The sequence below is a fragment of the Oryctolagus cuniculus genome, chromosome 6, assembly GCF_051225735.1.
Source record: "Oryctolagus cuniculus isolate XC-2025 breed Fujian yellow rabbit chromosome 6, ASM5122573v1, whole genome shotgun sequence".
NCBI lineage: Eukaryota > Metazoa > Chordata > Mammalia > Lagomorpha > Leporidae > Oryctolagus > Oryctolagus cuniculus.
This window is the reverse complement of record NC_142872.1, coordinates 67632719-67757584: the sequence shown is the minus strand read 5'-3', so window position 1 is coordinate 67757584 and position 124866 is coordinate 67632719. Positions and strand designations below refer to the sequence as shown.

Sequence of the window (124866 nt, the reverse complement as noted above, 5' to 3'; positions counted from 1 at the left end):
GTGTATTATAAATGTGAATTTTAGAGCAAACACCCATATTTGCACTACCCAGGCCAAAGGATATGGAATGGCACTGGCATTCCAGAAACTGCCTGCCTTCCGCCCCCACCCCACCAAAGATTTCCACTATGATGGCTTTATCACTTTCCTGCTTTTTTCATTATTTCATGAAATAATGCTTTGCTTATTTAAAAAAGTGATTTAAATAGATATGTAGCAGATATATTTAATCCTTAAACACTTTTGTGAGATTCATCAATACTGCTTTGCTCACTTGCATACTGTAGAATAAACAGTTTATTATGCATCTACTACTGATGGAAGTTGTTGCCTGCTGTTACCAGTTTCCAGCTTTAGCTGCTATGAACAGTTTTGCGTATTTCCTGGTGTTTATGTGCCCTGTTCCTCTCTCTCTCTCTCTCTCTCTCTCTCTCTCTCTCTCTCTCTCCATAGCTGCAAAGTGGCAACTGTTTTATTCTGCTCTTGTTTTTATGGGTCAGGAATGTGAGAAGACTTGGCAGGGTAATTTCTGCTTGGGTCCCTCAAGCTGTTGTTGTCAGCTAGCGAAGGTTTGACTGGATTGGATGGATGGTGGTTGGTGCTGGCTGTCATGAGCTCAGCTGGGACTGGCAACCTGTGCACCCATTCATGGCCTTTCCAGCATGGCAAGCTTGGGATGGTTGTTTTGTAGGATGCTGTTGGCTTCTGCAGAGTGAGCATCCCAAGAGAGCCAGGTGGAAGTCTTACCATCTCAAAGAAGTCAAAACCTGCCTAGGAGACATACCCATCAGCGCTTGATGGGAGAGGCAAAGTCGTCCTCCAGAAGAGCATGTGGAATGGGAGGTACTGCTGAGGCCATCTTTGGAAAATACCCTTAACCACCATGGGCTACATCCCGTTTCCATTCCGTGTCCCACTTTTCACTTTCTTATTGGTATCTTTTTATTTTTTTTCCCCAGGAAAGGGGAAGATCTTAATTTTCATGCAGCCCTCCTTATGACTTTTTTCCTTTTTGTTAGTGCTTTTAAGTCTTCACTCTTGATGTTGTGAAGAGGGTTATCTTTTCTATCACTCAAATTTTTAAATTGGTTTTTCTTTCACATTTAGATAATTGATTTTTCTCTGTGATGTGAAGTAGACAGGGGGCCAGGTTTCTTTGTCTCATGATCACTGATGAAAAGGTCATTCTTTCTGCACTGTTTTCTAATTCTAATTTGCTCATAAATTTCAGGCCTACACTGAATGAGTTATTTTCTGGGTTTTATTATTTTTTTTTCTGTACCGATGCTATGATGTCTTAATTACCTTGGCTTTATAAAATGGTGTGTCTGAGAGCATAAATCCTCCCAACATACTCTTCAGAGGTGACTTTGCAGCACTTAACAAGTTGCTTTTGTATTCAAATTTCAGACTTGTTTTGCCAATTTCTACACACAGGTGATATGCTGTGACTTAGAGACTTCAGTGGTAATTAAGCTATAATCAGTTTGAGAAAAACCAGCTTTTTATTTGATTCATAAACAGAATCTCTATTTTTAAATGTTTGATTTCTGTCAATAATGTTTTATTGCTTTTGTGTATATCTCATGGGCATATTTGTTACATTTATTCCTTGATATCTATTATTCTTATGCAATTTTAAAGAAAATGTATGTTGGCATTTCATTTCCTTGTTTGCTCTTTGTGTATAATTATACATTGTTTTTTGAAAAAATCAGGTAATTTTTTCTCTGTGAGTGAGAATTTAGGTTTTTCAATATACCCTAGATACAAATTTTTTTATCAGACCTATGATTTGCACATATTTTTTCTAGATAGTTGCTTTCTTTTCATTCTCCCCAGAATGTCCTTTGAGTAGTAATTTTTAATTTTCATGATGTTTAAGTTATTATTTTTTTGTTGCGGATTTCACTTTGTCTAACATTAATATAACCACTCCAACTTTCTTAGCATTAGTGTTGGCCTGGCACCTTTTTGGGGACCTTTTACCTTTAACCCATATGTGTTTTTATATTTCAGTTGTGATTGGGTCTTGTTTTTATTTTGCATTTGACACTTTCAGCTCTTTGATTGTTGATGTGAATTAAGTTAAATTTGCCATCTTGATCGTTGTTTCTTATTTGTCCCATCTGTTATTTGTTTACTTTTCCCTCTTTCTCTCCCTCATTTTTCTTGGACAGAGTATTTTTATGATTTCATTTTATCTAATTTACTGTCTTATTAGCTACACTCTCTTTTATAGCTTTGGTGTTTACAATATACAACTTTAACTTATAACAGCCCAGCTTCATATATACAACCTCACATATAATGCAAAACCTCACAAAAGTCACTAGTGTTTCTTCCCTCCAAGCTCTCAAGCCAGGTATTGTTGGTCTCATACCTATCGTTGTATTTCACAATGCAGTTTCAGTGTTTTTGTTTCATTACTTATATTTTAAGGTACTTAACTAGGAAGAAACAATCTTTTATCTTTACCATTTTTTGACATTATATTTTCATCAGGTAGCATTTTCCTTATGCCCAAAGAACTTCCTCCAACACTTCTTATAATGTGAATGTGCAAGTGATCAATTCTTTCAGCTTTTGAATGTGTGTCTAAAAAAGGATGTTTCTCCTCCTTTCTTCTGCAGGTACTCCAGTTAAAAGTTTATTAGACCACCTAATATTATTTCATAGTTTCCTAAAACCATCTTTATTAATTTTTAGCTTTTTAATCTTTTAATTTCATATTTTAAATATTGTGGTAAAATACAGCATACAATTTATCATTTTAACCATCCTTTCTTTATTTGTGTATTTTAAAAAATATTTTATTTTTTTTGAGAGGTAGAGTTACAGACAGTCAGAGGGGGAGAGAGAGAGAGAGGTCTTCCAACTCTTTGTTCACTCCCCAGATGGCCGCAATGGCCAGAGCTGGGCCGATCTAGAGCCAGGAGCTTCTTTCAGGTCTCCCACCTGGGTGCAGGGGCCCAAGTTCTTGAGCCATCTTCTACTGCTTTCCAAGGCCATAGCAGAGACTTGAATTATTGGAAGAGGAGCAGCCAGGACTCAAACGAGCACCTATATGGGATCCTGGTGCCACAGGCAGAGGATTAACTTACTGTGCTTCAGTGCCAGCCCCACCACTCTTTTTTTTTTTTTTTTTTTTTTTTTTTTTTTTTTTTTTTTGACAGGCAGAGTGGATAGTGAGAGAGAGAGACAGAGAGAAAGGTCTTCCTTTTTGCCGTTGGTTCACCCTCCAATGGCCGCCACGGCCGGCGCGCTGCGGCCGGCGCACCGCGCTGATCCGATGGCAGGAGCCAGGAGCCAGGTGCTTTTCCTGGTCTTCCATGGGGTGCAGGGCCCAAGCACCTGGGCCATCCTCCACTGCACTCCCTGGCCACAGCAGAGGGCTGGCCTGGAAGAGGGGCAACCGGGACAGAATCCGGCGCCCCAACCGGGACTAGAACCCGGTGTGCCGGCGCCGCTAGGCGGAGGATTAGCCTAGTGAGCCGCGGCGCCGGCCACCACTCTTTCTTTTAAAACAATTAAATTTAAAGAAATAAAAGAAGGTCTGACAACAATGTCTCATCAGACATACAATGTCAATAAAGAAAAATGTAGAGTGAATGGAAAAGAAAGGACCAAGAAGGGATTTGAGAACAGGAAAGTAAAGTAACTGAGATGAAAAATTCACTATATAGGCTCAAAAATAGACTTTCCCTGGCTGAAGACAGCATCTGAAATCAAAGCTAGATAATATATATGCAGTCTGAAATACAGTGAGAAAAAAGGAAAAAAAAAGGAAAAAGAATGCAGAAAACTATTAAGAGCTTTAGAGAAGTGTGTGCTGACATTGAACACATCATCTTATATATAATGATGGTGGCATTAGGACAGGGAGAGGGGGCCGTGAGACAAGGAGATAGTAAGAGAGAGGCCCAAAGCAGAAAAACTATTTGAAGAAATAATAGTTGAAAACTGTGAATTTGAAGAAAAAAATACACACACACACACACACACACACACACCTCAATGTACTCCAAGAAGGTATAATGTATAAAGAGATCTATATATACATTTATATAAAATATATTTATATAAAATTTATAGAGATCCACAGCTGATGCATCACAGTAACAATGATGAACCCCAGTGATGAGAAAATCTTGAAGGCAGCAAGAAAAAACAGCTACATAGAAGGTAACCAAAGTAAGATTTAATTCAAATTCTCATTAAAAACAATGGAGGCCAGAAGGCAATTAGATAACATGTTAAAAATGCTCAGAGAAGACTTGATAAAGAAATTATGGGATATATACTCTATAGAATACCATACAGCAGTAAAAAATGAAATCCGATCATTTGCAACAAAATGGAGGAATCTGGAAAACTTCATGCTGAGTGAAATAAGCCAGTCCCAAAGGGACAAATATCATATGTTCTCCCTGATGGGTGACATCTAACCGAGCACCAAAAAGAAAACCTGTTGAAGTGAAATGGACACTATGAGAAATGGTGCCTTGATCAGCCCTTGTCCCGACTGTTGATGTACAATTTAATACTTTATCCCTTTTAGTATTTTTTTGTTCTACTTAATACCATTGGTTGAACTCTTCAATTAAAACACAATTATTCTTAGGTGTTCAAATTTAACTGAAAAGTGATCCCTGTTAAATATAAGAGTGGGAATAAGAGAGGGAGGAGATGTAGAGTTTGGCAGAGGCTCAATCGGACTTACTCCTAATGGTAGAGTTAGAAATGTGCCAGGGGATTCCAATTCAATCCCATCAAGGTGGCATGTACCAATGCCATCTCACTAGTCAATGTGATCAGTTTCAGTTCATAACTGATCATAGTGATAGAATTAAGAGCCAAAGGGATCACATTAACAAGACTAGCGTCTGCTAATACTAACTGATAGAATTAAAAAGGAGAGAACAATCCAACATGGGAAGCAGGATACACAGCAGACTCATAGAATGGCAAATGTCCTAAACAGCACTCTGGCCTCAGAATCAGCCCTTAAGGCATTTGGATCTGGCTAAAAAGTCCATGAGAGTATTTCAGGCATGGAAAGCCAAGACACTTGGCAAAAAAAAACCAAAAACCAAAAACCAAAAACAAAACAAAAAAACCCAAACACAACACTCACTCTGTGAGTGAGATCCCAGTGGAAAGAATGGGCCATCAAAGAAGAAGGTACCTTTCTCTGAAGGGAGGAGAGAACTTCCACTTTGACTATGGCTTTGTCTAAATAAGATCAGAGTCGGCGAACTCAAAAGGCTTCCCTAGCCTTGGCAGCTCATGACAAGAACATCAGGTGATTACTGACGCCATAGAGTGTCAGTTGTTAAAATCAACACAACAGGAGTCACTGTGCATTTACTCCCCATGTAGGATCTCTGTCTTTAATGTGTTGTACTATGTGAATTAATGGTATAACTAGTACTCAAACAGTACTTTATACCTTGTGTTTCTGTGTGGGTGCAAACTGTTGAAATCTTTATTTAGTATATAATAAATTGATCTTCTGTATATAAAGATAATTGAAAATGAATCTTGATGTGAATGGGATGGGAGAGGGAGCAGGAGATGGGATGGTGGTCGGTGGGAGGGAGGTTATGGGGGGAAAAGTCGCTATAACCCAAAAGTTGTACTTTGGAAATTTATATTTGTTAAATAAACATTAAAAAAAATAGAAGGAAAAAAAGTGCTCAGAGAAAAACATTGTTAACCTAAGAATCTCCTATTGATAAAGCTATCTTCCTAAACAAAAGCAACATAAAGGCATTTCCAGATTACAAAAAAGGTTGAAGGAATTTGTTGCCAGCAGATCCACCTCACATTAAATAACGTCAGAAGTTTTCTGGGCTAGAAGTAAGTAACCCCAGACAGTTATTTGAATCCACTTGCAAAAACAAAGAGCATCAGCAAAGGTTATTATCCAAGACAGAATAAATGTATATTTCTAGTCTTCTCTTCTCTTCACTGGTTTAGAAAGCAATTGTACAAAGCAATGAGTACGTTAATGTATTGCTGGGCCTCTGACATATAGAAATGTATTATATTTCAGTATAGCCCAATGGAGGAGATTGACAGCAAAGCTGAATTGGGTTAAGGAAAGACTCCAGATGGTAACTCAGGAATGCATGAAGAGAACAAGAAATGATAAATAAGATAGTGATAAATAATAAGAAAATCTTTTCATATATACTTTATATATCTTCTTTGTTTTTGTTTCTGGTTTTCAATTCTGTTCCATTGGTCTATCCATCTGTTTCTGTACCAGTACCATGCTGTTTTGATAACAACTGCCCTGTAGTATGTCCTGAAATCTGGTAATGTGATGCCTCTGGCTTTGTTTTGTTGTACAAGATTGCTTTAGCTATTCGAGGTCTCCTGTGTCTCCATATGAATTTCAGCATCATTTTTTCCAGATCTGAGAAGAATGTCTTCAGTATTTTTATTGGTATTGCATTGAATCTGTAAATTGCTTTTGGGAGAATGGACATTTTGATGATATTGATTCTTCCAATCCATGAGCATGGAAGATTTTTCCATTTTTTGGTATCCTCTTGTATTTCTTTCTTTATGGTTTTGTAATTTTCATCATAGAGATCCTTAATGTCCTTGGTTAAGTTTATTCCAAGGTATTTGATTGCTTTTGTAGCTATTGTGAATGGGATTGATCTTAGAAGTTCTTCCTCAGCCAAGGCATTGCCTGTGTATACAAAGGCTGTTGATTTTTGTGCATTGATTTTATATCCTGCTACTTTGCCAAACTCTTCTATGAGTTCCAATAGTCTCTTAGTAGAGTTCTTTGGATCCCCTAAATAAAGAATCATATCATCTGCAAAGAGGGATAGTTTGAGTTTTTCCTTCCCTATTCGTATCCCTTTAATTTCTTTTTCTTGCCTAATAGCTCTGTCTAAAACTTCCAGAACTATATTGAATAGCAGTGGTGAGAGTGGGCATCCCTGTCTGGTACCAGATCTCAGTGGAAATGCTTCCAATTTTTCCCCATTCAATAGGATGTTGGCTGTGGGTTTTTCATAAATTGCTTTGATTGTATTGAGGAATGTTCCTTCCATACCCAGTTTGCTTAGAGTTTTCATCATGAAAGGGTGTTGAATTTTATCAAATGCTTTCTCGGTGTCTATTGAGATAATCATATGGTTTTTCTTCTGCAGTCTGTTAATGTGGTGTATCACGTTGATTGTTTTGTGCACATTGAACCATCCCTGCATGCCAGGGATAAATCCCACTTGGTCTGGGTGGATGATCTTTCTGATGTGTTGTTGCATTCTATTGGCAAGAATTTTATTGAGGATTATTGCATCTATGTTCGTCAGGGATATTGGTCTGTAATTCTCTTTCAATGCTGCATCTTTTTCCGGCTTAGGAATTAAGGTGATGCTGGCTTCACAGAAAGAATTTGGGAGGATTCCCTCTTCTTCGATTGTTCTGAATAGTTTGAGAAGAATTGGAGTCAGTTCTTCTTTAAATGTCTGGTAGAATTCAGCAGTGAATCCATCTGGTCCTGGGCTTTTCTTTGTTGGGAGGGCCTTTATTACTGTTTCAATTTCTGTCTCAGTTATGGGTCTGTTTAGGTTTTCTATGTCTTCCTGGTTTAGGTAGGTTGCATGTGTCCAGGAATGTATCCATTTCTGATAGATTTTCCTGTTTGCTGGCATACAGGTCCTTGTAGTAATTTCTGATGATTCTTTTGATTTCTGTGGTGTCTGTTGTTACGTTTCCTTTTTCATCTCTGATTTTATTGATTTGGGTCTTTTCTCTCCTTGTTTTAGTTAGTTGGGCCAATGGGGTGTCAATTTTTTTATTTTTTCAAAAAACCAGCTCCTCGTTTGGCTGATTTTTTGTAATTTTTTTTGGATTCAATCCTGTTGATTTCTTCTCTGATTTTAATTATTTCTCTTCTCCTACTAGATTTGGGTCTGGCTTGCTGCAGATTTTCTAGATCCTTGAGGTGAATTGAAAGCTCATCTATTTGGTGCCTTTCCAATTTCTTGATGTAGGCACCTATTGATATAAACTTTCCTCTTAACACTGCTTTTGCTGCGTCCCATAAGTTTTGGTATGTTGTGCTGTTATCCTCATTTACTTCCAGAAAAATTTTGATTTCTCTCTTAATTCCTTCTATGACCCAGTGTTCATTCAGGAGCATGTTGTTCAATCTCCATGCGTTTGCGTATGCTCTAGGGATTCCTGAGTTGCTAATTTCCAACTTCATTCCTTTATGGTCTGAGAAGCTGCATGGTATGATTCTAATTCTTTTGAATTTGCTGAGACTTGCTTTATGGCCTAGTATGTGGTCAATCCTAGAGAAGGTTCCATGTACTGCTGAGAAGAATGTAAAATCTTTAGCTGTAGGATTGAAAGTTCTGTAGATATCTGTTAGATCCATTTGGGCTATAGTGTCGTTTAAATCTACTGTATCCTTGTTGATCTTCTGTCCTGTTGATCTGTCTATTTCTGAGAGTGGAGTATTGAAGTCCCCCAGTACTATTGTATTGGGGTCTAAGTCTCCCTTTAAGTCCCTTAACAAATCTTTTAGATAAACCAGTGCCCTGTAATTAGGTGCATATACATTGATAATTGTTATATCTTCTTGTTGAATTGATCCCTTAATCATTATATAGTGTCCCTTTTGTCTCTCCTAACAGTTTTTGTGGTAAAGTTTATGTTGTCCGATATTAAGATGGCTACGCCCGCTCTTTTTGCATTTCTGTTGGCATGGTATATCTTTTTACAGCCTTTCACTTTCAGTCTGTGTGCATCTTTGTTGGAAAGATGTGTTTCTTGTAAGCAGCAAATGGATGGGTTTTGTTCCTTAACCCAATCAGCCGATCGGTGTCTTTTAACTGGACAGTTCAGGCCATTAACGTTCAAGGTGACTATTGATAAGTGGTAACTTTGCCCTGCCATTTGCCAAAGATATTTTCTAATGTATGCTTTGAATTCCCTGTGATCTTTTGCTGTGAGGTTTCCTTCCTTTACCTTCTTTCGTATTGATGACCATGTTTATGTGTTTCTTTGTGCAACACATCTTTAAGCATCTTTTGCAGGGCTGGACAAGTGGCGACAAATTCTTTCAATTTCTGTTTGCTATGAAAAGTCTTTATTTCACCTTCATTCACAAATGAGAGCTTTTTCAGGATATAATATTCTGGGCTGGCAGTTTTTCTCTCTTAGTACCTGGGCTATATCTCGCCATTCCCTCCTAGCTTGTAGGGTTTCTGATGAGAAGTCAGCTGTGAGTCTGATTGGAGATCCTCTGAGAGTAATCTGACATTTCTCTCTTGCACATTTTAGGATCTTTTCTTTATGTTTCACTGTGGAGAGTTTAATTACAACGTGTCGTGGTGAGGATCTCTTTTGGTCGTGTTTACTAGGGGTTCTATAAGCTTCCTGTACTAGGATGTCTCTGTCCTTCTCCATACCTGTGAAATTTGTGCTAATATCTCACTAGGAACGCCTTGTAATCCTTTCTCCCTCTCCATGCCTTCAGGAACTCCTAGAACCCGAATGTTGGTTTTTTTTTAATAGTATCCTGAAGATTCCCAACAATATGTTTTAGATTTCTAATTTCCTCTTCTTTTCTTTGGTCTAACTGTATCCTTTCCTGTGCTCTGTCTTCTAAGTCTGATATTCTCTCTTCTGCTTCACCCATTCTGTTTGTAAGGCTCTCTAATGTGTTTTTCATTTGATCTATTGAATTCTTCACTTCATTATAATTTCTCGTCACTATCACAGTTTCCTGTTGTACTAGTTGTTTCATTTCAATTATTTCCACAAATTTGTGGATTTTACGGATTTCCTTCCTGATGTTTTTGGAAAAGACACATTATATGATTTCAATGTTTTAAAATTTCTTGAGGCTTATTTCGCATCTGTTCTGGTGAAAGATTCATTGTAAATGAGAAGAGTATTCTGTTGTTGTTGGGGGCATGTTCTGTGTATGTCTGGTATAGCTGGCTTACAGTGTTGTACAAGTCCTCCATTTCCTTACTGATTTTCTGTCTTGTTTATGTCCTTTAGTGAGCGTAGAATATTGATGTCTCTGAATGTTGTGAAGCTACTTCTCTTTTTAAAATATGTATGTTTTCTCTTTGTATGGAGCTATTTTGTTAGGTGCACACATTTGAAATTGTTATATCTTCCTGATGGTTATTCTTTTATCAACATCTAATATCCTTATTTGTCTGTTGTAGCTATTTTGACTGAGGTTTATTTTGTCTGATGTCAGTATAACCACACCAGCCTCTCTTTTGGTTACTACTTGCATGGAATATAATTTTCCCTCCTTTTACTTTTAACTTTGGATCTAAATTGAGTCCCTTATAGATATGTAGTTGATAATTTTTTTGGTCTATTCATCCAATTTTTTTTATTGGGGGAGTTTAATCAACTAACATTGAAAGTAACTACTGATAAGGAAGAACTTAATTCTGTCACTTTGCTATTTGCTTTATATGCCTTATACTCTTTTTGTCCCCTATTATCCTTTACCATCTTCTTTTTTTTAAAAGTCAGAGTTACACAGAGAAAGAAGAAGGGGCAGAGAGAGAGAGAGAGAGAGAGAGGTCTTTCTTCCACTGGTTCACTCCCCAATTGACTGCAACGGCTGGAGCTGCGCCCATCTGAAGCCAGGAGCCAGGAGCTTCCTCCTGGTCTTCCCATGAGGGTAAAGGGGCCTAGGGACTTGGGCCATCTTCCAATGCTTTCCCAAAACATAGCAGAGAGCTGGATCGGAAGTGGAGCAGCTGGGTCTTGAACCGGGGCCCATATGGGATTTGGGCACTGCAGGTGGCAGATTTACCCGCTATGCCACAGTGTCGGCTCCTGCCATCTTCTTTGTTTGGTTGATTTCTGGGTGGTAGTGCGGCATTTAAATCCCATTGTTGTGTCTTTTGATGTATATTCTTTAGCTATTTTGAAAAGAAATAGAAAATCAGAGAACGCCTGTGATAAAGAGACTGAGTCACATTTTAAAAATTAATTTGATTGTCAGTGACAGCAACAGAGATAGAGATGTTAGAGTTGATAAAGCTAGAGATAGAGGCAAACAGAGAGAGATCTTATGTGCTGGTTCACTTGCATAGAAGGGACCCAACTACAGCCATAACCTGCTGCCTCCCAGGGTGCACATTAACAGGAGACTGGAATTGCACTCAAACCTATGCACTCCAGTGTGGGATTATAGGTGTCCCAACTGGCATATTAACCACTAAATCATTTGTCAACTCCAAAATTACGTGTAACATCCTAAATTTGTGGGACTCTCATTTGAGTTTATATCAGCTTGACTACAATAACACAAAACCTGCTCCTTTCACTGCTCTACCCCCAACACTTTGAGTTGTTGTGGAATTACATTTTTACACATTTTGTGCACCAAAAATAGTCTATTCTAAAAAAATGCATTAGGGGCCAGTGCTGCGGTGTAGTGGATTAAGCTACTGCCTGCAGTGCCAGCATTCCCTATGGGTGCTGATTGGATTCCCAGCTGCTCCACTTCCAATCCAGCTCCCTGCCAATGTACCTGGTAAAGCAGTGATGACCCAGTTGCTTAGGCCCCTGCACCCACGTGGCTCCTGGTTTCTGGCTCTAAACTGGCTTAGTTCTGGCTGCTGCAGCCATTTGGGGAGTGAAGCAGCAGATGGATGATTCCCCAACCCCCACCCTATAACTCTGTCTTTCAAATAAAATGAAGAAACCTTAAAAAAATGTTTTAGCCTTTTAGGTTATGTTGGAACCAAGGCATTCTCTATTCAGATACAGCAATCAGCAGAGCATGATCTCCAGTGTTTGGAAGACAGAGTCCTTTTTGCCCACCCTGGCTCCCACAGGCTGTGTGTAAGCTGCTACAGGAATGTTCCCAGAGGCTGCCAGCAGGGTGAGAAGTGGGAGACTAGTAGTTGGTCCTGTGCTAAATTAAATGAGCTTCATTTCCAATCCTTCTCCTGAAAGCCTTCAATAGTCTTCAGAATTCCACAGCACTGACATCTCACAGGTTCTGCCAGGGCCATTTTCTAGGTGAGGACAGATTATGGTGCTTCCTAGTCTTCCATCTTTCGAGAATATTCTCAGTCAATTAGTTTTTTAAAAAGATGTATTTATTTTTATTTGAAAGTCAAAGTTACACAGACAGAGGAAGGGGGTAGACAAAGAGATCTTGCATCCACTGGTTTAATCCCCAGATGGCCACAATGGCCAGGACTGGGCCAAGCTTCAGCCAGGAGTCAGGAGCTTCAGCCAGGTCTCCCAAATGGGTGGCAGGGTCCCAAGCACTTGGGCCATCTTCCGCTGCTCTTCCTGGGCCATTAGCAGGGAGCTGGATCAGAATTGGAGCAACCAGGATATGAATCAGTGCTTTTATGGGATGCTGGTTTTGCAGGCGATGCCTTTACCCAATATGCACAATGCCGGCCCTGGTCAATTAGCTTTGACAAGGCTCCCAAGACCATTCGATGAGGGAAGAAACAGCCTGTTCAATGAATGGTGCTGGACCTTGATCACACACATTGCACACTATACACACAAATAGACTAAAAATGGATCAAAGCCTAAATCAAAAGTGAAACTATTAAACTCTTTGAAGAAAACAAAGGCGCAAGTATTTCTGGTCATGTATTTGGCAGTGGATTCTTAGTACATCAAAAACAGAAGCTAGAAGAAAAATTAGCTGAATTATACAACAGCAAAATTAAGACATTTTTGTGCAACAAAAACACAGGTGACAATCCATACAATGAGGAAAAATACTTAACAGATTCTATGGAATCCATATAGAACTGCTTTAAGTCAACAAGAAAATCACAAAGGGAAAAGATCTTAATATCCATTTATCCAAAGGAGATACAAATATGGCCAACACACTCACGACAAATGCTCACCTCAGGAGCCATCATGGAAACACACATCAAAATCACTCTTCACTCCCCGTGGGATGGCCAAAATCAAAATGATGGACGATACAACCCATTTTTGGCAAGGATGTAGAGAAATGAGAATTCCCCTTCAGGGCTGGGGGTAATGTTAAAGGGTACAGCCACTCTGGAATCACTCTGGCAGTTCCTCAGAACACTAAACATAGAGTTACTACACGAGCCAGGCACTTCACTCCTAGGGATGTACCCGAGAGAGACGAAAATGTGTGTCCTTCAGAAATGGCTCCATTATCCAGAAAAAGTTCAGTGGTGGAAACTACTGAAATGTCTGTCCATTAAGCATAAATAAATTGTGTTGTATCCATACAATGGACTGTTATTCCAGTATAAAATAAAATGAAGTGTTACATAGATGAATCTTTAGAACCTTACACTGAGAGAGGAGCCAATCACAAAGAACGTACATGATGCAATTCCACTTGTATGTATTGTCCAAAACAGAAAGATATGAAGAAGCAGTGGCTGCCTATGGCTGTGGGGGCTGGGGGAATGGGAGCATGCAGGCTGATGCCTCAGGAGCACAGCATTTCTTTCCAAGGTGATGGAACATTCTCACATTGATTGTGCTGATGATCACCCAACTTTGTGAATACAGGAGAAGCCACTATTATTTTTTAAAACATTATTTATTTATTTGGAAGGCAGAGTTAGAGAGAGAGAGAGAAAGAGAAAGAGAGTGAGAGAGAGAGAGATCTTCCATCTTTTGGTTCACTCCGCAAATGGTCACAATAGCCAGTGCTAGGCCATGCCAAAGCTTCATCTAGGTCTCTCATGTGGGCACAGGGGCCCAAATACTTGGGCCATCTTCTGCTGCTTTTCCAGGTGCATTAGCAGGGAGCTGGATTAGAAGTGGAACAGCTGAGACTTGAACTGGTACACATATGTGATGCTGGCATTGTAGTTGGCAGCTTAATCTGCTATGCACAGTGCTGGCCCCCATGGTATATAAATTTATCTCAATGAAACTGTTACCAAAAATATATCCACACAGTTTTATGGAGCATAAATGTGGCATTTTCTGATGTAAAAGAAAGACCTTGGGGTTGCTTGTCTTTAAAGTGGTGGAAACTTTGAAATCAGGTGAGATGGAAGGTTGTCCCAGCAAAGGTGGATGGGTGTGGCTTATAGCACACACTGTGAAGGCAGGTGGTTGGCACACATGTGTGCATGAATGTGTGCTTTTTGTGCACTTGACCAACGTGGACTGGGAATAATTTTCTGTGTTCATTCAGTTTCCTGTAAATGAAATTCAGCATGTGCAAAATTTGCCTTATGCTCAGATTTTCCCTAGGGTATCATTGGACAGTGTTCAAATAACCAATACAACTGTTATGTAAGTGTGGTACTCACATTTAGAATGCTTCCTGTAAGTCTCATGGAATTGGCTTCTTGACCAACAATTTTGAATTTAGTCCAGTGGCATTTAATGTAATTAGTGATATATTTGGGTTGATATTTACCATCTTGCTCTTTGCTTTCTATTTGTTCTGCTCTTTCATCATTTATTTATACCTTCTTTCTTATCTTTTATTGATCAGTCAAGTGTTCTTTGTTGTTACATTTTTCTCTTTTCTCCTAATGTGGGAGACTGTAAAGATGGTAGACAATCCCCACTCTTCACTCCTCCCTGTATCCACCAATTTTACAATAGAACTGTGCAGCTTCTCCCACCAAGATTTAAAGTTGGGTTTCCCTCCCTTTGATTATAAGATGGCCTCTTATTTTTAATTAATTTATCAATTAATATACTTATTGATTTTACTTGAAAAGCTGAGAGGCGAGGGAGATTTTTTCATTTGCTGACTTACTTTCCAAATTCTCACATCAACTGGGGCTGGGCCAGATCAAAATTGGGAGCCTGGAACTCAATTTCGGTCTCCCACTGGGATGGAAGGACCCAACAACTTGAACCATCACCTTCTGTCTCTCAGGCATTAGCAGGAAGCTGGATTGGAAGTGGAGCTAGGGTTCATACCCAAGGGCTCCAATATGGGTTGCAGGTGTTCCAAGCAGCAAGTTAATCATTGTACCACATGCCCACCCCCAGGTCTCTAGTCTTACTTTAGCCAAGAGAATTCAGCAATAGTGACAAAGGGAAGACTTTGTCCCATTCACTCTATGACCCTGCCACAACCGTGTGTAGTGTGTCCAAAGGGGCTGCTGGAGGATGAAAGCTGAGCAAAGGTGTAGTGACTTCTCTGTGAATTACTGATGACATGAGTCCTGCAATCTTAAAGGCTTTGCAATGCAAGTGCCACTTATGGGACAGAGAAATAGTTTTGATTTGACCACCAGCAAAAGCCAGTGTGGTGGACTCAGACCACAGAGTTTCTAAAAGCCACAAAGTAGGAAGGAAGCAGCTCTGGCAGAAAATGCTTCCCCATGGGAAGGCTGAGCATGCCACAGTGGACAGGAAGCAGGGAACGATAGAGACAGGAACTGAGAAGGAGTCATAGGAGGCCTGCATCCTCAGAAGGACTCAGTGTCCCCGGGGGTGACAGGGAAGGAGAGGACGGCTGGAGGAGATCTTGGGGTGCAGGCAGTGCCTTGTTTGCGTGGAGGTGGGGGCAAGAATAAGGTGGGTGCCACAGAGAAGCCCACAGCCTGTAGTCACACCCATGCAGAGGCAGATGCCCAAGTGAGAGCCCCTTGGCTGCCCCCAGAAGAGCCCAGCTCAGGGCAGGCCAGAAGGGCTGGAGTGAGGTCCCTGTACCACTTCCTACAACACACAGCTGGGCTGGCAGCCTGGGGAGAAACAGGCACACACAGGGCACAGACCTATACCTCTTCATTGCCATCGTCCCAGGGACAGTGGCCAGCTGTGGGGGCTCAGGAGGACCTCGGCAGCCAAGGGTTTGCTAAAAGGAGCCCAAGTCAGCCAGGGGGAACTGAGGATTACTCTAGAGTTGGCTTTAGCTCCCTGGGAATGAAGGCTTGTTATCATCATTGGTGGAAATGGATTCTAAGTTCATTCACTTATGGGTAAAGAAATGTGTGTTTGTGCATGAAAGAAAAGCCCCAAGAGGGGATTTGGCTAAACCCATTAACCCAGTTACCCAGGGTGGATCCTGGCCAGCCATGGAAAAGTGTGACTTGCCTTCCTGTTCCAAGGCAGAGACATACAGGAGGGTTCTGTTGACAGAACAAAATGTACAGAGTCCTTCCCTATGGCCAAGGAAATGCATCTGTCTCCATCCATGTCCTGTGCAGTGCAGAGCACTGGAGCCCAGGTGATTCACATAGTATAGAAGTTTGTTTGGCTCACAGCTCAGGAGGTTGGGCAGCCTGAGAGCATGGGACCATCCAGTGTGTATCTCGTGCTGCATCCTGCCATGGTGAGGGCATCACACACCCAGCTGGATGCTGGCTCAATCCTCTCTGCTTCTTCTGAGAAAGCTGTAGCCACCACCATGGAGGCCCCGCCCTCACGACCTGACCTACTCCTGATGGTCCCCCAGAGGTTCCATCTCCAGGTCCCATCAATAAAGAACTTTGGGGACTAGGTTTCCAGCACATGAACTTTTGGGGGCCACATCCAAAGCCCAGCTGGAGGGAAAGAAGAGGAAAGGAGGCAGACTGGATGGATCTAGGGAACCACCTACCTGTTTCACGGTCAGGCACAACTGCTGCCCCAGGCTCAGGGCACCCAGAACAGAGGAAGGAAGAAGAAATCCCCTTGGGGAGCCTCCTGCCCCACAGCAGCCCTGGCCTACAGTACCAGGCCACATTGCCTGCTCATCTTCCACCCTGCCCCACAGCCCAAGATGTGCCTGTGATTTCATTACCCCTGAGATGGATCCACTTGGGGACACAGGACAGTGTACCATCCTCAAATAGCTAAAGGGATGTTGTGAGGAATGGGATTGGATTCCTTCTACCTGGTTCTGGGGGACAGATTTAGGAAGAGGGCGTCAAATTTTCAAGGTGGTTCTATCGTATTGAACTAATGTGCTTCTGAAGACTCTAGGAATTCAAAATACATGTTTGGTAAGATGAATGTTCCCCTTTGACATATGTGTGTGTGTGGTATCTGTGGCTGTGATCATGCATATCTGTGTCAATTCTGTCTGTCCTCTTCTGCATATCTTTCACTACACTATAGATTTTCACTCTTGTTTGCATTGCTCAGCTCTGGCATAAGGACTGCTTCCAGATGGATTTCTGTCTTACCCTGCAAAAAGAATTGTAAACAGCAGTCAGGGAGCAATTGCAGAAGGTGAGTTGCTGGGATTTAGCTGCTTGTGCTACAAGATACAGACCCTGTAATGAGTCACCAATTTGTGGACTGTGTAAATGCTGCCACCGTGTGGCCATATTATGTCATGTGGCCACCTGTCCAACATGCGTCTGTATTTATATAATTTATTCATTTATTTTTCGTTTGACTTGAAAGATGAGAGAGAAAGAGAGAGAGAGAAAGAGAGAGAGAGAAAGAGAGAGAGAGAGAGAGAGGCAGATGGAGACAGATCTTTCATCCAGCAATTCCAGTAATTCACTTGCAAAATATCTGCAATAGCTAGGGCTGGACCAGACCAAAACCAGGAGATTGGAGAACTCCATTCGGGTCTCCCATGTGGATGACAGGGACCTAGCTACTTGAGTCACCACCTGCTACCTCCAAGGATGTGCATTAGCAGGGAGCTGGATCAGAAGCAGAGGGTCTGAGTTTCGAAGCAGGCACTCAGACATGAGATATAGGTGTTCCAAATGACAACTTAGCAGCTGCCACACACCCACCCCCTCACATATTTAAAACCATTCCTCCAGTTAATACTTTTCAATGACTTAGAGGAACAGTTGTGCACACCTCTATGAGGGTCAGTCTTTCTTGTCTTTTCCACCTGTGCCCTAGAGGAAAGGAACCCTCTTCAGAGCAGATGGCAAGGTGAGTAATGGGCATTATACTTACTGGGTCCTGCCTGCATGTTAAGGACTCAACATGTCCATCCATCTACTGATTTACAGCTAGATATGAACAGAGCCGTCCCAGGAAATCTCAAGGGCTTTCCTCTTCATAATGACCTAGAAACTACAGGGCTGGCAGGTGTCCCAGAGAAGGCAGCCACACTGTCATCTTTATGAACCCTAAGCTCATTATAATATCATTAGCATAGCAGTTTTGACTGTGACCCACCTCCAGAATCACCAGGACAGACCCAAAAGGAACCTACTAAGAAAGAAAATAGATGCTACCCCTATTCCAGGAAACCCTGCCTCTTTCCCAGAACTCTCCTCCCTATCTCCCATCATTGCTGGATAAAGAGAAATCCCCTCAGACTCTCTGGGCAGATGCTCCCCTTCCAGCTCCAGCCTGCCTGCTCTCCTTATCTTGAGAGTACAGTTATTGCTTATGATAAATTCTGCTTGCCAGCTCGGTTCAACCCAGACACATCCTAAAATTCTTTCTTTTTAAAAAAGGAATTTATTAATACATTAGGTTCTCAGGGTCACAGTAAATGCATGATAATTATTACAACACAATTCTCATGTTAATGTGATATTAATTCAAAGGGGACAGATTCAATGTATTTTTAATAGATCTTTTATTATTATTATTATTATTATTATTATTTTGACAGGCAGAGTGGACAGTGAGAGAGAGAGACAGAGAGAAAGGTCTTCCTTTTGCCGTTGGTTCACCCTCCAATGGCCGCTGTGGCTAGCGCGCTGCGGCCAGTGCACCGCGCTGATCCAATGGCAGGAGCCAGGTGCTTCTCCTGGTCTCCCATGGGGTGCAGGGCCCAAGAACTTGGGCCATCCTCCACTGCACTCCCTGGCCACAGCAGAGAGCTGGCCTGGAAGAGGGGCAACCAGGACAGAATCTGGCGCCCCAACCGGGACTAGAACCCGGTGTGCCGGCGCTGCAGGTGGAAGATTAGCCTATTGAGCTGTGGCACCGGCTGATTCAATGTATTTTACAGAAACAATTCAAAGAATAGAATGATGAGGTCCTAAGATGGTGGTATAGCAATAGGATGATGAGTCAGGTGAAGAAAAACAGATAGTTAAAAAGGAGGGAAGATACATACTGGAGATAGAGCTGTGTGAAATTCTCGACAGGGAGCCCAGGAGAGCAACAGAGATTGGGCATGTCCACGCTGAAAGAGCAAATAAGAAAGGGAAGCAGTGGAGGCTCAGACTGGGAAGTTTGACACCAGTCGCCAAGGTGAGATGGGAAATTGCAAATCTACAGAGCTACAAATAGCAGTGGGAGGGAGAGTTTGGTAAACCGCTTTTGAAGTTCCATGAGGGAAAAAAATAGAAGGTATAGAGGAACAAACAGAGAGGCTGGGCACCCCCCTGTCCACCTCCCTCCCCACATCTCCCCACCAGGACCTGTAGCTGGCTGGGAGAAACCATTTTGTTTGTTTAGATATTTGAAAGATTGCTACCTTTTGCCTCCCATGCAAGCACCCATCAATTGCAGGAACCACCTCACCACACCCCACCCCCCCAACCCTGGGATGAGGACAACAGCATTTCAGAAGAATTTCTTCCTCACCATGCAAGCTGTACAACAAGAAGAAGTCCTGAATATCGAATACTCAAGCCTGCTCTATCCACCATTGAGAAGTGAGTCAGGCTCTAGTAGGCCAGACTCATGCTTCCACTTGCAACACAGACACATAGCAGCTCATAACAGAGGGGAATCTCACCACAAGAAAATCTCCACAGATTAGAGGTGCAGTTAGCTAAGCAGGTTGATATAACCCTGAACACACCAGAGACTAACATTGAAGTGTCCCGCAACTGTGAGGAAAAGGGTGGGTCACACTAACAAAAGTGAACAACCTCTTCTAACCAAAAAACCAGAGGAAAAAGCTACAAAGACTCATGGGGGCCGTACATTGAATATCCCCTCCAACCTGGAATACTGAACAAAGCACCCAGGCCACATCCAGCGTGCATCTCTTGGAACTCATGAAAAGTATAGCTAGCCCACTAAATCACAAAGACACAAATTAAAGAGAAAAGCAACCAGACAAAAAAGAAAAAAATACACAAATGCTGAAAAACAAAGGAAAAACCCTAAATAAGGAAGACACTATGAGCCCCCCAAAGGAACACTAAAACTCTTCAATAATAGAAGGTGAAGATAAAGAGATCAAGGATATGCCAGAAATGGAACTCAGAAAATTAATCATCAGATTACTTAGAAACAATCAGAAGCAAATTCACAATTTAATGAAGAGTTCTCCCAAGAAATTGAGATATTAAAGAGAAGTCAGAGTGAAATACTAGAAATGAAGAATTCAATAGATCAAATACAAAATGCAGTAGAAAGCCTTAGCAACAGAATAGGTGAGACAGAAGAAAGAATATCAGAACTAGAAGACAGATTTCTGGAAATATTACAGTCAGACCAAAAAAAAAAAAAAGAGGAAATTAGAATACTAAAAAACATGATTGGAGATATATAAGATACTATCAAATGAACCAACATATGGAGCCTGAGTTCCAGAAGGCATGGAAAGAGAGAAAGGATTAGAAGGCCTTCTTAATAAAATAATAACAGAAAACTTCCCCAGTCTGCAGAAAAAAGACATCCAAATACAGGAAGTACACAGAACTCCCAATAGACACAACCAGAAAAGATCTTCACCCGACACATTGTAGTAAAACTCCCCACAGTAAAACATAAAGACAAGATCTTAAAATGTGCATAAGAGAAATGCCAAATCACATTCAGAGGAAGCCCAATTAGACTCACTGCAGACTTCTCATCAGAAACTCTACAGGCAAGCAGAGAATGGTGAGATATATTCCAAGTGCTAAGAGAAAAAAATTGTCAACCCAGAATACTGTGTCATGCAAAACTCTTATCTATGAATGAGGGAGAATAAAGATCTTCCACAACAAACAGAAATGGAAAGAATTTGTAACTACCTACCCAGCCCTACAAAAGACTTTCAAGGATGTGCTACACAAAGAAACACAGAAATATGGTCATTACTATGAAAGAAAATGAATGCAGAAAATGACCTAGTAAAAGTACAAAGGCAACCCAAAGTAAAAAAATTAGGATTATTGATGGAAATATGGCAGGGAAAAGTTGGTACTTGACACTATAAACCTTGAATATAAATAGTCTCAACTCTCCAGTTAAAAGACACAGAATGCTTGAATGGACTGGAAAAGAAAACCCATCTATTTTCTGCCTACAAGAAACACATTATATCAACAAAGATACACACAGACTGAAAGTGAAAGGATGGAAAAAGATAATCCATACTAACAGAAACCAAAAAGGAGCTGGTGTAGCCATCTGAATATCACACAAAGTAGACTGTAACACAAAAACTATTAAAAGAGACAAAGAAAGACAGCATACAATGATTAAAGGATCAATTCATCAGGGAGATGTGACTATTATAAATGTATATTCACCTAATTACAGGGAACCTGGCTATCTCAAAGAAATTTTAATGATTTAAAGGGAGATATACTCAAATACAATAATAATGGGGGACTTCAATACCCCAGTTTGAGCAATGGACAGATGAACCAGACAGAAAATCATCAAGGAAACAATAGTTAATCAACACTATAGACCAAATGGACCTAACAGATATCTACAGAGCTTTCCTTTCACAGTTGCAGAACACACAGTCTTTTCACCAGTGCATGGGACTTTCTCTAGGATTGACCACATGATAGGCCATAAGGAAAGTCTCAGGTAATTCAAAAAAATCAAAGTGATACCATGCGGTTTCTCAGACCACAATGTAATGAAGCTGGAAATCAGAAACTCAGGAAATCTCTAGAACATATACAAACACATGGAGTCTGAACAACATGCTTCTGAATGAACAGTGGGTCATAGAAGAACTCAAAAGAGAAATAAAAAAATTTTTGGAAACAAATGAGATGACAATACAACATATAAAAACTATGGGATACAGCAAAAGCAGAGTTAAGAGGAAAGTTTATAGCAATTGGTGCCTACATCAAGAAATTGAAAAGCGCCAGATAAATGAGTTATCAATGCATCTCAAGGCTGTAGAAAAACAGCAAACCAAACCCAAAACTAGTAGGAGAAAAGGAATAATTAAAATTAGAGAAGAAATCAACAAAACTGAAACAAAAATACAAAAGATCAGCAAAATGAAGAACTGGTTTTTTTAAAATAATACACAAAGTTGACACACCATTGGCCCAACTAACAAAAAAAAGGAGAAAGAAGACCATAAATAATAAAAGATTAACTAGGAAATGTAACAACAGACACCACAGAAATAAACATAGTCATTAGAAATTACTACAAGGAGCTGCATGCCAACAAACTGGGAAATCTATCAGAAATGGATTGATTCCTGGACACATACAACCTACCTAAACTGAGCCATGAAGACACAGAACACCTAAACAGACCTATTACCAAGATGAAAATTGAATCACCCTCCCAACAAAGAAGAGCCCAGGACTGGATGGATTCACTGCTGAATTCTACCAGCCATTTAAAGAAGAACTAACTCCAATTCTTCTCAAACTATTCAAAACAATTGAAAGAGAGGTAAGCCTCCCAAATTCTTTCTATGAAGCCAGCATCACATTAATTCCTAAACCTGAAAAAGATACAGCAGAGAAAGAGAATTACAGAATTACAGGCCAATTTCTCAGATGAACATAGACACAAAAATCTTCAATAAAATTACGACCAATAGAATGCAACAACACATCAGAAAGATCATCCACCCAGACCAAGTGGGATTTTTCCCTGGTATGTAGGGATGGTTCAACTTTTGCAAATCAATCAATGTGATACACCACATTAACAGACTGCAGAAGAAAAACCATATGATTATCTCAATAGATGCAGAGAAAGCATTTGATAAAATACAACACCCTTTCGTGATGAAAACTCTAAGCAAATTGGCTATAGAAGGAACAATCGTCGATACAATCAAGGCAATTTATGATAAACCTTAGGCCAGTATCCTATTGAATGGGGGGGGGGGGAAACTTGTCAGCATTCCCACTTAGATCTGGAACCATACCAGGATGCCCACTCTCACCATTGTTATTCAATATGGTCCTGGAAGTTTTAGCCAGAGCCATTAGGCAAGAAAAAGAAATCAAAGGGATTCATAGAAGAGTTTGGTAAAGTAGCAGAATATAAAATCAACACACAAAAATCAACAGCCTTTGTATACACAGGCAATGCCATGACTGAGAAAGAACTTCTGAGATCAATCCTTTTCACAATAGATAAAAAAAATACCTTGGAATACATTTAACCAAGGATGTCAAATATCTCTACAATGAGAATTATAAAACATTAAAGAAAGAAATAGAAGAAGATACAAAGAAATGGAAAAATCTTCCATGTTCATGGACTTGGAGAATCAATATCATCAAAATGTCCATTCTTCTGAAAGCAAATTACAGATTCAATGTGATACCAATCAAAATACCAAAGACATTCTTCTCAGACCTAGAAAAAAAATGAGACTAAAATTCATATGGAAATACAGGGGACCTCGAACTCAAAAGGCTTCCATAGCCTTGGCAACTCATGACAAGAGCCTAGGGAGATTACTGACACCTTAAACAAGAGTGTCAATTTGTTAAGTCAACAACAAGAGTCACTGTGCACTTACTCCTCATGTAGGATCTCTGTTCTTAATGTGTTGTTCAATGTGAATTAATGCTATAACTAGTACTCAAACAGTATTTTACACGTGTTTCTGTGTGTGTGCAAACTGTTTAAACCTTTACTTAATATATACTAAATTGATCTGTATATAAAGAGAATTGAAAATGAATCTTGATGTGAATGGAATGGGAGAAGGTTTTATACTACAAAAGAAACACTCAGGAAAGTGAAGAGGCAACCGACAGAATGGGAGAAATTATTTGCAAACTATGCAACTGATAAAGGATTAATAGCAAGAATATATAAAGAGATCAACAAACTCCACAACAACAAAACAAACAATCCAGTGAAGAAGTGGGCAAAAGACTTAAACTGATATTTTTTCAAAAGAGGAAATTTAAATAGCCAATAGACACATGAAAAAAATTTCAGGATCGCTAGATGTCAGGGAAACTTAAATCAAAACCACAATGAAGTTTCAACTCACCCTCATTAGAATGGCTTTCATACAGAAATCAACAATCAACAAATGCTCTTGCTAATACGTTCAGTACTATTTTGGGTAAGAGTGGTGAAAGTGGACATCCGTGTCTTGTTCCAGATCTGAGGAGAAATGCTTTTTTTTTTCTCCATTCAGTATGATATTGGCTGTTGGTTTGTCATATATAGCCTTTATAACTTTGATGTATGTTCCTTTTACACCCAAGTTATGGAATTTTATTTTTTTATCAGGAAGGGGTGTTGAATCTTATCGAATGCTTTCCCCACATCTATTGAGATGACCATATGGTTTTTGTTCTTCATTCTGTTGATGTGATTTATGACATTTATTGATTTGCAAATGTTGAACTACCCTTGCATTTCTGGGATAAATCCCACTTGATCATGATTTATGATTTTTTGATGTTGTTTTGGAGTCAGTTTGCTAGTATTTTGTTGAGAATCTTTGTATCTTTATTCATCAAAGTTATAGGTCTGCCGTTTTCTTGTTGTACTGTGGTTTGGTATCAGAGTGATGCTGGTCTCACAAAGAGTTTGCCAGAGTTCCATCATGTTCAGTATTTTGAAACACTTTGAAAAGGATTGAGTTGTTTCCTCTCCAAATGTTTTATAGAATTCAGTAGTAAAGTCATCAAGTCCTGGATTTTCCTTGATGGAAGACTTTTAATTATTACTTTAATCTCATTGCATGGAGGAGCGGCAAGATGGTGGAATAGGAAAGGAGCACACTGATAGTCCGGGGAGAGACAGTTTAATAAAAGTGGAGACACTGCAGGTTCAAGGAAAAGTAAGGGAAGAAACAGCGGAGGAAACTCTTCTGGAACGAGTGATTCACAGTGGACCTGCGTGGAGAGTGTGGGAGCCCACAGTTCGGGACACCAGCGGCAGACTCAACACACCAGCGCAGGAACACGAGGTGAGACGAACCTCAATAGCCCGAGACACCGGCAGGCAAGCGGAAAGAGGAGACTAGAGGGAACGACCCCATGGGGAAAAGTTCACCAGGCTAACTAGAAGAGAGAGAGAGAGAAAAAAAGTGACCGATATGGACATGAGTTTCTCTCCACTCACCACTCAAAGGTGAGCAAGAAAAAGAACAGGCACAATCTTGGACATACGTCATAAGCAGGGTGACCTCAGGTCTGCACCGGCCCTGAGCCTAACAGAAAAACCTAACTCTGTGGGGGCGGGTGATTAACAGGAAATTAGGACCTAGTGAATATGTGGTGCTACTGAACTGAGACTGTGAAAAAAGAGACGGTGGGAGAGAGAACTCGCGGAATTCACATGAGTACTCTCCAGAGACGCTACAATTCCATAACTTTGGCAACCCAGTGGGAAACTGCAGGAGAATTTGAGCGCACACTGAGGGCAGAACAGAGTCCCTGTGTGGTCCTTGGGAAAGAGCTTCCAATCTCTGGCTCCTGTGGGTATATCATTTACCTGCTAACTAACCTCCAATTCCATACAGCTGTGCAGAATTACTTCCCTTTTGATTCAAAGAAAGAAAGAAAGAAAGAAAGAGAGATTTACCATGCCTAACCTGGGAGTGTCACCTTTGGCACACCATTAACCCTGAGGAACCAAACGGAGCTCTCAGGCCACACCCATCTCAAGCCTCTAGGATCCATCAAAAACACAGTCCACTTAATCTAGAGTCATAGTATAACAAGAAAAAACACCACACAAAGAAACCAAAGAATATCTCCAATACACCAGACAACAAACACAAAAACCGAGGTAACAAGAACAAGGAAGACACTATGATGCCCCCAAATGAAAAAAACACCCCAATTCAAGATTATGAAGATGATGAGATAGAAGAAATGCAAGAAGTGGATCTCAAAAAATTGATAAGAACATTGAGAAGTTCTCAAAAACAAATTCTTGAACTACAGAAAACCTTAATGGACAAGATAGAAAATCTTTCTCACAAAAATGAAATATTAAAGAGGAATCAAAATGAAATGAACAACTAGTAGGACATGAAACTGTGATACTGATGAGAAATCATAATGAAATGAAGAATTCAAAAGATCAAATGATAAACACATTAGAGAGCCTTAAAAACAGAATGGGTGAAGCAGAAGAGAGAATATCGGACTTAGAAGACAGAGAACAGGAAAGGATACAGTCAAGCCAAAGAAAAGAAAAGGAAATTAGAAATCTAAAAAATATTGTGGGGAATCTACAGGATACTATTATAATCCCAACATTCGGGTTTTAGGAGTTCCCGAAGGCATGGAGAGGGAGAAAGGATTAGAAGGCCTTTTTAGTGAGATAATAGTAGAAAATTTCCCAGGGTTGGAGAAGGACAGAGACATTCTAGTACAGGAAGCTCATAGAACCCCTAGTAAACATGACCAAAGGAGATCTTCACCATGACACGTTGTAATTAAACTCACCACGGTGAAACAGAAAGAAAAGATCCTAAAATGTGCAAGAGAGAAACGTCAGATTACTCTCAGAGGATCTCCAATCAGACTCACAGCTGACTTCTCATCAGAAACCCTACAAGCTAGGAGGGAATGGCGAGATATAGCCCAGGTACTAAGAGAGAAAAACTGCCAGCCCAGAATATTATATCCTGAAAAAGCTCTCATTTGTGAATGAAGGTGAAATAAAGACTTTTCATAGCAAACAGAAATTGAAAGAATTTGTCGCCACCCGTCCAGCCCTGCAAAAGATGCTTAAAGATGTGTTGCACAAAGAAACACATAAACATGGTCATCAATACGAAAGAAGGTAAAGGAAGGAAACCTCACAGCAAAAGATCACAGGGAATTCAAAGCATACATTAGAAAATATCTTCGGCAAATGGCAGGGCAAAGTTACCACTTATCAATAGTCACCTTGAACATTAATGGCCTGAACTGTCCAGTTAAAAGACACCGATTGGCTGATTGGGTTAAGGAACAAAACCCTCCATTTGCTGCTTACAAGAAACACATCTTTCCAACAAAGATGCACACAGACTGAAAGTGAAAGGCTGGAAAAAGATATACCATGCCAACAGAAATGAAAAAAGAGCGGGCGTAGCCATCTTAATATCGGACAACATAAACTTTACCACAAAAACTGTTAGGAGAGACAAAAAGGGGCACTATATAATGATTAAGGGATCAATTCAACAGGAAAATGTAACAATTATCAATGTATATGCACCTAATTACAGGGCACCGGTTTATTTAAAAGATTTGTTAAGGGACTTAAAGGGAGACTTAGACCCCAATACAATAGTACTGGGGGACTTCAATACTCCACTCTCAGAAATAGACAGATCATCCGGTCAGAAGATCAACAAGGATACAGTAGATTTAAACGACACTATAGCCCAAATGGATCTAACAGATATCTACAGAACTTTCAATCCTACAGCTAAAGATTTTACATTCTTCTCAGCAGTACATGGAACCTTCTCTAGGATTGACCACATACTAGGCCATAAAGCAAGTCTCAGCAAATTCAAAAGAATTAGAATCATACCATGCAGCTTCTCAGACCATAAAGGAATGAAGTTGGAAATTAGCAACTCAGGAATCCCTAGAGCATACACAAACGCATGGAGATTGAACAACATGCTCCTGAATGAACACTGGGTCATAGAAGGAATTAAGAGAGAAATCAAAATTTTTCTGGAAGTAAATGAGGATAACAGCACAACATACCATGCTCATGGATTGGAAGAATCAACATCATCAAAATGTCCATTCTCCCAAAAGCAATTTACAGATTCAATGCAATACCAATAAAAATACTGAAGATCTTCTTCTCAGATCTGGAAAAAATGATGCTGAAATTCATATGGAGACACAGGAGACCTCGAATAGCTAAAGCAATCTTGTACAACAAAAACAAAGACGGAGGCATCACATTACCAGATTTCAGGACATACTACAGGGCAGTTGTTATCAAAACAGCATGGTACTGGTACAGAAACAGATGGATAGACCAATGCAACAGAATAGAAAACCAGAAATCAATCCAAACATCTACAGCCAACTCATATTTGATCAAGGATCCAAAACCAATCCCTGGAGTAAGGAGAGTCTATTCAATAAATGCTGCTGGGAAATTGGATTTCCACGTGCAGAATCATGAAGCAAGAACCCTACCTTTCACTTTACAGAAAAATTCACTCAACATGGATTAAAGACTTAAATCTATGACCTGACACCATCAAATTATTAGAGAGCATTGGAGAAACTCTGCAAGATATAGGTACTGGCAAAGACTTCTTGGAAAATATTCCAGAAGCACAGGCAGTCAAAGCCAAAATCAACTATTGGGATTGCATCAAATTGAGAAGTTTCTGTACTGCAAAAGAAACAGGAAAGTGACGAGGCAACTGACAGAATGGGAAAAAATATTTGCAAACTATGCAACAGATAAAGGGTTGATAACCAGAATCTACAATGAGATCAAGAAACTCTACAACATCAAAACAACCCACTTAAGAGTTGGGCCAAGGACATCAATAGACATTTTTCAAAAGAGAAAATCCAATTGGCCAACAGACATGTGAAAAAAAATGTTCAAGATCACGAGCAATCAGGGAAATGCAAATCAAAACCACAATGAGGTTTCACCTCACCCTGGTTAGAATGGCTCACATTCAGAAATGTTCCAACAATAGATGCTGGAGAGGATGTGGGGAAAAAGGGACACTAACCCACTGTTGGTGGGAATGCAAACTGGTTAAGCCACTATGGAAGTCAGTCTGGAGATTCCTCAAAACCTGAATATAACCCTACCATACAACCCAGCCATCCCACTCCTTGGAATTTACCCAAAGGAAATTAAATTGGCAAACAAAAAAGCGGTCTGCACATTAATGTTTATTGCAGCTCAATTCACAATAGCTAAGACCTGGAACCAACCCAAATGCCCATCAACAGTAGACTGGATAAAGAAATTATGGGACATGTACTTTATAGAATACTATACAGCAGTCAAAAACAATGAAATCCGGTTATTTGCAACAAGATGGAGGAATATGGAATACATCATGCTGAGCGAATTAAGCCAGTCCCAAAGGACAAATATCATATGTTCTCCCTGATCGGTGACAACTAACTGAGCACCAGAGGGGAAACCTGTTGAAGTGAAATGGACACTATGAGAAACAGTGACTGGATCAGCTCTTGTCCTGACTGTTGATTTACAATGTGACACTTTATCTATTTTAGTATTTTCTCTTTGTTTTGTTCTAGTACTATTGGTTGAACTCTGTGATTAACACACAATTATTCTTAGGTGTTTAAATTTTAACTGAAAAGTGATCCCTGTTAAATATAAGAGTGGGAATAAGAGAGGGAGGAGATGTACAATTTGGGACATGCTCAATCGGACTTGCCCCAAATGGTGGTATTAGAATCATGCCAGGGGATCCCAGTACAATCCCATCAAGGTGGCATGTACCAATGCCATCTCACTAGTCCAAGTGATCAATTTCAGTTCACAATTGATCACACTGATAGGTCTAAGCGTCAAAGGGATCACACAAACAAGACTAGTGTCTGCTAATACTAACTGATAGAATCAAAAAGGTAGAGAACGATCTATCATGGGAAGCGGGATACACAGTAGACTCATAGAATGGCAGATGTCCTAAATAGCACTCTGGCCTCAGAATCAGCCCTTAAGGCATTCAGATATGGCTGAAGCGCCCATGAGAGTATTTCAGGCATGGAAATCCAAGACACCCTGGAAAAACAAAAAGAAGACCTAAATGAAAGATCTCTGTGAGTGAGATCCCAGTGGAAAGAATGGGGCCATCAAAGAAGGAGGTACCTTTCTCTGAAGGGAGGAGAGAACTTCCACTTTGATTATAATCAAGAGTGTCAAATTGTTAAGTCAACAACAGGAGTCACTGTGTACTTACTTCTCATGTGGGATCTGTCCTTAGTGTGTTGTTCAATGTGAAGTAATGCTGTAACTAGTACTGAAACAGTATTTTATACTTTGTGTTTCTGTGTGGGTGCAAACTGATGAACTCTTTACTTAATATATACTAAATCGATCTTCTGTATATGAAGATAATTGAAAATGAATCTTGATGTGAATGGAATGGGAGAGGGAGTGGGAGATGGGAGGGGTGTGAATGGGAGGGAAATTATGGGGGGGAAGCCATTGTAATCCATTAACTGTACTTTGGAAATTTATATTTACTAAATAAAAAAAGCATGTGCTTGGTCTAGAGAAGATCAGTAATGTTCTCTAACCATATAAATTGTAGCAATTAATTGTTTTATGTGTCAGGCACAGAGTACAAATCATAATTTAAGATGGACATTAGATGTGATTATGATGATAGAGTGCAGACACAACTATTGTTCTAGATCTACAAATGCAGGGTGAGAAATTAGAACAAACTGGAGACAGGCCGTCGACACAGGGAGTCTGCCTAATCATGTTAGAAAAATATTTTGACTTCTGAGCTACAGGAAAATTAAAGAAGTCATTTTTTTAAATACATTTAATTACTAACAATGTAGCAAGAAGAATTAATTGTAGACCGTGCAAGCTATAAAATCGAACCAAGTCAGTGTTTTTCCACATGCTTCTTACCAGCCTCTTAAAGATCTGCTCCTGTGGCAATGAGTTTTGAAATAAATGTTGAAAATGAAAAAAAAAAAAAAAAAAGAGATCAAGGTCGGTGAACTCAAAAGGCTTCCATAGCCTTGGCAACTCAGGACTAGAGCCTAGGGAGATTACTGATGCCATAAACAAGAGTTTCAAATTGTTAAGTCAACAACAAGAGTCACTGTGTACTTAACTTCTCATGTGGGATCTGTCCTTAGTGTGTTGTCCAATGTGAAGTAATGCTATAACTAGTACTGAAACAGTATTTTACACTTTGTGTTTCTATGCAGGTGCAAACTGATGAAATCTTTACTTAATATATACTGATTTGATCTTCTGTATATAACGAGAATTGAAAATGAATCTTGATGTGAATGGAAGGGGAGAGGGAGTGGGAGATGGGAGAGGTGTGAGTGGGAGGGAAATTATGTGGGGGGGGAAGCCATTGTAATCCATAAAATGTGCTTTGGAAATTTATCTTTTTTTTTTTTTTTTGACAGGCAGAGTGGACAGTGAGAGAGAGAGACAGAGAGAGAAAGGCCTTCCTTTTGCCGTTGGTTCACCCTCCAATGTTCGCCGCTGCAGCCGGCGCACCGCGCTGATCCGATGGCAGGAGCCAGGATCCAGGTGCTTTTCCTGGTCTCCCATGGGGTGCAGGGCCCAAGCACCTGGGCCATCCTCCACTGCACTCCCGGGCCATAGCAGAGAGCTGGCCTGGAAAAGGGGCAACCGGGACAGAATCCGGCGCCCTAACCGGGACTAGAACCCGGTGTGCCGGCGCCACAAGGTGGAGGATTAGCCTATTGAGCCATGGCGCCGGCCTGGAAATTTATCTTTACTAAACAAAAGTTAAAAAAAAATCTCATTGCTTGTTATGAGTCTGTTTAGATTGTCTATATCTTCTTAATTTAATTCTGGTAGATTACATGTGTCTAGGAATTTATCCATTTCTTTGAGGTTTTCCAGTTTATTAGCATATAATTTTCCCTCGTAATTTCTTATGTCCCTTTGTATTTCAGTGGTGTTAGTTGTAATGTCTCTTTTTTCATCTCTAATTTTATTTATTTGAGTTTTTGTCTTTTCGTTTGTTAGTCTTGCTAGGGATATATCTATTTTGTTTATCTTCTCAGCAACCGTTTGTTTTGTTGATATTTTGTATTGTTTTTAGCTTCAATTTCATTTATTTATGTTCTAATTCTTATTACTTATCACTTCCTGCTAATAATGGGCTTTATTTGTTGTTGTTTAAATCTTTGAGATGCATAATTAGGTCATTTACTTGAGACGTTTCTCTTTTTTTAAATGTAAGCACTTAATGCTCTAAATTTCCCTTTTAATACTGATTTTGCTGCAACCCACAGGTTCTGATGTTGTGTTTTCCTTTTAAATTACTCCAGGAAATTTCTTGATTTCCTTTTTAATTTATTCAATGAGTCATTTGTCATTCAGTAGCATGTTGTTTAATTTCCATGTGTTTGTGAATGTTCCATTTTTTTTTGTTGTTGATTTTTAATTATGTGGTCTGAGAAGGTACATTGTACAAATTCAAACTTTTAAATTTATTGTGAGTTGATTTGTGGCCTATTATATGGTCCATCCTAGAAAATATTCCATGTGCTTATGAGGGGAATCTGTACTCTATAGATGTTGGGTGAAATATTGTGTAGGTGTCTATTATGTCCATTTGCTCAATAGTATGGTTTAACTCTGATGTATCTGTTAATATTTTGTCTGAATGATCTTTCCCTTGATGAGAGTGGAGTGTTGAAGTCCTTCACTATTATTGTATGGGAGTGTATCTTTCTGTTTAGGTTTAATGGTATTTGCTGTTTGTATCTGGGTGGTCTTGTGTTGGGTGCATATATATTTGTGATTATTATACCTTCTTTCTGAATCAATCCTTTTATCAAAATATAATGTCCTTCTTTGTCTCTTTTTACAGTTTTTTATTTTGTTCTATCTGATGTGAGGACTTCTATCCTGCTTTCCATTTGCTGATACATCTTTTTCCAAACCTTCACTTTCAGTGTATATGTATCTTTGCTTGTGAATAAATAGTATCATAGGCAGCATATATGGGGTTCTTGTTTTATTTTTTTCCCATTCAACCAATCTGAAACTTTTCCTGGGGAGTTTAATCCATTTGCATTGAAGGTTAGTATTGACAGATAAAGACTAACACCTGTCATTTTGTTGATTGGTTACTGACAATACCTACTGTGTTAATGAATTTGGTAGTGTTATGTGTTTTCATGGTTACTTCTTTTTTTTAACTTTTATTTAATAAATATAAATTTCCAAAGTACAGCTTATGGATTACAATGGCTCCCCCTCCATAACGTCCCTCCCACCCGCAACCCTCCTATCTCCCGCTCCCTCTCCCATTCCATTCACTTCAAGATTCATTTTCAATTCTCTTTATATACAGATCAATTTAGTATATATTAAGTAAAGATTTAAACAGTTTGCACACACACAGAAACATAAAGTGTAAAATACTGTTTGAGTACTAGTTATAGCATTACTTCACATTGAACAACACATTAAGGACAGAGATCTTACATGAGAAGTAAGTACACAGTGACTCCTGTTGTTGACTTAACAAATTAACACTCTTGTTTAAGGTGTCAGAAATCCCCCTAGGCTCTTGTCATGAGTTGCCAAGGCTATGGAAACCTTTTGAGTTCGCTGACTCCGATCTTATCTAGACAAGGCCATTGACAAAGTGGAAGTTCTCTCCTCCCTTCAGAGAAAGGTACCTCCTTCTTTGATGACCCGTTCTTTCTACTGGGATCTCACTTGCAGAGATCTTTCATTTAGGTCATTTTTTTTTTTTTTGCCACAGTGTCTTGGCTTTCCATGCCTATACTATTCTCATGGGCTCTTCAGCCATATCCGAATGCCTTAAGGGTTGATTCTGGGGCCAGAGTGCTGTTTAGGACATCTGCCCTTCTATGAGTCTACTGTGTATCCCGCTTCCCATGATAGATCGTTCTCTACCTTTTTGATTCTATCAGTTAGTATTAGCAGACACTAGTCTTGTTTGTGTGATCCCTTTGACACTTAGACCTATCAGTGTGATCAATTGTGAACTGAAATTGATAACTAGTCCAAGTGAGATGGCATTGGTACATGCCACCTTGATGGGATTGAATTGGAATCCCCTGGCACGTTTCTAACTCTACCATTTGGGGCAAGTCATTTAATACTCTTGGTTGAACTCTGTAATCAACACACAATTACTCTTAGGTGTTTAAATTTAACTGAAAAGTGATCCCTGTTAAATACAAGAGTGGGAATAAGAGAGGGAGGGGATGTACAGTTTGGGACATGCTAAAGCTCATGATTACTTCTAATGCAGGATTCCCTTCATTATTTCTTGTACGGCTGAGCTGGTGGTGATGAATTCACTGTTTTTTTCTTATCTGGGAAATATCTTATTTCTCCTTCTTATAAAGGATGGCTTTGCCAGATATAATATTCTTGGTTAGAAGTTCTTTCTTTTAAGACCTTGAATACATAATCTCACTTTCTTCTGGCCTATAGTTTTATGCTGAGAAGTCTGTTGTTAATGTAATTGGTTTTCCTTTATATGTAATTTGATGCTTTTTCTCTTACTGTCTTTGGATTCTTTCCTTGTCTTTAACTTTTGACAATTTGACTACATATGCCTTGAGAAGTTCTTTTTTGGTTGAATCTTCTTGAAGTCCTTTGAGCTTCCTGTTTCTGAATGTTCATATCTGTTTCATGACCTGGAAATTTTCAACTATTATTTAATTTGCAGGTTCTCAATACTTTTGGTTTCCTTTCTCTGTCATTAATGCCTATAATATGAACATTTGGTAGTTTAATGGTATCCCATAGACTTCATTCACTCTTTTAAATTAGTTTTTCTTTATTTTTGTATGACTTACTTATTTCCAAATTTTTGTCCTCCAGATCAGAAATTCTTTCCTCTGCTTGGTCTATTCTGCAGTTTAGTTCTCAATTGTACTATTTATTTCATAAATTAAGTCCTCAATTGTATTATTTATTTCATTGATCAACATTTTCAGCTCCAAAATTTCTGATTGGTTCTTTTTTTGACAAAATTAAAAATACTTAATAAGCAAAAATTGCAATAAAATCAAAGGGTATTACAAGCATGACATAGTGAAAACACCAGGACAGAGCTGTTAACTTTGCAGTGCTTAAAAAAACTAGGCAAAAATGTGTGACAATACCTCCCCATCCTCATTTAGTGAGTAAGCTTGCCACAACCCAATTACTTCAAATTGGCTTTTTCCCTCATTTTATGAAGCCATATTTGCTATTCCTCATGAGAAATATTTGGGAGATCCCATGTTTTCTGTATTTTGGCAGTGCATTTTATGCTACCTTCTCAATTGAGTGTAGGATTTCTGTACAAGACCACAGCAAGGCAGTTCTACCAGGATAGAATTTGCTCTCAGAACAGCCAAAGACAAGGCTTTCCTCATCAGAAATTCCAGCAGAGTCACCTCGGCACTCCCAGCAGCAGTGCACATTTCCAGACATTTGCAAACACATTTTCATTTGGGCACCAGGGGGAGTTTGCAGGCTCCTTAACCACGGAAGTGCAGATAGATTCTACACACAGCTCGTTCTTAATCTACAGCCGCTTTAGCAAAAGCAGCATCAGCCTTGATGGTGCGCACACCTGTATATATCCTTTCAACTGGGAGAACCAGCAGAGTGAGTTCTGCTTCAGGATGTAGCACATGATCAGCAAAATGGGAAACAGCAGATTCACAGTATCTGAAGCCATGCACTTTCAGTTCAGGTAGGTCTGTGAGAGAGAAAAAACCCTCAAGCTGGTTAACAGGTGTTCTGCTTTCTAAAGTGATTCAAGAGGTAACATTATGATAGCTTTGTAGAACCCAATAACATCCACTAATTTCTCATTAATGACTTTTTTTTTTAAAAAGATTTATTTATTTGGAAGAGTTACAGAGAGGTGGAGACAGAGAGAGAGGTCTTTCATCTGCTGGTTCACTCCACAGATGGATGCAATGGTTGGAGCTGTGCTGATCCAAAGCCAGGAGGCAAGAGCTTCTTCTGGGTCCCCCATGCAGGTGCAGGGGCCCAAGGACATGGGCCATTCTCCACTGCTATCCCAGGCCATAGCATAGAGCTGGATCATAAGAGGAGCAGCTGGATCTAGAACCGGTGTCCATTTGGGATGCCGGCACTTCAGGGCTTCAGGCCAGGGCTTTAACCCGCTGTGCCACAGTGCCAGCGTCTCATTAATTACTTTTCAAAGACGCCAATATTGCACTGAACTGACACACATAAAAAAAGTTACAAATGATCCTAAACTTTAAAACAAATTCTTTTTTAAAAGATGTATTTTTACTAATTTGAAAGACAGAGTTACAGAGGAGAGAGAGAGAGAGAGAGAGAGGTCTTCCATCCACTGGTTCACCCCCAAATGGCTGCAACGGCTGGAGCTGAGTTGATCTGAAGCCAGGAGCCAGGAGCCAGGAGCTTCTTCCAGGTCTCCCACGTGGGTACAGGGGCCCAAGGACTTGGACCATCTTCTATTGCCTTCCTGGACCACAGCAGACAGCTGGATCAGAATAGGAGCAGCTGGGACTAGATTCAGCACCCATATGGGATGCCAGTGCTTCAGGCCAGGGCTTTAACCCACTGAGCCACAGTGCCAGCCCCTAAAAGCAAATTCTTTGACAAAGCAAATAATCTACAAAGCATTACATACATCTAAAATAAATAAATTATAATGAAAACAATGGCATATTCCAATGCTTGGCAGTGTCTTGTATTTTGTATTACACAGTCTGGGGCAGTATGGAGGGTTGCCTGCCTGGACTCCGGTCCACTGTTCAAGCCTAGGATTGGAAACCTGTGGTCTCTCCAGGTGGACTGAGGAGAAATGACTAATACCAGTTTCAAGGCTTAGTTTCAACTTTTACAAAATTTTGATTAATTATTAAATACTAAAGCATACTAGGGCTGGCGCCGTGGCTCACTTGGTCAATCCTCCGCCTGTGGCACCGGCATCCCATATGGGCGCCAGGTTCTAGTACCGGTTGCTCCTCTTCAGTCCAGCTCTCTGCTGTGGCCCAGGAGGGCAGTGGAGGATGGCCCAAGTTCTTGGGCCCCTGCACCCTCATGGGAGACCAGGAAGAATCTCCTGGCTCCTGGCTTCGGATCGGCGCAGCGCCGGCCCTAACGGCCATTTGGGGAGTGAACCAACAGAAGGAAGACCTTTCTCTCTCTCTCTCTCTCTCTCTCTCTCTCTCTCTCTGTAACTCTACCTGTCAAAATAAACAAATTAAATAAAACGAAAAAACACAAAAGCATACTGATTACTGTCAGGTACACTGTAAGGTAAGTGAGCTGATATTAAGAGATAAAAGGCCTTTGTAGCTGTTATTTAAAAAGTATTTGTCCAATGATTTATCATCTCTGTTCTGAACTTCTTGTCCAAGATAACATGATTATAAATATGAATTTAAATAGAATAAGGAAGCCCAGGCTAATGTGGTGTGACATCATCATTCAGTCCATGGCATTGTGCAGCAGAAGCACTGTCCCCACTGCCATCACCTTTGGAAGAGCCTTCCTCACAGTCAAGGTCTCCACTCAGGCATGGCTTGCTTGTAACTAGGGCAACCACAGAATTTACCATTAAGTGAAGACATCTGGAAGTGGAAGGGGCCATGGCAACAAAGCAGACAGGACGGTGGGCCATGTCTACAGCTAGAGATGGACTGCAGCATCTGGAGTCCAGAGCCCTTTATCTGACAGTAGTAAACTCTGAACACTTCACATAGAAACTATACCCTGCTCCTATGGCAGTGAAGGAACCTGTACTGAAGGGGCAATGAAAAAGAACAAAATCCCATCGAGGAGGTTTAATGCTTCCTGCAGATGAAGATCAGGTCTTCCTCAAATGGCTCTAAGCAAAGTAGTTAGTGCTACTGGAGACAGGGGAAACCCAGGTAAGCAGACAGGAGGCAGGGAATGTTGGGTAGTGCCAGACTGCGTTGAGCAGAGATGTACCAAAAATTAGCATTAAAGATCTACAAACATAAATACAATGTTTAATTCTTACCTGTTTTATATAAAAGACTGCAACTTTATATATGGGATCACAGTGTACAACTGCAGATCCCCAGATCTCCAGCTGTAATTTTAATCACCTGGTAAAAACTTGAGACTGAGGGCTAGCAAACCATGATGAGAGTATGAGGATGGTAGGAAGGAGGAGGAGATTAGCTTTCAAGTTTTAGAGCATTCGCTTGGGTCTAACAGAACATCAGACTCAAAGCACTGCTTCTGCTTGCTGGGTGAAAAGCTGGCGTCCTCCTCTGTGCCTGGAGAGAGCCAGAGACCAGTGCTTCCTTTCCAGGACAGCAGCAACACTGCCCCCTTTACCTGTCCTTATAGCAGAGAACTTTTTTCTTTCTTTTTTTATTGTATAATTTGGGACATGCTCAGGCTGACTTGCCCCAAGTGGTGGAGTTGGAAGCATACCAGGGGATTCCAATTCAATCCCATCGAGGTGGCATGTACCAATGCCATCTCACTGTTCCACGTGATCAGTTTCAGTTCACAGTTGGTCATGGTGAAGGGACTGGGAGTCAAAGGGAGCACATAGACAAGTCTAGTACCTGCTAACGCTAACTGATGGAGTAAATAAAGGGGAGAGTGATCCAACATGGGAAGTGAGATACTCAGCAGACTCATAGAATGGCAGATGTCCTAAATAGCACTCTGGCCTCAGAATCAGCCCTAAAGGCATTCGGAGCTGGCTGAAAAGCCCATGAGAGTATTTCAGGCATGGAAAGCCAAGACACTCTGGCAAAAGATCTCTGCGAGTGAGATGCCAGTGGAAAGAACAGGTCATCAAAGAAGGAGGTACCTTTCTCTGAAGGGAGGAGAGAACCTCCACTTTGACTATGACCTTGTCTAAACAAGATAAGAGTCGGAGAACTCAGAGGGCTTCCATAGCCTTGGAAACTCATGACTGGAGCATAGGGAGATTACTGATGCCATAGACAGGAGTGTCAATTGGTAAAGTCAACAACAGGAGTCACTGTGCACTTACTCCTCATGTAGGATCTCTATCCTTAATGTGCTGTACATTGAGATTTAATGCTATAACGAGTACTCAAACAATATATTTCACTTTGTGTTTCTATGGGGGTACAAACTGTTGAAATCCTTACTTAATGCATACTAAACTGATCCTCTGTAAAAAAAAAAAAAAGAAGAAATTATCAATTCCCAACTTGACTCTCACTGGGATTAAACATGACAATAGGTCTAAAAAAAAAAAAAAAAAAAGATTTTATTTATTTATTTGAGAGGTAGAGTTACAGACAGTGAGAGGGAGAGAGAGAGAGGTCTTCCTTCCGTTGGTTCACTCCCCAGATGGCCGCAATGGCTGGAGCTGTGTGGATCTGAAGCCAGGAGCCAGGAGCTTCTTCCTGGTTTCCCATGTGGGTGCAGGGGCCCAAAAACTTGGGCCATTATCTACTGCTTTCCCAGGCCACAGCAGCAGAGAGCTGGATTTGAGGAAGGGCAGCTGGGACTTGAACCAGCACCCATATGGGATGCCAGTGTCGCAGGCAGAGGATTAACCTACTGCACCATGGCGCCGGCCCCGTGAGAATTTTCTAATTAGCTAAGAAAGCATGACAGTTACAGGGCGGTTTTCAGAGTCTCTAAAGTCTCATCCTGGCTGCAAAATCATAATCTCTAAAATCATTTATTAGAAGACCTATATTTAAAGCATTACCATTTAAAATTTTTAGCAAACAATAAAGTTAGCAAGGATTGTGCAGATTCAGATTCCAGTGATAACTCTAAACTCTGGCTGTGCACTAGCTGTGTCATCTAGCCTCAGGTACAAAAGAAGACAATGAATGCGTGAGTACATTATGGTTTAAAGTTAATTTTAACAAAAATTCCTCTCTAGAAACTAAATAAAATAATAAAGGGAGTCTGGTATATGTTCTAGTTTGGCACCAAACAGCGAAGCAAAGCCCTTCCTTCTAGGGCAAGGCTTCCAAAAGCAGTCAGTAGAAAACCTGTATCAGAGCTGTGTTTGAGCACATCTGCTCAAATGGCCTGGTCCTTGGATCAGTTCCTGGGGAGGTGGGCACATTCAGCAAGCAACACAGATGCTATTTCTCTGTGAGTTAAGCAGACATGGATAGCTTTCCATTTCTATATGTATTGTCCTAAAATTGATGTGGCATGATCAAGCTTCTTCAAATCAATAAATTCTCTTTCATTACTTCCCTTGTCACAATAGCCTTATTCCCTGTTCTTGAAAGAAAGGCTGCCTCTGACCCACCCAGAATTAGGTGAGGCACTGCCTGAGGTGTAAACTATCCTACAGGTGCCAAAGAGGCCTCCAGAGACAACCAGAACTAAGAAAGCAAAACAGAGACAGCTTTGGTTGAATTTCTGTGCCTTCTCTAGTTCAGAACAACCATTAGGAGGAGGATTGGGCAAGAGACCTATGTTCATGTATTCATTAGAATTAAAATCTTAATTTGGTTGATTCATTTTGAAATGAGGGCAGGCTTTGCCAGTTTCTATGACAGGACTTTTTCTATAAATCTAATAAACAAAGCCTATAGCTCCATGGCTTTGATACAAGTATCTTTATGTAATATACACTAGATTGCATACTATCTTTTGTAAGTAATTAAATTTTTTAAGAGTTTAAATGTCAAATTGAAGATGTGTAAAAGGAGAACACAGGGTGAAAGAGAACATAGGGTGAGAGTCATGAACTGGTTGAAGAATGGCCTGCAATGGGGTTAAAAGAAGTATTCTGGTTCTGTTACCGGAGAAATTGCAGGGTTCTTGTCTTTGCGCAAGAAAGAATTCAGGCGTGAGACAGAGAGTAGTGGGAGGTAAAATAGCAAGGTTTATTAGGGAAGGGACATCCGTAAGGATGGATGGGCACCTCTCCAGACAGGACCCGAGAGAGTGCCCAGTCGCTTGGACTGGGGGGCCAGGAGCAAGGTTACCTGGTTGAGTAGCAGCTCAGCAGAGAGGCAGAGGGCTGAGCACGCAGTCCAGTTGAGGCTGGGGAGGTGGTGGGGGCGGTGGGGGGTGGTGGGGTGTTTTAAGGAGATGGGTCTTGCTTCCCCACCTCTGCTCCTCTTGGAACAAAGGGCTTTTTGGATGTAAATAGAAAAACTTCTATCTGAGTTTTCTCTTGAAGGTCTGAAACAAAGGGCTTTATGGATGCAAATGTTATCAGACAGGAGGAAGGGTGGGCAGGACTCCCTAGAGAACTGGGATCTGGAGCAGGGTATTTGAAGTGCAGATACTGGGCTGCACCTGGGAGATTGTGGAAGATTTGTCAGGCAGAAGGGGTGGGGACCCCCCACCCCAACCTGGCCGGTTATCAGGTAGAAGGGGGCAGGGCAGGATGTGAATACCGGGCTGCCCCTGAAACACCATCAGGATGACTTTGAGATGCAGCATATGCTGGACATAGATGTCTTCTCTTTAGGCCTTTATGTCACACACACATAAGCTCATAACTGACTTCCTACCTAACAGTTCTATGGCTTATTATTGGTAGTTACTCAAGATTTCTACAACTCAGCTGAAGAGAATACTTTATTACATGTTAACTATACCTCATTTTTCAAATGTGCAAAAGATTATATATACTTCAAAATTATTTCAGGGGTATGCTAACAAAAAATGTTTTATAATCATTATACTAGGCGTCCCTGGAAGAAATCTCTTGCTTTTCAATACTTTATCTTTTTGATTCTCTGAACCATGCAGCCTAACTATAATATTTTTAAAATATTTATTTATTTATTTGAAAGTCAGAATTACACAGAGAGTTGAGAGGCAGAGGCAGAGAGAGAGAGAGAGAGAGAGAGAGAGAGGTCTTCTATATGCTGGCTCACTCCCCAGATGGGTGCAAGGCTGGAGCTGCACTGATCTGAAGTCAGGAGCCAGGAGCTTCTTCCGAGTTTCCCATGTGGGTGCAGGGGCCCAAGGACTTGGGCCATCTTCTACTGCTTTCCAAGGCCATAGGATCAGAAGTGGAGCAGCTGGGTCTCGAACTGGTGCCCATATGGGATGCCGGTGCTTCAGGCCAGGGAGTTAACCTGCTGTGCCACAGTGCCAGCCCCAGCCTAACTATAATATAAAGTGACCCACAGTCCTCCTAATTGAACTAACTAGATCATGTATATTTTCTTTATTAGCTCTAATGTTTTTCTAATAAGAACCTTGGATTTTGACAACAGAAAAACATTCCCTAAAAGAAGGATGGAGAATAAAAATCAACTAAAGAAAGGATTAACTCTCAAGTAATTTGGTAAGTGAATGAATAAGTGCATTTTTTTTTTGTCCTGGTAGCTGGTTCCCTCCTACAATTTGGAAGGAGAATGAAGTGATTTGCATTTGTTTTCATGTTAGTGGAGTCCCCAAATTGATTATCTAGTTCTAAAGAACTCTCAATTCCATCTAGGTGCAGAAGAACAATGTCCTGGAACACAGAGGTTAACAATCAGTCAGCTAGGAAGAGGTGCTCAATATTGGTGTTTCCAACATGACATGGCTCTCTTATTTCTCTGCAGCTCACAGATTCAGCTATGCTATGAAAACCTTAATAACCACTGAATCTCTTTCTTGCAAATAGGGCACGAATCCCCAGCCTTCTTTAGTCTTCAGCACAATGAAAACAAATGGTAAGCTGGCTTGTCCCCCCCTCCATGAATAATGTTTCCATCTCGTGGTCTTTTCTCACAAAAGCTACTTGGCTTTAAAATATTCTGGCAGTCCTCTATGTTTTCTGTATCTGTCCTGTGTTCAAAAAGTTTATCTTCTTGTTCTCCCATGCTTAAGATGGTCTCTTCACTTTCAGAAGATTTTCAGATTTTCAGAAATCTAAGAATTCTACCGAGTTGCAGGGATCAAAAAGTTTGGTGTTTTCTTCCATTATATAAACATCTTTAGGTTTAACAACTGGAGCTGAAATGGTTCTTTGGCAGCCAGGGGCATCAATTCCTTCATTTTGCCTTCTTTTCAGGTATGACAGTGATATCAGAGGTGGAGAATGGGTTAACTTAGAACAATCTGAATACCAATCTTTCCTCAAGGCCCAGCAATGAAAACAGTCCCTCTTGCTTGGAGAGTTAAAATTCTTGCTCTCACGAGATACTCAGCAGACTCATAGAATGGCGGATGTCCTAAACAGCACTCTGGCCTCAGAATCAGCCCTAAAGGCATTCTGATCTGGCTGAAAAGCCCATGAGAGTATTTCAGGCATGGAAAGCCAAGACACTCTGGCAAAAACAACAACAACAACAACAACAACAACAACAACCCTAAATGAAAGATCTCTGTGAGTGAGATCCCAGTGGAAAGAACAGGTCTTCAAAGAAGGAGGTACCTTTCTCTGAAGGGAGGAGAGAACCTCCACTTTGAATATGACCTTGTCTAAACAAGATAAGAGTCGGTGAACTCAAAAGGCTTCCATAGCCTTGGAAACTCATGACTGGTGCATAGGGAGATTACTGATGCCATAAACAGGAGTGTCAATTTGTAAAGTCAACAACAGGAGTCACTGTGCACTTACTCCTCATGTAGGATCTCTGTCCTTAATGTGCTGTACATTGAGACTTAATGCTATAATGAGTACTCAAACAATATATTTCGCTTTGTGATTCTATGGGGGTGCAAACTGTTGAAATCTTTACTTAATGTATTCTAAACTGATCTTCTGTAAAAAAAAAAAAAAAGAAGAAATTATCAATTCCCAACTTGACTCTCACTGGGATTAAACATGACAATAGGTCTGATCTGATTTCATCATCATTTAAAAAATCATCTGTTATTTTTCACTTTATGTTTGTGTGGGAGCTAACTGTTGAAATCTTTACTTAATGTATGCTAAACTGAACTTCTGTATATAAAGAGAATCGAAAATGAATCCTCATGTGAATGGAAGGGGAGAGGGAGTGGGAAAGGGGAGGGATGCGGGTGGGAGAGGTGATATGGGGGGGAAGCCATTGTAATCCATAAGCCGTACTTTGGAAATTTATATTCATTAAATAAAAGTTAAAAAAAAATTCTTGCTCTCAGTGCACTGCCATTCATCCTCCGAGATGACTATGTCAGTGTCATCACTTAAGGACTTTTAAGTCCTCAGGGTCATCATTTTTCCCCTCTTCAATCATCTTTTTGTCACTCACTTTCCCTACTTCTTCAGTAAAAGCAGCTTCACCTTTTATTCCAACACCTAACAGCTCTGATATGGACTCATTCTGAAACCACAATTCATCTGTAGTGTCTGAAACAATGACGATACCTGTATCCTGATTGGTTTGTAAGTCATTTGAGCCATTACTTCCAGGTGTATAGTTGTTTCTCAAGTTTCCTAAAAACCACCTAAAGGACTTGTCACACCTTTCTCTTCCTCTCTTTCTTCCTCTTCCTTGCCCCACTTTCTCCCTTCTGTCGGGATCCTTGGTGCCTAACCAGACCCTTCTCAACTCCTTGCAATGCAAATGGAAAAACAGATAAGCTGCACAGGGCAGCCATGAAACAGATAAGAGGGAAATTCCCTGGAGACTTCAAAGGGGGGGGGGCCCTTCTGCCAGCTGCCTTCCACACCCCTTCCCCCCTCCCCCCCACCCCGTAGTGGCAAATTCTCCCCTAACCAGATAAAAACCTGAGAACCAAATGCATTCTGTGGGCAGTCTCATCACAAGAACAGACTGTTGCCAGAGTCTTTGCTTCCAATAAAGCAACCTGTCTCTGTTGAGGTTGGTCTCCATCTCCTTTTTCAGTCTCTCCTTTCTGAGGGTACAAAAGGCCAGAACCCCAAGCTATTCCAGACCTAACACCATCAAGGCAGGTCAGCTACATCCCACTCCTCAAACCCAAGGTCCAGCCTAGATGTCTCATCTTGGATTAAATTTTCTATCAAGTCTTCATTTTATTTTTCCACAGGCAGAGTTAGAAGTGAGAGAGATAGAGAGAAAGGTCTTCCTTCTGTTGGTTCACCCCCCAAATGGCTGCTACGGCCAGTGCTGCGCCAATCTGAAGCCAGGAGCCAGGAGCTTCCTCCTAGTCTCCCATATGGGTACAGGGCCCAAGCACTTGGTCCACCCTCCACTGCCTTCCCAGGCCACCGCAGAGAGCTAGACTGGAAGAGGAGCAACCAGGACAGAACCAGCACCCCAACCAGGACTAGAACCCAGAGTGCCGGTGCCACAGGCAGAGGATCCACGGCGCCGGCCAAGTCTTCATCTTTAGTGTTTCTGTGTTTATGCTGTGAGGTAGGCCGTATGGGAGTATTGCTTTCTTTGGCTCTTTTACTGGAACTGGAACTCCCCTCTGCACTTTGCTTTAGTTGGTCTTGACTTGGGATATCCATACTGTGATCTTGTGTGAGAGTGAGAGTCTGAGCAGCATCTGTAGTAGCAGTGGCTAGAGAGACAAGATTCTTTCTTAGCATATTAGAGAAAGGGCTTGGATCTTTCCATCCTAGTATCTCTCCCAAAGGATCTCCACCACAATATACCATATGCTGCTTCTGCTGATCATAAAGCTGCTTCACCATTAAATACTGGCCTAGATAGTGTATAACCTCTTTTCTTTTTGTTTTTTTTTTAAAGATTTATTTGTTTATTTGAAAGTCAGAGTTACACAGAGAAGGAGAGGAAGAGAGAGAGAGAGAGAGAGAGAGAGAGAGAGAGAGGTCCTCCAGCCACTGGTCCACTCCCAAACTTGCTGCAAAGGCTGGAGCTGTGCCAATCCAAAGCCAAAAGCCAGGAGCTTCCTCCAAGTCCCCCACATGGGTGCAGGGGCCCAAGAACTTGGGCCATCCTCAACTGCTTTCCCAGGCCATATCAGAGAGCTGGATTGAAAGTGGAGTAGCCAGGACTCAAACTGCCACCCATATGGGATGCTGCCTCATCACAGAGCTGGACCCCATGTATAACCTCTTTAACTCAACATTTCAGGGTTGGCGTTGTGGCATAGTTGGCAAAGCCACCACCTACAATTCTGGCATCCCATATGGGCACTGATTCAAGACCCAGCCACTCCACTTTTGATCCAGCTCTCTGCTATGGCCTGGGAAAGAAATAGAAAATGGCCCAAGTCCTTGGGACCCTGAACCTGCATAGGAGACCTGGAGGAGTCTCCTGGCTCCTGGCTTCAGATCAGCCCAGCTCCAGCTGTTGTAGTCATCCCGGGGAATGAACCAGAGATGGAAGACCCGCCTCCCCTTCCCTCCCTCTCTCTCTCTGCCTCTAAAATAAATAAATAAACCTTAAAAAAAAAAATGAACATTTCACCTTGTGCACCTGCTGCCTGCAAGATCTTCAAAAGTGGCAGTTTTGCTGTAATGTCTCCTTTTAACAGTGTCTGTTTACTTGGTTACTCTGTGCCATTTCTAGAGTTAGGTCCTGTAAGCTCTTTTTTTTTTTAACTTTTATTTAATGAATATAAATTTCCAAAGTACGACTTATGGATTACAATGGCTTCCCCCCCATACCGTCCCTCCCACCTGCAACCCTCCCCTTTCCCACTCCCTCTCCCCTTCCATTCACATCAAGATTCATTTTCGATTATCTTAATATACAGAAGATCAGCTGTAAGCTCTTTTTGACTTTGTTATATTGTTCCAAGTTATGTGGTGATTTCATATGCTAACTCTTATGTTCAAGGTTTTTATTTCTGGTTTATTCAACAAGAGACATAGAATTTGTGTTCTGCTGAAGTAATCTATTGTGTACTCTACTGTTTTTGTTAAGTTCTGATTGATGAAAAGCATTGAGTCTTAAAAATTTGGGCCAGTGCTGTGGCACAGTGGGCTAACGCCCTGGCCTGAAGTGTCGGCATCCCATATAGGCACTGGTTCGAGACCCGGCTGCTCCACTTCTGATCCAGCTCTCTGCTGTGGCCTGGGAAAACAGTGGAAGATGGCCCAAGTCCTTGGGCCCTGCACCTTCATGGGAGACCCAGAAGAAGCTCCTGGCTCCTGGCTTCGGATTGGCTCAGCTCCAGCCATTGCAACCAACTGGGGAGTGAACCAGCGGATGGAAGACCTCCCCCCGCCCCAATCTGTGTAACTAACTTTCAAATAAATAAATATATCTTAAGTTATTTTCAATATAATTATAATTAAATCTGATCTAAAAGTGCTAAAATCACCCTGACTGGTGGATGGATATCATTTCACAATGTTAGGGAATTCTATTTTGACCAGATGTTTTAAGTTCTCTTGGCATCTTACCAGACTTTCTGAAAATCAAAGTTCTAACTTCTCCAAAATTTGATATTTCCAGAGGGGGCCCTGAAAATGTCAAAAGAGATCTCTCTTATCTTGCAGAGATAACAACCAGTCAGGCTATTTGGATTAAAAGTGTTGCCAAGATCTGAAATGATGCTAAACTTCAGTTATAAGCATGTTTCCTTCTAGTTGCTCCAGTCTCTGGCTCAGAAGCCAGATTCTTTAAAGAGGGACTGACAAAGTTTCCATTCAGATAATGCTAAATAACCAGGCATTGCTAATTCAAATGTGGATCAAACAGAAGTCCAGACAAAAGGGAGAAAGTGTTCCAAAAGAGACTTGGAGATGATTGGAAATGGTTATGCAGCAGATACTAGAGACCTGGGTTCCAGGAGCCCAAGAAATCTCTACTGTCCATAGGCTACATGGTGAAAACTTGCAAGCCCCAAAACTTAAACTTATGGGTTACATTGTAACACTAGTTAAACCCGGCAACCCATGTCCATAACCCGCTGGCTACACAGTAAATATCCGGAAGCAAAAGGATGGCAGAGACATCTCTCACAACTTCTTTTCTAAGTCAGGCTATGCAGTAAGCACTGGTTAAATGCCAGTTAAATCTGAAAGCCCAGGAAGTCAGGCTAAGCAACCAGAGAGACCCAACTCGCTACCTCATTTCTTCTCTTTTCTCTTTCAGAAGGGAAGTTACTACTGTTCTGCAGGACTCTGAACTGTGTTGTATGGTTTGATGCCCCCACCTTATATAAGGATGACTGACCTTTTCTATAATAATGCCTGGCCACATTATAGAGGACCAAAGAGCACAGCCAAAAAAATAAGAGATTAAACTATGAAATAATGTTACAGCTAGATTGATTTTTCTGTGTCCCAGCTGCTCCACTTCCAATCCAGCTTTCTGCTAATGTGCCTGGGAGGCAGCAGAAGATGGCCTAAGTGCTTAGGTCCCTGCCACCCTGGTAGAAGACAAGGGTGGAGCTCCTGGCTTTAGCCTGACCCAAATCTACCTATTGTGGGCATTTGGGAAGTGAACCACTGCTTGGAATATGTATGTGTGTGTGTGTGTATATATATATATATATATATATATATATATATAAATGGGTAGAACTCCTCTTTTAAACCAAATTGATGGAAAGATAGAAAGTTGTTCTGTTGACCTCAAAATATATATACAGGTCACCACATTTGATCTTACCTGAAAGGTCATACTTCTCATGGGCATGTTTTTAACTCACAGGGAAATACTAAGTGTCAGAATTTGCCTATGACCATAGTTTTCTAGCTCACCCTGATGACATTAAAGAAATCTTCAAAAATCAGGGTTGGGTTGAGCACCCCCTTGACTGACATCATAGAGGCTGCCTCCCTGGTCTACTTTATTAGTGACCAGGAGAACGAGGAACAAGCTAGAAGCAGGAGCAATGTAAGGATAGGCCACAGGCCAATCAACAGCTGCTTTACATGATGATCTGCTGTCAAGGAGACCCAGCAAGGCCTGTCCACCCCTAATGGCACCTGTTTCCGATATGAGGAGGCAGGGCATTGGGCAAGTAGCTGTCGTGACAGAAACTGGCTTCTGTCAGCTCTGCAAAGAGCAAGGCCACTGGACACGGAACTGCCCTGGCTGTCGAAGGACTCCTTGTTCAGAACCACAGACCCTGTGGCCCTGAGCTGAAAAGCCTTTTGCTCTGCCCAGCTTCTACCTCTAGCCACTGCTATTAAGAGGATGGCCTAGGGTCAGTGAAACTAAGTTGCCTATTTGTACCAGCCTCCTATTCTGCTTTCCTCCTAGTCCAGCCATGTAATGCAAGTCAACAGGGTGGCTCCCTTAAGGAGATGCACATCTCTCTTACAATTCTCTTCCAGCACCCCATGGCTAGGTCTGGGCCTCACACATCAATCCAGGCCTTAAAAGACTATTCAAGTATTATTAAACTTAGACAACCCTTCCTGCCAGTTCCTAAAAACATGGCTTTGAGTAACAGCACCTATTTGGATGGGTCCTCACAGAGGACTTAAAGGGCCTACCTCTTGAGGGGGGTGCAAAGTAATCCAAACTATAGACGGTTAAGTGTAAATGATTTATTAGTCTGTTTCCTTTCTCAGACTGAGACTCTGGTCTTGTACATTGGCTTAACTTCCTAGCAAAACTAGCTACTAGATATCCAGAGAAAAAAAAGCATAGCCAGTCCACCAGAGAGTTAATTATTTAACCCTTATACTCACTCCTGGGGAGAGAAAACCAGCCCCAGAGAGGATATGGGTCATACAGCAGATTTCTATTTTTACAAACTTCAGGTGGTCCTAGCATTTCCCTAACAGGTTACAGGTACCTAGATACAGGGAGAAAGCATAGTTCCTAAACCAAGCTCTCAACAAGAAGCCAAAGCAGAGCCCCCTCCTTTGAAAAAAGCAAACAAACAAAGCACAGCTTTCATCCATTAAAAAGCAGCCATGACTAGGGCTCTCACAAAGGTATTGCTAATTCAGTCCTTTAAACTGGCAGGCCCTAGACCCACTACCTGATGCCCCCAAAAAAGTGCTCCATACTAGGGTCAAACTAAAAGGGTACAAAAATCATGTTCATGCTTTCTTGGACAAGGCCAGACAACTCCAGGGCCAGGTCAGACAAGGCTAAAATATCTGGCCCAATATCACATCTGGTCATAGAAATCCTGGTCATTGCCTCTCCTTGGGGACAGAATGTCCACATTCTTTCTGTTCTCTGCAGATTATTGTGCCTTAACATCTTTGTTCTGACACTAACAGAAGACAAGCCATCTGGCTCCAGGTGCTTCTAAGACATGACTTCCAGCCTACCTCATCAGACAAGGTGACCTGCCCTCTAGACCAAGCAGGACAATGCTTCCTGAGGCCACTCTCAAGCACCATAGGACAGAGAGCAAGAGAAAAATATCCATACCCATTTCTACACCCATTTGTCAGCTTCCAAAGTAGCTATAGAAAACAGATCTCTGCCCATTTACCAACATAAGATATTGGTATTTCTTTCTCTTGAGGGGGATGTGTTAGGTAGGAAGTTAGAAATTTAGCCTATGTGTGTATGAGAAAGGCCTGAAGATCAGCACCTACAGCAGAAACTCCAGAAGCCCAGAATTTGCACTTCAAAGTCCTGCCAGGACCCTGATAACCTCCCAGGTGGTCCCAGCCCTTCCCTGAAGGAAAGCTCCCTGGAGAATTCTCTCTCCTCAGGACCAAAAGGGTTACCTAATAATGTGGGGCAATAAAGCCTTCTCAGACAAAGGGAAGCCCCCCTACTCTGCCAGGACACCAGCAATCTGGGGAAGAATTTGCTAATTTTTACCCAACAAACCCTTCTACCAGGACTCTCCATCCTTTGTCCTGGAGGACAGGGGGAGGTGGGTAAACAGACTCCCTTAAAAACCTAGGGAGTCCAAACAGACTGCGTGCTCAGTCCTTTGCCTCTCAGCTGAGCCACCCGCCTGGCCTGCCCAGGTGTATTCTCTCCATTCAACCATGTAACCTTGCTCTTCCCAGTCCCAGCAACTGGGCACTCTCTCTCTGTCCCTTCCGTTCTGATGGATGCCCTATCCCCAATAAAGCTTTATCACTGTGCAAAAAAAAAAAAAAAAAGTAGCAGTTTTGGTTATACCTGATTGATTCATTCTGGAGAGACCCCACAAACACACTCAGATGTTGACCACTGGGCAGAAGTGGAAAGTGATGTCATTTTGGCAGTGAGCAATTGCAGCCTGTGGGTAAAACTTATGGCTGCTCCATGGAGTTGCTCCCCTGCCATCCCTGGGTTGAGGGGAAGAGGTGGCAATGGCACATCCTACTGCCTGGGCAGCATTTTCAAACAGCCTCTGATTGGTTCTTTTTAAAAATGATTTCTATCTTAGTGAATTTCTGATTCATGTTTTCCTCATTTCTTTTATACTGTCTATCTGTATTATCTTGCATCATATTGAATTGCCTTAGGATCATTATCTTGGATTCTATTTCAGGCATTTCATGGCTTTGCCTTTGTTATGGATCTATTTCTGGAGAGCCATTGTGTTCTTTTGGAGGTGTCATTCTTCCTTCTTCCTTGCATCTTCATGATTCTTGTATCCCTATGTTGACATCTGCACACCTGATATAATTGTCCCTTCTTTATGCATTAGGTTTTATTGGAAACAGTTGATGATTTAGAAGGACTGCAGATTATCACTTGGCTTGTTGCCTTGGCTTTGATTCTAGGACAGCCCAGAAGGGTACCGTGGGAGTGATTTCTTTAGTTAATGTCAGAAGTGTCTGTTGTGCAGTCTGCAGTAGTTCATGGAGGTAGAAGTATGACTTTGAAGTGGATGTGAGCTTCCTTGGGTGTGTATCTTCAATCTAGTTGGGTTTCAGTCACTGTAGCTTTCATGATAGCCAAGGCCTCATTCTTGTTTTTTTTTTTTATTTTTTATTTTTTTATTTTTTATTTTTTATTTTTTGACAGGCAGAGTGGATAGTGAGTGAAAGAGACAGAGAGAAAGGTCTTCCTTTGCCGTTGGTTCACCCTCCAATGGCCGCCGCGGCCGGTGCGCTGCGGCCGGCGCACCGCGCTGATCCGATGGCAGGAGCCAGGAGCCAGGTGCTTTTCCTGGTCTCCCATGGGGTGCAGGGCCCAAGGACCTGGGCCATCCTCCACTGCACTCCCTGGCCACAGCAGAGGGCTGGCCTGGAAGAGGGGCAACAGGGACAGAATCCGGTGCCCCGACCGGGACTAGAACCCGGTGTGCCGGCGCCGCTAGGCGGAGGATTAGCCTAGTGAGCCGCGGCGCCAGCCTCATTCTTGGTTTTAAGACACAGACTGGAGCTGTCTCATTGTCCACCTTTGCAAGCATGAGTGATGCTGTAGGTTGTGGCACTAATAGCCATGGCTCTAGGATAATATGATGTGGATGTAACCTTCCCCAAATCCTTCTGGGAGAATATGACTGGTGCTGGGGATTTGGTTAAAAGATCTAGTCCTGGGACTGGACAATGTGAAAGGAACCCTGATCCAGTCTTAAATGGTGAGTATAAGATGTACTTGGGATCTGCATGGGTAGGCACATATCTGGAGAGCTGGAATGCAGGCAGACCCTTCCCTAGGCCCTACAGAGTAGATTCCATGAGTCTGAGGAATCCAGTAGTAATATTCATAATCCTGGTGCTATGGGATTCAGTGGGATTGTTAATCATGTCTCACAGGGTGATAGATGTTGTTGTGGGAATTGTGGACTGACAATCACCCTCCTGGGTCAGAGGAATACAGATAGAACTCTCCAGATACTGCAAGTGAGTGCAAATTACTTCAGCTGTTTTAACACTGATATGAACAGTCCCAGATTTGCAAGGCATGGACAGAACTGCTCAAGTTCCCACACAGCATGCAAGAGTGATGCTAGGGCTTATGCCCTGGGCTCCTAACACCATGATCTAGGAGGTACAGAGGGACCTTCCTCACCTCTGGCATTGGGTTGTTGGTGGTGTTAGCCACCTGAATCATAGAGAGTCAGTGAATATGGCTCTGGGGCGTAGGCTCATAACTCCCACAGCTGCAGCGTGCAGGGAGTTTACTCTTCATCCTCAAAAGTGCCCCATCACTGGCTCTAGTGGCTTCTGGTAGTATTGGCCTGCTTGCACTCCTCTAAGTCATAACAATTCAATAGCACCTCTGATGTTGAAAATTGGAGTCTGGCACTTTGAGGAGTGGGAGGCAATGTTGGTTCCCTTTGGAGCAAAGTAGTTCCTCAGACTCTAGTCAATTCTCTAGGTTGGGGTTGAAGCTGTGAGGACTGTGGAATTCTGCAGCCAGGATGCTGGTCTATACTGCTGGTGGAGCCACAGCACCTTCTTACCTTTTCCTGGAAAGATGGCATTCTTAGCTGGGAGCCAGTGAGGTAGAAGCTGCAGCTGCTGGCTTATAGGATCTCTGTGATGGTCTGTTATTTCTTTACTGAAAATTTCCCTCATTCAGTCCCCTGGAAATGCAGTCCTTCCTTTGTTGATCTGGTATTTTTCTGTATCTGTGGTGAATGTTGCTTCTCTCTATTCAGCTGTCTTGGGTTCTTCAGGTGCAATTGTAAAAACAGAAATGAATTTCCTTGGCTAGAAAGATACTGCAATAATCACAAGTAGGAAATACCAATTTTGCAGGGATTCTGATGTTTGCAACTTGACAAGGCAGAGAGCTTCAGAAGTGGCATAGATGGATATTTGCAGAAACTAGGTGTTCAGCATTACAGTACATTGGGGGCTCTTTCCCTGTGGGGGTCAACTACTCAGATAATTGTACCTCCATAGAAGGGGCTGTTCTCTCCTATAGACTGCCACACAGGACGATTCCCAGTACTTACAAAGCATGCTATATTTGTCTCCAAAATTTTTTTAAAAAAATTCTGACTGTCATAAAATGTGTTGCATACAGAATTGATATGTCTGAATTTCTTGATATTGATATTTTCATTAAATTAGTTTCTCATGTCTATCAACTTTTAAAATTATAATCATGGGAAAAGTTATTTTTGTAACAATGAAAATCAAAGTAAAGGAATATTTTCTTTTTATGAAGGAAATAATACACTGAGTTATCAGTAGCTTACCATTTTGGAAATTTAAGGCTTTTATAAGCATTCTTAGGTAAAATTATTGGATGTTCATGAAAACTACTGAGGTGTAAGGTAGAGAACAGACTTAGCAGGTGACTACACTTGGACCTGAATTCCAGTTGTCACCTTGTACATCTATGACCTTGAAAAACTCACTTAGATTCTGAGTCACTATTCCATATCTATTAAGGTTAAGATGCATACTGAGTTTTGTGATGTCCTTTTGTTAGGTAATTTATATACTGGGTGCTTACTTTATATCAGTCATTTTGCTGAGCTCCAAATAGCTCTCATTTAAAGCTCATTTGTAGAAGCTGCAGCTGCTGGCTTATAGGATCTCTGTGATGGTCTGTTATTTCTTTACTGAAAATTTCCCTCATGCATGATTCAGGTTCTATGCTTCTTTTCCGATTTGCAGATAAGAATTTAAAGACATTTAAGCATTTTGTTCCATCATAGAGCCAATACTCTGAGGTCTGGATCATGGTGATCTCACCTGCTTCCTTCTAAGCCAACTGCTAATCAAAGCACATGTCACCAAGTGAAGTGCTCCATTCATTATCTATCATATATAACCTACTAAATGATGTTTACCTCTTTTGTTGGAAATAGCTATTTCCAATCTATACTTCTGCAGAACACTTGTGCCCAATGAACTCAATTAAGGTGTCCACCGATATAATAGTATTACTTTTGAATCAATTCATAAAGATCATTTGATGAAGAATTAACCTGGTATACACTTTACATTTTCAACACTAGGCACCTCCTGAAAGTGCTAGAGGAAGTTAACAGATGATGGAATAAACAAATCACTAATAAATTAGGATTACCCAAAAATATCAGGAACAAATGAATGTATTTACATGAATAACAGACACATGGTTACAATCTGATATCCTATAAATAATATTTATTAATATTCTCTAGTAATTATGAGGTGATGTTACATACACCAGTACTTCATACATTCTGGAAAAATGTCATGAGTTCCAGTGACTCTGCTTTCAGAAGAGTTAATTGAGTCCTGGATGTCTACATTTCTGATGGGAGAGGTTGAAGCAAAAGTGTCATTACTGAAAGCATCCTCTTGATTTTACTGGTTCTTGATTTGAAAACTTCAATTTTTCCTATTCTCTGGAAAAATAGATATTAGAAACTCAAATTTGCTTAAGGTTTGACTGATTTCCTTTATTTAATCAAGCCTCTGCTTTTAGACTGTGATGAAACTTGTCTAGGAATTGGGCAATTCTGATCCAACTCTGTGCTAATGTGCCTGAGAAGTAGCAGATGGTGGCTCAAAAGCACTTGAGTTCTATTACCATGTGGGAGACAAAGGGAGTTCCTGACTCCTGTTTTCGGCTTGGCTCAGTCCAAGCTGTCATGACAATTTGGTGAATGAGCCAGTAGAAGGAATACCTTTCTCTCTCTCTCTCTGTGATATTCTGCCTTTTAAATAAATAAATATTTTTTAAAAAGAAATAAAACTACTATATCCTAAAAGACTTTGCATCATGAATTTCATTCACAACTGAAAATTCTACGATTAATATGTGTCATAATATAGACTTTGACCTAGAGTGGTCAAAGAAGAAAAATGTTGAAAAACCTACATAACATAATTTCTAGTTTTTTAAGAGATTCATTTATTTATTTGGAAGTGAGAGTTACAGAGAGAGAGGAAGGAGACACACACACACACACACACACACAGATCTTCCATCTGCTGGTTCATTCCCCAAATGGCTGCAAGGGATGGGGTTAAGCTAGGCAGAAGCCAGGAGCCAGGAGCTTCTTCCAGGTCTCCCATGTGGTGCAGGGGCCCAAGGAGTTGGGCCATTTTCTTCTGCTTTCCCAGGTCATTAACAGGGAGCTGGATTGGAACTGGAGTATCCAGGACATGATCCAGCACCCATATGGGATGTCAGCCCTGCAGATGGCGGCTTAACCTACTATGCCACTGCACTGACTCCCACACAACATAATTTCAATGATAAATATAAAGTGCTGAGAATCAAGGTAGTGTGGTATTGGCACTAATCTAAATAAGTAGATCAGTCAAATTCTCTCACAAGGTGTCTAGTGAAAACAGGGCAGAAGCACCATCTTTTAAATTTTTTTTTGACAGGCAGAGTTAGTGAGAGAGAGGGACAGAGTGAAAGGTCTTCCTTCCATTGGTTCACCCTCCAAAAGGCCACTACAGCCGATGTACTGTGCTGATCTGAAGCCAGCAGCCAGGTGCTTCCTCCTGGTCTCCCATGTGGGTGCAGGGCCCAAGCACTTGGGCTATCCTCCACTGCCTTCCCAGGCCATAGCAGAGAGCTGGACTGGAAAAGGAGCAACCGGGACAGAACCGGCGCCCCAACTGGGACTAGAACCTGGGGTGCCAGCGCTGCAGGCAGAGGATTAGCCTAGTGAGCTGTGGTGCCGGCCAGAAGCACCATCTTAATAAGACATATAGAGGCTTCTGTGGCCTGCACATGACTAGGGGATTTTATCTGATGGATAAATATGTGGTCTCCTCTAACTTTGAGTCTGGTCTGGAGGGCTGGCAGTAGGCAGGGTACCCATTTAGGCATGTGAAGTGCTCCCCTCTTTTCACTCTGTTGAGGTGCCCAGATGTGACTTGCCAAGTCAGAACACTGATCAACTTCTATTTGGTAGGCCATTGGCTCTGGAAACAGGACAGCTCTCTCTGTGGATGGGGGAGGCATATGGGGCTGAGAGTGAATCTCCCACTACTTGTGACTGTGGGAGGCCTACACGCTGTGACTGTGAGAATTTTGTGACTGTACAGCAGGGCATGGGGTGTGGCTGTATCTTTGGGCGGTCAGAGGTCCAGAGTTCCTTGAGTACCTGGGATGGGTCATGGCAGAGGGTTCTGTGTTCACACTGAGGAGTGCACAGATCCTTGGGGTGGCCTGCATGGGTGTGTTTGTAGTCATAGTCATGGTGGGCTCACCATGACTACTACAGAGAGGGCGTGATGCTGTGGTCATGCAGCTGATGTGATCATACCCTCCTCCTGTGCTGATGGTAGAGGAGATCTACCATGCCTAACCTGGGTGTCACCCTGATTTCTTGCCCACCATTGAGCACTGGCCAGAGCTCCCTGGCCTCACCCTGCACATGCCTCTGATATCCACTGAAGAGGCAGACACTTCACGAAGCCATGGAGGCATATTTCAAAGATAAAAGCCCTCAGAGAAGAAAAACAACAAGTCTTTGCCCAAAAATAAACATAGAAATACAGTAAACATGAACAAAGAAGAAAATATGACTCCCCAAAAGGGACACAACAATACTTTAATATTAGAATGTGAAGACAAAGAGAGTGATAAAATGCTTGAAGAGGAATTCAAAAGCATGATCATGGGGCCAGCTCTGTGGTGTAGCAGGTAAAGCTACCACCTGCAGTGCCAGCATCCCATATGGGCACTGGTTCAAGTCCCAGCTGCTCCACTTCTGATCCAGCTCTCTGCTATGGGCTGGGAAAGCAGTGGAAGATGGCCCAAGTCCATGGGCCCCTGCATCCATGTGGGAGACCTGGAAGAAGTTCCTGGCTTTGGATCGGTACAGCTCTGGCTGTTGTGGCCATCTGGGGAGTGAACCAGCGGATGAAAGACCTCTCTTTCTGTCTCTACCTCTCTCTCTGTGTAACTCTGACTTTCAAGTAAATAAATAAATCTTTAAAAAAATGATCATAAGATTACTCAGAAACAATGAGAAGCATATACATGAATTAAAGAAATCCATATATCATGTGGATGAGAGGTTCTGCTGGGAGATAGAGATTGAAAATAAATCAAACTGAAATATTAGAAATGAAGAATTCAATATGTCAAATAAAAAATGGTGGAAAATCTTAACAGACTTCGTAAAACAGAAGAAAGAATATCTGCGGGGGCTGGTGCTGTGGCACAGCGGGTTAACGCCCTGGCCTGAAGCACTGGAAACCCATATGGGTGCCGGTTCTAGCCCCGGCTGCTCCTCTTCCAATCCAGCTTTCTGCTATGGCCTGGAAAAGCAGCAGAAGATGGCCCAAGTCCTCAAGACCCTGCACCCACGTGGGAGACCTGGAAGAAGCTCCTGGCTCCTGGCTTCAGATCGGCTCAGCTCCGGCTGTTGCAGCCAACTGGGGAGTGAACCAACGGATAGAAGACTTCTCTCTCTCTCTGCCTCTCCTCTCTCTGTGTATCTCTGACTTTCAAATAAATAAATAAATCTTAAAAAAAAGAATATCTGCACTAGAAGAGCGTTTGGGAAAATAGAAGGAGATCCCAAATGCTCAAATTTTTCTATCTTTTGGAGATTGGGCAAGATGGCGGAATAGGAAGGGAGCACAGATAGTCCAGGGAGAGACAGTTTAATAAAAGTGGAGATACTGCAGGTTCAAGGAAGAGTAGGGGAAGAAACAGCAGAAGAAATTCTTCCGGAACGAGTGATTCACAGTGGACCTGCATGGAGAGCGTGGGAGCCCACAGTTCGGGACACCAGCGGCAGACTCAACACACGTCAGCGCTGGAACGCGAGGTGAGCCGAACCTCAATAGCCCGAGACACCGGCAGGCAAGCGGAAAGAGGAGACTAGAGGGAACGACCCCGTGGGGAAAAGTTTACCAGGCTAACTAGAAGAGAGAGAGAGAGAAGAAAAAAGTGACTGATACGGACATGGGTTTCTCTCTCTCCGCTCACCTCTCAAAGGCGAGCAAGACAAAGAGCAGGCACCATCTTGGACATACGTCATAAGCAGAGCGACCTCAGGTCTGCACCGGCCCTGAGCCTAGCAGAACAACCTGACTCTGGGCGGGGCGAATTAACAGGAGATTAGGACCTAGTAAATTTGTGGTGCTACTGAACTGAGACTGTGAAAAAAGAGACGGTGGGGGAGAGAACTCACGAAATTCACGTGAGCACTCTCCAGAGACGCTACAATTGGGTAACTTTGGCAACCCAGTGGGAGACTGAAGGAGAATTTGAGCCCACTCTGAGGGCTGAACAGATTCCCTGTGTGGTCCTCGGGAAAGAGATTCCAATCTCTGGTTCCTATGGGTATATTATTTGCCTGCTAACTACCTCCAACTTCGTTCAGCTGTGCGGAATTACTTCCCTTTTGAATCAAAAAAAGAAAGAAAGAGAGAGAGAGATCGACCATGCCTAACCTGGGAGTGTCACCTTTGGCACACCAAACAGAGCTCTCAGGCCACACCCATCTCAAGCCTCTAAGGCTCCATCAAAAACAGACAGTCCACTTAATCTAGAGTCATAGAATAACAAGAAAAAGCATCACAGTGAAGAAACCAAATATCTCCAATATGCCAAATAACAAACACAAAAACCGAGGTAATAAAAACAAGGAAGTCACTATGACGCCCCCAAATGAAAAAGACACCCCAATTCAAGATTATGAAGATGATGACATAGAAGAAATGCAAGAAGCAGATCTCAAAAAATTGATAAGAACATTAAGAAGTTCTCAAAAACAAATTCTTGAACTACAGAAATCCTTAATGGACAAGATAGAACATCTCTCTCGTGAAAATGAAATATTAAGGAGGAATCAAAATGAAATGAACAACTAGTAGGACATGAAACTGTGATAGTGATGAGAAATCATAATGAAGTGAAGAATTCAATAATCAAATGAAAAACATATTAGAGAGCCTTACGAACAGAATGGGTGAAGCAGAAGAGAGAGTATTGGACTTAGAAGACAGAGAATAGGAAAGGATATAGTCAGACCAAAGAAAAGAAGAGGAAATTAGAAATCTAAAACATATTGTCGGGAATCTTCAGGATACTATTAAAAAACCCAACATTCGGGTTCTAGGAGTTCTTGAAGGCATGGAGAGGGAGAAAGGATTAGAAGGCCTTTTTAGTGAGATATTAGCAGAAAATTTCCCAGGTTTGGAGAAGGACAGAGAAATCCTAGTACAGGAAGCTCACAGAACCCCTAATAAACACGACCAATAGAGATCCTCACCACGACACGTTGTAGTTAAACTCTCCATGGTGAAACATAAAGAAAAGATCCTAAAATGTGCAAGAGAGAAACGTCGGATTACTCTCAGAGGATCTCCAATCAGACTCACAGCTGACTTCTCATCAGAAACCCTACAAGCTAGGAGGGAATGGCGAGATATAACCCAGGTACTAAGAGAGAAAAACTGCCAGCCAAGAATATTATATCCTGAAAAGCTATCATTTGTTAAAGAAGGTGAAATAAAGACTATTCATAGCAAACAGAAATTGAAAGAATTTGTCGCCACTTGTCCAGCCCTGCAAAAGATGCTTAAAGATGTGTTGCACACAGAAACACAGAAACACGGTCATCAGTATGAAAGAAGGTAAAGAAAGGAAACCTCACAGCAAAGGATCACAGGGAATTCAAAGCATATATTAGAAAATATCTTTGGCAAATGGCAGGGCAAAGTTACCACTTATCAATAGTCACCTTGAACGTTAATGGCCTGAACTGTCCAGTTAAAAGACACCGATTGGCTGATTGGGTTAAGGAACAAAACCCATCCATTTTCTGCTTACAAGAAACACACCTTTCCAACAAAGATGCACACAGACTGAAAGTGAAAGGCTGTAAAAAGATATACCATGCCAACAGAAATGCAAAAAGAGCGGGCGTAGCCATCTTAATATCGGACAACATAAACTTTACCACAAAAACTGTTAAGAGAGACAAACAGGGACACTACATAATGATTAAGGGATCAATTCAACAGGACGATATAACAATTATTAATGTATATGCAACTAATTACAGGGTACCGGTTTATTTAAAAGATTTGTTAAGGGACTTAAAGGGAGACTTAGACCCCAATACAATAGTACTGGGGGACTTCAATACTCCACTCTCAGAAATAGACAGATCAATAGGACAGAAGATCAACAAGGATACAGTAGATTTAAACGACACTATAGCCCAAATGGATCTAACAGATATCTACAGAACTTTCAATCCTACAGCTAAAGATTTTACATTCTTCTCAGCAGTACATGCAACCTTCTCTAGGACTGACCACATACTAGGCCATAAAGCAAGTCTCAGCAAATTCAAAAGAATTAGAATCATACCATGCAGCTTCTCAGACCATAAAGGAATGAAGTTGGAAATTAGCAACTCAGGAATCCCTAGAGCATACGCAAACGCATGGAGATTGAACAACATGCTCCTGAATGAACACTGGGTCATAGAAGGAATTAAGAGAGAAATCAAAATTTTTCTGGAAGTAAATGAGGATAACAGCACAACATACCAAAACTTATGGGACGCAGCAAAAGCAGTGTTAAGAGGAAAGTTTATATCAATAGGTGCCTACATCAAGAAATTGGAAACGCACCAAATAAATGAGCTTTCAATTCACCTCAAGGATTTAGAAAACCTACAGCAAACCAGATCCAAATCTGGTAGGAGAAGAGAAATAATTAAAATCAGAGAAGAAATCAACAGGATTGAATCAAGAAAAACATTACAAAAAATCAGCCAAACGAGGAGCTGGTTTTTTGAAAAAATAAACAAAATTGACACCCCATTGGCCCAACTAACTAAAACAAGGAGAGAAAAGACCCAAATCAATAAAATCAGAGATGAAAAAGGAAACGTAACAACAGACACCACAGAAATCAAAAGAATCATCAGAAATTACTACAAGGACCTGTATGCCAGCAAACAGGGAAACCTATCAGAAATGGATACATTCCTGGACACATGCAACCTACCTAAATTGACCCAGGATGACATAGAAAACCTAAACAGACTCATAACTGAGACAGAAATTGAAATAGTAATAAAGGCCCTCCCAACAAAGAAAAGCCCAGGACCAGATGGATTCACTGCTGAATTCTACCAGACATTTAAAGAAGAACTGACTCCAATTCTTCTCAAACTATTCAGAACAATCGAAAAAGAGGGAATCCTCCCAAATTCTTTCTATGAAGCCAGCATCACCTTAATTCCTAAGCCGGAAAAAGATGCAGGACTGAAAGAGAATTACAGACCAATATCCCTGATGAACATAGATGCAAAAATCCTCAATAAAATTCTCGCCAATAGAATGCAACAACACATCAGAAAGATCATCCACCCAGACCAAGTGGAATTTATCCCTGGCATGCAGGGATGGTTTAATGTGCGCAAAACAATCAACGTGATACACCACATTAACAGACTGCAGAAGAAAAACCATATGATTATCTCAATAGACGCCGAGAAAGCATTTGATAAAATACAACACCCTTTCATGATGAAAACTCTATGCAAACTGGGTTTGGAAGGAACATTGCTCAATACAATCAAAGCAATCTATGAAAAACCCACGGCCATGTCATTAGTCCCAGTGATCAATTTCTGTTCACAATTGATCATAATGATAGGACTAAGAACCAAAGGAATCACATAAACAAGAATAGTGTCTGCAAATACTAGCTGATAGAATAAAAAAGGGAGAGAATGATCCAACATGGGAAGTGAGATACACAGCAGACCCATAGAATGGCAGATGTCCTAAACAGCACCCTGGCCTCAGAAGCAGTCCTTTAGGTTTTAGATATGGCTAAAAAGCCCATGAGAGTATTTCAGGCATGGAAAGCCAAGACACTCCGGAAAAAAAAAAAAACGAAATGAAAGAACTCCGCAAGTGATATCACAGTGGAAAGAACGGGTCTTCAAAGAAGGAGGTACCTTTCTCTGAAGGGAGGCGAGAACTTCCACTTTGACCATGGCCTTGTCCAAAAATTATCAGAGTCAGTGAACTCAGGGGGCTTCCCTAGCCTTGGCAGCTCATGACAAGAGCCTAGGTTGATTACTGATGCCATAAACAAGAGTGTGAATTTGTTAAGTCAACAACAGGAGTCAGTGTGCACTTACTCCTCATGTAGGATCTCTGTCTTTAGTGTGCTGTACATTGAGATTTAACACTATAACTAGTACTCAAACAGTATTTTTCACTTTATGTTTCTGTGTGGGAGCAAACTGTTGAAATCTTTACTTAATGTATGCTAAACTGATCTTCTGTATATAAAGAAAAATGAAAATGAATCTTGATGTGAATGGAAGGGGAGAGGGAGTGGGAAAGGGGAGGGTTGCGGGTGGGAGGGACATTATGTGGGGGAAGCCATTGTAATCCATAAGCTGTACTTTGGAAATTTATATTCATTATATAAAAGTTAAAAAATTTTTTTTTTCTGTCTTTGATCTAAACCATCTTGTGTACTTCCTGCACTCCAGCCCAGGTCCTATTGACTTCCAAAGTTTCCACTAGAGGTCAAGAACCAGAGCCTAAATCTACCTTCTATGTCCGCAGCTCCAACTCTTCTTCATTGTCTCACCTCCCCCTCCCTCCCAGGAATTTCAACTTTATCTTAGAACCTGGCCTTGTCCAAAGTCTACTCTCCCTGTCTTATCAATGATCCTCCTGCAAGTTTGGGAATGGCTCCACACTTTCACTCTCAAGCCCTTGTCCTCCAACTGGTCTTTTGCCCCTCCCTCTCTTGTTCCAGTTTTACCCTAAGAATAGCAAAGGAGTGGTAATCCTATCCTTTTGAGCTCCCTGCTTATTGAGAAACAAATTAGGTGTCCCACCCTTCTGATGGCTCTTTCGTTTTATCATGAGCAAGCCAGACAGGAAAATGAGGTTGTTTGACCTCTACTTCTTGTCTTGCCTCTGGCCCACTTTGGGAACTGTCTTGCAGCTGTCTGAACTTTTGTTTCAGAGGCAGTCCTAAGCGGCTGACTATTGACTATGACATCATGGGCCTAAGGTGTTCCTAGGGAAAAAAAAACACAACTGTTACTAGACACTGAATTTGAAGAAATTTCTCTCTTTGAATCTAGGAAGATTCAAAGAATATTGTTTTGTAACTTGCTGAACTTATTTTGCAATTTATTTTACAGGTTTCTGGGTAATCAGTACTCAATGAAACAGAAATGGGTAATTAGAACTTGTTTTAGATGAATTTAATTTTAATTTTAATCGAATTCAGATAGAAATACAATATAATATAATATCAGCATCTTAAGTCATTTGGGTGTAATTGCTAATTTAAATTGGGTAAAGGCAAATGAGATAAATGCATCTAAATGTAAACTTTGGTACTCTCAGCATGCTCAGAAATGCTATTTGGGTTAGTTTAACAAATATGCTTTCATAAACTATCCATGAAAAATAGTTCAGCACTGCTTAAAATAACTCAGGCTGAAATTTGATGTGTTACCTTATTTAAAAATGTTGTCTTAATTTGGAAATTTTAAACAGATTATTTCAAAATGCAAATCAAGGAAATTTGCAGGTGGAAAACATCACAATTATAGAAATGTGCACTTGGTAAGAAAGATTAAGAAGGAAAGAGTGTTCTTGGTAAGGAAGGTTAAGAAGGAAAGAGTTCTTTTGAATAAAGAAAGGACATGGTTTGTAAGAATGATTTCTTCCCGATGGATAGCTTACTCTAGACTGGAATGGAAATAATAGAATGTTTCAAGTAAGTTGAATAGGGTGTGTGGAAGTCACAGAAGGTTATGAAATAAGGAAATTTTAGATACAAAAATTAGAATCTGGTCCTCTGTTAATGCAATGAATTAAAGCAATCTATTATGTTCTCCTAAGTTCTGATTGTTTAAAACAGCTGAGTTTTTTTTATTAAGAGCTATGGTTTATTTAAATAGATGCTTATTCTAAAATATTTGAATAATCACCTTGTAACTAATTGAATTTGGTCTATATTATGTCATGATGTTAAGGGATCTTACTTCAACCAGATATTTTGGATTTTAAGACTTCTTGGCATCCTTGACAGACATTAAAAAAATCAATCAAAATTTCAAAAATTTAGACTTTGACAATTTCCAGATGGGCCCATGGAAATTGTCAAAGACACATGTCTCTCATTTTGTAGAGACAACAACAAATCAGGAACATTTGGGTTATATTAGAAGTACGGTCAAGAAGTGAAGTGGTGCTGAATTTTAAGCTTTGATAATATAAAGTGATACTGATAGAAATATCTGAAAGTTAAGTCTAGTGATCTTGTGTTACTAGACGTGATGGTTATCTTAATGAGAAAGCCCTAGAGGCCTAAAAGAGTTAAAATGGTCTGTAAAATACTACAGTAAGCAAGTGTCTCTTGTTGGTTAATGAGTTTATAATGTTAAACATGGCTATTTAAAGTCTTTTGTCATCCACAGTTCTGTATTGGTTCTGATGGACTTTCCCCAGCCACTTCTATTGTATTCAGTACTTTAGGATGGTTCTGTAAACAGATGAAGTTAATAATGCTCTACAGGTTCCAACTGGAAGAAAGTATGGTTAATTCAGGTTACTAAGAGCAGAAAGTAATTCGAATCAATTGGTAAATTAAAAAACAGTTAAAGACAGCGCTCTGGCCTCAGAATCAGACCTTCAGGCATTTGGATCTGGCTAGAAAGCCCATGAAAGTATTTCAGGCATGGAAAGCCAAGACACTGTGGCAAAAGAATAAAGTGACCTAAATGAAAGATCTCTGTGAGTGAGATCCCAGCGGAAAGTACGGGCCATCAAAGAAGGAGGTACCTTTCTCTGAAGGGAGGAGAGAACTTCCACTTTGACCATGGCCTTATCTAAATAAGATCGGAGTTGGCAAACTCAAGAGGCTTCCATAGCCTTGGCAGCTCATCACAAGAGCCTTGGGTGATTACTGATGTCATAAATAAGAGTGTCAATTGTTAAATCAACAACAGGAGTCACTGTGCATTTACTCCCCATGTAGGATCTCTGTCCTTAATGTGTTGTACTATGAAAATTAATGGTAAAATGAGTCTTCAAACAGTACTTTATATTTTGTGTTTCTGTGTGGGTACAAACTGTTGAAATCTTTACTTAGTATATACTAAGTTGATCTTCTGTATATAAAGAGAATTGAAAATGAATCTTGATATGAATGGTATGGGAGAGGGAGTGGGAGATGGGAGGGTTGCAGGTGGAAGGGAGGTTATGAGAGGAAAACGCTGCTATAATCCAAAAGCTGTACTTTGGAAATTTATATTTATTAAATAAAAGTTAAAAAAACAGTTAAGGAGTTCAAGAAGCTATTACTGAAGCTGCTTTATTGTTCTATCTTTTATGTTATGTTATATGTGTATACATATTGTATGTCTACATGAGAAAATTTATTAAGAGCTTTGTTTTAGTTGGCCTATAGATAAAAGATTGCTCATCAATTTAAAGAGCTGAAATTAATCAAAGATACATTTTGATTCATGTGACCTGAATTTCTGTATTAGATGTTTTAAAATTTGTTGGTAGAAAGAAACTAAAAAACTTTTTATATGTTTTCTCTGATTTGTGGTGTCTAATATATGGGATACCAAAAAAACATATAAGTGAAATTGACATTTTGAGATTTGATTATTGTTTGTAGCCACTGGCTAAACTTCTGAGGAACAGTGGTTTTTCTACTTACTGCTTGTTGAATTCTTTATTTAGTAGAGATTCTTTATTTAGCTTGTGATTATAAAGAAAATTGGAAGTACAGAATTGTAAAAACTAAATAAAAATAAGAAAAGGAGGAGGAAGGGTGGAAGTGAGTGAGAGAGGTTAGGGTGGGAAGTATCATTATGCTCTTAAAACTGTATATATGAAATACATGAATTTGTTCCACTTATAGAAATAAAGCAGTGAAAAAAGAAAAGCAAGCAAAATAATGCAAACAATCAGATCAGTGATGCAGAAACTGAGCCAAACACAAGTTTTCAGTGGATTTTTTGACGTGGGTACCAAAGCATCCTATGCTGAAGCACAGGGGAATGAGGCTATGACCACTGTCTAGCTATTATGGGAATGAGGCTAGGACCATTGGCTAGCTAATATGGGAATGAGGCTTGGACCATTAGCTAGCTAATATGGGAAGAAAATGAACCCCAACCAATATCTCCCAACAAAGGCAGGTTTACAGATGATGTAACCATGAGTAAAATCCAAGCTATTAGGTTCAAGAAGAAAAGATAGATGGATTTGCGGTAAACTTGGAGTAGTCAAGAGTTCTGGTAGAGGTCACAGAAAGCACTAACCCTCAGATTTAGCTAGCATTTACCTGTGCTGACTGATCCAAGAAGTTGACTCACAGTTAAAAATTATCTTTCTCACCCAATCACACTAAAAATTTTGCTAAGAATTCTTTTTTTTAAAGATATATTTATTTGAAAGTCAGAGTTACACAGAGAGAGGAGAGGCAGAAAGAGATGTCTTCCATCCGCTGGCTCACTCCCCACTTGGCCACAGTGGCTGGAGCTTCACTGATCTGAAGCCAGGAGCCAGGAACTTCTTCCAGGTCTCCCATGTGGGTGCAGGTGCCCAAGGGCTTGGGCCATCTTCCACTGCTTTCCCATGCCACAGCAGAGAGCTGGACTGGAAGTGCAGCAGCCGGGTCTTGAACCGGCATCCATATGGGATGTCGGCACTTCAGGCCAGGGTGTTAACCCACTGTGCCCGCAGTACCAGCCCCAAGAATTCTTCTTAATGTGATGTAGTAGCCCAGACCAGCAGAGGCAGCAGTGCAGCATGCACTCTCTCCTGCCTGCCTTCTATCCACCCTTCCTTCTCCCCTTTATGCTTTTCTTCTTCCTCTGCCTGATCGTGGGGCCCCCTTGCCTTCCTGTCTCTGGCCTTCCTGCCATTCCTCTTCCTTTTCACTCCCCCTTCCCTTATTCTCATCCCCATCACCTCAAGCCTGCAGTTTTTGACTGTCACCCTCATTCAGTGACTAAAGATGACCAAAGTCTAACTCCCAAGAACACTGCTCAACATGGACATTGGTGTGACTGAAGGTGGATTCAATGTCACTCTCACCATCTGATTGGTATGCATGGCAAGGAAGTTGGCAGTAGGGTTGGAAAGAAAGGAGAACTTGTTAAGAAGAAGTGCAAGGAGAGTGGTGCACACATCAACATCTCAGAAGGGAACTGTCCTGAGAGAATTATCATTTTGGCTGGACTCACTACTGCTATTTTCTTTCTTTCTTTCTTTCTTTCTTTCTTTCTTTCTTTCTTTCTTTCTTTCTTTCTTTCTTTCTTTTTTTGACAGGCAGAGTGGACAGTGAGAGAGAGACAGAGAGAAAGGTCTTCCTTTGCCGTTGGTTCACCCTCCAATGGTCGCCGCGGCCGGCGCGCTGCAGCAGGCGTACCGCGCTGATCCGATGGCAGGAGCCAGGTACTTCTCCTGGTCTCCCATGGGTTGCAGGGCCCAAGTACCTGGGCCATCCTCCACTGCACTCCTTGGCCACAGCAGAGAGCTGGCCTGGAAGAGGGGCAACCGGGACAGAATCCGGTGCCCCGACCGGGACTAGAACCCGGTGTGCCGGCGCCGCTAGGCGGAGGATTAGCCTGTTGAGCCACGGTGCCGGCTGTTACTGCCATTTTCAAAGCCTTTTCTATAATTATTGACAAACTGGAAGACACGAATAGCTCTATGATCAATAGCACAGCTGCCAGTAAACCTCAGGGTTCCCTGAGACTGGTGGTCCTTGCTTGTCATTGTGGCTCTCTCATTGGAAAAGATGATTGCAAGACCAGGAAATCTGAGAGAGTATAGGGACTCAAGTGCAGATGGCAAGGGATAAGCTTCCCAACTCAACTGAGGGGCATCACTCTTGCTGGCGTTACATAGTCCAGCATTGAGAGTGTCAAGCAGATCTGCATGGTCACGTTGGATTCCCTGTCAAGGGTGGGACCATCCCATTCCAGTCCAAGTCACCAGTTCTCTGGCCATCTGCAATTGTCAGGACAGGTATAGCTCAGGCAGTGACAATGTGAGCTTTCCCTATGCCACCCAGTCCATGTACCTTAACCCTGACCTGGAGGAACCACCCCTAGAGGCCTATACCATTAAAGGACCATAGGCCATTCCACAGCCAGATTTGATCAAGCTGCAGGTAGTCAGCAATGCAACAGTTGCATTTTACCATCATGCATGGCATCTCCAGATTCATTGCAGGTCTGGATGCATTTGCTCAAACTGCTTCTCATGAACGCACCATTCCAAATGATTTGATTGCCTACTTAACCGAGTGTCAAGGTACCAAAATTAGTCATCTCTGTCAGATGTCTGGATCTATTGAGAAGCAAAATACTGGATCTGGTGCCAGCATTAGCTTGGCTCAGTTGTCAGACTTTCCTTTTGAGTTGAGTGGCATGGGGAGCTGCAGGACCAATGCAGATTCATCCATATCCCCTTCTTGCTGTTCACCACCACCCACCACCCTCTGTGTAGTTTACAAAAGTTATCAATTCTAGGTTAAAATAGTTATAAATCTCCAGTTTCCATTCACTTTATTGTCAACCTGTGAGTTTTTAATTAAGGCATTTTAATTCTTTTAAAAATATGGCATAGTATTTAAAAATTCATCTCAAATAATGTAGATGTAAATATTGCCAAGAGCACACTGAAAAGGAAGAATAAGAAGGGAGAACTTTTGAACTGAAATGGGTATTAAAATAGTGTATATTTTATAGATAAAAAAGTTAAAGTAGTGGAGTACTGATGCACGAAGCAGACTATGCAATGGAACAGAGTAAAAAGCCTAGAAACAAACAAAACAAAACAATAATCTAAGAACTTGATATAAAATAAAGTGTCATTCTAACCTAGTGCTAAATAATGAAATGCATGCAACAAGTGAATAACCATTTTAAAAGAAATCCTAAGCATTACATCATGCTCCATAATAAAGGATTGACTGGAGATTCAACTGGAGAAAATAACAGAAAAAAATGAAAATGTAAGTAATCTAAACTGTGGTTTATCTTCAGTGTACGCTTGTTGGATACCCTGTTATATGTACTAACCAATGTAAATGTACTCACCAATGTAAATGTAAGTAAAATGAAAAGTAAAATGTAAATAAGTGAAAAGTAAATGTAATCTGGGCCAAAGAAGAAAGGTAGAAGTCATTTTCTTCTGGAAAATGTGCATTGGTTTCTCCTCATGAGCTTATATTTGATGAGAAACATGGCCATACTCTTGAAATCACGAAAATAACCTTTTGTAGTTGCATTTGCTAGATTCCTAAGGAGACCAGCTGGAGCCCAGAGGAGTTTAGAGATTGGAAACTTCAGAATCCTAATGTTTCACTCTACCAATAGCCTCAGTTGAGCGTAACAGTTGCTTCCCTACAGGCAAAGGTCTCTCCTTCGCTCACTCGCTCCTAACTCGACCCCTCAACATCCTATTTGGGACGCCAGGGCCTAGCACATGCGCTGGACGTCCAAGGCCCACAAGCCTTGTGCCCGCGCAGCTGCGCAGCGCGTTGAGGGGTTCTTGTGTTTAACGGGTTCCTTCGCTGCCGTTACAGAGACGTTGGGACGAGACGGGCGGTGAATAGCCCACATAGCCCTCTGTAGCCTCCGCAATGAAAAGTATTTTCACCTGGGCGGGTAAGAAGCACAGGTGGCTCTTGAGGGGCTCCGTCGGATGTGAAAATAGTTTAGGGCTTCAGTCCCAGTTGGGCTATCACATCCGAGACAAGGATCTCGGGCAGATCCACAAAGCCGCTTGCGCTGGCGACGTAGCCAGGGTGCAGCAGCTGCTGGCGCTGGGGAAGAGCAGAGTAAACGCCAGGGACAAGAAGAACAGGTAAGGAGACGCGCAGCCGGGCCGGGCCCCTGGGTGCCCACCGTCTTTCCGAGCGACGGAAGCAAAATCAGAACTTGAGATGGTGTTGCGGCCGCTGCTGCTTCCCCGAGAGTTGTACTGGCCATTTACAGCGATGTAACGAACAGAATTAACTCCAGATCTCGGTTTATCTTCAGTGTACTCCTGTCCGATACCCCGTTGTATGCAAAACCAAAACCAAACCAAAACAAGCAAAAAAACTAAACAAAAAACCCCCGAGAATTTAAAAGTTTTGAGTTACACACATGCCTCCTACTTAATGTTGTGATAATACCAGCTTGTAGTGAACAAAGATGTGTCTTTCTAGGTACAAAAATATGGTATTAACTTCCAGAAATTAATCATTTACTGATAGTTGAAAGAACAAATAAATGAGTGGAACTGAGTAAGGTATCCGGAAACACCAAAATGTATGAGGATTTACAACTTGATTCTGTATGTATGTGTTTCTGGATTGGCATATTCTTTATAATATATTTATTTAAAATTAATTGCATAAAGGAAACAGATTTCATGTTTTTGTATATGCAGCTTTATGAACATAATGATATTTCCCACTCTACTCTCCCTCTCCCCCTTGCTCATACCTTCCTTCATCCTTTTCTAATTTTCTTTAATTTTTGCCACGACATACTTTGAATTTAATTTATAATCACAAGCTTAACCCTCCACTAAATAAGGAATTTGACAAGTAGTAAGTAGAAAAACCACTGTTTCTCAGGAGTATAGTCAAGGGCTGTAAACAATAATCAAATCTCAAAATGTCAGTTTCACTTACATCTTTTGTTTGTATTCTGTACATTAGATACAACAAATCAGAAAACATATGATATCTTTTTGGTAGTGGCTTATTTCTCTAAGCAGTTGTATCAATTTTGTTGCAAAAGGTAGGATTTCTTATATTTTTATGGCTGAGTAGTATTTCATCATATACATATACCACATTTTCTTTATCCGTTCTTCAGTTGATAAACATCTGTGTTGATTCTATATCTCTGCTATTGTGAGTTGAGCTGCTCTAAACACGGGGGATTACTGATAACATTCCAAAGAGTAGAATGGCTGAGCCATATAGTAGATCTATTTTCAGATTTCAGAAGCATCTCCATACTGTCTTTCATAATGTTTATACTAGTTTATATTCCCAACAGTGTATTAGGGTATGCTTTTCTGCACATCCTCACCAGCATTTGTTATGTTTTGATTTTTGGATGATATCCATTCTAACTGAGGTGGGGTGAAACCTCATTGTGGTTTTTATTTGCATTTCCCTGATGGAGAGTGATCCTGAGCATCTTTTCAGTATCTGTTGGCCATTTGTATTTCAATCTTTGGAAAATGCCTGTTCATATCCTTAGCCCATTCCTTAACTGGATTGTTTTCTTTGTTGTGTTTGAGTTTCTTGGGCTCCTTTTCTATATATTTTGAATATTAATCCTTTGTCAGATGTATAGACTGCAAATATTTCCCCTGTTCTGTTGGTTGCCTCTTTGTTGCATGTTTCTTATTGGTGTGCTGAAGCTTCTTAGCTTGATATAATTACATTGGTGTGGTTTTTGCTTTTACTGCATGTGCTCCTGGAGTGTTATCCAAGACATCCTTACCTATCCCAACATCTTGCAGTGGTTACCTTGTGTTTTCTTCTAGTAATTTGATGGTTTCAGGGCTTAGGTTTAGATCTTTGATTCGTTGTGTGTTGATTTTTGTCTAGGGTATAAGATAGGGGTTCTGTTTTATACTTCTGCATGTGGAGATTCAGTTTTCCCAAAACCATTTCTTGAGAGACTGTTCTTTCTCCAGGGAGTGATTTTAGCTCATTTGTCAAAGATTATTTTTTTGTAGATGCATAGATTAATTTCTAGGGTCTCTAATTTGTTCCGTGGATCTACATGTCTATAATTGTCCTGGTACCAGACTGTCTTGATTCTAACTGCCCTATAATATGTCTTGAAATCAGGTGTTGTGATGCCTCCTGCTTTTTTTTTTTTTAAAGAATTATTTATTTTATTTAAAAGTCAGAGTTACATAGAGAGAGAAGGAGAGGCAGAAAAAGAGAGAGAGAGAGAGAGAGAGGTCTTCCATCTGCTGTTTCACTCCCCAATTGGCCGGAGTTATGCTGATCTGAAGGCAGGAGCCAGGAGCTTCTTCCTGATCTCCCACATGGGTCTCCAAGGACTTGGGACATCTTGTACTGCTTTCCCAGGCCATAGCAGAGAGCTGGATCAGAAGTGGAGCAGCCAGGACATGAATTGGCAGCCATATGAGATGCTGGCACTGCAGGTGGCGGCTTTACTCACTATTCCACAGCGCTGGTCCCTCTTACTTTGTTTTTATTATTTTATATTGCTTTAGCTTTTCGGGGTCACTTGTGATTCATATGAATTTTAGGGTAGTTTTTGTCTAGATCTGATGAGAATATCTTTGGTAAGTTGATTGGGATTGCATTGAATCTGAATTGCTTTGGATGCTATGGACATTTTAATGGTATTCTTCCAATCATCAGTATGGAAGACTTTTCCATTTTTTGTGTCTTTTATTTCTCTCCTTATTCCTTTGTAATTTTCATTGTAGAGACCTTTCACATCCCTGGTTAAATTTATCCCAAATTATTTGAATATTTTTAGTAGCTATTGTGAATAGACTGATCTTCTTTCTCAGTGAAGGCATTGTTTGTATGTACAAACAATGATTTTTATGTGTTGATTTTATATCCTGAAACTTTGCCAAACTCTCTTCTGAGATCTAATAATCTCTGAGTTGCAGACTTTCAGTTCCCTTCTATATATATATATATCATGTCATCTACAAACAGGGATAATTTAATTTCCTCTTTTCCCATTTGTATCCCTTTGATTTGCATTTCTTGTCTAGTGGCTCTGGCAAAAGCTTCCAGACCTATATTGAACAGTAATGGTGAAAATGGACAGCCTTGTCTGGTTTCAGATCTTAGTGGAAATACTTCCAGCTTTTCCACATTCAAAATGATGCTGGCTATGGGTTTGTCATAGATTTCCTTGATTGTGTTGAGGCATGTTCCTTTTATACTCAATTTGCTTAAGGTTTTAATCATGAAAAAATGATGTATTTTTTCAAATGCTTTCTCTACATCTATTGAGATAATTATATTTTTATTCTTCAGTTTGTTAAAGTGATGTATCACATTTATGAATTTGCATATGTTAAGATTTCTCTGCATCCCAGGAATATAAATTACTTGGTCCAATTGGATGATCTTTTTATGTGTTGTTGGATTCTATTAGCTAACATTTTGTTGATGATTTTTACATCTATGTTCATCAGAGGTATTGGTCTCTAGTTCTCTTTCTTTGTTGGATCTATTTCTGATTTTAAAATTAAGGTGAAACTGAATCTGTTGCCATAGGAGTTTTATGGGATTCCGTACCTTTCAGTAGTTTTGTATAGGTCAAGAAGAGTTGGAGAGGATTTCCAGAAGGAAGAATAGTGAAAGGATGTATTGCTTTAGGCTAAGGGAAAATAATACCAAAAAGAGAGGAGGAAACGCATTCCCTGGGGAGACTTGGAGAGAAATCTGCAGTGGAAATTCCACAGAAGGAAGAGGGACACTGGAGGCTGTGGGTTTGCAGCAACAAGCGCAGACACAACACTCAATCACCACAGCTAAAAGCTGAATGAAGCACCAGCTCTGGAGAATGAGACATTAGAGATGTAGCACGTCCAACTTGTGTGTCACCATGGATACTTGCCCCAGCACTGACCAGAGCTCCCAGGCCACATCCAGCACATACCAATGGGTATTCATTGATAGGGCAGACACTCCACTAAGAAACAGAGGCATAGTTCAAAGATAAAAATGACCAGAGGAGAAAACCAATAAGCATTTCCACAAATGCCTAAACTAAACACAGAAATTCAATAAGCAGGAATAAGGAGGACAAAATAACTCCCCCAAAGGAGCACAACAAAACTTCAGTATTAGAATCTGGAGGTGAAGAGGTTGATGAAATTCCTGAAAAAGAATTGAAAAGATTAAAGATTAATCATAGGATTACTCAGAAGCAGTGAGAAGCAAATTCACAAGTTAAAGAAATCCATACATTACATGGAAGAGAATTGTTACCGTGAGATTGAGATATTGAAGAGAAATCAAACTGAAATATTAGAAATGAAGAATTCAATATGTCAAAAATACAGTAGAAATCCTTAACTATAGACTTGGTGAGGAATAAGAAAGAATATCAGAGCTATATGGCAAATTTCTGGAAATTTCTCAGATCAAAAAAAAAAAAAAAGAAATTAGAAAAATTAAAAAACAGTGGTGGAGATTTATAGGATACTATCAGATGACCCAACATATGTGATTTAGGAGTTCCTGAAGGTGGGGAAATAGAGAATGGATTAGAAGGCCTATTCAGTACAGAATACTTCCCTAATTTGAAGAAAGGAATGTCCAAGTACATGAGGCACATATAACTACTAATAGATGTGACCAGGAAAGATCTTAATCATGATGCATTGTGGTCAAACTTTCAGTAGTAAAACATAAAGAAAAGATTCTACAATATGCATGAAAGGAATGCCAGATTATCAGATTACTTTCAGAGGATCTCCAGTTAGACTTACAGCTTACTGCTAGTCAGAAATCTCACAGATTAGGAGAGAATGGAAAAACACTGTCCAAGGCTGTATACTGTATACTGTATACTGCAAAGTTCTCATTTATGAATGAAGGTGAAATAAAGACCTTCCTCAGTTCCCTTCTATATATATCATCTTGTACTGGAGAGAATTTTTCACTTCTCTGGCCTTATAAAAGATGCTTAAAGGTGTGCTGCACACAGAAACACAGAAAGATAGTCATAATTGAAAGAATGTGAAGGCAGAAAACCTCTCAGCAAAGTACAAAGGAAATCCAAAGCAAGCAATAGGAATATTAATGAAAAATGGCTAAGATAATTTTTCAGTTATCAATAGAATAGAATAGAATTTATGCTTGAATGTAAATGGCATAAATTCTCCAATTAATGGATACAGACTGACTGAGTGGGTTAAAAAATAAGACTCATCTATTTGCTTCCTACAAGAAACATACCTCACAAAGAAAGATATACAAAGACTGAAAGTGAAAGGATAGAAAAAGATATTCCATGTTAATGGACAGCAGAAATGAAGAGGTATAGTTATCCTCATATCAGACAAAATAGACTTTAAGATGAAGACTGCTAAAAGAGACAAGGGCACCGTGTAATGATTAAGGGATCAATTCAACATGAATATGTGACTATAGTAAATGATTATGTACCCATTGCTAGGGCACCTGGAAATTTAAAACAAATGGTAATAAATTTAAATAGAGGCCGGCGCCGTGGCTCACTAGGCTAATCCTCCGCCTAGCGGCGCTGGCACACCGGGTTCTAGTCCCGGTCGGGGCGCCGGATTCTGTCCCGGTTGCCCCTCTTCCAGGCCAGCCCTCTGCTGTGGCCAGGGAGTGCAGTGGAGGATGGCCCAGGTGCTTGGGCCCTGCACCCGCATGGGAGAACAGGAAAAGCACCTGGCTCCTGGCTCCTGCCATCGGATCAGCGCAGTGCGCCGGCCGCAGCGCGCTGGCCGCGGCGGCCATTGGAGGGTGAACCAACAGCAAAGGAAGACCTTTCTCTCTGTCTCTCTCTCTCACTGTCCACTCTGCCTGTCAAAAAAAATAAAAAAAAAATTTAAATAGAGACCTAGACCCCAATACAATAGTAATGGGGGGCTTCAACACCCCATTTTCACCAGTGGACAGATCGATTAGACAGGAAATCAACAAAGAAACAACAGAGCTAATTGACACTATGGACCAAATGAACCTAACTGATATCTATGGAACTTTTCACCCCACAATTGCAGAATATGCATTCTTCTCATCAGTGCATGGAATTTTCTCTAGGATAGACGATATGCTAGGTCATAAAGCAAGTCTCAGCAAATTCAAAAAAATTGAAATATTACCATGTATCATTTCTCACCAGAATGGAAAGAAAATGGAAATTAACAACTCAAGAATCTCTGGAACATATGTAAATATGTGGAGACTGAACAACATATTCTTTTAAAAAAAAAAACTTTAATAAATATAAATTTTGAAAGTACAATTTTTGGGTTATAGTGGTTCCCCCCTTAACCACCCTCCCACCCGCAACCATTCCATCTCCTACTCCCTCTCACATCCTATTCTTAAGATTCATTTTTAGGCTGGTGCCGTGGCTCACTAGGCTAATCCTCCGCCTTGTGGCGCCGGCACACCGGGTTCTAGTCCCGGTCAGGGCACCGGATTCTGTCCCGGTTGCCCCTCTTCCAGGCCAGCTCTCTGCTGTGGCCAGGGAGTGCAGTGGAGGATGGCCCAGGTACTTGGGCCCTGCACCCCATGGGAGACCAGGAGAAGTACCTGGCTCCTGCCATCGGATCAGCGTGGTACGCCCGCCGCAGCGCGCTGGCCGCGGCGGCCATTGGAGGGTGAACCAATGGCAAAGGAAGACCTTTCTCTCTGTCTCTCTCTCTCTCTCTCACTGTCCACTCTGCCTGTCAAAAAAAAAAAAAGATTCATTTTTAATTATCTTTATATACAGAAGATCAATTTAGTATAAACTAAGTAAAGATTTCAACAGTTTGCACCCACATAGACACACAAAATATAAAGTACTGTTTGAAGACTCATATTACCGTTAATTCTCAGTACAACACATTAAGGACAGAGATCCAACATGGGGAGCAAGTGCACAGTGACTCCTATTGTTGATTTAACAATTGACACTCTTATTTATGATTTCAGTAATTACCCAAGGCTCTTGTCATGAGCTGCCAAGACTATGAGGCTATGGAAGCTTCTTGAGTTCACAAATTCGACCTTATTTAGACAAGGCCATAATCAGAGTGGAAGTTCTCTCCTCCCTTCAGAAAAAGGTACCTCCTTCTTTGATGGCCCATTCTTTCCACTGGGATCTCACTCAGAGAGATCTTTCATTTAGGTCATTTTTTGCCACTGTGTCTTGGCTTTCCATGCCTACATCTTGTTCTTGAATGAATAGTAGGTCATAGAAGAAATCAAAAGGGAAATAAAATTTCTGGAAATGAATGAAGATGACAGTACAACATATCAAAAACTTGTGGGATACAGCAAAATCAATGATTTATTAAAAAGATTTATTTATTTTACTTGAAAGTCAGTGTTACACAGAAAGAGGAGAGGCAGAGACAGAGAGGTCTTCCATCCAATGGTTCACTCCCCAATTGGCCGCAGTGGCCGGAACTGCACCAATCTGAAGCCAGGAGCCAGGAGCTTCTTCTGGGTCTCTCACAAAGGTGCATCTTCTACTGCTATCCCAGGCCATAGAAGAGAGCTGGATTGGAAGTGGAGCAGCTGGGACTCGAAGCAGCACCCATATGGGATACCGGCACTTCAGGCCAGGGTGTGAACCCGGTGCACCACAGTGCCAGCCCCAAAAGCAATTTTTTTTAATTTAATTTTTAAAATTTTACTTAAGCTATGCAACTTTTACCTATTTAATACACACAGACTTAGTGACACTTTCCACCATTCCCTCTCTCCTGCTCATACTCTCATCTTTCCTCCTGTGCACACTCTCATCTTTCCTCCTCCTTCCTCTCTTAATTTTTATAATGATGTACTTTCAGCATATTTTATATTCATAAGATTAGCCTTACACCAAGTAAAGAGTTCAACAAATAGTAAGAAGAAAAAAACACTGTTTCTCAAGAGTAGAAACAAAGGCTATAAACACTCTTGATTCTCAAAATGCCAATTTCACTCCTATACATTATGTTTTGGGTATTCTGTTAGTTACCACGGATCAGGGAAAACATATGGTATTTGCCTTTTTAAGAGGAAAGTTTATAGCAATTAGTGTCTAGATCAATAAATTGGAAAGTAACAAATAAATGAGCTAACAGTGCATCTGAGTGACCTAGAAAAACAACGAACCAATCCTAAATTTAGTAGGGGGAAAGAAAGAATTAAATTTAGAGAAGAAATAAAAAAATTGAAATAAAAATTACAAAAATTACAAAAGATCAGTGAAATGATAGAGCTTTTCTTGAAAAGGTAAACAAAGTTGATATGCCATCAACTCAGCTAACCAAGAAAAGAGGGAGAAGATGCAAATTAATAAAATCAGAGATGAAAAAAAATGTAATAGTGGATATCACAAAAATCACAAGACTTATCAGGAATTACTATGGACAAGCTATATGCCAACAACTTGGAGCATCTAGAAGAAACAGATTTGTGGGCACAAACAATCTGCCAAAAGTGATCCATGAAGACATAGAAAACCTAAATAGACCAATAACCAAAATAGAGATTGAATCAGTAACAAAGACCCTTCTAACAAAGAAAAGCCCTTGACCAGGTGGCTTCAGTGCTGAATTGTACCAGACTTTAAAAGAAGAGCTAATTCAAATTCTTCTGAAGCTATTCAAAACCATTGAAAGAGAGAATCCTCCCAAACTCCTTCTATGAGGTCACCATCACCTTAATTCCTAAACCAGAAAAAGATATGACAGAGAAAGAGAACTATAGATCAATACCTCTGATGAAAATAGATGCAAAAATAATCCTTAACAAAATACTAGCTAATCCAATCCAACAAGAAAGATCGTTCACCTGGACCTGGTATGCAGGGATGGTTCAACATTTGCAAACAAATTTATATGATACATCACATTAACAAACTGAAGAATAAAAAGCATGATTGCCTAATAGATGTAGAGAAAGCATTTGAAAAAGAAACAACATCCTTTCATTATGAAAACCTTAAGCAAATTGGGTTTTGAAGGAATATTCTTCAACACAAGGCAGATTATGACAAACCCACAGCCAATATCTTATTGAGTGGGGGAAAAGTTGGAAGCATTCCCACTAAGATATGTAACAAGACAAGGATGCCCACTGTCACCATGGCTATTCATTATAGTCCTGGAAGTTTTATCCAGAGGCATTAGGCAAGAGAAAGAAATCAAAGGGATACAAATTGGAAAGGAGGAAATCTAATTATCCCTATTTGCAGATGATGTGATTCTGTATATAGGGGAACCAAAGACTCCACTGAGAGACTGTTGAAACTATAAAAGAGTTTGGTAAAGAGGCAGAATATAAAATTAATACACAAAAATCAATAGCCATTGTATACACAATGCCATGGTTGAGAAGGAACTTCTAAGGTAAATCCCATTCACAATAGCTACAGAAAAATTCAAATACTATGGAATACATTTAAACAAGGAGGTGAAAGATGTCTACAATGTAAATTATCAAACATTAAACAGAGGCAGACACAAACATTGGGAAAATCTTCCATATTCATGGATTGGAAGGCACAACATCATCAACATGTCCATACTACCAAAAAGAATTTACAGTTCAAGGCAATCCCCATCAAAATGCTAATGACACCCTTTTCACATCTAGCAAAAACAATGCACTAATTCATATGGAAAAATGAGACCACGAATAGCTAAAACAATTTTATAGAACAAAAACAAAGACAGAGGCATCACAATACCAGATTTCAAGATATGCTACAGGGCAGTTATAATCAAAATAGCCATTTACTGGCACAAAAATAGACATGTAGAACAGTAGAACAGAATAGCAGCACCCAAAATCAACCCCACATCTATAACCAACTAAACTTTGATGAAAGTGATAAAATAAATCTTGAGAGCAAGGACTATCTCTTCAACAGAAGAGCTTTGAAAATTGGGTATCCATGTGCAGAAGGATGAAACTAAAGTCAACCAAAATGTATCAATGATCTAAATCTATGACCTGATACCATCAAATTACTAGAGGAGAACATTGGTGGAAAACTCTGCAAGCCATTGACAGAGGCAAAGACTTCTTGGCAAAGACTGCAGGAGCACAGGCAATCAAAATCACAATAAAGAAATGGGATTACATCAAGCTGAGAAGCTTCTGCACTGCAAAGGAAACACTCAGCAAAATGAAGAGGCAATGGGAAAATCTTCTGTGTATAAGTAAACAATCAGCTTTAAACACCTTTAAACACCTAAGAATAATTGTGTGTTAATTACATGGCTCAACCAATAGTATTAAGTAGATAAGTATATAAGTAGAACAATCAATACTTTACAGAATGGGAGAAATTATTTGCAAACTATGCAACTGATACAGGATTAATATCCAGAATATACAAAAAGCTCAAGAAACTCAACAAGAAGAAAACGGACAATCCAAGTAAGAAATGGGCAAAAGATTTGAATATTTTTCTTTTTTTATATATATTTTAACTTTTATTTAATGAATATAAATTTCCAAAGTACAGCTTATGGATTACAATGGCTTCCCCCCCCACAACTTCCCTCCCACCCGCAACCCTCCCCTTTCCCTCTCCCTCCCCCCTTCCATTCACATCAAGATTCATTTTCAATTATCTTTATATACAGAAGATCAGTTTATCATATATTAAGTAAATATTTCAACAGTTCGTACCCACATAGAAATATAAAGTGAAAAATACTGTTTGAGTACTAGTTATAGTATTAAATCACAATGTACAGCACATTAAGGACAGAGATCCTACATGAGGAGCAAGTGCACAGTGAGTCCTGTTGTTGACTTAACAAATTGACACTCTTGTTTATGGCATCAGTAATCACGCCAGGCTCTTGTCAAGAGTCGCCAAGGCCATGGAAGCCTCTTGAGACCACCAACTCTGATCATATTTAGACAAGGTCATAGTCAAAGTGGAAGTTCTCGCCTCCCTTCAGAGAAAGGTACCTCCTTCTTTGATGACCAATTCTTTATTTTTTCTTTTTTTAACTTTTATTTAATGAATATAAATTTCCAAAGTACGGCTTATGGATTTCAATGGCTTCCCCCCCATACCGTCCCTCCCACCCACAACCCTCCCCTTTCCCACTCCCTCTCCCCTTCCATTCACGTCAAGATTCATTTTCGATTTTCTTAATATACAGAAGATCAGCTTAGTATACCTTAAGTAAGGATTTCAACAGTTTGCTCCCACACAGAAACATAAAGTGAAAAATAATGATTTTTTTTAAATGATGATGAAATCAGATCAGACCTATTGTCATGTTTAATCCCAGTGACAGTCTAGTTGGGAATTGGTAATTTCTTTTTTTTTTTCTATAGAAGATCAGTTTAGTATGCATTAAGTAAAGATTTCAACAGTTTGCACACCCATAGAAACACAAAGTGAAATATCCTGTTTGAGTACTCGTTATAGCATTAAATCTCAATGCACAGCACATTAAGGACAGAGATCCTACATGAGGAGTAAGTGCACAGTGACTCCTGTTGTTGACTTTACCAATTGACACTCCTGTCTATGGCATCAGTAGTCTCCCTATGCTCCAGTCATGAGTTTCCAAGGCTATGGAAGCCCTCTGAGTTCTCCGACTCTTATCTTGTTTAGACAAGGTCATAGTCAAAGTGGAGGTTCTCTCCTCCCTTCAGAGAAAGGTACCTCCTTCTTTGATGACCTGTTCTTTCCACTGGGATCTCACTCACAGAGATTTTTTTAAACTTTTATTTAATGAATATAAATTTCCAAAGTACGATTTATGGATTACAATGGCTTCCCCCACATACCATCCCTCCTACCCACAACCCTCCCCTTTCCCACTCCCTCTCCCCTTCCATTCACATCAAGATTCATTTTCAATTCTCTTTATCTACAGAAGATCAGCTTAGTATACATTAAGTAAGATTTTCAACAGTTTGCTCCCACACAGAAACATAAAGTGAAAAATAATAGATGATTTTTTAAATGATGATGAAATCAGATCAGACCTATTGTCATGTTTAATACCAGTGACAGTCTAGTTGGGAATTGATAATTTCTTTTTTTTTTTTTTTTTTTACAGAGGATCAGTTTAGTATACATTAAGTAAAGATTTCAACAGTTTGCACCCCCCTAGAAACACAAAGTGAAATATATTGTTTGAGTACTCGTTATAGCATTAAATCTCAATACACAGCACGTTAAGGACAGAGATCCTACATGAGGAGTAAGTGCACAGTGACTCCTGTTGTTGACTTTACCAATTGACACTCCTGTCTATGGCATCAGTAGTCTCCCTATGCTCCAGTCATGAGTTTCCAAGGCTATGGAAGCCCTCTGAGTTCTCCGACTCTTATCTTGTTTAGACAAGGTCATAGTCAAAGTGGAGGTTCTCTCCTCCCTTCAGAGAAAGGTACCTCCTTCTTTGAAGACCTGTTCTTTCCACTGGGATCTCACTCGCAGAGATCTTTTGCCAGAGTGTCTTGGCTTTCCATGCCTGAAATGCTCTCATGGGCTTTTCAGCCAGATCCGAATGCCTTTAGGGCTGATTCTGAGGCCAGAGTGCTATTTAGGACATCTGCCATTCTATGAGTCTGCTGAGTATCTCACTTCCCATGTTGGGTCACTCTCCCCTTTATTTATTCCATCGGTTAGTGTTAGCAGGTACTAGACTTGTTTATGTGCTCCCTTTGACTCTTAGTCCTTTCATTATGATCAATTGTGACCTGAAATTGATCACTTAGCCCAGTGAGATGGCATTGGTACATGCCACCCTGATGGCATTGAATTGGAATCCCCTGGTATGTTTTTAAATCTACCATTTGGGGCAAGTCAGCTTGAGCATGTCCCAAATTATACATCTCTTCCCTCTCTTATTCCCACTCTTATGTTTAACAGGGATCACATTTCAGTTAAGTTTTAACACTTAAGAATAACTGTGTATTAATTACAGAATTAAGCCAGTCGTATTAAGTAGAACAGAGAAAAAAAACTACTAAGAGGGATAAAGTATTAAGTTGTTCATTAACAGTCAGGGCTATGCTGATCAAGTCACCGTTTCTCATAGTGTCCATTTCACTTCAGGAGGTTTCCTTTTTGGTGTTCAGTCAGTTGTCACCGATCAGGGAGAACATATGGTATTTGTCCCTTTGGGACTGGCTTATTTCACTCAGCATGATGTGTTCCAGATTCCTCCATTTTGTTGCAAATGACCGGATTTCGTTGTTTCTTACTGTGGTATAGTATTCTAAAGAGTACATATCCCATAATTACTTTATCCAGTCTACCGTTGGTGGGCATTTAGGTTGGTTCCAGGTCTTAGCTATTGTGAATTGAGCTGCAATAAACATTAGGGTGCAGACCGCTTTTTTGTTTGCCAATTTAATTTCCTTTGGGTAAATTCCAAGGAGTGGGATGGCTGGGTCGAACGGCAGGGTCATCTTCAGATTTCTGAGGAATCTCCAGACTGACTTCCATAGTGGCTTGACCAGTTTGCATTGCCACCAACAGTGGGTTAGTGTCCCTTTTTCCCCACATCCTCGCCAGCATCTGTTGTTGGTAGCTTTGTGTATGTGAGCCATTCTAACTGGGGTGAGGTGAAACCTCATTGTGCTTTTGATTTGCATTTCCCTGATTGCTAATGACCTTGAACATTTTTTCATGTGCCTGTTGGCCATTTGGATTTCCTCTTTTGAAAAATGTCTATTGATGTCCTTGGCCCATCTCTTAAGTGGGTTGTTTGTTTTGTTTTTGTGGAGTTTCTTGATCTCTTTGTAGATTCTGGTTATTAACCCTTTATCTGTTGCATAGTTTGCAAATATTTTTTCCCATTCTGTCGGTTGTCTCTTCACTCTCCTGACTGTTTCTTTTGCAGTACAGAAACTTCTCAATTTGATGCAATCCCAATAGTTGATTTTGGCTTTGACTGTGCCTCCCGGGTCTTTTCCAGAAATTCTTTGCCTGTGCCAATATCTTGAAGGGTTTCTCCAATGTTCTCTAGTAACTTGATGGTGTCAGGACGTAGATTTAGGTCTTTAATCCATGTTGAGTGGATTTTTGTGTAAGGTGTAAGGTAGGGGTCTTGCTTCATGATTCTGCACGTGGAAATCCAATTTTCCCAGCACCATTTATTGAATAGACTGTCATGCTCCAGGTATTAGTTTTAGATCCTTGATCAAATATAAGTTGGCCATAGATGCTTTGGTTGATTTCTGGTGTTTCAATTCTGTTCCATTGGTCTATCCATCTGTTTCTGTACCAGTACCATGCTGTTTTGATTACAACTGCCCTGTAGTATGTCCTGAAATCTGGTATTGTGATGCCTCCGGCTTTGTTTTTGTTGTACAAGACTGCTTTAGCTATTCGAAGTCTCTTGTGCCTCCATATAAATTTCAGCACCATTTTTTTCCAGATCTGAGAAGAAGGTCTTCGGTATCTTGATTGGTATTGCATTGAATCTATAAATTGCTTTTGGGAGAATGGACATTTTGATGTTGATTCTTCCGATCCATGAGAATGGAAGATTTTTCCATTTTTTGGTATCCTCTTCTATTTCTTTCTTTAAGATTTTGTAATTTTCATCGTAGGGACCTTTAACATCCTTGGTTAAGTTTATTCCAAGGTATTTGATTGTTTTTGTAGCTATTGTGAATGGGATTGATCTTAGAAGTTCTTCCTCAGCCATGGCATTGTCTGTGTATACAAAGGCTGTTGATTTTTGTGCATTGATTTTATACCCTGCTACTTTGCCAAACTCTTCTATGAGTTCCAATAATCTCTTAGTAGAGTTCTTTGGGTCCCCTAAATAAAGAATCATGTCATCTGCAAAGAGGGATATTTTGAGTTCTTCCTTTCCAATTCGTATCCCTTTAATTTCTTTTTCTTGCCTAATAGCTCTGGCTAGAACCTCCAGAACTATATTGAATAGCAGTGGTGAGAGTGGACATCCCTGTCTGGTACCAGATCTCAGTGGAAATGCTTCCAACTTTTCCCCATTCAATAGGATGTTGGCCGTGGGTTTTTCATAAATTGCTTTGATTGTATTGAGGAATGTTCCTTCCATACCCAGTTTGCGTAGAGTTTTCATCATGAACTGGTGTTGTATTTTATCAAATGCTTTCTCGGCATCTATTGAGATAATCATATGGTATTTCTTCTGCAGTCTGTTAATGTGGTGTATCACATTGATTGTATTGCGCACATGAAACCATCCCTGCATACCAGGGATAAATTCCACTTGGTCTGGGTGGATGATCTTTCTGATGTGTTGTTGCATTCTATTGGCGAGAATTTTATTGAGGATTTTTGCATCTATGTTCATCAGGGATATTGGTCTGTAATTCTCTTTCAGTCCTGCATCTTTTTCCGGCTTAGGATAAGGTGATGCTGGCTTCATAGAAAGAATTTGGGAGGATTCCCTCTTCTTTGATTGTTCTGAATAGTTTGAGAAGAATTGGAGTTAGTTCTTCTTTAAATGTCTGGTAGAATTCAGCAGTGAATCCATCTGGTCCTGGGCTTTTCTTTGTTGGGAGGGCCTTTATTACTGTTTCAATTTCTGTCTCAGTTATGGGTCTGTTTAGGTTTTCGATGTCTTCCTGGTTCAATTTAGGTAGGTTGCATGTGTCCAGGAATCTATCCATTTCTGATAGGTTTCCCTGTTTGCTGGCATACAAGTCCTTGTAGTAATTTCTGATGATTCTTTTTATTTCTGTGGTGTCTGTTGTTACGTTTCCTTTTTCATCTCTGATTTTATTGATTTGGGTCTTTTCTCTCCTTGTTTTAGTTAGTTGGGCCAATGGGGTGTCAATTTTGTTTATTTTTTCAAAAAACCAGCTCCTCGTTTGGCTGATTTTTTGTAATTTTTTTTTTTTGGATTCAATCCTGTTGATTTCTTCTCTGATTTTAATTATTTCTCTTCTCCGACTAGATTTGGGTCTGGTTTGCTGTAGGTTTTTTAGATCCTTGAGTTGAATTGAAAGCTCATCTATTTAGTGCCTTTCCAATTTCTTGATGTAGGCACCTATTGATATAAACTTTCCTCTTAACACTGCTTTTGCTGTGTCCCATAAGTTTTGGTATGTTGTGCTGTTATCCTCATTTACTTCCAGAAAAATTTTGATTTCTCTCTTAATTCCTTCTATGACCCAGTGTTCATTCAGGAGCATGTTGTTCAATCTCCATGCGTTTGCGTATGCTCTAGGGATTCCTGAGTTGCTAATTTCCAACTTCATTCCTTTATGGTCTGAGAAGCTGCATGGTATGATTCTAATTCTTTTGAATTTGCTGAGACTTGCTTAATGGCGTAGTATGTGGTGAATCCTGGAGAAGGTTGCATGTACTGCTGAGAAGAATGTAAAATCTTTAGCTGTAGGATTGAAAGTTCTGTAGATATCTGTTAGATCCATTTGGGCTACAGTGTCGTTTAAATCTACTGTATCCTTGTTGATCTTCTGTCCTGTTGATCTGCCTGTTTCTGAGAGTAGAGTATTGAAGTCCCCAGTACTATTGTATTGGGGTCTAAGTCTCCCTTGAAGTCCGTTAATAAATCTTTTAGATAAACTCGTGCCCTGTAGTTAGGTGCATATACATTGCTAATTGTTATATCTTCTTGTTGTATTGATCCCTTAATCATTATATAGTGCCCCTCTTTGTCTCTCTTAACAGTTTTTGTGGTAAAGTTTATGTTGTCCGATATTAAGATGGCTACACCCGCTCTTTTTTCATTTCTGTTGGCATGGTATATCTTTTTCCAGCCTTTCACTTTCAGTCTGTATGGATCTTTGTTGGAAAGATGTGTTTCTTGTAAGCAGCCAATGGAGGGTTTTGTTCCTTAACCCAATCAGCCAATCTGTGTCTTTTAACTGGACAGTTCAGGCCATTCACGTTCAATGTGACTAATGATAAGTGGTAACTTTGCCCTGCCATTTGCCAAAGATAAGTTCTAATATATGCTTTGAATTCCCTGTGATCCTTTGCTGTGAGGTTTCCTTCCTTTATCTTCTTTCATACTGATGACCGTGTTTCTGTGTTTCTGTGTGTAACACATCTTTAAGCATCTTTTGCAGGGCTGGACGAGTGGCAACAAATTCGTTCAATTTCTGTTTGTTATGAAAAGTCTTTATTTCACCTTCATTCACAAATGATAGCTTTGCAGGATATAATATTCTGGGCTGGCAGTTGTTCTCTCTTAGTACCTGGGCTATATCTCGCCATTCCCTCCTAGCTTGTAGAGTTTCTGATGAGAAGTCAGCTGTGAGTCTGATTGGAGATCCTCTGAGAGTAATCTGACGTTTCTCTCTTGCACATTTTAGGATCTTTTCTTTCTGTTTCACTGTGGAGAGTTTAATTATAACGTGTCGTGGTGAGGATCTCTTTTGGTCGTGTTTATTAGGGGTTCTGTGAGCTTCCTGTACTAGGATTTCTCTGTCCTTCTCCAAACCTGGGAAATTTTCTGCTAATATCTCACTAAAAAGGCCTTCTAATCCTTTCTCTCTCTCCATGCCTTCAGGAACTCCTAGAACCCGAATGTTGGGTTTTTTAATAGTATCCTGAAGATTCCCGACAATATGTTTTAGATTTCTAATTTCCTCTTCTTTTCTTTGGTCTGACTGTATCCTTTCCTGTTCTCTGTCTTCTAAGTCCGATATTCTCTCTTTTGCTTCACCCATTCTGTTTGTAAGGCTCTCTATTGTGTTTTTCATTTGATCTATTGAATTCTTCACTTCAGTCACTATCTGAGTTTCCTGTTGTACTAGTTGTTTCGTTTCATTTTGATTCCTCCTTAATATTTCATTTTCACGAGAGAGATTTTCTATCTTGTCCATTAAGGATTTCTGTAGTTCAAGAATTTGTTTTTGAGAACTTCTTAATGTTCTTATCAATTTTTTGAGATCTGCTTCTTGCATTTCTTCTATGTCATCATCTTCATAATCTTGAATTGGGGTGTCTTTTTCATTTGAGGGCGTCATGGTGACTTCCTTGTTTGTATTACCTCGGTTTTTGTGTTTGTTATTTGGCATATTGGAGATATTTGGTTTCTTCACTGTGGTGCTGTTTCTTGTTATACTATGACTCTAGATTAAGTGGACTATCTGTTTTTGATGGAGCCTTAGGGCTTGAGATGGGTGTGGCCTGAGAGCTCTGTTTGGTGTCCCAAAGGTGACACTCCCAGGTTAGGAGTGGTAAATCTCTCTCTCTCTCTCTTTCTTTTTTTTTGATTCAAAAGGGAAGTAATTCCGCACGGCTGAATGAAGTTGGTGGTAGTTAGCAGGCAAATGATATACCCACTGGAGCCAGAGATCGGAAGCTCTTTTCCAAGGACCACACAGGGAATCTGTTCAGCCCTCAGAGTGGGCTCAAATTCTCCTTCAGTCTCCCACTGGGTTGCCAAAGTTACGGAATTGTAGCATCTCTGGAGAGTGCTCACGTGAATTCTGTGAGTTCTCTCCCCCACCGTCTCTTTTTTCACAGTCTCAGTTCAGTAGCACCACAAATTTACTAGGTCCTAATCTCCTGTTAATTCGCCCCGCCCAGAGTCAGGTTGTTCTGCTAGGCTCAGGGCCGGTGCAGACCTGAGGTCGCTCTGCTTATGATGTATGTCCAAGATGGTGCCTGCTCTTTGTCTTGCTCGCCCTTGAGAGGTGAGCGGAGAGAGAGAAACCCGTGTCCGTACCAGTCATCTTTTTTTTCCTTCTCTCTCTCTCTCTTCCAGTTAGCCTGGTGATCTTTCCCTCCCAGGGGGTCGTTCCCTCTAGTCTCCTCTTTCCGCTTGCCTGCCGGTGTCTCGGGCTATTGAGGTTCGGCTCACCTCGCGTTCCAGCGCTGGTGTGTTGAGTCTGCCGCTGGTGTCCCGAACTGTGGGCTCCCACGCTCTCCATGCAGGTCCACTGTGAATCACGCGTTCCGGAAGAGTTTCTTCTGCTGTTTCTTCCCCTACTCTTCCTTGAACCTGCAGTATCTCCACTTTTATTAAACTATCTCTCCCCGGACTATCAGTGTGCTCCCTTCCTATTCCGCCATCTTGCCTCCTCTCTATTTTTCTTTTTTTATTTAAAAGATTTATTTATTTATTTGAAAGTCAGTTACACAGAGAGGAGAGGCAGAGAGAGAGAGAGAGAAAGTGAGAGAGAGAGTTTCCATCCACTGGTTCACTCCCCAATTGGCCACACTTGCTGGAGCTGCGATGACCCAAAGCCAGGAGCCAGGAGCTTCTTCTGGGTCTCCCACATGGGTACAGGGGCCCAAGGACTTGGCCCATCTTGTACTGCTTACCTAGGCCATAGCAGATAACTTTTTCAAATGGAAACTTAAATATAAACGTTAACACATAGAATTATACCATAACTGGAACAATTTTAACAGAGTCAAACTAGGGAAGAGAATATAGCTTACTGGAGCTGGCTAAAAAACAGAGAGTCACCAATTAAACAAAACCTATTAAAGGGAGATGCTGCAGTTTTTAAATAGATTTTTAAAACTTTTTTTTTTGCTTTCAAACTTTTATTTAATGAATATAAATTTCCAAAGTACAGCTTATGGATTACAATGGCTTCCCCCACATAACGTCCCTCCCACCCGCAACCCTCCCCTTTCCCACTCCTTCTCCCCTTCCATTCACATCAAGATTCATTTTCAATTCTCTATATACAGAAGATCAGTTTAGCATACATTAAGTAAAGATTTCAACAGTTTGCTCCCACACAGAAACATAAAGTGAAAAATACTGTTTGAGTACTAGTTATAGCATTAAATCTCAATGTACAGCACACTAAGGACGAAGATCCTACATGAGGAGTAAGTGCACAGTGAGTCCTGTTGTTGACTTAACAAATTCACACTCTTGTTTATGGCATCAGTAATCACCCTAGGCTCTTGTCATGAGCTGCCAAGGCTATGGAAGCCCCCTGAGTTCACTGACTCTGATAATTTTTAGACAAGGCCATGGTCAAAGTGGAAGTTCTCTCCTCCCTTCAGAGAAAGGTACCTCCTTCTTTGAAGACCCGTTCTTTCCACTGTGATATCACTCGCGGAGATCTTTCATTTAGTTTTTTTTTTTTTTCCAGAGTGTCTTGGCTTTCCATGCCTGAAATACTCTCATGGGCTTTTCAGCTGGATCTGCATGCCTTAAGGGCTGATCCTGAGGCCAGAGTGTTGTTTAGGACATCTGCCATTCTATGGGTCTGCTGTGTATCTCACTTCCCATGTTGGATCATTCTCTCCCTTTTTTATTCTATCAGCTAGTATTTGTAGACACTGTTCTTGTTTCTGTGCTCCCTTTGGTTCTTAGTCCTATCATTACGATCAATTGTGAACAGAAATTGATCATTGGCACTAGTGAGATGGCATTGGTACATGCCACCTTGATGGGATTGAATTGGAATCCCCTGGTATATTTCTAACTCTACCACTTGAGGTAAGTCAGCTTGAGCATGTCCCATATTGCACATCTCTTCTCTCTATTATTCCCACTCTTATATTTAACAGCGATCACTTTTCAGTTAAGTTTCAGCACTTAAGAAGAATTGTGTATTGATTACAGTATTCAACGAAAAGTATTAAGTAGAACAAACAAAAAAATACTAAGAGGGATAACATATCAAGTTGCTCATCAACAGTCAGAGTGAGGGCTGATCAAGTCACCGTTTGTCCTAGTGTTCATTTCACTTTAACAGATTTCCTTTTTGGTGCTCAATTAGTTGTCACCTATCAAGGAGAACCAGTGGTATTTGTCCCTGTGGGATTGGCTTATTACACTCAGCATAATGTTTTCCAAATTCCTAACAGGGAGATGCTGCAGTTTTTAAATAGATTTTTAAAACTTTTAAAAAGTGTTTACTAACATATGCATTGCAAATTACCTCATTGCTTTAATAGGAGATCAGATTCTAATTCTTTGTGAAAATATCCAAATAAAGACAACATTTTCTAAATAAAATAACACATCAAATTTCTTTTTTAATTTTTATTTAATGAATATAAATTTCCAAAGTACAGTTTGTGGATTACAATGGCTTTCCACCCCCATAACTTCCCTCCCAGCCACAACCCTCCCCTTTCCTGCCCCCTCTCCCCTTCCATTCACATCAAGATTCATTTTCAATTATCTTTATATACAGAGGATCAATTTAGTATATATTCAGTAAAGATTTCAACAATTTACACCCACATTGCAACACAAAGTGAAATTACTGTTTGAGTACTAGTTATAGCATTAAATCACAATGTACAGCACATTAAGGGCAGAGATCCTACATGAGGAGTAATTACAGTGACTCCTGTTGTTGACTTAAATGGACACTCTTGTTTATGGCCTCAGTAATCACCCTAGGCTCTTGTCATGAGTTGCCTAAGCTATGGAAGCCTTTTGAGTTCGCCGACTCCGATCTTATCTAGACAAGGTCATGGTCAAAGTGGAAGTTCTCTCCTCCCTTCAGAGAAAGGTACCTCCTTTGATGGCCCGTTCTTTCCATTGGGATCTCACTTGCAGAGATCTTTCATTTAGGTCATTTTTTTTGACAGAGTAACACATCAAATTTCAACCTTAATTATTTTCAAATAGTGTTGAATAATTTTCATATGGATAATTTATGGAAACATATGTTAGCAAAGCCAAATAGTTTTTCCATAAAATTTAAGGTGCTAAGAGTACCAAAATTAACATTTAGACACATTTATCTAATTTGATTTACCCAATTTGCATTTAGCAATTATACCTGGATGACTGAAGATGCTAGTTTTATCTTGCCTCTATCTGAATTAAGGTCAAAATTACTTTTATATGGAATTCTCCTTTTTATATCAGTGACAGTAAACAAGAGATTACAAAATTCACCTTTGAGGGACTGTAACAAGTACTGATTACCGATTGCTGTGAGAAACCTGTTAAATATTAAGCCTTTTTACTGTAATGTAAATTTAAAATATGTTATCTCAAAAATGAAAAAAAGGAGAGAAGGAGAGGAGAGGGGTGGGAGAGAGGGTGAGGAAGGAAGGGAGGAAGAGGGAGAGAAGAATAGAATATCATCGTATTCTGAGAATTATATCTACAAACCACATTGAATTTGTTAAAAACTAATTAAAATTAAAATAATAATTATTTAAAAAATGAGTCAGTCAAGTTACAATGCAATGTTTTCTTTTCTTTTTTTAACTTTTATTTAGCAGATATAAATTTCCAAAGTACAGTTTATGGAATACAATGGCCCCCCCCCATAACTTCCCTCCCACCCACAACCCTCCCATCTCCCGCTCCCTCTCCCATTCCATTTACATCAAGATTCATTTTCAATTATCTTTATATACAGAAGATCAATTTGGTATATATTAAGTAAAGATTTCATCATTTTGCCCCTGCAGAGAACACAAAGTACCAAATACTATTTGAGCACTAGTCATATCATTAATTCATGAACTACACATTAAGGACAGAGATCCTACATGAGGAGTAAGTGCACATTGACTCCTCTTGTTGACTTAACAAATTGCCACTCTTGTTTAAGGCGTCAGCAATCTCCCCAGGCTCTAGTCATCAGTTGCCAAGGCCATGGAAGCCCCCTGAGCTCGCCGTCTTTGATCTTATTTCGATAAGGCCATAGTCAAAGTGGAAGTTCTCTCCTCCCTTCAGAGAAAGGTACCTCCTTCTTTGATGACCCCATTCTTTCCACTGGGATCTCACTCATAGAGATCTTTCATTTAGGTCTTTTTTTTCTTTTTGCCAGAGTGTCTTGGCTTTCCATGCCTAAAATACTCTCATGGGCTCTTCAGCCAGATCCGAATACCTTAAGGGCTGATTCTGAGGCCAGAGTGCTGTTTAGGACATCTGCCCTTCTATGAGTCTGCTGTGTATCCTGCTTCCCATGTTGGATCGTTCTCCCCCTTTTTTATTCTATCAGTTAGTATTAGCAGACACTAGTCTTGTTTATGTGATCCCTTTGACTCTTAGACCTATCAGTGTGATCAATTGTGAACTGAAATTGATCACTTGGACTAGTGAGATGGCATTGGTACATGCCACCTTGATGGGATTGTATTGGAATCCCCTGGCACATTTCTTTATTTTTTTTTTGACAGGCAGAGTGGACAGTGAGAGAGAGAGACAGAGACAAAGGTCTTCCTTTGCCGTTGGTTCACCCTCCAATGGCCGCCGCGGCCAGTGCGCTGTGGCCGGTGCACTGCGTTGATCCGATGGCAGGAGCCAGGAGCCAGGTGCTTTTCCTGGTCTCCCATGGGGTGCAGGGCCCAAGCACCTGGGCCATCCTCCACTGCACTCCCTGGCCACAGCAGAGAGCTGGCCTGGAAGAGGGGCAACCGGGACAGAATCCGGTGCCCCGACCGGGACTAGAACCCGGTGTGCCGGCGCCGCTAGGCGGAGGATTAGCCTAGTGAGCTGCGGCGCCAGCCCCCTGGCACATTTCTAACTCCACCACTTGGGGCAAGTCAGCTTGAGCATGTCCCAAATTGTACATCTCTTCTCTCTCTTATTACCACTCTTATATTTAACAGAGATCATTTTTCAGTTAGCTTTAAACACCTAAGAATAATTGTGTGTTAATTACATAGCTCAACCAATAGTATTGAGTAGAACAAAAAAATACTAAAAGGGATAATGTATTAAGTTGTTCCTCGACAGTCAGGGCAATGGCTGATCAAGTCACTGTTTCTCATAGTGTCCATTTCACTTCACCAGGTTTCCTTTTTGATGCTAAGCAATGTTTTTAAAGGCAGTGATCTCCCTATATTCAAAAATAAATTCCTTTAAACCCAATGTCTAGTTACAGTTGAAGCAAATTCTAATGCAAGGGATTACTATTTACCAATGACATCTTTTTAGATTCTAATTGAATTTGAGTATATTTTCCCACTGGAGATGGCTTATTATCATGTTAGGTTTAATGGAAGAGGACATCCATCAGAGCAGATGGGCACCCCTCTGTAAGAGATTCTTAAGGATGAGATTCTGACAGGTGATGACCTACAAGGAGACTCCTGTAAGAGCTTGCGAAGAGGCAGGCTGAGGAAAAAAAACAACTTAAGGCCCTGCAAAGAGAAAATAACCTTACACCCCAAAACCAAAAGCTAGTACTGAAAGTGTCTAATCACGGGCTGTCAGTCAAACCAGCCTCAGGGATGAGGAGACAGGTCGGGAGGTGTCACAAGTCCAAGACTTCATCATCTGGATTAATCCATATATATTCAATAGTGGATGAAGATATTGGGCCTATATTCTTGCCTAGATACCCCTGGGCAAAGTTACAACAAGGGGGCAATGGTTGCCTGAATGAAAAAAAAAAAAACTCTCCTCCACTGGGGATCAAAAACCTCAACAAGTCAAGTGTAACAGAAGGACCCTGGTGGCTCACTAAGTAGACTCAAGAGCCCTGTGATATTCTGGAAAAGAATTTTAAGGCATTTTGGAGCACATGAAGGGAAATAGAGGCAAAAGGCCAATTAGGAGACCATTCTGAGACAGGGAGTCAGAGTAGAGGGGCTGGTACTTTTTCTTTTTTTGCTGTGACTAGTACATTTTATTTTTTAAATTTTTTTTACAGAATACAAATTTCATATGTACAACTTTGGGAATATAGTTGTTCTTCCCTTGACACCTGCCCTCCTGCCCCCACTCTCAACCCCCCTCCTCTTCCCTTTCCCCTTGGCAGTCTCATTCTCCATTGAGATTCATTTTCATTTAACTTTGAACACAGAAGATCAACTCTATACCAAGTAAAGATTTAAAAAATTTTCACACACACACACACACACACACACACACAACTGAAAACAAGTATCACAGTCACTGAAGACAGAGGTCCTGCATGGGAAGTTAGTGCTCAGTGACTCCTGTTGTTAATTGTTAAATTAACAACTTATGTATGTCAATGACCACCCAAGGCTCTTGACATGAGTGGCCTAGGCCATAGAAGCCTTTTGAATCCACAAACTCCATAAGTATTTATTTATTTATTTATTTATTTTTTATTTTTTGACAGGCAGAGTGGACAGTGAGAGAGAGAGAGACAGACAGAAAGGTCTTCCTTTGCCGTTGGTTCCCCCTCCAATGGCCGCCGCGGCCGGCGCGCTGCGGCCGGCGCACCGCGCTGATCCGATGGCAGGAGCCAGGAGCCAGGTGCTTATCCTGGTCTCCCATGGGGTGCAGGGCCCAAGCACCTGGGCCATCCTCCACTGCACTCCCTGGCCACAGCAGAGAGCTGGCCTGAAAGAGGGGCAACCGGGACAGAATCCGGCGCCCCGACCAGGACTAGAACCCGGTGTGCCGGCGCCGCTAGGCGGAGGATTAGCCTAGTGAGCCGCGGCGCCGGCCCCACAAACTCCCTAAGTATTTAGACAAGGCCATAAGCAAAGTGGAAGTTCTCTCCTCCCTTTAGAGAAAAGTACATCCTTCTTTGATGGCCCCTTCTTTCCATTGGGATCTACTCACAGAGATCCTTCATGTAGAACATTTTTTTTCCACAGTGTCTTGGCTTTCCATGCCTGAAACGCTCTCATGGGCTTTTCAGCCAGATCAGGAAGCCTTAAGGGCTGATTCTGAGGTCAGAGTGTTACTTAAAGCAATTGTCATTCTATGAGTCTGCTGTGTGGACTTATTCCCATGTTGGAGCATTCCCTCATTTTTAATTCTTTCTATTACAATTACCCGACACTTGAGCCTATTTATATGGTCTCTTTAACACTTAATCCTATCTATATGTTCACTTTAACACTTAAGATAACATTTTTACCACACAGCTTAAAGGGATTTTGGGTCCCATAACAAGTTTTTAAACTGTACCCTTAGAAGTCTTTAGGGATGTATGCAGAACTGTACAGCTTTATAGTTACAAACTTCCTCCTCCCTCTCTTATTCTCATTCTTATTTCTTACTGAGATCTATTTTCAATTGACTTTATACACATATGATTAACTCTGTTAAATAAAGAGTTCAACAAATAGTAAGAAAAAAACCCACAAAAAACCAAAAAGAACAAAATTGTTCCTTAACAGTCAAGACAAAGGCAGCTCAAGTCATTCCTTCTTGAAGTGTCAATTTCACTTCTGGAGATTAGGGGCTGGCACTTTTTACAACTCACTTAGGCAACTTCATCCTCTAGCTTGTAACCTGGTCAGGTGGTGGTGTAGAAAAAGATGAGGCATTTTCTTTAAGCTCAGGAGTCAAAGAAATCTCCAAATAGATGGGTTGCTTCCTGGCTGGAATGAGAGCATAAAAATGGAAGTGTACTTCAGACCTTATCTCTCCTGAGTTTGAGACATCTCTCAAAGCTCTCTTGCTGCTTGTGACGTCCAGACATGCACTGAAGCCCACAGGGAAGGGAGAAGGTGAGGGTGGGATTAACACGTATCACCCACTCTTGTTCAGCCTTCCACGCATGCAGTTTAGGGTATATATTTGTCCAAATAGCACACACAGGGAGTGATCAGTTCCCTTTATTGGCAGTGTGCTAGACTGGGCCTCTGCCTGGTTAAACATATACTGTCACATTTGTCCTCTACATGAGAAAAAAATAGTTGTTGTATGTCTTTTATTTTTTTTGTAAGATTCATTTTATTTATTTGAAAGGCAGAGTTAGAGAGGTAGAGATAGAGAGAAATCTTACATCTGCTGGTTCAGGCCTCAAATGGCCTCAATGGCTGGAACTTGGCCCATCTGAAGCCAGGGGCCAGGAGCTTCTTCTGGATCTTCCACGTGGGTGCATGGGCTCAAGAATTTGGGCCATCTTCCACTGCTTTTCCAGGCTATTAGTGAGCTGGATGGGAAGTGGAGCAGCCAGGACACAAACTGGTACCGCTATGTGATGCCAGCACTGCAGGTCAGGGCTTTTACCTGCTGTGCCAAAGCACTGACCCCTGTCCTTTGCCTCTTAACCTTGAGTCTTATCTGTTGGGCCTGGTTTTGACAGCTTCAGGATGAGAGCCTTAGCAAAGGTATTTTTAAGCTAGAGTTTGGTGAAAGAGTGCTAGTTCTGGTCACCACCTAGGTTGGTGACTAGGCAGGTGGAGGAATAAAGAAATGTAGTGAACTTCCCTGAGGTAAGTACTACATAGGAAAGATCTGACAGTGGGGACCCAAAACAGTGGACTTGAGAAGGAAGATGGGGGATACCAGAGACATGCTGAGACTTGTCTACACTAGTTCAGGCCACCTGGGGACTGCATCTTAATGTGAGTCTAGATTGAAAAGCTACTCCACAAATGGGATAATTAAGTTTTAACCCAGAGCTAACGAATGAAATATTCAGGAAATACCTGCTAATGGGACCAGGAAATAAAGTTTGTAGGAATTGAGAACAAGGTTCAGAAAGCGTTAGAGAAGCAGAGTGGGACAGATATCTTATTGGGATCTGGGGTAAGGGAAAAACTAACTGAGGCATGGAGCCTGGAGCCCATGTCCTTGCTCCAAGCTGTGCCCAGTCTCACCAACAAATTAATCTCCAAGGAAAGAAGAACAGAATGTAGTTTTTGGCTGATACTCTTATGGACCTTCAGGCTATGGTGTCTGATCAGGGAGTCCTTGAAAAATGCCAGAGAGTGGCCCTGGCCTTAATTTCATGATTACTCCAAGCCCTTCTCCCAGTCCTGCATTTGAGGCTGATGCCCGTGAAAGGAAGCTGAGTTGGGCCAGGCCAACATTTCCAGAGCTGAGACAAGAAGTATGAAGAGCTGAGCCTCTGGCTTTATGTTCATGAGGACTCCAAAACAGCAGGGGACTTTCCTTGCAGGAAAGTGCGATTCCTGGCCCAACACCATTTCAGCTGTCTAGGTCTGGTGCCTGGCCATGAGACCTTCTGGAGCATTGCAGTGTGGCCCCAGCCAGGGTCTATCAATTGTCCCAAGGCCTTCTCCCAGTCCCACATGGAGGACCAATCCACACAAGAGGAAGGGGGAGGTATTTCACAGCCCAGCACCATTTCGGCTATTGGAGTTGGTGCCCGGCCAAGAGACTTTCTGAAGGCACTGGGGTATAGCCCCAGCCAGAATCCATTAGTTGTCTTGGTGCCTTATTCCAGTCCCACATGAAGGGCTGATCCACACTGGAGGAGAGAGGGGTTAGAATACAGTCTTAACTCCAGGGGATTGCTGTGGCCTTAGTCAACAAGCCTTGCTCCTGAGACTTAAGACTGACAGCCATGCTAATCACTTTTAACTGGCTGACAGGGACCCGGTGTTTTTGAAAAAAAAAAAAAAAAGAGTCACTATAAAGGAGATTAAAACTCAAAAAAAAAAAAAAAATGCAAGATCATTCCGTACGTTCACGGGTCTAGCAGGATGATCTGATGCTGGCTAGAGTCAAACTCAAGGAGGATCTGCATAATGTTGGAGTGGCAATCTGAGCTATGGCACCAAAATGTTACAGATGAAATGGTGGCACAGAAGACATTATTACTTCAGTGCTTTGTCTCACATGGAAGAAAAATTTTTAAGTGGAGAAGCAGAAAGATTTAAAAGAAAAATTTATTAGAGTCAGAGACCTCCAGTCAGAGTGGCAATGGAGGGGAGCTTCCAAGAGAGGAAAAAACCCTGGAATTAGTTCTTTAAAGTTTGGTAGAATTCAGCAGCAAAGTTATTCAGTATGTCTTGGTTACTGGTTTATTAAGGTTTTCCATATCTTTGGGCTTCAGTTGTACTAAATTGTGTATAAGAATCTATCCATTTCTTCCATATTTTATAATTTGTTTGCATATATCTGTTCATAGTAATGTCTAATATCCTTTTTATATATTTGCTGTCTGTTTTAGCATCTCCTTTTCATCTCTGATTTTATTAGTTTAGGTCTTCTTTTTGTTTGGTTACTTGGGCCAATGGTTTATCAATTTTGTTTATTTTTTCAAAAACTTTTTCAGTGATGTCATTTTCAATTTTGTTTATTCTCTCATTTTAATTTTTTCTTCTTACTAATTTTGGGATTGAATTATTCTTGTTTTTCTAGATCCTGGAGCTTCATTTTTAGATCATTTATTTGATGCCTTTCCAGTTTCTTGATGTGGGCACTAAATACAATGAACGTTCCTCTTAACACTGTTTTTGCTATATACTGTAAGTTTTGATGTGTTGTAATCTTAATTTACTTCTAGGAATTTTTAAATTTCTCTTTTGGTCTCTATGATCCATTGTTCATCCAGGAGCATGTTCTGTAGTCTCCATGTGTCTGAGATATTTCAGATTTGTCTTTAAAAATTCTTTCTTCTGTCTCACCAAGTCTGTTGTTAATGCTTTCCACTGTATTTTTATTTGACATATTGAATTCTTTATTTCTAATAGTTCAGTTTAAATTTTCATCCATATGTTTATCTCAGCAGAATTTCTCATTGATATCATGTATGGATTTTAATTTCTCATCAATGTCATGTATGGATTTCTTCAACTCATGTCTTTGCTGCCCTTGTTTTTGAATATTCTTATGATCATTCTTTTGAATTTATTTTTAGGAATTTCATCAATCTCTTAGTCTTCACATTCTGGGACTGAAGTGTTGTGTTCCTTTTGGCGATTCATTTTGTCTCCATTGTTCATGTTATTATATTTCTACATTTATTTTTGGGCATTTATAGAAACACTTGTTGATTTTTCTCCTTGAGGGCTTTTTTTCTTTGAAATATGCCTCTATGGGTTAGTGGAGTGTCTACTCCTTCAGTGGCTATCTAGAGGAGTGTGCTGGGTGAGTGTGGCTGTGGAGCTCTGGCCAGTGCTCAAAGGTGGGAAAAGTTTAGAGTGACACCAAAGTTGGGTTAGTTTATCTCCTCTATCATCAGCTGGGGAGAAGGTATGACTGTGTTGGATGGCATGTTCACAGTCCCAGCCCTCTCTCAGGCAAGGTGAACCAACTTCACAGGATGAGTCTACAGTAGTTGTGCACCACACCCACTGAGGTGACATACAGCACAATGGATCTATGTGGTTTTCAGTGGGAGTGCAGAGCCCTCTGTAATGACCCTATTGAGCACTCAGGGAACTTTGAGCCTCTAGGGCCAGACCCAGTGATTGCCCAAATCACCCACACTCCACCCTTCACACAGTCACAGGATCCCCACAGTCACAGGGTGCAGAGCTTCCACAGTCTCAGGGATCAGGAGCCACTCTGTGCCCTGTGGTCCTATCCCATTCCTGGAGCCAGATGCCTGCCCAACAGTTGTTTATCAGTGCTCTGCCTTGTCAAGCTTAGTCTGGTGCCTTGGTGGAGTAAGGGGAGGGGAGCAACATGCCCTTGCTTCCTGGACCTAAGTGGGCACCCCACCTCGCACCTACTCTCTTGGTCAGATTCAATGTAAGTGGGGACCATGGGATTCTCCCTTAGACAATATCACTGGTGGCATTCAGGCTGCTGCAGGTTCCTCTCACCTCACTCTGAGAAGATGGTGTCCTCATCAGCCACTTGCTGTGGGAGTCACTTGGTGTTTCTGTGTGGGAGCAAACTGTTGAAATCTTTACTTAATATATACTAAGTTGATCTTCTGTATATAAGGAGAATTGAAAATGAATCTTGATGTGAATGGGAGAGGGAGCGGGAGAGGGGAGGGTTGTGGGTGGGAGGGAAGTTATGGGGGAGGAAAAGCCATTGTAATCCATAAGCTGTACTTTGGAAATTTATATTTATTAAATAAAAGTTAAAAAAAGAAAAAAGAGAAAAGTTGTCCTGAAAATATTGAAATCCCCAAATATATTTGTTCATTATTCCTGAATGTGGGGCCTTAGCATCCTTCAAAACTTTGTTTACCTGCCCAGTCTGAGCAAGTTAAGAGGTTTAAAATTGAGGTAACAGGACTCAATTTCAATCAAAGTTTTCCTTTTTCATTTCAAAAAAAGGATATGTGAAGTTTAGAAATTATAAAAGATAACATTTAGCTGCCTTTTTGAAAACACATAAGAGTACTAAATACTATTAGTAATCATTGGAAGACCTGGTTTTCATCCATACTGTATGTCTAAATATTGAATAAAAGGAATCCTGTTTACTCATTTCAGTGCCAAATTTCCTTTGGGATTCTTGAAAAATTCTTGAACATTGGCAAATTATTTTGTTTTTAAACATTTTTGTAACTTAGTCCTCTTTCCATATAGAACTTTTAGGAACTAAAATGTCAACCATATGGCTAGAATTGCCCTAGAGCTGTTTTTTAAACCATATTGTATTTAATGTTAGTCACCATGGATTGTGTGATAAACCATTATTTTATGTATCAATGAGCAACTTTTTTCAGTTGTTGCCAATATAGTAGGGTAATCATGAATGAAGATAAGCAGTAGTCCAATGTTAAAGTGAGAAGAAATATCTTATTGTCAAGGATGTACAATGTTATCTCTAATCCTCCAAAAATACCTGCAAAGTCGGGGTACTTGTATTATTTTAGTCAATTAAAATGGTGTGTTTTTTAAGGAAGTAATTTTAATGAGTATATCTAAGAATTACTGAGCTCTTAGTTGTGACAGTAACTGTTCTAAATGCTTTGTGCAGATTCTCATTCAAGAATCGTAGTGTTAAAGTATGAGATAACTGGCAACCCAGTGGGAGACTGAAGGAGAATTTGAACCCACTCTGAGGGCCAAACAGATTCCCTGTGTGGTCCTTGGGAAAGAACTTCCGATCTCTGGCTCCTGTGGGTATATCATTTGCCTGCTAACTACCTCCAACTTCGTTCAGCTGTGTGGAATTACTTCCCTTTTGAATCAAAAAAAGAAAGAGAGAGAAAGAGAGATTTACCACTCCTAACCTGGGAGTGTCACCTTTGGGACACCAAACAGAGCTCTCAGGCCACACCCATCTCAAGCCCTAAGGCTCCATCAAAAACAGATAGTCCACTTAATCTAGAGTCATAGTATAACAAGAAAAAGCACCACAGTGAAGAAACCAAATATCTCCAATATGCCAAATAACAAATGCAAAAACCGAGGTAATAAAAACAAGGAAGTCACCATGACGCCCTCAAATGAAAAAGACACCCCAATTCAAGATTATGAAGATGATGACATAGAAGAAATGCAAGAAGCAGATCTCAAAAAATTGATAAGAACATTAAGAAGTTCTCAAAAACAAATTCTTGAACTACATAAAGCCTTAATGGACAAGATAGAAAATCTCTCTCGTGAAAATGAAATATTAAGGAGGAATCAAAATGAAACGAAACAATTAGTACAACAGGAAACTGTGATAGTGACTGAAGTGAAGAATTCAATAGATCAAATGAAAAACACAATAGAGAGCCTTACAAACAGAATGGGTGAAGCAGAAGAGAGAATATCGGACTTAGAAGAGAGAGAACAGGAAAGGATACAGTCAGATCAAAGAAAAGAAGAGGAAATTAGAAATCTAAAACATATTGTCAGGAATCTTCAGGATACTATTAAAAAAACCAACATTCGGGTTCTAGGAGTTCCTGAAGGCATGGAGAGGGAGAAAGGATTAGAAGGCCTTTTTAGTGAGATATTAGCAGAAAATTTCCCAGGTTTGGAGAAGGACAGAGAAATCCTAGTACAGGAAGCTCACAGAACCCCTAATAAACACGACCAAAAGAGATCCTCACCACGACACGTTGTAATTAAACTCTCCACAGTGAAACATAAAGAAAAGATCCTAAAATGTGCAAGAGAGAAACGTCAGATTACTTTCAGAGGATCGCCAATCAGACTCACTGCTGACTTCTCATCAGAAACTCTACAAGCTAGAAGGGAATGGCGAGATATAGCCCAGGTACTAAGAGAGAAAAACTGCCAGCCCAGAATATTATATCCTGCAAAGCTATCATTTGTGAATGAAGGTGAAATAAAGACGTTTCATAGCAAACAGAAATTGAAAGAATTTGTCGCCACTCGTCCAGCCCTGCAACAGATGCTTAAAGATGTGTTACACACAGAAACACAGAAACACGGTCATCAGTATGAAAGAAGATAAAGGAAGGAAACCTCACAGCAAAAGATCACAGGGAATTCAAAGCATATATTAGAACTTATCTTTGGCAAATGGCAGGGCAAAGTTACCACTTTTCATTAGTCACATTGAACGTTAATGGCCTGAACTGTCCAGTTAAAAGACACCGATTGGGATTTGCTTTTTAACCTGATGCAATTTTAAATGATGCTTAATTTTGTTTTTAAATTTCAAATCCTAGCTCTTACCCATACATGGAACAACAATTAAATTGTACATGTAATTCGCCACTTTGCTACACTAACATTGTTCCAGGGGTACTTATGATGTACTTTTGAATTTTCTATACATGCAATAATGACATTTGCTAGCAGTTTTATGTCTTCCTTCCCAATATGTATGCATTTTGTATCCTTTCTTTGTGTTACTGCACTGTCTAGTAATTCCACCATAATATTGAAAAGTAGTGGTGAGAAAAAGACACTTCCCCCTTTCCCCAACTTAAGGGAAAACTGTCCAATTTCACTATTAAAGTTGGTTTTGGTAGATATTCTTTATCTAGATGAGGAATTTCTCTTCTGTTTCTTGTTTGCTCAGTTTTTTTTATGCCAAATATCTTTTACAAAAGTTGATGTAACCATTTAACATTTTTGCAGTTTGTGTAGTATGTCCAATTTATTGATTTTTTAAAATGCTGACAGCCTTGCTTACGTGGGATAAATACCACTTGCTTGTACTACATAAAATTGTTGGATTTTACCTATTATTTAAAAAAAAGAGAGATTTCTAAAGGCAACCCAGAGGAATCCTTAATCCAGTTCTTCATTAGAAGAGATGTGCAATTCGGGACATGCTCAAGCTGACTTACCTCAAACGGTAGAGTTAGAAACATACCAGGGGATTCCAATTCAATCCCATCAAGGTGGCATGTACCAATGCCATCTCACTAGTCCCAGTGATCAATTTCTGTGCACAATTGATCATAATGAAAGGACTAAGAACCAAAGGGATCACATAAACAAGAATAGTGTCTGCAAATACTAGCTGATAGAATCAAAAAGGGAGAGAATGATCCAACATGGGAAGTGAGATACACAGCAGACCCATAGAATGGCAGATGTCCTAAACAGCACTCTGGCCTCAGAATCAGCCCTTAAGGCATGCGGATCCAGCTGAAAAGCCCATGAGAGTATTTCAGGCATGGAAAGCCAAGACACTCTGGGGAAAAAAAAAAATGAAAGATCTCCACGAGTGAGATCCCAGTGGAAAGAACGGGTCATCAAAGAAGGAGGTACCTTTCTCTGAAGGGAGGAGAGAACTTCCACTTTGACCATGGCCTTGTCTAAATATTATCAGAGTCAGTGAACTCAGGGGGCTTCCATAGCCTTGGCAGCTCATGACAAGAGCCTAGGGTGATTACTGATGCCATAAACAAGAGTGTCAATTTGTTAAGTCAACAACAGGAGTCACTGTGTACTTACTCCTCATGTAGGATCTTTGTCCTTAGTGGGCTGTACATTGAGATTTAATGCTATAACTAGTACTCAAATAGTATTTTTCACTTTATGTTTCTGTGTGGGAGCAAACTGTTGAAATCTTTACTTAATGTGTGCTAAACTGATCTTCTGTATATAAAGAGAATCGAAAATGAATCTTGATGTGAATGGAAGGGGAAAGGGAGTGGGAAAGGGGAGGGTTGCGGGTGGGAGGGATGTTATGGGGGGCAAGACATTGTAATCCATAAGCTGTACTTTGGAAATTTATATTCATTAAATAAAAGTTTAAAAAAAAATAAAGTATGAGATAACTACTGTTTTTCTCCCCATTCTGTTGATTAGGAAATTGAAGCATGCAAAGGCTAGGTGATAGCTAGTAAGAGGCAGAGCTTAAAGAATTCAGTCAAGGTGTGATGAATGTCAGAGCCATGCTTTCTCTGTAAATAGTCTGCTTTCTCATTAGGGTAGTGATTAAAAAAAAGCTCATAAATATTGTGCTTTCTTCAGAAGAAGCATAAGTTTTTCTGTTGAGGGCAGGGTGATATTATGCCATTTGATGCTTACAGTAACACAAATAATTGCCTGTTTGAGACTGTGCACTATAATTTCCTAAGAATCTCTTTCATGTTCACAGGACCCCTCTGCATTTAGCCTGTGTGAGTGGCCATCCAGAAGTTGTAACTCTGCTAATAGAGAGAAATTGCATGATTAATGCCACTGATGATGGAAACATGACAGCTCTGATGAAGGTATATGGAAGCCAACCATTCCAGCATAGGAAAGATCTGGTTTAAATAATGAGAATAAAAAGTAATTTATTTATCTCATTTAAATACAACTAGTTGGTGAAATAAGGGGAATATTTACTTTGAATTACTGGAATTTGCAATCTGTTTATTGGTGTCTTTTTTTTTTTAAGATGAGGCTTATTTATTTTGTTTACATAAGATACCACTTATGTTTGTGTAAGGATATGGACAATGGGAACCCTCATATATTGCTGGAGAATATAAATGGTATGGCCACTTTGGAAGACCCTTTATCCATTTTTTTTATCTTTTATTTAATGAATATAAATTTCCAAAGTACGACACATGGGTTACAATGGCTTTCCCCCCCCATACCGTCCCTCCCACCCACAACCCTCCCCTTTCCCACTCCCTCTCCCCTTCCATTCACATCAAGATTCATTTTCGATTATCTTAATATACAGAAGATCAGCTTAGTATACCTTAAGTAAGGATTTCAACAGTTTGCTCCCACACAGAAACATAAAGTGAAAAATAATAGATGATTTTTTTTTAAATGATGATGAAATCAGATCAGACCTATTGTCATGTTTAATCCCAGTGACAGTCTAGTTGGGAATTGATAATTTCTTTTTTTTTTTTTTTACAGAAGATCAGTTTAGTGTACATTAAGTAAAGATTTCAATCGTTTGCACCCCCATAGAAACACAGGTGAAATATACTGTTTGAGTACTCGTTATAGCATTAAGCCTCAGTGTACAGCACATTAAGGACAGAGATCCTACATGAGGAGTAAGTGCACAGTGACTCCTGTTGTTGACTTTACAAATTGACACTCCAGTTTATGGCATCAGTAATCTCCCTATGCACCAGTCATGAGTTTCCAAGGCTATGGAAGCCCCTTGAGTTCTCCGACTCTTATCTTGTTTAGACAAGGTCATAGTCAAAGTGGAGGTTCTCTCCTCCCTTCAGAGAAAGGCACCTCCCTCTTTGAAGACCTGTTCTTTCCACTGGGATCTCACTCACAGAGATCTTTTTGCCAGAGTGTCTTGGCTTTCCATGCCTGAAATACTCTCATGGGCTTTTCAGCCAGATCCGAGTGCCTTTAGGGCTGATTCTGAGGCCAGAGTGCTATTTAGGACATCCGCCATTCTATGAGTCTGCTGAGTATCTCACTTCCCATGTTGGATCACTCTCCCCTTTATTTATTCTATCGGTTAGTGTTCGCAGGTACTAGACTTGTTTATGTGCTCCCTTTGACTCTTAGTCCTTTCATTATGATCAATTGTGAACTGAAATTGATCACTTGGAATAGTGAGATGGCATTGGCACATGCCACCTTGATGGGATTGAATTGGAATCCCCTGGTATGTTTCCAACTCTACCAATTGGGGCAAGTCAGCCCGAGCATGCCCCAAATTATACATCTCTTCCCTCTCTTATTCCCACTCCTATGTTTAACAGGGATCACATTTCAGTTAATTTTCAACACTTAAGAATAACTGTGTGATAATTACAGAATTAAACCAGTCATATTAAGTAGAACAGACAAAAAAAAATACTATGAGGGATAATGTATTAAGTTGTCCATTAGCAGTCAGGGCTATGCTGATCAAGTCACCATTTCTCATAGTGTCCATTTCACTTCAGGAGGTTTCCTTTTTGGTGTTCAGTCAGTTGTCACCGATCAGGGAGAACATATGGTATTTGTCCCTTTGGGACTGGCTTACTTCACTCAGCATGATGTGTTCCAGATTCCTCCATTTTGTTGCAAATGACTGGATTTCGTTGTTTCTTACTGCGGTATAGTATTCTAAAGAATACATATCCCATAATTTCTTTATCCAGTCTACCATTGATGGGCATTTAGGTTGGTTCCAGGTCTTGGCTATTGTGAATTGTGCTGCAATAAACATTAGGGTGCAGACCGCTTTTTTCTTTATCAATTTAAACTCCTTTGGGTAAATTCCAAGGAGTGGGATGGCTGGGTCGAATGGTAGGGTTATATTCAGGTTTCTGAGGAATCTCCAGACTGATTTCCATAGTGGCTTGACCAGTTTGCATTGCCACCAACAGTGGGTTAGTGTCCCTTTTTCCCCACATCCTCGCCAGCATCTGTTGTTGGTAGATTTCTGTATGTGAGCCATTCTAACCGGGGTGAGGTAAAACCTCATGTGGTTTTGATTTGCATTTCCCTGATTGCTAGTGACCCTGAACATTTTTTCATGTGCCTGTTGGCCATTTGGATTTCCTCTTTTGAAAAATGTCTATTGAAGTCCTTGGCCCATCTCTTAAGTGGGTTGTTGGTTTTGTTTTTGTGGAGTTTCTTGATCTCTTTGTAGATTCTGGTTATTAACCCTTTATCTGTTGCATAGTTTGCAAATATTTTTTCCCATTCTGTTGGTTGTCTCTTCACTCTCCTGACTGTTTCTTTTGCAGTACAGAAACTTCTCGATTTGATGCAATCCCAATAGTTGATTTTGGCTTTGACTGCCTGTGCCTCCCGGGTCTTTTCCAGAAATTCTTTGCCTGTGCCAATATCTTGAAGGGTTTCTCCAATGTTCTCTAGTAACTTAATGGTGTCAGGACGTAGATTTAGGTCTTTAATCCACGTTGAGTGGATTTTTGTGTAAGGTGTAAGGTAGGGGTCTTGCTTCATGCTTCTGCACCATTTATTGAATAGACTGTCCTTGCTCCAGGAATTAGTTTTAGATCCTTGATCAAATATAAGTTGGCTATAGGTGTTTGGATTGATTTCTGGTGTTTCAATTCTGTTCCATTGGTCTATCCATCTGTTTCTGTACCAGTACCATGCTGTTTTGATTACAACTGCCCTGTAGTATGTCCTGAAATCTAGTATTGTGATGCCTCCGGCTTTGTTTTTGTTGTACAAGATTGCTTTAGCTATTCGAGGTCTCTTGTGCCTCCATATGAATTTCAGCATCATTTTTTCTAGATCTGCGAAGAATGTCTTTGGTATCTTGATTGGGATTGCATTGAATCTATAAATTGCTTTTGGGAGAATGGACATTTTGATGATATTGATTCTTCCGATCCATGAGCATGGAAGATTTTTCCATTTTTTGGTATCCTCTTCTATTTCTTTCTTTAAGATTTTGTAATTTTCATCGTAGAGATCTTTAACGTCCTTGGTTAAGTTTATTCCAAGGTATTTGATTGTTTTTGTAGCTATTGTGAATGGGATTGATCTTAGCAGTTCTTTCTCAGTCATGGCATTACTTGTGTATACAAAGGCTGTTGATTTTTGTGCATTGATTTTATATCCTGCCACTTTGCCAAACTCCTCTATGAGTTCCAATAGTCTCTTAGTAGAGTTCTTTGGATCCTCTAAGTACAGAATCATGTCATCTGCAAAGAGGGATAGTTTGACTTCTTCCTTCTTGATTTGTATTCCTTTGATTTCTTTTTCTTGTCTGATGGCTCTGGCTAAAACTTCCAGAACTATGTTGAATAGCAGTGGTGAGAGTGGGCATCCCTGCCTGGTGCCAGATTTCAGTGGAAATGCTTCCAACTTTTCCCCATTCAATAGGATGCTGGCTGTGGGTTTTTTATAAATTGCTTTGATTATATTGAGGAATGTTCCTTCTATACCCAATTTGCTTAGAGTTTTCATCATGAAAGGGTGTTGTATTTTATCAAATGCTTTCTCTGCATCAGTTGAGATAACCATATGGTTTTTCTTCTGCAGTCTGTTAATGTGGTGAATCACATTGATTGATTTGCGAATGTTGAACCATCCCTGCATACCATGGATGAATCCCACTTGGTCTGGGTGGATGATTTTCCTGATGTGTTGTTGTATTCTATTGGCCAGAATTTGTTTATTGGTGTCTTATTGACAGGCCATACAATGCCACCAAGAGGAGTGTGCTACTATCTTACTAGAACATGATGCTGATCCAAACCATATGGATGAAAATGGCAACACTGCCCTCCACTATGCTGCATTTATTGAGAATTTAGAAATTGCAAAAAAATTGATTTCACACAATGCAGACATGGAAGGAAGAAATAAGGTATGGGTCAACTTTTTCAAACTATTTGAAATAAAGTTTTTTTTAACTTTTATTTAATGAATATAAATTTCCAAAGTACGGCTTATGGATTACAATGGCTTCCCCCCCCCATAACTTCACTCCCACCCGCAACCCTCCCCTTTCCTACTCCCTTTCCCCTTCCATTCACATCAAGATTCATTTTCGATTATCTTAATATACAGAAGATCAGTTTAGCATACATTAAGTAAAGATTTCAACAGTTTGCTCCCACACAGAAACATAAAGTGAAAAATAATAGATGATTTTTTAAATGATGATGAAATCACATCAGACCTATTGTCATGTTTAATCCCAGTGACAGTCTAGTTGGGAATTGATAATTTCTTTTTTTTTTTTTTTTTACAGAAGTTCAGTTTAGTATACATTAAGTAAAGATTTCAACAGTTTGCACACCCATAGAAACACAAAGTGAAATATATTGTTTGAGTACTCATTATAGCATCAAATCTCAATGTACAGCACATTAAGGACAGAGATCCTACATGAGGAGTAAGTGCACAGTGACTCCTGTTGTTGACTTTACAAATCGACACTCCTGTTTATGGCATCAGTAATCTCCCTATGCACCAGTCATGAGTTTCCAAGGCTATGGAAGCCTTTTGAGTTCTCCAACTCTTATCTTGATTAGACAAGGTCATAGTCAAAGTGGAGGTTCTGTTCTCCCTTCAGAGAAAGGTACCTCCTTCTTTGAAGACCTGTTCTTTCCACTGGGATCTCACTCACAGAGATCCCTCATTCAGGTATTTTTTTTTTGTCGGAATTTCTTGGCTTTCCATGACTAAAATACTCTCATGGGCTTTTCAGCCAGATCCGAATGCCTTTAGGGCTGATTCTGAGGCCAGAGTGCTGTTTAAGACATCTGCCATTCTATGAGTCTGCTGAGTATCTCGCTTCCCATGCTGGATTACTCTCCCCTTTATTTATTCTATCGGTTAGTATTAGCAGGTACTAGACTTATTTATATGCTCCCTTTGACTCTTAGTCCTTTCATTATGATCAATTGTGAACTGAAATTGATCACATGGACTAGTGAGATGGCATTGGTACATGCCACCTTGATGGGATTGAACTGGAATCCCCTGGTATGTTTCTAACTCTACCATTTGGGTCAAGTCAGCTTGAGCATGTCGCAAATTGTACATCACTTCCCTCTCTTATTCCCACTCCTATGTTTAACAGGGATCACATTTCAGTTGAATTTCAGCACTTAAGAATAACTGTGTATTAATTACAGAATTAAGCCAGTCATATTAAGTAGAACAGACAAAAAAATTACTAAGAGGGATAATGTATTAAGTTGTTCATTAACAGTCAGGGCTATGCTGATCAAGTCACCGTTTCCCATAGTGTCCATTTCACTTCAACAGGTTTCCTTTTTGGTGTTCAGTCAGTTGTCACTGATCAGGGAGAACATATGGTATTTGTCCCTTTGGGAGTGGCTTATTTCAATCAGCATGATGTGTTCCAGATTCCTCCATCTTGTTGCAAATAACCGGATTTCATTGTTTTTGACTGCTGTATAGTATTCTATAAAGTACATGTCCCATAATTTCTTTATCCAGTCTACCGTTGATGGGCATTTAGGTTGGTTCCAGGTCTTGGCTATTGTGAATTGTGCTGCAATAAACATTAGGGTGCAGACTGCTTTTTTGTTTGCCAATTTAATTTCCTTTGGGTAAATTCCAAGGAGTGGGATGGCTGGGTCGAACGGTAGGGTTATATTCAGGTTTCTGAGGAATCTCCAGACTGACTTCCATAGTGGCTTGACCAGTTTGCATTGCCACCAACAGTGGGTTAGTGTCCCTTTTTCCCCACATCCTCGCCAGCATCTGTTGTTGGTAGATTTCTGTATGTGAGCCATTCTAACTGGGGTGAGGTGAAACCTCATTGTGCTTTTGATTTGCATTTCCCTGATTGCTAATGACCTTGAACATTTTTTCATGTGCCTGTTGGCCATTTGGATTTCCTCTTTTGAAAAATGTCTTTTGAGGTCCTTGGCCCAACTCTTAAGTGGGTTGTTTGTTTTGTTTTTGTGGAGTTTCTTGATCTCTTTGTAGATTCTGGTTATTAACCCTTTATCTGTTGCATAGTTTGCAAATATTTTTTCCCATTCTGTCGGTTGTCTCTTCACTCTCCTGACTGTTTCTTTTGCAGTACAGAAACTTCTCAATTTGATGCAATCCCAATAGTTGATTTTGGCTTTGACTGCCTGTGCCTCCCAGGTCTTTTCCAGAAATTCTTTGCCTGTGCCAATATCTTGAAGGGTTTCTCCAATGTTCTCTAGTAACTTGATGGTGTCAGGTCCTAGATTTAGGTCTTTAATCCATGTTGAGTGGATTTTTGTGTAAGGTGTAAGGTAGGGGTCTTGCGTCATGCTTCTGCACATGGAAATCCAGTTTTCCCAGCACCATCTATTGAATAGACTGTCCTTGCTCCAGGGATTGGTTTTGGATCCTTGATCAAATATAAGTTGGCCATAGATGCTTTGGTTGATTTCTGGTGTTTCAATTCTGTTCCATTGGTGTATCCATCTGTTTTTGTACCAGTACCATGCTGTTTTGATTACAACTGCCCTGTAGTATGTCCTGAAATCTAGTATTGTGATGCCTCCGGCTTTGTTTTTGTTGTACAAGATTGCTTTAGCTATTCGAAGTCTCTTGTGCCTCCATATGATTTTCAGCACCATTTTTTCCAGATCTGAAAAGAATGTCTTTGGTATCTTGATTGGTATTGCATTGAATCTATAAATTGCTTTTGGGAGAATGGACATTTTGATGTTGATTCTTCCGATCCATGAGAATGGAAGATTTTTCCATTTTTTGGTATCCTCTTCTATTTCTTTCCTTAAGATTTTGTAATTCTCATCGTAGAGTTTTTTTTTTTGGCAGGCAGAGTGGACAGTGAGAGAGAGATACAGAGAGAAAGGTCTTCCTTTGCCGTTGGTTCCCCCTCCAATGGCCGCCGCGGCCGACGCGCTGCGGCCGGCGCACCGTGCTGATCCGATGGCAGGAGCCAGGAGCCAGGTGCTTTTCCTGGTCTCCCATGCGGGTGCAGGGCCCAAGCACCTGGGCCATCCTCCACTGCACTCCCTGGCCACAGCAGAGAGCTGGCCTGGAAGAGGGGCAACCGGGACAGAATCTGGCGCCCCGACCGGGACTAGAACCCGGTGTGCCGGCGCCGCTAGGCGGAGGATTAGCCTAGTGAGCTGCGGCGCCAGCCTCATCGTAGAGATCTTTAACGTCCTTGGTTAAGTTTATTCCAAGGCATTTGATTGTTTGTGTAGCTGTTGTGAATGGGATTGATCTTAGCAGTTCTTTCCCAGCCATGTCATTGCTTGTGTATACAAAGGCTGTTGATGTTTGTTCATTGATTTTATATCCTGCCACTTTGCCAAACTCCTCTATGAGTTCTAATAGTCTCTTAGTAGAGTTCTTTGGATCCTCTAAGTAAAGAATCATATCGTCTGCAAAAGGGATAGTTTGACTTCTTCATTCTCAATTTGTATTCCTTTAATTTCTTTTTCTTGTCTGATGGCTCTGTCTAAAATTTCCAGAATTATGTTAAATAGCAGTGGTGAGAGTGGGCATCCCTGTCTGGTACCAGCTCTCAGTGGAAATGCTTCCAACTTTTCCCCATTCAATTGGATGCTGGCCGTGGGTTTTTCCTAAATTGCTTTGATTGTATTGAGGAATGTTCCTTCTATACCCAATTTGCTTAGAGTTTTCATCATGAAAGGGTGTTGTATTTTATCAAATGTTTTCTCTGCATCTATTGAGATAATCATATTGTTTTTCTTCTGCAGTCTGTTAATGTGGTGAATCACATTGATTGATTTGTGAATGTTGAACCATCTCTGCACACCAGGGATAATTCCACTTGGTCTGGGTGGATGATTTTCCTGATGTGTTGTTGCATTCTCTTGGCGAGAATTTTATTGAGGATTTTTGTGTCTATGTTCATCAGGGATATTGGTCTATGATTTTCTTTCAGTGCTGCATCTTTCTCTGGCTTACGGATTAAGGTTATGCTGGCTTCATAGAAAGAATTTGGGAGGATTCCCTCTTTTTCGATTGTTCTGAATAGTTTGAGAAGAAATGGAATTAGTTCTTCTTTAAATGTCTGGTAGAATTCAGCAGTGAATCCATCTGGTCCTGGGCTTTTCTTTGTTGGGAGGGCCTTTATTACTGTTTCAATTTCTGTCTCAGTTATGGGTCTATTTAGGTTTTCTAGGTCTTCCTGGTTCAATTTAGGTAGGTTGCATGTGTCCAGGAATCTATCCATTTCTGATAGGTTTCCCTGTTTGCTGGCGTACAGGTCCTTGTAGTAATTTCTGATGATTCTTTTTATTTCTGTGGTGTCTGTTGTTACATTTCCTTTTTCATTTCTGATTTTATTGATTTGGATCTTTTCTTGTTTTAGTTAGTTGGGCCAATGGGGTGTCAGTTTTGTTTATTTTTTCAAAAAAACCAGCTCTTCGCTTGGCTGATTTTTTGTAATTTTTTTTGAATTCAATCCTGTTGATTTCTTCTCTGATTTTAATTATTTCTCTTCTCCGACTAGATTTGGGTCTGGTTTGCTGTAGTTTTTCTAGGTCCTTGAGATGTGCTGAAAGCTCATTTATTTGGTGCCTTTCCAATTTCTTGATATAGGCACCTATTGATATCAACTTGCCTCTCAATGCTTCTTTTGTCGTATCCAATAAGTTTTGATATGTTGTGTTGTTATCCTCATTTACTTCCAGAAAGTTTCTGATTTCTCTTTTGATTTCTTGAATGACCCAGTGTTCATTCAGGAGCATGTTGTTCAGTCTCCATATGTTTGCATACTTTCTGGGGTTTCCTGAGTTGCTAATTTCCAGCTTCATTCCGCTGTGGTCTGAGAAGCTGAATGGTATGATTCTAATTCTTTTAAATTTGCTGAGACTTGCTTTATGACCTAGTATGTGATCAATCCTAGAGAAGGTTCCATGTACTGCTGAGAGGAATGTAAAGTCTTTAGATGTAGGGTTGAAAGTTCTGTAGATATCTGTTAGATCCATTTGGGCAATAGTGTCGATTAAATCTGCTGTTTCCTTGTTGATCTTCTGTCCGGATAATCTATCTATTTCTGAGAGTGGAGTATTGAAGTCCCCCAGTACTATTCTATTGGAATCTAAGTCTCTCTTTAAGTCCCTTATCATATCTTTTAAATAGACCAGTGCCCTGTAATTAGGTGCATATACATTTATAATAGTTACATCTTCCTGTTGAATTGAACCCTTAATCATTATATAGTGCCCCTCTTTGTCTCTCTTAATAGTTTTTGTATTAAAGTTTATTTTGTCTGATATTAATATGGCTACACCTGCTTTTTTTGATTTCTGTTGGCATGGAATATCTTTTTCCAACCTTTCACTTTCAGTCTGCATGCATCTTTGTTAGAGAGATGTGTTTCTTGTAGGCAACAAATAGTTGGGTGTTGTTCCTTAAGCCAGTCAGCCAATCGGTGTCTTTTAACTGAAGAGTTAAGTCCATTAACGTTTAATGTGACTATTGATACATAGTGACTTTGCCCTGCCATTTTCCCGGAGATATTTTCTAGTATATGCTTTGAGCTTCCCATGCTCTTTTCCTGGTAGGTGTTCTTCCTTTACCTTCTTTCATATTGATGACCATGTTTCTGTGTTTCTGAGTGTAGCACATCTTAAAGTATCTTTTGCAGGGCCGGACGAGTGGCCACAAAGTCTTTCAATTTCTGTTTGCTATGTAAAGTCTTTATTTCACCTTCATTCACAAATGAGAGCTTAGCAGGATATAATATTCTGGGCTGGCAGTTTTTCTCTCTTAGCACCTGGGCTATGTCTCGCCATTCCCTCCTAGCCTGTAGTGTTTCTGATAAGTCTGCTATGAGTCTAATTGGAGATCCTCTGAGAGTAATCTGACGTTTCTCTCTTGCACATTTTAGGATCTTTTCTTTCTGTTTCACCGTGGTGAGTTTAATTACAACGTATTGTGGTGAGGATCTCTTTTGGTCATGTTTACTGTGGGTTCTATGAGCTTCCTGTACTAGGATGTCTCTGTCCTTCTCCAAACCTGGAAAGTTCTCTGCTAGTATCTCATTAGAAAGGCCTTCTAATCCTTTCTCTCTCTCCATGCCTTCAGGAACTCCTAGAACCGGAATGTTTGTTTTTTAATAGTATCCTGTAGATTCCCAACAATATTTTTTAGATTTCTAATTTCCTCTTCTTATCTTTGGTTTGACTGTATCCTTTCCTGTTCTCTGTCTTCTAAGTCTGATATTCTCTCTTCTGTTTCACCCATTCTGTTTTTAAGGCTCTCTAATGTGTTTGTCATTTGATCTATTGAGCTCTTCATTTCATTTTGATTTCTCTTCACTATCAGACTTTCCTGTTCTACTAGTTTCTGCGTTTCATTTTGATTCTTCCTTAAAATGTCATTTTCACGAGAGAGATTTTCAATCCTGTCCAATAAGGATTTCTGTAGTTCAAGGATTTGCTTTTGAAAACTTCTAAATGATCTTATCATAAATTTTTTGAAATCCGTATCTTGCATTGCTTCTATCTCATCATCTTCATAATCTTGGCTTGGGGTGTTTTGTTTATTTGGAGGCATCATAGTGTCATCGTAGATATTGTTCCCTCGATTTCTGTGTTTATTGCTTGGCATGGTTAATTCTTTTTCCCTCACTATGAGTTTTTTTTTTTATACTATGTCTGTGTTAAGTGGACTGCCTGCTGTTGGAGGAGCCTTGGAGGCTTGAGATGCGTGTGGCCTGAGAGCTCTGCTTGGTTCTTCCGGGTTACGGGTGTGCAAATGTGACACCCTCAGGTTATGCGTGGTAAATCTCTATTTTTTATTTATTCATTTATTTTATTTTATTTTATTTTATTTTATTTTTTATTCTGGAGGTAAGTAATACTGGAAGGCTGAGCAGCATTGATGGTATTTAGCTTCCGATCTCTGGCTTCTACCCAAAGAGTCTGTGCAGGCTCTGTTTCTCTTCTGGACTCCCACTGGGTTGCCTAGGCTACTGAATTGTAGCCTTAACTCTCCCCTTTTATTATGTATATCCCAAGTGGGGCTTACTCTTTGTCTCTTGCTCGCCTTTGCAAGGTTGGTGGAGAGAGGAACTTGTCTGTATCAGTATGCTCCCAGCTTTTTTTTTTTTCCTTCTCTCCTATAGTCAGTCTGGTGAACTTTCCCGCTTCAAAGCCCGCTTCCCTCTAAAATTCTGTCCGCCGTTTCCCCGCCAATGTCTCCGGTTACTGAGCTCACCTCGCCTTCCAGTGCCGATGTGTGGACTCGGGGCCTTGGGCGTCCCTCCTCTCCCCGCTGGTGTCTGTGTCACATCCACTCCCCTTCCCGCACTGGTGCGCAGACTGTGTGGCTCCCGCGGTTCGGCTTCCGCGCGTTGGGCGACCCTGCTCTCCCAGTAGGTCCTCTGAGTCACAGCCACTAGATCCGGAAGAGTTTCCTCTGCAATTTTTTCCTGATCCTTTTTCTGAGGCTACCGTAACTCCACTTTTATTAAACTAAATTTTCCTGGACTATCGGTGCGCGCCCCCACTATTCCACCATCTTGCCCCGCCCCCTGGAATACATTTTTTAACATTAAAATACTTAGAGTCAGTTCTCCATATTTGTAGGTTCAAGCATTCATTGTATGAACATATTTTAAAATAATCATCTAAGATTTCATTTAAATATTAGCCACTTTACAGAAGCATTACAGGTTATAGATTTCCATGTATTTATGACCAATATCTTGAAGAACACTGAATTTGCCAAAGGTAAGACTATTTCTTCAAATATATTTCCCCACTCACATTTTTTCTAGTGACAGTAAAATACAGGAAAGTAGGTTTTGTCTTAGAAACAGGCTTTAATTTAAAACACTAGGCAAGAGCATACTACAGTAAATAAATATATTGATGTTATTGATTTTCTACATGTATCTTTGTGGCAAGGCTTGAGGGAAACTTGGAAAGGGAAAAGGAGAAGGCAATCAACAATTGAGAAGTTAGGTAAATGAGGGAAAATACTAAGATGGCATTTTTTGTTTGGTTTTGTTTATTTTTTCCAGTTTTTTTTGTGTAGACAAAATGGTTTTCAATTTTGAGTGTAATAATTCCTATTTTGGTAAATAAGAGTTAGTGAATTGCAGACTTGCCTTGAGATCCATTTTAAGAAGATTCTTGGGAAACCAGATTGTGAATAAGTGGTGATTAAGTGGCAAACAAGAGGGAAGAAAAAATAATTAACTGACATATTATTCTGTTTTGTTAGAAAGAGTTGCTTAGAGAAGAGTCATAACTCATCTTTCAGATCTAGAATGTCTTGATGGGAAGGTGGGAGAAAGGTATCTTATAAATAAAGTCAGGTTGGATTTTGAGTTTCCTAGTCCTTGTTGTACTCCTACCCAGAAAAATTAGTTTTCAGCAAATGGGTCTGTCTCTTTTTATTCCTTTTTTGTTTAAGTTCTCAAATGATGAATGAAACTGGCCATGTTGGTAAGAGGACTCAGCCTACTGCACTAGTTGTTAGCTGAAATTGTATATCACAATGACTTGGAATTATTTAACAAAGATTTACACATATAGGTTACATGTGTAGGTTAACCCACTAACATTTTTTTTAAAAGATTTATTTATTTGAAAGTGAGAGTTACAGAGAGGCAGAGGCAGAGGCAGAGAGAGAGAGAGAGAGAGAGAGTGAGAGAGCTCTTCCATCCACTGGTTCACTCCCCAAATGGCTGCAACAATGGCTGGAGCTGGGCTGATCTGAGGCCAGGAGCCAGAAGCCTCTTCCTGGTCTCCCACGCAGGTGCAGGGGCCCAAGGACTTGGGCCATCTTCTACTGCCTTCCCAGGCCATAGCAGAGAGCTGGATCGGAAATGTAGCAGCCGGGACTCGAACTGACAGCCATATGGATGCCAGCACTTTAGGTGGCAGTGCTTTGCCCACTATGCCACAGCACCACTCCCCGCCTCACCCTCCTCCTCCCCCCCCATAACATTTTTAAGAAACTTGCAGAGTGACATGGTTGGAGCAAGGGAGTAAGGGAAGGAGGCAGGAGAAAGAGGAGGGAGGGAGGATAGGATGGGGGGGGAGAGAGAGAGAATGAATAAGAATATGCTTGTTTATTCCCCAAATGGTTGCAATGGTTGAGACTAGTCTAATGCCAAGAGCCTAGAACTTCAACCGGTTCTCTCATGTGAGTGGCAGGAGCACAGATACTTGGGCCATTTTTTGCTGTTTTCTCAAATATAATAGCAGAGAGGTGGAGAGGAGCCAGGCATCTAGGACTTGAATGGGTGCTCCAATATGTGGTGCTAATGTTGCAAGTGGTGGCTTAACCCTCTGGCACCACAAAGCTGCCCCTGCCATGAACCTTTTGATTCAATAAATCTTTTATGGCCTGGACATGGAGGGGGAAAGCCACTAGAATCCAAAAGTTGTACTTTCAAAATTTATATTTATTAAATAAAGGTTAAAAAAATTAACTAACAAAAAAAAAATTTCTTGTGATTCTGATAAACTCTTGGTTGAGGACCACTGAATAGTTAAATGTGATATATAAAGTCTCAAAAACTTAATAAATCTTTGATAGTTTGGTAGATGTTACTTCCTTCAACACTTTACTTTCCAACAATATTAATTTTTCATCATTGTTTCATTTGATCTGTAGTTGGGAAGTTTGGAGGGATGATATTGCTGATAACTCTCAGCTTATAGAAAACTGTTCTTTACCTGTTAAATGTCATTCTCTGCCATTGGGAGGGTCTTCAGAAATTTGCTTATGGATAGTCTTTGAATGAGAAGATGTTGACACTTTAATGATTTCTTGTCTCTGTTATTCAGGGTATTAGGTCTAAGCAAGGTTTTCATGGTTAGAATAGTTGCAAATTGTGAACACTTTTTTCTGTTTGAAACTGTATGATAATATAATCTTGGTGTGTCTGTTTAGTTTGTTGAACCCTGACACATAATCAGTATGGCAGATGTAAAACTGAAAACCATGATGTTGGAAAGAATATACATGGGAATTTAGTTAACAGTTTAGTCTCCAAAGTCCTACAAACCAAATACCTATTTGATTAATGATATGGCAGATTTAAATATGAATGATTGTTATTTAATTGTTGGAAAACTGTGTACTAGGTATTATCAGTCCCTTTTATTACAAGTTGGGCTTGAATTTTAAGGGGAAATAGATTATACATGTCATTTGGAAACACATCCTCAGCTGATGTAAAAGTAGAAATGTGAGTAGTTTGCCTAATAAATTGTGTCTACGTAAAATATAGGAGGCTTAGGAAGAAATTTGAATTTCAAGGTGCTCTTTATCAGATTGGGAATCCCTTGAGCTCATGTTACTGAATGGTATGCTGTGCAAAGGCTGTCCTGGGATGTGTCCAATTTGCTCCTGGTCCCACCTAGGGGACACATGATACATAGTTTTATAATATTCCCCAAACATAGATGACTATGGAAGCTTTGTATTGGAGTGCAGTGCATACTTTATGCAAAAATAAATGCTCTTGGGAGTATATATTGAGAAACATTGCTCTACAGATAATAATTTAGCTCATCAGTTCAATAAAACTACTTAAAGCCTTTATTTCTATATAAGACACAGAAGATATAGCCCTTTTCCTCGTGTCTTGGTTTAGATGGGAAACAATCATATAATTATAACATCATGATGGATGAATGCTTTGATAGAAGCAAAAAATCTTGTAAGCAGTAAATGTTTGAAGTGAGTGTGGAGATGAAGTGAGTGTGGAGCAATTGAGAGCTTTGAAAGGAAGGCAGAGCATATGTGAAAGAACAAGGGTAAAAGGGAAGAGTCTCTTTTCTTTACTTTCCATGTTGTATGTCTAAGGCTTTTGGGTCATTTCAAATGTTATCAGTTCAGTTAAGAAATATGTAATGTTGTGAATTATAAATTGCTTTACAGGATGGCCTCACACCACTTCTAGTTGCAATGCATGAAGAGAAAGAGAAAATGGTGGAATTTCTAATAATGAATAAAGCAAATGTTCATGTAGTTGATAATATGAATAGGTACAGTATTTCAATTTTCTTTCTTTTTAAAGCTTACTGATAGTCTATTGGTAGGAGTCATTCAAACCCCCAAAATATAAAGTTAATAAAAAAGATTAACATTTTTATTGAGATATTATGAAAAATAGTCACACAAATCGTGTTAGGGAGAAGAAAGGCAATTATTTGGTCTGGGCAATACAATGAACAACATATAGTAGTAGTCATAGTCCCTTGTAATAGTGATTGGTACTTTTTTCCCATAATCTGACTTGTTTTGGTTATATGAGCTTATATTAGCTAAAGAGGATTCATTTCAATTTTACTGGTTTGATAAAGTATGTACTTTTAGTTTATGACTTCGTATTGAGCTTTTGAATTCTTATGTAGTATTTAAAATTTTTCTTCTTATATGCCTTTCATTTAAAAATGCTAGGATAGGGGGCCAGCACTGTGGCGCAGTGGGTTAATGCCCTGGCCTGAAGTATAGGCATCCCATATGGGCGCTGGTTTGAGACTTGGCTGCTCCACTTCCAATCCAGCTCTCTGCTATGGCCTGGGAGAGCAGTGGAAGATGGCCCAAGTCTTTGGACCCCTGCAGCCACATGCAGGAGGAAGCTCCTGGCTCCTGGCTTTGGATCGGCGCAGCTATGGCTGTTGCGGCCAATTGGGGAGTGAACCAGCAGATGGAAGACCTCTCTCTCTCTCCTCTCTCTGTGTAACTCTGACTTTCCAATAAAAATAAATAAATCTTAAAAAATAAAAATGCTAGGATAGGAAATGAAAGTCATTTTGTCTGTAGGGTGACTTTTTGTTTTAAATTGCTTTCTTTGAAGAATATTCATGTTAGGATATCCCTGAGTGACTATAGCTTGTTAGTACTAGATACTGTAGTTTCATCAGTTTTTTTCTTCTTGATGTCAGCTGTATTCTGATATTTTTATTTATTTAAAAGAATTTTTTTTCAAAGTCAGAGTTGCACAGAGAGAAGGAGAGACACTCAGAGAGAGCTCTTCTTTCCATTGGTTCACTCCCCAGATGATTGCAACAGCCAATGCTGGGCCAGGCTGAAGGCAGGAGCCAGGAGCTTCTTCTGGGCCTCCACATGGTTTCAGGAGCCCAAGCATTGGTCCATTTTCCGCTGCTTTTCCCAGGCTGTTAGCATGGAGCTGGATTGAAAGTGGAGCAGCTAGGACATGAAATTGACGCCCATATGGGGTGCAGGCATTGCAGGTGGTGGCTTTTACCTGCTATGCCACAATGCTGGTTCCCTTTATTTAATTTTTAAAGTTGTATTTTTTAAAATTTTTATTAGGAAGAGAGACAGAGGGAGAGAGGGAAGAAGGGAAGGAGATGTGGGGGCAGAGAGAGACAGATAGATAAAAGAATGAGCATGCTCCCTTTCACTGTTTCTTTGCCCAAATGCCTGCAACAGCCCAGGCTGGGCCAACTGGAAGCTTAGAGCTGAGGACACAATCAAGTCTCCCATGTGGGTTACTAGAGTCCAATTACTTAACCATCACTACTGCCCTCTAGGGTATGCATTAGTAGGAGACTGTAGTCAGAAACTGGATCTGGGAATGAAACCTGGATAGTCTGATATGGGAAAAAAAAAAGCATTTAACCAGTGTCTTAATGGCTAGGTTAAATGCCTGCCATTGATATTATTTTTAATTAGTTTGGACAGAGGGAAGAAAGATAACTTTGTTTAGATAAGCTTTTCCTTTATTTATTTATTTAATTTTTAAATATTTATTTATTTGAAAGAGTTATAGAGAGAGAGAGGAGAGGTAGAGAGAGAGAGAGAGAGAGAGAGCAAGCGAGCGAGAGCGGTTTTCCATCTGCTCATTCACTCCCCAAATGGCTGCAACAGCCAGAGCTGGGTCTATCTGAAGCCAGTAACCAGCATCTTCTTCCAGGTATCCCAGGTGGGTGCAGGGTCCCAAGTAGTTGGGCCATCTTCCACTGCTTTCCCATGCCATAGCAGAAAGCTGGATTGTAAGAGGAGCAGTGGAACTTGAACTGGCACCCATATGGGATGATGGCACTGCAGGCAGCAGCTTTACCCACTATGCCACAGCACTGGCTTCTACTTATATAAAATTTAATGTATTACTAAGATTTCCTTTAATGAAGCTAAGTAATAGGTGATAAAAAAAGACACAAAGACTAGATTTAATTCCTAGATGTCACACACCTATTAAGTGTGTGACCTTGAGAACATTACCAAATTTTAAGTGATATGAAAAGGGGATAGTAAGATATCCTTGAAGGGTGAACATATATAAGATTATATGTATATAAATATCTTATATATTTATATAATTTTTAAAAAGATTTATTTATCTGAGAGGTAGAGTTATAGACAGAGAGAAAAGTTTTCCATCTGCTCATTCACTCCCCAGATGGCTACAATGGGCAGAGCTGGGCCGGTCTGAAGCCAGGAGCCAGGAGCCTCCTCTGGGTCTCCCATGTGGGTGCAGGGACCAAAGCACTTGGATCATCCTCCACTGCTTTCTCAGGCCATAGCAGAGAGCTGAATCAGAAGAGGAGTAGTCAGGACTTGAACTGACACCAATATGGGATGCCAGCACCACAGGTGGAAGCTTTACCTCCTATGCCACAGCAGTGTCTCCTATTTATATAAAATTTAATGTATTACCTGGCACATGTTTATCAGCATTGTTAGTTAGCTGAACCTACTATGACTATTATGACATTATAATACTCTAGGTTTAAGTCTGTAAATAGCTTTTTAAAAAATTTATATATTTATTTGAAAGGTAGATTTACAGAGAGGCAGAGGCAGAGAGAGAGAGAGAGAGAGAGAGAGAGAGAGAGAGAGATTGGTCTTCTATCTGTTGGTTCACTCCCCAAATGGCTGCAACAGCAGAGATGTGCCAGTCTGAAGCCAGGAACCAGGAGCTTCCTCTGGATCTTCCATGTAGGTGTCAGGGCCCAAGGACTTGGGCCATCTTCCACTGTTTTCCCAGGCCATAGCAGAGAGCTGGATCAGATGTGGAGCATTCAGGAATCGAACCGGTGTTGATATGGGATGCCGGCACTGCAGGCTGCGGCTTTACCTGCTATGCCACAGTGCTGGTTTCTGCAAATAGCTTTTACTTACCTGACTTCTAGTTGACTGATATATCAAACTAGGGAAAAATGGAAAATTTTGCATTCAAATCTTTGCCCAATTCAATAAAGGATCTCAACAGTTGTTCATTAAGGGACTTTAAATTAATAACTTCCATGGAATACCTCAGTTGTACAAAAGGCTTCCTTTGGGTCCTTTTTCTTTAGCCCTGGAGTTAGCTTAGAGAACTTGAGATCCCAAATGCTTATGTCTGTTAATACATTTAAATGGTCAATTGTACATAGTCCGGGAAGTGATTACTGTGGTGAAAATATGTTAAGTCAGCTGTTTAAGTCACTCCATTAAAGTTTCCAATGGTAAATTTATCTGTTGTTTTAGAACATCACTCATGTTTGCTGCTCAGTACAGATCATCCAAGATACTCAGCCTTCTTCTTCAACAAGGGGTTGATGCATTTTGTGAAGATAGCTGTGGGTTTACAGCAGAAAAGTATGCTCGTCTTAAATTTAATACGTAAGTGTTTACAGAAAAATGCCAGTCAACATTAAATTGATGTTTAAAATAATTATAACAATTGCGTGTTTTAGATGAGGTAAGATTTTGTAGTTTTTGAAATGACAGTGAGTGAATATGCTTCATCAATCAGAAACCAAGCAAAAGCTCATTGACTAATTAGAAGTAGTAGTGGATACCAGATTGTTTATCTCAGAATTTGAAGATTTTTATTCTTAAGATCCAAACAATGCCCATACCATTCCAAGAGTAACCCTTAAGCTTGGAATTCAAATAGTGTCACCTTTTTGATTTTTCTCATTAGTTAGAATTTGAAATGTCCAGTTTAATCAGAAAATCTTGTACTTTCCCCTGAGAGCTATCTTCTAAATCTTTGAATTTTCCAAGAACCAAGAGGGTTTCATAAGTTCAACAAAGGGAATCTTCTTTCACTAATCAGACAGGAAGGACATTTTAGTAATTCTGTGCTTTTTTGCGGTTTCTTTAGTTTTGCTATTGAAATTGCCCCTAAAGTCCAGCAATGATTGACTTTTGCTACCAGAATTCTTTTACTGATCCAGATCCCCCAGTCCTCATGGTAAACTAAACCTATACTCCAAGGTTAAAACATTTACTAGTTGACTTACAAATGCATATATACTCAGCCATTGTATATAAGGCAGTAGCACCCTACTAAGCATTTTGGCCTCCTAGATTTAGCCATGCAAATAGTGAGAAACTGGACTCATCCAAGAAAACCTTATGTGGAGTCCACATCTTAGCCTAAACCTTTGTGGTGAGTTATTTTTGAGGCTCTTATTTGTCTTCTCTGTTAGAAAATATTAATTAGGATCATTCCATTCTGTCAGAGGTTCCAAAAATTTTGTAGGAAAAGATCAGGGTTTTTTTTACGCTTTGCTACCAAATATATAAGTTAAAGCCCATTTATATTCTGTGTGCATCTTTTATTGGATTGTGCAGTGTCCTTGGTCATTATTTCCCAGAGTGGGCATCAACTTATGTTGCCCCGTCACATTAATGAAA

General features: G+C 40.4%; 1 protein-coding gene and 3 pseudogenes across 1 annotated transcript; 2 read left to right on the top strand and 2 right to left on the bottom strand.

Moving 5' to 3' along the window:
- Nucleotides 1-42264: 42264 nt before the first annotated feature.
- On the bottom strand, nt 42265-50651 carry LOC100347854 (protein Mdm4-like; annotated as a pseudogene).
- On the bottom strand, nt 44946-49866 carry LOC138850022 (protein Mdm4-like; annotated as a pseudogene).
- Nucleotides 50652-67307: 16656 nt separating the features above from the next.
- LOC100348101 (poly(rC)-binding protein 2-like) lies at nt 67308-69905 on the top strand (annotated as a pseudogene).
- Nucleotides 69758-124367, top strand: LOC103352426 (uncharacterized). Its single transcript, XM_089336185.1, has 6 exons — nt 69758-70156; nt 104996-105110; nt 108974-109147; nt 120148-120254; nt 123709-123843; nt 124331-124367. Exons 1-6 carry the CDS (start codon nt 69933-69935, stop codon nt 124365-124367), a joined length of 792 nt encoding a protein of 263 aa, XP_089192311.1. The 5' UTR covers nt 69758-69932.
- The last annotated feature ends 499 nt before the right edge of the window (nt 124368-124866 follow it).

Excerpts from the sequence above, each read along its gene's own strand:
- LOC103352426 (XM_089336185.1), top strand. The coding sequence starts at position 69,933 with ATGAAAAGTATTTTCACCTGGGCGGGTAAGAAGCACAGGTGGCTCTTG. Across the intron at positions 70,157-104,995 it reads GCCAGGGACAAGAAGAACAG|GACCCCTCTGCATTTAGCCT; the intron begins GTAAGGAGACGC and ends TCATGTTCACAG. Across the intron at positions 120,255-123,708 it reads GTAGTTGATAATATGAATAG|AACATCACTCATGTTTGCTG; the intron begins GTACAGTATTTC and ends CTGTTGTTTTAG.